A 144179-nucleotide genomic window follows, 5' to 3' on the forward strand; every position below is an offset into this window, starting at 1 on the left:
GTTAAGAAGGTGGGAAGAAGAGTAGAGTTCACTGAGGAGCAGGGCACAGGGAAAAATAACTCCGGAAATGCTGGATTAATCTCTCAACCCACATGCTGCTCTCTCTTGAGTCATGTTCCTCTTGTCTCTTTGTGTTTTCTCTATACGTAACTAATCTGCAGTCAGCTCCTCTGCTTGGACCATTTATCCTGGTCAGTGGCCAAAAGAGCTCTGAGCACCCGCTCAGTAATATCCCAACTAATATTTTCACAGTTGGATAAACTGTGCCTCATGAAAACCTTCATCCTACCTTTCATAAACACTTGCTATTTTCTGTCTTAACCAGGTACTGCTTGTTCCTTCACTCTGTCCTGGATGCCTGTGGCTTATAAATTATGCAGACATTTACCAGTACACGGCAAAGAGGACTATTTATTAAAGCTGTCTTGGAAGATGAGGGAAATGTAGACTAAGTGTCAAAGGCTAAGAGGAATTTATCTAAAATTTTCTATTCTGCAATTTATTTAGATTTTAATTTTTTTTTAAAAGGCCCAAATATAAGGCTCCTTTTTCCCATAAGGACCTTGTTCTGCCTCCATGAAAACAGACAGAACATCCTACTACTCTCAGTCTTGAGTAGAGTGACAAAATGAAATCCATATATCCTCATGACAGGAAAGACAGAACAGCTACTACACTGAGAAAGTATGTGTTAACCACACTACCGTCTGAAATAGCTTCTCCTGGCATTGCTTAATGAGGAAGACAGAGGTATTTCTTAAAAGGCAAAATGCATTTGAGGATCTGATCTAATTAATCTGTTGGGCTTACTTTATCATACAGTGATCTCATACCACTCTTGACTGACTGAATAGGTCATTACTGTGCTGCACTACCGTGGGACTAGCATTACATTTATATCCCTGTCTCAAACATGGCTGACAACTGGATGTAAGACCAACACCACCAAATCTGACATTCTTGCATTTTTCAAATGCCCAGGATTTTTAATGGGAATTTGTTGCTGAAAGAACAAGGCCAAGAAAAGTCTCAGCCAAAACTAACTGAGTCAGAACCACCAAAAATTCTGAACAACTGCCTTCTATTTGCATTGAATGTATTATTTTCAGTTATTTATCAGCACAGTTCATATTGTTTAAACACATGGTTGCCTCCAGAAATCAGATATAATTACTCGCAACTTAGAAACTTATGATCAGATACCAACAGAACGCATCTCTATTTGAGGAGCTTTCTGATACTGGAAGTTAAATACATTTATGGTCCTACATCACTCAACCAGTTTCATAAATCTTCGTCTTTTATTTCACTTACACGTGTGAACACTGTGTTTCTAGGCTTGTATCCATAATTCAGCTGGAATTAGAAATCATAGCCACAAAAAAGGGCGCCATAGTTTTGTACAGACCTCTGTTGCTTCTTTTCATCCCAAGAAAAGAGATTGACCCAGAACACATTCTGTGATCTGAATGATTTCACCAGTAATCAGGAAACTAGAGTTTCCAGTAGTAGCCAGAGTAGCCAGTCTTTAATGGGATGGGAATTGCAGGGGTAGGTGGAATCCTGCCTCTATCATCTTCTGTACACCAAAGTGCAAAACAGACACTGATTTCATTTTGGAAGGAATCAATGTCAAACAGAAGGCAGTATGTTGAAAACCTTTAAACACAAAATCTATTAATCTTTACTAAAGTGGTATGTGAAGGAATACATTGCTATTCCAAAATCCTGTCCATCAGGTATTGCTGCATGCTCTTTATTTATATATGGAATTTTATACTGCTTAAATGTAACATTGAGCTGAATTTATTTACAATTTTGAAGCAAAATTCAGGCCTGTTGCTTGAAGAAGAGATTGTTTGATAAGAAAGCATTATGGAATACTCTAGCCTGAATAAATGCATCAAGGTTGGTTTATGGTAATACAAGTTAAAAAATGATTAGGATGAAATGTAGACAGCTGCTTACATTTAAACTGTGAAAAAAGAAAGCAGGTTAACAAAAGAACTGATATTACTCTGCATGAAAAAGCATAGTTTGATATTTATCCTAGGTTTGTTCATTGATATTCATGCTTATTCAAACACTTGCTTGAGTAAGCAATAATAATACAAGCACACTGGTCAAAGAAAAATATTTGCTTTTTTCCTCTAAAAAGATCATTGCCAAGACCAAGAAAATGAAATCTTCCCCACTTTCTTGCATTATGCCTATTGAATGCAGATTTTGTTTGCTTACTGAGGTGAAATCTCTTTAACCAAATCTGTCATCACCAAAGCAATAGGTTCCCTCAGGGAAAAATGGGGTGAGTAGATACAAATTTCCTAAGAAAGAAAAGTTCATGTCATTAATATTAGCAGAGGTAATTTTCATTGGAAGAGACACTGGGTATCTTCTCTATTGCTGCTACGTTCTGCCTTTGGTTCCACGCCACACTAATCTAGAGTTAGAATTATACTAATTTTAATTTCCATTCTGTTTTTACCTGGAATCCTCACGTAGCAAAACATGATTGCATGAATAAAAGAAAATTTTCTGGTTTTCTTAAATTCTTTCTCAAATAATTTTTTTTTTCCAAACCATTAGCGTATACTGCTAGGTAGGCACCCAAGCATCCTGTTAAACCACTTTCCTAAGGCTTATTTCCAATTTCCTATATCCTGCCATGATTTGAAGCACATTTAATTTTAAATGAAGATTTTGCAAAAAATTTTACCACTGCTTTGTTAAATCAATGTATGTGTATATATAAGCAGATACATTAACAAATATCCCTCTGATGACCCAGATTACACCAGGAACTCAGCACTGTGTAAGGAATAATAGTAAGCAACAAGGAAGTATAATGTATACCATGAAAAAAAGAGGTGTCTAATCTTAGCTAGCAAAAGCGTGGGAAACCCCAATGCATCCAAGCTGAATCCAGAGACAGTGGAGCTTGATATACTTAATAGCACTGAGGGTTCACCTCTAGAGCAGCTTAGAGAGGAAATATGTATATGGGCAGGACATAAATGGCCACAGGCTGGCCAGACCTTATGTAGATACTTGTATTAATTTAAGACTGTCACCTACTAATGCATTTTTCAAAACAAAGCCAATCAGATACTATCAAGTTCTTTAAATTAACTACTTTTTAACCCCCTCTGAAATACCAACCTGTTTATTTGAAATAATAGAATTCATAGAAAGTGATCTTAAAAGGTTTAATAACAACATAGAAATATGTTTTGTCCAAAATAACTGTTTGGAGATTTTATACAGTTAAGATCATAGAAACAAACTGTAATTGCTGAGATCCACATGATAGCATAGGCATGTTTTTGTGGTTGGGGCATAACTGAAGATTTCAATTTAAAAAGGCTAAGCATGGTGTTTTGGGTTTTTAGAAATGACAAATTACAAAACTGCAGGTATTCTATTTCCATCCAAATCTTTTTATATATCCATAAGCTCTTTCATTCAGGATTGGCAATACCATAACAAAAAGGAAAAAAGACAACAGAAGTTGTACATTCTGCACAAAAGAGGGGAACCGAGCCAATGCCTTTTGTTCTTTCTATATATCCATGCATGACATTCAATGGTAATTACTGATTGCATTAATCACAGGCTGATGAAAGAGATGCAATTCTCTCTATGTTAGTGGAAGGAGAATCCCTCTCTTCACAAACTGTTTTATGTTAAAGTTTTCTAATGGAAGTTGTGTTACTCCTATATTATTTCTGTCCCATTCTCTGAATCTTTTAGTTATTTTTAGTTGGGACCCAAAGGGCTGGAGCATCCTTATAAATCGTCCTGAACAGAGGTCCGAAATGAAGTGTGTTAATACAGAGAGGCACTGGGGATATTGAGTGGTGCTGCTGTAACCCCTGGCTCCCTTTCTGCTTCTCAGTTCCTCCTGGAGAAACTGCTCAGGCTGCAGATAAGGCAAAACACATGCTTCTGCAAGCTGCCCTTCTTCCTAGCACACAGGACAGAAAGACTAAGGCAAATGCTCCACAGGAACCATTATATGAGGAACATTTTCTCTAGCTTGAAACACTTCGTCATGAACAAGGAGCAGACGTTATCCTATTGACATAAGTAACAGCTTGATATGTAAGAGCTGGTTAAAACAGTGTTATCGCTAATGGAAGAAATGGCAATTAGGTCATGTTTGAAAGATAAATGCCAGTCTTGAGCTGCCTATGCTGTCATGGCAGCACAGATACACCTCAGGCTAACATCCAATTATCTGACTAGTTTTTTCTGTAGGTTCTTGAGTTTTGCCATGACTACATAGCCACCAATGCCCAGATCAGTGTGGCTGTGCTTCTGCCTACTTCTCATCTTCTGTAACATAGTGTTCTTCTCAGATGACTTCCAGCAACAGAGAAATAGTAGCAGAGATGTAAGCAGGAATGCACCATGCTGAAAAATGATATTTTGTAATAAAAGCATTGGAGTCCTGTACTCATTAAAGACTTTGTGCTGACTCTGCTACTGTGGGCAATAGCTGGAATAAAAATACTAATTTTTGCACAAACAGGAGAAAAGTGATAGTGACAGATGAAAATAGTAGAGCGTACTGGAGTAAAATGTGAGATTTTGGAAATTTTCTTGTCCTTCCAAATGACCTGGACAAGGAATGAAGGAAATATCCTGCACTGACAAACCAATAGATCTCATGCGTCTTTCCATCCCTAATTTCCTGGATACTGTGGTTTGACGGGGCTGATATGGCTGCAGTGTGACAGGCCTGCTGGATAGACCCGCTGCAGTTCCTCTGCCATCTGAAAGGGAGCAAATGTGCTACAAAATTGAGTATTGCTCAGGCAATCTACGTCCCCAAGCAAATCGATGCCTGCCTGCACTTGAAATGCCTGGTTTTGTTTTGTTAAAGGAACAGAAGCCGAGAAGTTATAGTTGGCATTCTCTAAAATCTTTCCCCCGTTTCTCCACGAAACTGGGAGTTTGCTTTTTACTTCTTTCATAGCATGGTAACATTTATTTCAGCTTCACTACTTTCTCACAGTAACAGTAGATATACAAACTGGTTTTCAGTGGATTGGTAGATAAAGCAGGGTTCTTTTTTAATAATGCATGATTAATGTCAGGCAATTTTTCAGCTTGAAGTACTTGTGTTGGTGGAACATCTGTGCTGAGTGCAACAGCTCTAACATGTACATTATCAGTATACAGTAGTACAGTACAGGCTCATGAAGAATTATTTGGAAAGCCTGTTCACCAAATATATCACCCTGAGTGAGGTCCTTTGTTGAAAAATGCTTCCAGCCACTATAAGAGTATTCAAATAAAATTCTTTTATGTGTCAGAGAAATATCTGGAGCCCATCCATGAATGGCTGGAAAGAGTGAACAGCATATTACTAGAGTCAAATATCACGGATCCAACTTTAAGTAAATGCTCTTTCTATATACAGAAGAGTCCAAGCTTTATATAAGAGTTAAATATTCAAAAAGTTGATCCCAATACCTTTATTGGGGTGTTAAATATATTTGGTAGCATCAGAAAAATTGTATATCACATATTGTGGAATAAATAGAAGAATGAGCTAGTATTTTTCTGACTTAAAATACGAAACCAGATTCCAGGTCAGATTATGACTTTTAAAAGGAGGGTCACTGTGAATGGAAGAAAAGGAAGCCATGCCAGAGCAGGGTTCCCAGGAGAACTGTAGCTGAGTCAAGTTTCTTTTTCTGGAGACTGTAGAGTTAAGAGGGTGAACAGGGGAGCATGAGATCTGGTCACCCCTCCACCCTAACACATTGCACTATGCATAAATTTTCCTCTGTCCTGGGTTTCAGTTTGAGCTAATTACCCAAATTATCCTTCTGTATAGTTCATTTTAGTGCAGGACAGAAGGAATTTATAAATACTAGATGTGATATTCATTGTTTTAATAAATGTTTCAAGTAGAGATAAAAGTTCCGTTTGCTTTGGAAAGCAGCCACAAGCAAAGTTTATTTGCTACTTCAGTGCCAAGTTGAACTGCAAATACAGACAGCGATTCTATTTACCCTGACCACAAATCACATAAACCCTAGAGCCAGCTAAGGGAAGTCCCTATTTGTGAAAATTAATGTGAACATTTCAATTTATGCCATCTATACACATTTTCTTGTGTTTGTAATATAGAATTCTCCTCCAGGATTTTAGAAATATTTTAATATCATGAAACTGCAACCCTGGCTATATAGAGAGAGGTTTAAAGGCTGGAACGTGACTAACAGCTGGTGACAAAGATGTCACTACTATCTGCAGCTTTGACATATGGTTCTTTATAGGCTTGAATATAACTGTCATTGTCAGTTAGCGTTCCCATTCCTCCTGTGGGCTAACTGGCACAGGACCACCGTGCTGCTGTACCCCAGTGAGTTTAGATTTGAAGAAAGAGTAAGTCAGATGTAGGAAACAGGGGGGTGGGGTTTTTTAGTGTGTTGTTAACCACTTATGAATGTTCTCTCCTCTCTTTCTGTGATGAAAAGGACAGTGATACAGCCCAGCTTGTGTCCTCTCAGGCAGCTCATTTCTATGCATGATTTTAATATGCTGTGAAAAATACTTGGTATGCTCTCTCTGTATTTAATTATTTTGATCCTGCAAATCTTTGATTTCACTTGATGCGTGCTTTTATGAATCTTTCATCAGCTTCATTTTTCAAGAAAGATTCTTACTCTCTGACACAGACATGTGCTTCCAATGTTGGTAACAGCATAGTCTTTGTAAATGTAATATCCAGCCTTTGGCTTACAAACAAATCTATTTTTGTCAAAAGCATAAACCTGTATACAAATACATCATTCACTATATTTAATAGCAATGGTAAAGGTATAAAATGTTTAACACAAACACATAATGTTCGCCTTGTATAAAGTTTATCTGATGGTTGGGACTTTTTCTTCCTGTTGCTTGTCATTTCAGTGTCACTTCTAGAAACACCAATATCTTTCATAATAGCTTTAGCTTTTGGGAAAAGTGATGTATTTTATTTATAAATAAATTCTGGTTTCACCTGCAAAAGTATAAGTGAGAGTATACGTAAGCAGAAAGTAATGTTTTTGTCTGTTGGTGAACGTCTCCTTCACATCAGCATTTATTTTCCATTATAGCTTTCCTTAGAGATTGTGCATTTACCTAGAAAGATTGTAGATATCTTTCCAGTTTCTACCCAGTTATTGGAAACAAGATATTTTCTTGCTTCAGGGTCCCTAAAGCAACGTATAATGAAGGAAAACTCAAAGTGCAGTTTCACAGGGCATTTCACATGGGAAATGCCATGACAGCTGTGCTGTCTGAGGGGTCCTTTGGTAGAAGACTTTGCATGAGCAGCTCTTCATTCTCCACTGCAGAGAGAAATATTCTCACAGCATATTTCAGTGATATCATATTCCTTTTTAAACTCCTCTCTTCTGGATGCAGAGTGTGGCCATATGCATTTACACAATACCTGCCTGCAAAATCCTACAGTATAGAAGTAGGTAATATATTGGACAAGAAGAATTTCAAATCAATATTTGTCAAAATAAATTAATTATTATTCTGATATTAGAAAGTGCATTGAGGAATGTTACATGCTTGATAAGAGAAATATCTGTATTAATTTTCTTACACTAATCCACCAAACAGCAAGTATGTAATCTAGGATTTTACCACCAAAAATCTTCCTGAAATGTGCTTTGCCCTGTAGCATCTGCTATGTGGCTAGAAATTTTTGCCTTATTTTGAGTCCCAATCCTTCTCACACTGACTTCAGTGGTGCAGACCATATTTCAGTGTAAGCAGCCAGTTACTGATTGTGAAGCAGTTTATCTGGGATATTTCTCCAGATTTTTGAGGTTTCCTTTCCTAAACATTAAGACAAGTTTCAACTTTGGAAGAGGTCCATAAACCAACAGACCAAAAGAGTTTACAGATGAATGAAAATTACTTCTGAATTTTTACCATTTCAACCTGGTTGTTTTTTTGGTGTTTTCTTTTTCTAAAATAATGACTTGGTAGGTGAACAGAAGTGTTTGAAAGGACACATGTCATTATTTTTGGAATTCCATCGGATTCTTTACCAAAATTAAAAGTCACAGAAACATGCCTGTTCTTATGAGCACTTTCATTTTCCACAAGCAGGTGTTTTCCAATAAAAAATGTTTTTTGCAGAAGTTTCTGTATGCCCTCTCAGTGTGAGATGCACCATCTTCTCCAGTGGTCCTTTACCACTTGTTAGCAAAATCAACTCTAGCCATAGTAAAGACTGTGTTAAAGATGAAAGTTGAAATTACTTGCACTTTATACTGCATTTTATGATTCCCATTTTTATTCTTTATCAGCTGTTACATCTTCTTGACTATGCCAGCACACAGACTTTTATTTAATGTTTCCAGTAAATGGTATAGGCTTCTGCTTCTTAAGATTGAATAGGAAATATTTTGATAGTCCTTCCTGTCTTGCTGAGTGTGAGGTTGTGCAGCTGTAAGAAAAGCCAGAAAAGGTTTAATTCATAACATTTGTGCATTTTTTTCATAGAATTTTGCAGATGTTCCTTTCTGGTGTGGCTTTTTTATTTGGCTTTGCCTGTGCTTTGTTCTCATATTTCAAATTTCAGTATGAAGTAATAAATGACTGTGGTACACGGAGAATTTACAGATGGATCATGATTTCTCTTTTCTTTTTCCATAGTGTTTTGGAAAAGTCATATTGCATTTAACTTCTGACAAAATTCTTTAAAAATACAAAGATCATTAAGACTTTATTGGTACACATTCCACAAGAGCTGAAGTGAAAAATAGAAGCCACTGATAACAAGAAAAATTAGTGGTTTTTTCAAAGTCAGGAGCACTGAAAATGGCTAGTGAATTAGTAAAGTAAAAACTGTGATGAGCAGATTGCCTTAGAAGGCAATACTTTATCAAAACATTGAGTTACATTGTGCTTCCCATTTTCTCTGTTCAAAGGATTATATACTTCACAGGTTTTCTAAAATGAGACATTCACTGGGATTAGGTAGCCAGAGACTGCTAAATTCTCTGGCCCCCTCTGCAGGCACGCAGAGCCCAAGAAACAATGCAAATGTCACGCTGTGTCTACGCTGGGACAAAATGGGGAAAAAAAAGAGCCTCCATGCAGGCGTACAAACCCACCTACATTCTGCGTGTCACGCAACTGTGAAGCGTATTACCTTGGTGCTGGTGGGTAGGAGGAGGGAATGAGACTGCCGATTTCCTGACAACAAGCCCTCTCAGGCAAATGGGAGCAAGGGCAGCAGCTGCGACAAACTGGAATCCCTATCCATAGTCCAGCATCCTGTATGGTCAGTACAGGGTGCCCAGCGGCTGTACTATTTAACCTGTGAAGGGATCTCGCCTGCATATTTTCCAGGCAGTAAGCAAGACCAAATGACTGACATGCTGAGAGCATGGACTTTCTTTGTGCTGGTGGCTAAATACTAAATAAAATAGGGTACCATCCACTCCTGGTTTTACGTCAGACCTACAGGCACCTACAGATGTAAGATGATTTCAATATTCTTTAAATAAATTTGATTTTCTCTCGAAGCCATACAAAAGATCTCTCGTGTCTTTTTCTCTTTTCCTCACACACAATCATGCCGCTTCTTTCTTCCTCTGGAGTGATACCAGGAGACAGTTTAAAGCAATTTCTAGGATTTGGAATAAACTGGACTCACACAGATAATGGGATAATACTAGCAAAACATAAGGTTTGGTAAAAAAATACCCTGCCTGTTGAGTTCTGAAAAGAATAAATTTTGTATTAAAGAGGAAAAATATGATGAAGTGTTAAAAGCACTACACGATAGTGTCAGTTACTGAACTGTTGATTTTTCCTGCAGAAAGTCTATCCCATAGGAACGTGTCATACAATTATAAAGATGTACAGAGCACGCAGTGTTTTTTAAAATTCTAGTTGGCTATTTTTTCTCTTGGAGAAATTTCACCTTGCTGGGTATAAGAGCCACAGCTTCTTACCAAGATCCCCCTTCTTTTTCCAGAAAGCAGACCGTGTTGACTAGTATTAACAAGCACCCCTTTATACCTTTCCTTCAGAGAGCACAAGGATTCTTTTGAGCTCTGTAACGAAGGTTTGTTCTCCCTGAAATTTACACATTGGGCTAAGCTCTGCTCTGGCTTGCAGCACTGCGACCCCATTGAGCAAGTTCAGTGGGGTTATGTGGGGATAACTGAGTCTGACCTCCTGACTGGCATTATAATAAACAGAAAAAGAATTTTCTGTTCTTACTTGGTCTATGAAGGTTCATTTTCATCAAGGTTTTTTAAAGCTACATCTTAGGAACTTAATTCATATTCTGAGCATACCAGTAGAGAATCTTAAAAGCCTGTTGTTGATACAAAGCCATGATATTTTATCAGATATTCTGGAGTACCCCAGCAACAAATCACTTTTCCCTCAGTAATGTCGAAATGGGACTGCAACAGAGTCCAGAAAAGCCGTAGCACTCACACTTCTTCATGTGTACCCTGTGAGCTGGCTCTGGCCTCTCACTAGGAACTATAGATATTTCCTGTTTTGTAAGATGTTCTTGAGCCAGCAAGAGAGTGAGGAAATTTGAAAGTAAGAACTTCAGGCAAAATGCATCCCTGAAAGTTATAAGTGAATTTTTTTATAAGACGACTGTTCTGACTGGGTTTTTTACAGTACATTTTCTGTAAATACCTATATCTTCTCCAATACATACAGTTGTGTATGAAAGTATATGTACACACCCAAAGAGGCATTCATTGGGAGATGTGTCAGGCAAAACATGACCTGCTCACCTGCGGCAAGGATGAATGTTTTGTGTCATCAGCTTTGTGCTCCAGCACAATTTTTGAAATAATTGTTGCCTGAGTCATTTTGCACCACAGGAAGTGTTATATTTCAAAATGGGTTTTTTAACCCAAATCATACTCTGTCCCTTGCCTCTCTCTCTCTCTCCCCCTCCTCCTTCAACCTCATGCTACTGAGTAGTTTCAGCTTTCACAAGTTTCAGTTTATGATTTATTAAAGGTATTGCTATTTCCTGAATATCTCTAGATTCTTTTCAGAGGAAAGTTCTGAAAAGTCCTTACAAAGACAGCTGGAAGCTACTTAAACCTGCTCCATTAAAGTCCAGCTGTAAATAAAATGCATCATTTCTTACTGCAAATGGGTACCTTTCTATATTGGAAAGAGATGGTCACATACAGTACCCATGTAACCAAGGTCTAGTAAGAAAACAAATCTTTTATTTATTTTTGCTATTTCCATGCAGATATCAAATTGTGTGTGTCCCATGGGTCTTAAATGCACCTCCTTATGGGGCAATCAAATATCAGGGGAATTATTCCTATGCAAAGGAATAGCTCAAGAACAGTAGTAATTCCAAAATGCACTCTTAATACTTTTCTCTGGTAAAGTCAGCAATGTATTGGGACCTACACAGGCAGAAGGGAAACCGTGGGATAATAGAAAGAAAAAAAGGTTAATTCAACATATAATTTGAATGATTAAGCAGGCATTGACATTGCTATGATTTGTGTTATGGACTTTTTTTTCAATTTAAAAATTATTTCTTACTTGTCCCTCTACTTCTTCACTAATTATCAGCTTTGCTGAAGGGTATGTCAGGGAGGAACTATCTTCATGGATAACTCCTAAGAATTGGGAGCCACATAGAAAAGAAAAACAAAACCCCCTGGCTAGCCTGAGTTGAAGTGGCAAACATTGTGTAGAGGCTGCCAAAAGAGATGGGACCAGAAAGGGACAAAATGAATAGAGGCAATGATGGATAGATGAGAGGGAGTAATTCATGTCTCTGAAAGCATGATGAAATCTTAACTTGAAGATGAAATTCTTAACATGAAATCTTAACATGGGAGACAGGCAGAGCTTGAGGAAGAAGCCATTAGACAAATAAATGTCATAAATTTACAGATGTCCTGTGTTCCCCACTGCATGAGTTAGTCATGTTAATCATTGGCATGTCTTTTCAGATACTAAAGAGTATTTTGTCAAATCCTGCTTATAACTGATACCGAGGCTGTGGAAATAAAGTGCATATGGTGGCAAAAGAATTAGATCTTTCAATTTGAGTGTGCATCTGAGAGTGCGTAAGCACTTAGTTTTATCATTTTTGTTGTTTTAGTGAAGACCACATTGAATCTTTAATGATGGACTTCCTTACATTCATTTTCTTTCTTGACATCAACACTTAGAAGTCATGTGCCTTTTTCCATCTCTGCCAATACTGCTGTAAATTGGCCTAGGCAAAGGAAGATCAATTCTTCTTTGATTCTTTTTTCTAAGCTATTAAAAGTATCCAGTTATTTGGTATGGCCAATCATTTAGTTTGTTTTAGTCTTTGTAGTGGGTGATCTCTACTGAGCCACTTTATTTTGTGCTGAGGCCATCCAGATTAGTATTACAGGCTGCCTAACATTTGGGATTCTACAAACATTTGCTACCTGGAGCTGTGTGAGTTGCTCAGACAGCTTTCCAGACCCACACAGACAAAAGTTCCATTGAAATGAATAGCTCTATTCATTTCCGAAAAGGAGGGAAAGAACCGAGCAAAATTTTAAAAGGGCTCCCAGTGCATTTATATAGCTCCTACAGAAGTCACCAGCTTTAGTTATAGAACAAATCTTGCCATCCTAATTGTTACAGTGCTTTGGCCATTTCTTAATTGCTCCCTTTGGACTTCTTTATGCTCCTGTCTGGGATCTTTTTTAAGTGTCTCCCTTACTAAAACGCTGCCAGCACATGGCAGAAAAAGTGAAGAACAGGTCCAGGCTTCTAAACTCCTACATACATGAGGAATTTTAGTAACAGAAATAATCCCAGAAAAGTAAATGGGATTCACTATGCAAGTGGAATTACCTACATGCGTGTTTGTAGGATTAGACCCAAGATGTTCATTATTAGCTGTAAGGTTTTATAATTTTTGCTTCTGGCAGGCTTTGAATTTTTAGCCAGAAGGGCTGATTTGGCACCTCTGGAACCACAGTGACTAAAATAAGGGAAGAAATATGGGCAATAGCAACAGTTGTTCTAACCTTCTAATTTTGGTGCAGTTGCAAAAAATGTAACATTGTCACTATAATTCCTCAATTTCAACCAAGTGAAACTTCACCACCTTTTTTGCAAACTGAGATTTTGTTGTAAATATGGTGACATTTCATTCCTTTGAACAAATAGCAAATCTATATGCATCTGTCCTATTGGAAATTTATCCACTAACTGAAAAAATATACACTCTTCCAGTTCCAGGCACAACCAAAAGGGGATTTTTTTTCTTTTATAAAAGCATAAATCTGGGTATTACTAAAGAATAATGTCTTTTGCCCTGACATAGATCCACAGAAGCCAAAGGATACATCCCAGTAAAGTACACTCAAATCTGGCCACTGTGATAGGTTTCTGGAGACTTAGTCTTATTACTTTCTTTAGTTTTCCTGTGCTGTTGCTTCATCCTCATCATCTCCTTGACAACTCTTGTCTTCCTCGGCTAGGTTCTTTCCCATTCCAGTCTAAGGTGTTGCTGCCAAAATCATCATCATAATCTTCTATTTTAAATACTTTTCCTTTCAGCATCTTGAACCCATTTATGGACTTCCCACCTACTCTCCACATCATTCTCCTTGGTTTTACCTTCAAGATGCTGCATAAACCAGAATTTGCTTTGGCCTACACCCTCTTTTTTTTCCACTTCCTTTTTCTGTCCTTAATATCTCTCATTGCTGCTCCCTTTGCCTACCCCTCCCTGTCTTAGCTTTGTTGCTTACCACCCCTGTCTCTTGGAAATACAATGAAATACAGAGGGAAGAAAACATATTTTTTTGCTGGTATACAGTTGTCTCTCTTCTTTTTAAACTCAATTCTCTTTTACAATCTTTCTACGGAAAGCTAATGTTGTTACTCTTCACCCTCTAGTAACTGAACTTCCCATTTTTTGTCTGGCCTGTGTGAACTCAGTTGTAGGATCTTTGGGACCTTTGCTTTAATGTTCTGAATAGCTCTGTGTGTATTTATGACACCACAGAGATCTTGGAAGCATAGGCAGTGAATGTGAGATGACAGACTAAAGAGAAACACCAGCGTTAAAATTCAGCAGGTGATCATCTTGATCTCATTTCCCAAGCCATCGCCGCAAAGTAACAGTGATTTACAGGCAGATTTCCAGTAAGATGACTAAAGAAATGCTGGGGATGCCGGTTAGGAGAAAGGCAGTCTGTGGTCATACCCCCTGTTTCAGGCGCAGGTGATCTCGGAGGACAGCTCACAACCTGTCACTGCTCATTGCCCCCTGCTAGCTGAGACCACCACCCTTCCAGCCGCTGGTCAACTGTGTGTTTGACCAGTTTGGTTTGGGCTTGGGGTGCAACCCCTTTCATGATTTTCTCTGTCCGTAGAACTGGATGTGACCACATCTTTGATATAATACCTTGGAGATCTGTTACTTTTGTCAGTATTTCACTCTTTAATCTTATATTTCACGGGGAGAGGTTAGCTCTTTGTGTACAGTAATCACAACAAATCAGTTTCATTTAGCCAGCTGCAAAATAGAAAATACATACAGCAAATTTTAACGTCTGTCTATTTTTTCCCTGTGTCAGAACAACTTCACGATCCTTTATTTCTGAAGGAAATAGTAATTACCAGCAGGGCCATAGCTTGTACTGAGACAGAATTTCCAGACATAAAAAGAAGATTAATTCTGGGAAATTTAGGCCTTTGGTAACACTGTCCTGGAGAGCAGAAGCCTCTAGCAGAGGGTGATAAAGCATAGCTGGGACTGACAGTTGAATGTTGCTCTCTTCAGCCAACACAGCTGTTTATGGAATATCCTACAGCTACCCTTATATAGGTAGCTCCTCTTTTGGACTGGTTCTTGTAAGCGTAGCACAGCCATGTGTGACTGTTCAGCAGAGCACTGATACCTTTAAATGACTGAAATAAATATTTGCTGATGTGTTTAAATAAGTCAGAAAATTACCCCCCTTTTTACAAGCCTATACGCTTCAGTGTGAGACCATATAAAGAACATTAATTTTGCCAAGATGGCAATTTTTGGCAAATTTTATTGTATTATCAATGTTATCAATATCAATGTTATCAATATTATCAATTATTAGTATTATCAATATAGCTAAATGACAAATGACCAAATAACTTAATGTCATGGCCATTGTTGTTTTATTGATGAAGACTTAAGTGTTTCTAGGCTATATTTATGATGAGATGTAAGGATTTTTGCTAATTCTTCAGAACATACAGAATTAAATCCATTGGTATTAGACACAGTGCCTTCAGTGAGGCCAAGACTTTACCCATAGTAGGCAATGAAGTTGAAGTCACTGGCAGATTAAGTCTAACTATCACTTTTTTGCACAAGCTTTCTTTCATTTATAGTATGTATACTTTCATTGTAGTTTTATTACTACCATTTCAGAGCAAAGTTGTTAGACTGATGCTAGGTATCTTGAAGCATAATCATATTTAAAAATATTTTTTTAATGGATTATTGATTTAAGTGTCTCAGCATGTGTGCAACATACTCTTCAATGTTATAAAAGCAATTTTTACCTCATTTGTGGATAATAGATTTTTAATATGTAGTAACATGATGCTGGGGCTAAATAAATTCCTTTAACAAACCCTTCCAAGTTCTGCCTCTTCAAACCAACAAACATAGGTTTGAAATGCACACGTTATATTTTAAAAGGGTTTTAGAATAAATCTTTGAGAAAATAACTCTTTTATCCATCCTTTGAATTTCTCTTGTGTAGAGACCGATCCAGGAAAGGCAATCCTGCCTAATGGAATTCTAAGAAATTTAAAAAGCCTCTATGTAATGTTGTTTGGGTATCAAGTGTCAGCAATATATTTTCCATGACTCGCTTTGCTAAAATAAAAAAATAGATAACCTAAAGCTAGGCAGATGAGGTCAATAATGTGATTCAAAGGCACTATCAGACACAGGGGGTTTTTTTCAGTGGACTTAATATTACTTTAAAATGTCCAGCTAACTAAATATAGCTGGTGAGGCTATGAAGATATGAAAAGGCACACAATAAAAATCAGTATATGGAACTTCGGTTGAAGATATTCTTTCCCCATATATTTGGGTGCTTAAGTACCCAAGTAACTTTAAACACTGCACTTTATGATTTTCTCTTATGCGTATGCCACTTGTTTAACAAAAGGTCTGAAAGGTTAATTTCCAGAATCTTCTTAGTGTTAGTGTTAGTATTTTTGCCGTAGCTGTTAGGAACATCATACAAATCCTATCTTTATGGCACTGAGTCTTGGAAAAGAGAGGAAAGATACTACTTTAGTTTGCTAGTAGGCAAATTTACCAAAGACTCAACAGGATAATATTGTCCAGTGCTTAGGCTGAACAACAAAAATTATAAAGTGCTGATGACAAAAAAAAAAAAATCAGTTTTACCAATGAGAACATACTTGATTCAGGTTACCAGTGTGTTAAGAAGAATGATAGAGAAAGAAAATAATCAGATCTTGCATACTAAGTGTGAATTGTTTGGCTTCGTGCTTCCTCTCTTGAAAACAGTTCTTTGCTAGTCTACCTTCCAGTCCTCCATGAGGCGACTTCCCCTTTTTTAAAGTCTTTTTCTTTTTTCCTTTCTTTTCCTTTCTTTCCATAAGTATCTTAAAAGCACAGCTACTAAATATGGCCACATTTGTAGCATGTATTTTACATTTGAGCAGATCTTCTAAACTGTAGAGAATGGGAGACTGCTTTGCAAAGTCTGTTTCCACTCAAGGATTCCAGCCTCTAGTTTTGCAAAGCCTTCTGGGAATACATTTTCCTGGTCTGCATTCCAGTAGCTTTTTATTTCCTGTAGCTGTGTCAAAAGCAGTAATAGTAAGTCTAAAGAATGGAACAGGTTACTTTATAATATATGTACCATATGGCTTTGCAGCCTTCTTTCTTCATTTGTTTGGAAATGATTGCAGAGGATAATAGTGACTCTGTTCACTAATTGCTGGCCCATGTGCCATATTCGTATACTTGAACTGGGCTGTCAATTAAGAATTCATGTTTTCTTTTCAAATTTTCTCTTAGATCATGATATGATCAGAGGAAGTTAATTGCAATTTTTCAGAAAACTCTGGCTTCAACAGCAATGTCTTTTGGATCATCATCAACTCCATACACTATATATGCACTTTGCATTATTTATTGCTTTATATTCAAGTCTGCTTTTCTATGGAAAGAAATGTCACTTTTTGCACTCATCTATTTCCAGCACCATGTGGAGCCCTAGCATCTCCAAATTGACTGGGAGAAGCTGATAATTTACAGAAGGTGCAAATTATCTTAATCAAGACAGCTGCATCAGAGCTGCAGACCATAGTGGGATAACATTCTTTATGATACTTTTCAAACCATAATCTTTGTAAGCTCAGATTTCATTTATGAAAAAGAAGCCCAATGTTAATCAATATTGTATTTCCCCAGAATGTTGCTCATCTTTAATTTAAAGGTAAAACAAATAATGTTTTGTTCCCAGGTAACTTATAAATTTACTGTAAGCACAATTATAAAATCTTATTATATGCATTTTTTAAAAAGCATAATTAGAAGACAATAATGTAAATGCTGAAATTATGAGAGACTCCCTTGATGTTAAAGTACTGCCTGTACTTGAGCTTTATTAATTATTTTATTTATTAATTCTTTTGGTAACAAATTTACACAGGGTGTCCTACAATGTAATAAATACTTTTAATGCTACATATTGCATAAAAGTTCAGTGTTCTCTCTGCATTCAGTGATTTTTATTTCTCGTTCCTTTTTCCTATCATTGTGTGATGCAAATTACACTGGGGTATTAGTGCTACCAGAAAGTTGTCTGCATTTCTGAGCTTTTGGCTTTACCTAGCTAATTCATCTGAGGCACAGCTGGGACTGGGGGAAGTCAGGGGGGAAAAAGGGCTTCTTTAACATTTTTCAAGTCCTGAACAGCAAGACAGTAGAAGGAATGTCCATGCACAGCTCTTAAAAACAGCACAAAGAAACAAGAGCAGTAACAGAGACAACAGTCAGATTGTTTTTTCCAGTGGAGTATGAATCTGAACAATGAACTAGGTGAAAGAGAGAGGGTGAAATAAAAGACGTGGAACAGCTAAAGGAGTTGTCTGGACTAATCTTGTACTTATTGATATATTTAGTTTACAAGTCATCAGTGCTGAAAGCAGAAATCAGGGATGTTGATGGAGAAGGGCAGAAAGGGCAAAAGAATCCTGGCTAAGGAAGCTTGTCTTTTAACTTTGATGTACATCTTGGATAATATAGCACCAGGATGGTCTCCTGAAACAAAACAAAATGGGGCGTTTATAACATGTCTTTAATTCTGACACTTTTAAAAGAGACTTACAACCACTGAAGTGTAACAACTCTGGAGAATAACAAGGCTGCCTTGTAGGGCCAGCACACTATTAATCAGCCAAGGTGGGAAACTGTATGGAGTAAGTGGTGGGATGAGGTGAAGTGATTCCTTGGCTGCATAGACTCCGTGTTAGTCGTCTAACCTACAGCCTGGCAGAGATTTCCTACATGTAACTGCAAAATGGTAAAGCAAACTTTCCACTGAAGCTCTCCCAAGATCTTCATCATTTAAACTAAAGGAGAACCTTCTGATCCCGTCATAGGCCAGCCATGAGGTAGTGGCAGAGTCACAGAGCTGTTGTTTCATCAGAGAGAAGTCAAGGGTGTCTTACACCATAACAGCAATAATTCTGTTTATGCCTATAGTGTTCCTAAAATGTGACAGATATAAAACAAACACCCTGAAGCACTCAAATTTGGATGGGCAGCAAAGGCAGAAAAGGAATATGAGGAAAAAAGACAGCTATTTAATTTTACAGTGGGCTTTTTCACACTATCCAATTACAGTTTGCTGTTTTAACATTAGTAATTCTGAACAAAGTACTTTAGGAAACTTTTAGATGCTCTCCCTCATACATTTTCCTTTTGCGATTCAATTCTCACTTCTCTGAAATTCCATGTGACTGAAAAAGACTTGAATGAAGACTGAGTAGTAGTATGTTTTTCTTTAGTTTCTTCTTGTTCACCACTGTACTTGTCACACTTTCTATCCTTTCAAGGACAGGTAGGGAGAAGGAAACGCTTGTCTGTTTGTCAGGCAGCTGAAGAGGCAAATTAGCCAAGGTCTTCTGGTGGCACAAATGAATCTGGTCACCTGATGGGAAGAACAGAAAACAGTAGCCAAAACACCAAAATAAGGGCCATAGGGAGTAGCCACAGAAGGATAATGTGGAGTTTGCTCTGAGGAAATAGATAGATTATAATAATCTTTTTTACATAACCTGGTTTTCTTTGCACTCTTTAACAGAGAGAGGAGTGAACTATAAAGTATTTTTAATCCACAACACTTTAGACACTGAGTTCCACTGTTTAGCTATGGATTTTGTGAAGAATTGCCTTTTTATTTGGTCTGATCCTATTGCCTTGTTTGATGCTCCTTGATTCTTGTACTAGGAGAGACTGAGAATATAAATTTCTTATTCACCTTCTCCATGTCATTATTCATTTTATGGCTTATTTTAATCCTTCTCATTTTCCTCTTTTCAGGGTGTAGTTCTAATTCATTCCTTGTATGGAGACAGTCCTGTATCAGCATCCTTGCTGTCCTATATACCTTTGTACATGTTTATTCAGTGATGAGGAACCACAACTATGCACATTATTCAAGATGTGTGCCTCAGGGATTAAACACTGTCATCATAATGCTTCTGTTTGATTCTTGGTTCCTTTCTTAATACCTAAGAATATAATTGTTATTTCTGTATAGCACTAAGCACAGAACTGATTATGAAAATACACATTGTATTTTATGCTATCCCTTCCTGTAATGAGTCCTTGCTATAAACCACTGGAATAGGTAACTAGCATATTACACATACATTGAGCCTACTGACCAACCCATCTCTGCATGAGTTCAGTCATTAATCCATATGATGGCTCTGTAACCTCCATTAGTTCCAGTAATAAGCATGATACCCAAGTTGAAGTGCCTGCTACTTGATGAAACCTGTCTCAAGCTGATCCAGGAATTTTGTGTGAATCAGCAATCCCTAAAGTTGATCTTCTGGGTCTAGGATTACCCTTGAGACATGCTCTTCAATATCCTCTTCATATGGAGTCCAGAAAGGACATGCTAGAGAACACGTGTCCAGGACTCCTGGCAACGCTTTTGTGAAGTAACACAAGAGTTAAAAAGCAGGACCGCAACTCAGTGGTGCCCATTAGCTCTGCAGAAAGCCTACCTGGAGCACGTTGAATTAGAAGCAAAAGTTAAAATGAGGTCTTGGGAGTGGCTGAACAGTCTAATTAGATGAAATCTACCCTTAACTGAGGAAACACTTCAAACTCCACTTTAATATAGAAACACTTGTTTCTAGACTTTCCTGCTTACCTTATCAAAAACTTTACTTTATCTCTGCCCTGGAGAGGAATGGAATCCAAAGGCTACATCTATTTCTTGAACTTTTGCTTTGTCCAGAAGAGGAGGCTTGTTTAGAGGTTATATTTCTTTACAGGCTTTCTTTTTCTTTTTGTTGTTAAAAGAAGAAAGCTGTGTTTGTTCTGAGTCCATCTGACAACTTTTTTCCTGATTTGTCTAAAACAAAAAGGGAGACAAGGAGTTGTCATTATCAAGATAAGAGAATTTGAGGAATAAATTCAGCTGTTGGTATAACTTAGGTCTTAAGTAAGACTGGAGCATCACAATACAAAGTAGATGACAGTTTATCCTTCTACAGTTTGACTAAGTGAAATAAAGTCTAGGCTAGGATGGTCATTTCCCACAAGTCTTCTAAAAATCTCTGTTAAGAAGAACAGGAAGGTAATAGCTATTGTTCAGACTCATCAATATATAACACTGATACTATTTTACAATATTTGCACAAAAAATTAACATTAACCCTTGTTACTTTATGTGAGTAAAGAGATCCAGTGTCTACCATACTGCCTCAATAAGTATAATACAGTGGTTGTACTGAAACAAATCCCTTGGCTCAAGGTGGAATCCTTTTTCATTAAGATGTTCAGCCTAACATATTCCTAACAGGGAAATTGAGGATTCCCTAAGGTAAACTGTAGACAGCATGAAGTTAGTTTATGCCAGCCGTTACTCTCATTGCTTACCCTACCCACTGCAAAAGGCATTTGGGAGCTTAGACTGAAGGGGGAGAAAAGATTTGGGCCAGAATATATATCGCATTGCTGAAAGAGTTCAAGCTGATCCAGGGTGCAGCAGCCCTGAACCACTGTTGTCTGTGCTACCATTTAGCTATGCTGAATAAGAGCTTGGCAGAGCTGAGCTTGAAGCCCAGGTTCTGGACAGTCAGTATAATTGTCTCAATTTAAGAAGTGTTTGCAATAGGGAAGACCAGTGCTCAATAAGGAACTAGTCTGGCAATTACTTAGATATTTGGCATGTGGCATTTCTATTTCCAATTGCCAAGGTATGTCTGAAATGTATTTTCTGTGTCATTTTGTGGTAGGAAGGAGAGCATATTCATAGCCCAAGTATCCATACCTTGTTATCCACTTGCATACAAAATCTCTGACTAAGATTACGTGTGTAAATTGGCAATTTCAATCAGGTCATTTCAGTTGAAGATCCTACGTGCACTTGTGCATAACTGTGCTAGACATCTTTCAGCAGACTGTTCCTTAAGCATCTCTAGTATGAGCGAATTTTGCAGTGTCTGCAGTTGGGTAAATAGCCCAGCAACATGGGTTTTAAAATATGAATTCAACATGTTATTTGTTAATGCAGAATTTCACAGATTTTTATTTCCATATATTGCTCTTCCACTTGTCTGCTGATCCTTCTCTCAGTTGTTTTTTTGTGGTTGACAAAGTATTCTGTCCTAATGTACAAGATAAAATGGAGGCAATGTCTGTGGTTTGAAAGGGTAGCTCATTGGAATTAGTGTGGTAGAACACAGTGTTTCTGTTTGCAACAAACGTGGTAAAGAACTTCTATGAAAAAAATGCTTGGATTTAAACTTTTTTTAAAAAGCTTCTCCAGAAAGACAGAATGAAACTTGGTCTGTGTATCTCAGCTTTGATACTATTTGGAGTGGTGAACAGAGAGGTGATGCAGGTCCCATTTCCTCATGCTGATGATTAGCCCAGTATTGGGAAAGACTTCTTCACAGGTGTCAGTGTGTAAGTGCCTCTTGCTACCAGCCCTCCCATCATAGGCAGTGCAGACACATCACGGCAGAGAGAGAAGTGGAGATACCAGTCTGTTTCACAGCTACCATCACTGACAGACTGTCTTCTGGGAACTCTTGCCGGCTGGCAGAGGTTAGAGCAGTCCACAGGTTGCACTAGCGTGTCCAAAACTGAGAAGAACAGAAAAGCAGGGAGCACAGCCAGCTCCCTGATGGTCTTCTCTTTCTGCTTCACTGAAGCAGAGAATGTAACACTCAATGCTTGTGTTAGACATAGTCTGAAAGGATGGCTCCCAGTGCTGCTGCTGTTTCATTACTGTCCGTCTCAATAATAACAGATAGAGACCATGATCCCAAGAGGGGGAGAGTGCCATGAAGTGCCACGGAGGAGCTGATAAGCCCCATCTAAGTTTTCACATGGAGTTAAGTTAGTTGTTGGCTTCACAGGAAATAAACTGCTATTACTACATCACCACCAGCTAAAGGTAATGTGCTGAAAACCTGTCAGACCCATCTGTCAGACTTCAACTGCCAGAGGTCTTGTTTTATACAGGAATCTTCAAATGAATTCAGGGGGATTCTAACTGCTTTTCAAACAAAATTTAATATCTAAATACCAGACAGATAGCATATCGTACTTCCTTATGGTTCAGAAGCAAAGGGAGTTCAGCCTAAAATTCATTTGCAGACATCTGTAAAACACATTGCTACGGAATGACAACAGAGGTGATCCATAACTTGAAGTGGACACTTTTTCTTTATTATGAAATACAGATATAGTGACACAAAACATTGCTTTTCAAGTAACTGCGCTCAGTGCAGTCTAAAAACACAATATAACTGCATGCCAGACATTGATTTTCTGTTGCCAGTGAACATCTGGTTGATATACACAGACATCTTGTGATTAGGCTCCGCTCGGTAGCTAGCCCAGCAAATGAAAGGGGTGGAGGGGAGGAGGATGAACAAGCTTTCTTTCTGCAAGCAATAAACAAACCATAAATGTGTTTATTTCCATAAAGAGTGGAAATAAAGATTCAGAGTTCAAAAGGTATTTGCTTTCAGCACATTTCTTCATTGGAGCTGGCTGCTTACTTTTCATTGGCAGTCATCTATAATCAAGTGTGTTTTCTGAAGGAAAGAGATTTTCATCTGCTGAATTTAAAGACTTAATGAATAAGGAAACAACATGCATATTAATTTATTATATGCACGAATGACAAACAAACTGACTTATTAAACTAATTATCCAAAGCAGTACAGAATAAAAATGTTGTAATCTATTGTTCTTAAGAAATGTTACATCTCACCAGGGTTTTTTAAATCCTCTAATTCCTGTGGGTTGTAATTTCCAGTTTCAGAAATATCTCCGTCAGCTCTGTACGTCATTGCAATAAAATCCAGTTGGGGCCAGATCTTACCATGATCCCAGTTTCTGTTCCTGAGTGACAAGTATCAGTGCTGCTAAACAAACTGGACAGTCTCCATTTTGCAGGTCCAAAACAATGTATTTCAGTAACTATAATAACCAAATGAAGTGTCTACTGTGATCTGCTAGCTAATTTTACACCTTATACTTGCAAAGATATATTAGCTAGCTTATTTTCCCCTTGGGTTTGTTTACTATGCATTTTGGAAAGAGGACAGAAAATCTCCAGTTAAGGCATTGGTTAGAAAATTAGGAAGTGAGGGTTCAGTTCCAAGATCTGCCAAAGATTCCGAACCACAGATACATCACCCTCCTCAGTTAAATAACTGAGAAACTCTTTTGCTAATCTCATTTCTGCCTGGGGCATTTTTGCCACTTGAGAGGATGTTACATTCTATAAAGCCACAAGGGAGCCTTTCATTTATCTAGTCTGTCTTGCCACATAAAAAGGCCAAAAGCACTCCCTGAATTAATTCCTGTAAGAAAAACTTTTTATTTTTAAAAATGCTATAAGCACCTACATGAAGAAGAAGTAGGAAAGAAGTAGGGAAGATTATTCTGTGCTAGTGACTGGCCTTTTCATTATTCTCAATATTTGCTGTCCCTCTAGTCTCAGTGTGAAAGTTTACCGTATGGCTGGAAGAATCCAAAAGAGATTGAATATATATTTATTTCATTGCTGAAGAATGCCCATCTAACTGATTCCTTATGGTGGAAATATGATATTTCTCCAAGTTCTTATGATTTGAATGCTTTTCCCCAATATCTAACCAAAATCTTCCTTTCTGCCCATTGAAACAAATTTGTCGTTACCTATCTTTTTGTCCATTTCTGGTAAAAGTGTTTAACACAACATCAGGAGCTGATATCTTAGCAGATAGCATTACTTAGTTTAGTAAGAACCTCTTGCCTTCCTAAGTAGGTAAATTCTATTGAATATTTTTGCATTTCTGGTAAATAAACATACCTCTTTCAGGAGAGGTATTAAATATTAAAAATCTAGCCTACGATTATATATTCTTGTCATTTCAGTGTCATCTCTTGCACAATGTATGCTAAAAAACACCATTCCACTCCTCATTAATATCTTCTTCTAGGTTACTTTATATCACAGCAAAGATTTTTTTTTGTGCTTATAGAAATCAAGGAAATTTTGTTCTACCCAATTGGCAATAAAATGACATATAAAATATATTTCTTGGCTGTTTCCAAAAGGCTAGGAATGAACAGGAGAGGATTTTTTCTCCCTCTAAGCAATCTCAAGGAGATGCTGAGTCTCAAAGAACATTCGTTGTCTCATAAAAATACAGCAGGTACCTTTGCCTTACGTAGCCTTTCTGGTAGTTACTTACAGAATATCTTTGGATTATTCTACAAATGAACGCTTGGAACATAAAATAGAATGTAAGATGCCAGACTTTATACATGGTGTCCAGAAAATAAAGTTTTAAGAACTTGTTAGGCCATGCTGCAGTGCATTTTAAAAAGTCTTAGATTTACTATTAAACATGCATCAACCTATGTAGTAGCCATCTAAAGAGAACTCATAAGAACAATCATGTGTTTTAAATATATTGTTAATATTTGATGAAATTGCAAACCAACCAATGAGCATATATGATAATTATATACAGGTATTTAGTCTTGAATTTTTCACTTTTGGCTTTAGCCATCTCTGCACTTTTTCATGGAACATGAAACAAAATTATGCACATTCAGGCAAACAAAAATTGCTCTGAAAATGATTTCTAAAAGATTTCATACTTAGCAAAACAGCACTGCTAGAGACTTACATAGCATTTCTTTTTGTTTTTAAAGGCCTAATCCAAAATCTATTTAAAGTTGATGAGAATGTTTTTATTGAATTCCATGTGCTCAGAACTGTGTTGTAAATGCAAAAGAATTGCTTCCAACTGGAAAGAGAAGTATTAAATACACATATATATTAACTTACATGTAGAAATATATATCAAGATTTTTTCTAAGAAACTCAGATTCTTTTTAATAGACTATTTCATAGTAGCATTCTAACCAATTTCTCCTCACTAATTTCTTAATATTTGGGTAATGAAACAGTATTTTTTCCTCAGAAGAGCAGAAAATAATATAATGGATGCAATAGATAGATTATTATTGTTAGGTCTCAGAACATATAAATTACAATTGTCTGAAATTAGATTCATCTTCTGTTATGTTTGCTTATAAGGAATACATTCAGCACAATCAATATAAATTATTTTTTTTTAATTTACAAATGTTGTCCTTGAGAAATTCCTGTCACTACTGCAGTATTAATTGAATATGGATTATGAGTATGAATATGTGAGTCTGTATCCTTATGAAAGATATTCACACTGCCTGTTAGATATCTATTCAGTTATTTTGAATACCCTTTTGATGACTCTTTCCTTCCATTGACATAGGAAGTTTAATATAACCCTAAACCTGATAGCTGTGTGCCATGCATTTCATTCATGCCTTTTGGGGGGGGGCGGGGAGGGGAGCCCAAAACAAAACACAAACGTTTAGAAAAATGTCCAGAAATTATGAGTCATAGGAGTTACAGCAAGACATATCTGGACAAGGCACCTACATGAAATAATTATTTCTCCCTTTGTGAGAAATACTGCAAGTAATAGACTGTAGTCCTTTTTGTATTTTTTTCCTTGATTAATATTTCCAATACCTGGATAAGCATAGATGTAAATCTACCTTTCTATTATCTCCTTGCTTCTTATTCTACCCTCCATCTGCACTGTTCTATTAATTGTAAGGTTATAGCATAGCTTCAATGCATGAGAGACCTCAGAGGTTAATTTTTGCTCCTTCTCCAGGCTCCCATTTGTGCTTGCCAGTTTAAAGCTCCTCATATTAATGTATCCTGAACATAGTTGGCTTTCAAAACATTTGTTAAAAATACTACTAGGCAACACAGTTTCCTTCTACCAATGTGGAGTAGATAGATATTCTCTATGAAAGAATCACTCGTATAAAATAAAGAATACATAGACTTATATATGCACTATATTATATCTGATATGGAATAAAGAAGCAAAAAAAAAACCCACAGCAGTGAACTGAGGGGAAAAAAAAGATTCATTCTGAACTGGAAAGTGGGCTTACTAATTCCTGAATTCAAATTAACTTCAGTCCAACTTTTTACTAAATAATGAATCAGTGAGTCTTTAAAGGCTAAGTAAATTGAGGAGTTGCTCTTTTCAAGTCCCATTTTTTTAAAATAGTACTGCACTTTTTGTTTTCTTAATACAAACCAATAGGCTGTAGTAAAAGCCTTTGTGCATAGCTAAAATAGAAGCTCTTCTCACAGGACAGAAAAAAAAAGATGGAAATGTTGATTCTGGCAACCAAGAATATGCAATTAATCTGCGACCTTTCAGGCAGTCATCTTTCCAGGTTCAAAAGTACATTTGTTGCCCAGTCAGAGACTGTGCGGAGTTGTCTGAGGTCCTTCATCTTTGGAGGCCTTTATCATGAAGACTATTTTATTTTTCTTCTCTTCCTAACAAATATTTGCTTTATTACAAAACAATAAAACAATGCATGTTAGAAAGGACACCAAAACTTTATGTTATTGTTCCATGATTGAACAACATTCAATCCCAAAGAACTTGTCTAAACTTAAAATCTTAAATGTCTACGAATAGGGACAGTGACATCCCTGAGACAAAAGACATCATGAGAAAAAGAAAATATTTTGATAGAATGATCTCTGAACCAGAAGATCTACTATAGTTTTGCAAGAGTGCTAAAAAGGCCATGCATCCTTAGATACATGAATTTGGGGTGAGAAAGTCAGAAAAATGAGTAATGTGAAGCAAAGGCAGATGCTAATAGGGACAGGTCAAACGTGAGGATAAATTCTGAGTACCAAGTTTCTTTTACAAACATTTTATGATTGACTCTGAAAGCTGCTGCAACAGAAAAAGGCTACTTGGGTGGTTTTTGAGGTGATCACTTCAAGGATGGGGAGAGGAAATTCCACTTAAAGACTCTGGCTGTCTCAGGAACTCATCTGAGTAACTATAGGATTTGCTTGGTCTTAAGTACAGTAAATTATAAATTGTAACCTAATAGAAATACAAGTGTCCTACAAGCTTATTATGCAAATAACATTTAATATGAATTTAATATCAAGTTAATGGTCATTGACTGTAAAGTATCTAGAACTGAAAACAGGACAGTGCCAAAGTACTGTATTACAAGACTGACCTCTGAATTTATCAGCGCAAAGATTTACCTGGTCCTGTTGACCTACTTGTATAACTTGTATTACATCCACTTTTTTGCATGACACTATAAAACATAAAAATGATGACCCACAAACTGACAGAGTTAACTAGCACCAAATTTTAAACTAATTCAGGAAAATTAACTATGTGTGATGGATTAGATTCATAGTGTTTCATGACCTAGAAGTAGTTCAGATACCACAAAATTACCTGGAATCCGTGTTTATCTGTAAAGGGTGTTGGTCATCGGTATTAATATTTGGATTATGAATACTCAGAGTGATATGTGTTTTTATCCTGGTTTATAATTTAAATTAGATGCCATTTATAACAAAGATTTACTTCACTGTGTCCAGAAAACTGTTTGTTCTTAAGCGTGAAAATTTTTGACTGCTACTATACATCACTACACCATTCTTCAAGCTGTGCTGAAATCAATGGAAGAACATACTATTGGAAAGCAACAGATGGTAGCATCTGTAAATGCCAATGTGTATTCCATGTTGAAGTGTGTTATTCCTGCCTTACACACTGAAATAAGGAATCATGTAGCCTATATGGATTTTGCAGTACATGTGCTGACTCTCAAAGTCCCCATGAGTTAGGAAATGTATCCTGTGTCATTCTTGGAAGGCTAGAGTATACTCTGCATTTCTAGATACTAAACTGCTAAGCAAATATCAAGAGAGAATGTATTATCTCATTTCAGCAACAAGGGAGGCAGAGGAAAAGTATGTGTGTAGGCTTGAGCAACTAAAAACCAGCAGGACTGAGACTGAACTTTAATAAACTTGTATTAAATATTTATATAAGAAAATTTCATCATCTCTGTCTCACTGAATTCACAGAATATTCAACAACTTGCGCGGAGGTAGACAAAAAGAATCAGAAATTCATGGCTTGTACTGCTTGTAGCCAAGTTGTTCAGTGGACTGTGAGTACTACCATTGGTGGGGGCTGAGACTGATTCTCTGCAGTCAGAGGGAAGGACCTTTTGCTATTGGTAATAGCTTTTGCACTCTTAGTGCTAACTGAAAGAAACAGAAGTGGTAGTAGCTAATGGCAGGTATATTGCTCTCTACTAGGGCACAGGCAAAAGCCTGTTACTGTTTATTGTCCATTTCCATCCAAATGTGTTGAAGGCTTTCACCCTGGCTGAGCATTGATGATAGTAATGCTGGTTTTGCACTTGAACTAGGAAAGAGTTCCCTATAAAGACAGGCAACAAATAGGAAATAGTGACTATACAGGAACAGAAGGCCATGCGACTTCTCTACAAAAAGAGGGTCTTCTGTTTCTTTGAACTAGTCTTCAAATTCACATTTAGCTTTTTGATGCCATCCAGTCACACAAAATGTATGTGTAGCCTTTTTCTGCTTCTCAAATTTACTTTGCATTTTTACAGGTTGTTTCCTCACAGTAATACTAGTCTGTAGAAAACATTTTGGACAATACAGGTAATGAGAACCACATTTAAAATTACCCAGTGTTTTCCATTATAATTTCCTGTTACCAGTACAGTTTTTAGCTTTATTATATTTCTGTGGATTGTATGGAGATTATTGACGCTGAGTATCAACAAAACTAAAAGTGGTACAGTCTCTTGGAATAATGTTAGATATCTAAGTGATGCTATTGGTGATAAAAGCTTATCCCTTTTATCGGTTCAGTTTCTTATTTGGAATCTTTTGGACACATCAAGGTAATAAGAATTGAATAAAAGTGCAATAGGTACTTATATATTAATCCACTGGCAGGAACTCTGAGGTGCCTCATGGAAAAAATGTACTCAGCAACTGTGGAAACTAAAGCTTCGTTTTTTTGCTGATGGCAGCAAAACTGAATCAACTAATTGACTCCGTCTATATTTTTACAGTTGGCTTCTAACATATTCTGAAGTTGGTTTTTACACTGCCTTTTTGAATTTCTGTTTCTGCTTCAAGAATGCACTGCCTTTGAAAATGGTCAGATCGCCGTCGTGCTACAAGTAATAATCAATTTACGGTAGGATAGAAATACAAACAGAGTCTAAATATACTCTGCAGAAATATGGGAGTTCTTTAACCTGGACAGTTTCTCTGCCTGGAAATGAGAAATAACACACAGAAAAGAAACTGCAAACAGATGGTATTTGGCATGCCTTTAAATATAAAGATGAAGTAAACACAAATTATTAATGTGTAAAACCAGTGTGAAACTGGGAGATTTGACATTTACAAAGTACTATCTTTGAAATCAGGGTGGGTTTTTTTAATTCTTTCATTTTAAGTATTTTTGGTTCAAAACAACGGAAAACAAATTCAATGGTGTGCCTGATTTTTATTTTTTTCAGAGCATTAAAATGACTCCTCAGAGATTCCAGGAAATTATTTATTCACAATAAATTAGAGCTGCTGAAACTGCCAGCCAGACTGTCTGCAGCAAAACTTACAAATGTTTTATTGTCTAGCATCATTGAAGTCTGCCAATAAAATTGGGCTTCATTCTACAGTCAGTGAAATATTGTACTCCCTCTCTATAGGGCTGTTTATTTAGTATCCACTCACGTCGTGCATGTTTATGCATGTGTGTGCATGTGCACTGACAAATGTGTGTTATCTTATAAAGAGGAAAATCAAAACAGATATAGCTGAAGACAGAGTACAAGGACCTTATATTAACCAATTTTAATTCTGAATCTTGTTTAGAGACCCAGTAATATATATTCTCTTCCAGCATTTATGGTTTACAAACATATATAGCCTTTACAAAGGTATAGTGGGCTAGTAAGCTGTACAAATGAATTTTTGTTGAAGCCTTTGAGTGTCACTGTATTTTTACCTCTGCATTCAAATCATGAAAAATCTATTTAGAAAAATAATTTGGAGAGTTCACAGATGAACAAAGAGTGACACCCACAGTATACCCTCACATATTCTTTGGACAGGAGGGCAGGCCTCATCTATATGGTGTTTGTTTCAATATTTATCTGGAAATATTACTTACAAATTGAGAGAAAGAGGTTTGCTCTGTCTTTAAAATAAAAAAGATTAAGGCATGGAAATTATAATAGAAGTAACTTAACAAGCATGCCTATCGGGGTTTATGCGATGTGCCTATCTTTCAGCTAGGAAGCAGATTGAAAACAATTCATCAGACATTAGAGATTTTTAACAGTTATTGAGGCTTCTTCAAAAAGGCCCCTTGAAATGAACTGGAATCTTTTGACTGGCCACATCAAAGTAAGCTTTGGATCAGGCATCCATACCATTCCCATAATGGGCCCATACAGACCCAGAGCACAGAGGGAAAAGGTGTCTTCTACTGTACAACTACTTCTGATGAACTGCTTTCCTTTTAGATATTCCTTTTTACCATGATATTCTCTGAACTCTTAGTAGGTTTTTCTCTTGAAAGTTTAGTTAAAGCAGTGTACCAATTTCACTTCTTAATCCTAACAGTAAAAATGGGTGAATCTACAAGGCTGAGTTACAGATTTACCATCTCTGTTAGTGAAGTTGCATTTCCATCTCCCCACTTTGTGCAGCAATGCATTCACCGCACTGTGAGAATAAAAGTAAAGCTTTGGCTTCATTAAGCCATTTATTACACTGCATAGCGAAATCTGTGGTTTCTTTAATTTAGGCCTGTGACTTTCATAAACTGAATTAAGTGGAGGAGGGGACGAAGGTGGAAGGGAGCCTATGACATTTTAAAATGTATTTTAAGGGAGTGTTCTGATCCCATCTATGTCAATCAACACTCCTGTCTCCCAGGTACCAGAATGTGGTGTAGCTTTGCTGCAGTGTTATCACAGAATCCTCTAAAAGCCCAGCTGTGAACTTGATAGAGGAAAAGGAGTCTAAATTCTTCTACAACTTGGGCTGCCCACAGAGTAGTCCCTGAAGGGAATTCCGTAATGAACAGGATATATCTTAAAGCAATATTTCCCAGGGCATTTGCTCTATTTTCCCCTACAAGTCTCGAGAAGAGTGAATCTAGAGAAGCTTATTTAATTTCCCATTTCAGTGGGCCTTTGAGAAAGGTTCCTGAAGGGGCTTTGCAAGACCTGGGTAGGCTGGAGGAATCATGCTACAATTCTAGAAAAGTCAGTTTTAGCTTCCCCTCCTGGGATGGGAGGCTGCTATATACCTATGAAGAAGAGGAGAGAAAGGGAATGAATAACAGGCTACCCAAATTCCTGTAGTCCTCACTCAATTAAAACCTGTTGCCTGGCATTTGTTGCTTAATTTCGTACTTGAAAGGATTTAAGCCAACAATCCCACTTGTTTCAGAGGTCAAACAGACTTCCAGTTGCTTCCCTTTGCCCACTCTTATTTTTTCTTTTTTTTTAGTTGGACATTATTGCCTTTGTGAATTTTCAAAGTGAATGAGATCAAAGCTTTTAGGCGTACGTTCTTCTGCAGTTTTCAATGGCTCTTAAGGTGATACCAAAACATGATCTGAAAAGTCCCATTACTTTATAATTAAGATACCATGTTTTCTGAGGTACAAATTGAGATGGATGCTTAAAATACCTCTTCCAGAGGATAACATAGGATAGTTAAAAGAATAACACAGGAAAATAGCAATAAAGGGGCATTACTCCTGTTTCCAGTTCAGTTCCACACTAGCTGTTTAGTTCCAATTCTACTGACAGCATGTTTTCAACAGAGTAATCACAGTTTTTTACCAGTGACAGGGGACATAAATGTGGTCATAAGGTTAGAATGATCTTGTGTTTTCTTTCAAATGTATTCTGTTGAAGCCTCTCTTTTTCCTTTTTGTTAAAAGCTATGCATCACTTCAGTTTATACTTGCTATGCACTAGGATATTCAGTTCTTTGCCACTGTCATAGTTGGAGTGCATGGTAGTGCACCTGGTAGTGCATCTGTGGACTTCTTGACTTGAGTCAAAATAAGGGCCCCGATGACATAGCAAATTTTGGATTATGATCTTTCTAAAACTTGCTTTGTACATACATCACTGGAAAACAGTTACCATACTTCATTAATACAGATCATGCACGTTGAGACATAATGTAATCAAAATGGGACCGATGGGAGTCAGAAGAAATTCCAAGCCTTATTTTGCATTCCTGATCTGTAGAATGTCAGAAGATACATTCCAGAGTCACACTACATGTCCACCCCTCAACACAATGTTTCCTTTAAAAGGTGTCATCCATGACTAGATAATTACAGCAACCTTCCAATATAGTATTAACATAATAATAACTAGTCAAGAGCAGTGTTAATTGTTCATTCATAGCTGATGTCCTAAATTTCACATCCTGTGTCATATAAAACATAGCTGAAATTCCATGAAAAGAATGATAATTATAGAAAACCCAGGGAACAAGCTATATAGAAAAATCCTTATCTGAACATTCTGATTACATTTTTCTTCATTTTCAGGAGAAGATCAAAAACAATTGCCACCCCCATTATCTTACTAAAGCATCATAAAACCTTATTGCAGTACAGAGTTATTATTTAACCATAAATTTAAATAAGAACATTGAATAAAAGCTTTGTTTTGTGAATATTTGTCGCTCCTCTTTAGTGAGTCTTCACACTCCAAAATTATTAATCTGGGATGCTACATGGACTCCATTTAACCCACATCACAAATTTATTTAAAGAAACAGATTATAAACTCCATAACATATGACTTGCATAATGACTTTGCACAAATTTGAGTTAGGTATAACTCCGCTAACTTTTGTGGAATTACTTCTATTTTACAAAGCATAAATGAAGGAGATGCCTTCTACAGCAATTAAAATATGTTTGCGTGTTTCTTAATTCTTTACTGTTCAACCTTGAAAGACTTTACCTTTAACGAAGGATTACTTGTTTGTTTTCAACAAACAAAATGATTGATGCTAGGATTGTATTTGACTATTAGTATGATGGAAATTACAGATGTCTCTAATTCAGTGCTGGACTGCTCAGAATGTGAGATCCCATTCATACTGTACAATAATGTACCTTTGTCATTCTTTGGAAAATATACTACTTGTTCCCTGAAGCTAGCAAGAAATGTAGTATTTGATTGTCATTTGCTAAGCCTTTACTAGTATATTCCTACTAAAAATACGACTGATGGTATAATAAGAATTCTAAATTGTTATTTTCTTGGACAGTAATGCAACTGTCCTTGTAGCTTCATTATAATTAAATTTTATACTAGCTATTTTGAAAAGAGAGAAGCTCCAATACTTAATTATAAGGCAGTTTCTGCTGTTGACAAAGAATGAAGTTCAGTCAAAATGTCCTTGGGCTTTTCTAATAAAGTGAGACTGTTTTACATCTTAAATTGATTCAGAGATTGTTTATGTATTTCATTCCTGCAGAGGGATAAGAGGATTTTAGTCTGATGTTGTTTGCTTGGAACTGATGAAAATTGCTCTGTGGATCAGCTGCATCCTGCTAATTCTTTCTAGGCCTATTGTCTGGGCAGGGTGTAATTGCAATGTACATCCTCTAACAGATTTCTTTGGGTTACCAACAGCTCAGAATTAACAAATGATTTTTTTCCCTTCTTTTCTTTCCATTTTGTTGTTTTCTGAGGGGGTTGTTTTTGCAAGGCTTCATGTCTTCAGGCCTATGAGATAGGAATCCACTTGTTAGGTACCAGTGCAAATCTGAATGGGAATTAGTCAACAAAGCAAAAATACTCACTCCTGATGAAACGCTGTTATTAAAAGCAAACCTATATGTGCTAGATAACACCTACCCTGGTTCTATGCTGAGGGTGTGACAGGAAGGAAGCATTACCCTTCCCTTCTTCTCCCTTCCGTACTAATGAGCACTTCACTCGATTCCTTTAGCACTCACTCAAGGAGACACCATACATTTTCTTACCTCTCCCACCCAGCTACCATATGGGGTTACAATTATAGAATCTGTTGAGGAGGGTACTAATATTACTTGCCCCCCCAAATATTTTCTGAACCAGAGCAATTATTCTTGCCAACGACTCTGAAAGAAAACCTCCAATCCTGTGTTTTCTTCCATAGATCGTCTAGAATCCAGTTTTGTAAGAGCTGAAGATATCCAGCAAATTTGGTAAATGTTAATAGGACCATAATTACTGTGCTCCCTGCCCTATCGTCAGCGTTGATTTCTTGCATGGCTTCCAATGAGGAAAGGAAGGAAAGAATGGGGAGAGGAAAAGTAAGGGAAAAATAGAAAGGTATTTTAAGCTTTAAAGCATCTCAGTAGGAAGAGAGCAGGTCTTGTGAGCAGAACCCTTCTCTGTTTGCTTATGGCCAAAATGTTATACCAGCCCCAACAAACACACATGTGAGTTTAATAATGGGCTTTTGTTGATATAATCTTAAACTAGACACTTCTGCAGGACAGTGTTATTAAATTTTTTAATGTTCACATTAAGCCTAGCTCTGCCTACATACACATCCAGGCAGACACTACCCCATGATCCAAAGAGCTTTTAGAGTAACACATTAAATAATACACAAAGAGAAAGGGAGAGGGGCAATTCAAGTGCAGTGTACTGATGGAATATCTAGTGCTATGTTTGAAAAATGCCTATGTATATTTAAGCTCTAAAACATGATTGGAGAAATCTAATGGCAGCTAGATCCAATGGGAGTTTTACCATTGACTTTAAGCCTCATGGAAGGATAAAAAGTAATATACAGTAAAAAGGATGCCAGTTTGCACATGCAGGGTGTAGCTTTTTCATCATTAGTATGGTGGTTAGCACTGTAGGAGGTATCATTACATACTGGGAGTTTTTTATAACTTTCAAAATTCTCTCTCTGTCTCTGTTGTATGAATGGCCCTATTTACTCCTCCAAGAGTTGGGGAGAGCTGGGGCGGGAGGTGGGGAAGAGAGGGCACATTTTGGGTCTGAGCAGCACACTCAGCCCTGGCATTTTGAGGTTCATTGTGGGTCAAGTTTCGTGTGGCTATTTTGGTACTCTTTACAGGTAATGGGTACTGCAAATTTAGCCCAGCTCCAGTGGTTGGCACTCAAAAGTGAGAATAGCTGCTTTTGGGTGGCCCAGTGAACGAAAATATCCAAAGTATCTGCTAACAGACAGGCATTGTGTGTCTCACCAAGAACACTAATACACAGTACATTCTGCCAAAGTTAGTACTGATATCATTGATGATATTTGTCTTTCTCTTCCTAGTTGTGATTCCTACAAAACCTTGAACATAGCCTTTTTGGTATTTAAAACTATTTTTCCTTCTTTTAAGGAAAAAAACCCCACATTCTTTTCCATTACTTTAACGGAAGGAAAAGGAAAAGGAAACCTGCTTGCAGTAAGCTGCTTTCTAAAATCCTGAGGATTTCATTCTCTAATTGATGAGCCTTACAGAAACACACAGCATTAAAGCAAGATATATAATCAATTCCATGGTTCTGAAGTGGTGGGAACTTGTGAAAACAATAAAAATAGAGAGATAAATAGGTTCCTTTAAGCAAAGCTCAGCATAATCTTTCTGGTTAGTCTTGCCTGTAAGAAAGACCCATTTAGATTTTAGCTGCTAATCAGGAAGATATATCATGGGATTTTTTTTAAGCATCCCATGATGTTTATTTTCCCTGAAAAGAGTAGACTACAGTGAACCTTCTATTTCTGTTTCAACAGTTTCTGGACCTACATTTGTTCTAATAAAAAGTATAATGCTGCCAACTCAAACAGCAGTGTGGTGAAACAGAGTTCCAGTAAACGAGCAAACACCAACTTCCACACATACAAATAAAGGAACTGAATGGGACTAATGATAGCCCAAATAGCAAGGCACTCCTCCTTCTGCTTTCTTCAGAGTCACAAGCCATCAACAGTTCAAACTCAGTACTAAAAGGGAGACTTGCAGAAAAAATGAAAGGGAACTCCAAGGTGTGACAATGATGGAAAGATCTTGAGGATTCCTTGTGGTAAAGCAAGACCAAGGCCGTCAAAAGAGCTATTCAGGTCATTCTAAAGCCCTTTGTGTTACCCAATATCTTAGTTATTAAATTCAATTCTATAACAACAACAACAACAAATTAGTACTCTAACCCCATTCTTTGCCTCACATACCTCTGCAAGTGCTCCCAGCCTTTTCAGTCAGACTTGCCCCAAGGAGAGCTGCCCACCAACTAGTCCTTCCCTGTGCCAATAAGCCCTGTTTCTCTGCCAGTATGGGTGGAGCACCCGTGTAAAACAATCTTCTCCCTGCGGGAGACTGTACCAGTCTTTGTGAGGGTGGCATGACTGACCCACTTTCTCTGGAAAGCACCTCAGCACAAGTCCTGTGAGCACATGCCAGAGCTCCCTTGTTCCCTGTTCACCCAAGAAGCAATTCCTTGGCAGCTTCCCCCCCTGCTTCACCCTGCCCTTACTGACTGTCTCTCTCAGGGCCTCCTTTTGAGTATGCTGCTAAGCCTAATGATATGGAGGCAGCTGTCAATAATGGGGAAAGAAACCCAGGGTGTGATTTTCAGCTTTTTGGTGTCCGAGAAATTAGGCAGGAAGCTAGACATATTTTTCCAGTAATGGTGAAGTATGCTGGGAAGAGCTCAAGGAATACAAGACCAAATATAATAATTGTCCAGGTATTCGGCAACAGTAACGTAAGCACCAGTGGTGATGTTGCTGGTGTCCTCACAACAGCAAAACTAACTGCTAAGAATTTGCAGCATAGGCCTAATAATATTCTGACTTGTACTATCAGGCCTGAGGAAGGGCAGTATGCCCATCCCATGTTTACTGAAAAGTATATTCTTTACATAGCAATGAGCACCAATGAACATCTCTGCCCCAGTAATTTTGCCTAAAAGAATCAAAAAAGGCCATATGCATGTATGCTGTGAGAGAAGAGGAAATGAAGGATGGAAAGAGGAAGCTATAGATGTTTTGCTTCCCTTCAGAAATTCTTCTCAGTGGTTACAGTCCACTTTGGCTTGAGCATCTCAGTGAAATGGCTATAAATAGTTATGCTGTAAAACCAAGATGGACTTAAAATGGAAGAATATCCTCCACATGTCAAGTACAAAACTGCTCATAATTCCTATAGATTACACAAGGTAATGGCTTCTCATCTTAGTGACATGAACTGCCTCAAATTTTCTCTTTAACTATTTCTTGATCGGCTTACCTATGAACTTGGCTTTTTCCTGAGGAGAAAAGGGAATTATTCTGTTAATGACATGGACTGGAAAAATGAAGAGGTAGACCTTCATTTTGTCGAAGAGCAAAATGTGGACTCAAGATGGAAATGCAGGTTCGCTATAGTGTTAAAATGGCTTTTAGTTAAGCTAATTGTTTTTCCCTTTTCTTTACACTTGAGAAAATGGGTTCCTTCATTGATTCTCACAAAAAACATTAAACAAGAATCTGTTCCCTGGCAGTAGGTTGGATTTTTTTACGGCAGAAAAGCAATGAAACACTAGTCTTCATTATGGTACAAAGACAGAAAGTGAAGGAAACACTGAAGCAAGTTTCTCCTTGTAATACTAGAAAATAGCTGTTTCAAAATAAACATTGAATAAAACCAAGGCACCTCTCTCCTGCCTGGACAAGTTAGGTCAGAGGCATGCATGAAATATCGGTCTCTTACTTACTAGTCAGTCATTATTTAGCTTGTCTCAAGCATGTATATTGCCCCCTTGCTGGTACTTTTACTTATCAAATGACCTGGTTAATTCACCCAGGTTTGCTCTCAGAAAGTTCAAATTTTAACTCTTTAATTAATTTCAGTATTCAAGTAACCTTCAAGTTCTCCTACAAAAAATCAATAAGCATAATATTCCCTATAACACGCTGTAGGCAGAGACTGTGTAAGTTCTCTGAATTTTAGAGGCAAAATACTTCTCAATATAACAATTACTAAATGAAAGTGAGTTGGGGTTGTTTTTTGTTTTTTTTTTTTTAAACTATGGGACAAAAATAATCTCCTATAACATGAACTGGTGACACATTCCAACTTAAGAACTGCTGATTCTGCATATTTACTTCCTGTCCTCCTGTGGCCAGCAGGTCGAGGGAGGTGATTCTGTCCCTCTACTCCACTTTGGTGAGACCCCACCTGGAGTACTGTGTTCAGCTCTGGAGTCCTCAGCCAAGGAAAGACATGGACCTGTTGGAGCAGGTCCAGAGGAGGGCCACAAAAATGATCAGGGGGATGGAACACCCCTCCAGGTGTTGGAGGTTGTTCAGCCTGCAGAAGAGAAGGCTCTGGGGAGACCTTATTGTGGCCTTTGAATACTTAAAGGAGGCTTTTAAGAAAGATGGGGACAGACTTTTTAGTAGGGCCTGGTGTGACAGGACAAGGGGTAATGGTTTTAAACTAAAAGAGGGTAGATTCAGACTAGACATAAGGAAGAAATTTTTTACAATGAGAGTGGTGAAACACTGGAACAGGTTGCCCAGAGAGGTAGTGGAGGCCCCATCCCTGGAAACATTCAAGGTCAGGTTGGATGGGGCTCTGAGCAACCTGATCTAGTTGAAGATGTCCCTGCTCTTGCAGGGGGGTTGGGCTAGATGACCTTTAAAGGTCCCTTCCAACCCAAACTATTCTATGATTCTGTGATCCCTCAAATCATCTGGGAGGCGTCTGTCGTTCTGCAGGTCTCTTCACAGAACTGAGAGCCCTTGTGTCCCTTCAGAATATTGTATTTGGATGTTTGGAGTAAGGGGGATCTGCAAATCCAATCTTTTTATGCTCTGAGTGCATTGTGTTATCAATGCATAGATAGCACTCGTAGCATCCCATTCCTAAGTTTTCTGAATGTACTTCTGAATGTTTTCTAACAAATTTGATAATGTTGTTATAACTGATCAACTGGAATTACTGTGATATGCTTGTCTTTCTGAAATAAGGCCACTAAAGAACATTTTGAAAGCCTGAATTCATGTATTACTTATAAGTGTTTTCCATACACAATACTATATCCCAGCAATGGCTTCCTTTAATTTGTACTTTCTCAAAGTGAAGTTCTGGCTAAAGGAAGCATAAAAGCCGCTGTTCCAAAGCATGTGATACAACTTAGAGACCTGTCTCCTGAGCTCTGCAGGCCGTGTAGCCCATGCTTGAAAAAATTTGAGAAGTTGTAGCATGAGGTAAAAGACAAACTGATTTATGCTCTACAGGGGTCTCCTGAGCTGGGGGTCTAGGTTCCCTTTTTCTGTCACTAACCAGTTTTGCTAGTGCTTCCATGATAGACTCTGTCTTCACTTTTTAAAATGCTAACAGGCTCCTTGTGGATGGGATCAAATGACTGCCCTGTTCCCTTCACCTGTGAAATTTCAGAGACGACTTGAAAAGGGCCATTGTTTCCCAGGAATGCCAGGCCTGGTCCAGGAAAGAAAGTCTTCATTTCAGCAGGAATTTGGAGTCTGCTTGAGAAGGCCTTGCAGTTAGTAGGTGAAAGCTATGGCACATTCATTAAACATCTGAACATTTATAGTGACTGGGCCTCACCCTTTCTGGGTTCTTTTGCTTACCCCTGCTGAGTGGGTGGGAAGGAGAAGGAAGGCTTCACCACTAAAACCATTGGGTTTGAACTATGATTAGCCCTCCACACACAGGTTTCTCTGTTCTTGGCTCTATCCTAAGCATTTATAGCACTTGTGTGCTTTCATGTGAATAAGCCTGTATGTTTAGTGAGCATTTTGAAAAACATTTCTAATAGAATATACTTGTACTTGAATACAAGGAAAAGATACAGTGAATGTATTCAAGTTCAGACAAGATGATGCCTACTTCAACAAATTAAAAGTCACTTCTAAGGTGAAAACTGTGAATAGAAGCTGTGAGAATACTCTGGTATTTTTAAAACCATTTGAAACACAAGCACATAGGCAAACCACTTTTACAAGAATATACTGGGACTGGCCAACAGTTTTACTATCTAAGAGTCCTACTTGTGAAATTTCTGGAATATTTTCTACAGAGTGAGTTGAGAATGTTGCCAGGATGGACTGATGATGCTAATAAGGTGAATAACTTCTCACAATCCTTATTAGGAGTATTTGGTCTAGTGTCATGAAATCTTTAATGCATTACACAGTAGATGAAGAATATGCAAATATGAAACACAAAGTAATGATGAATAATATTAGTAAATTTGTAACCAGATGGGTAAGGGGAAGATGGGAGAAGTCTTCAAAGGGTTTTTCAACCTGTTTTTCAAAAGAAGGAGGAATCTGACCTGAATATGAACTGATGATAATAAGTACTGTGCTCAGTGAGCCGAAGCGCTGGAAATTTTATTTTTTGTACAAATACATTTCTTCTCTGTTTTGGTTTCAGACCTCATTTAATCTCCAAATGGTAACACTCTATTGACATTAAATACTCAGATTATAATAAACTGACTGTGACTGTTTTCTGAAAGTATGGACCAGAATGTAATAATAAAGCTAATAACTAATGTGTCTTATAAAGCTCAGGAGTATAATTTATGACATTTTGGATTTTATTTCTTTTCTTTTTAAAGATGTTTCCTGTGATCTAGCTAAAAAAAAAAAGTTGTAGCACTGTGTGTCCTCAGACCCTGGTATAGATGGCACACAAAAGGAAGCTTGTCCTTTTGGGACCTGGCTCTGAATCAATTACAGACGACAGAGAAATACTCTTTTGTGGCTGCTAAAGTTCAGGAATGAATTCTGGCAGGCTTAGCCAATTCCCTAATGCAGCATCCGCATTACCAACATCAAATTGGCAGCTTTTGCCTGTCCCAATGGGGACAGGGTAATGAATGGATTTAGTTAAGGTGTCCTGACTCATCTACAAAGTGCCTGGTATATGCACCAAGGCTCTCCTGTATAACTTCCAAAAAGCTGTCATTCAAAGAAAAATGAAGTTTAGAAAGTTTGCTGGCTAGCACTAGTATAGCACACGACTGGGTTTCAGTCTGCCCTGAGTGCCCTAGAAAAAGCTACTGTTCATTTTCCTTTTAACTGGTAGATGCTAAGGCACTGTAAGAGAAGTATACTTGTCATAATCTATGATTTTTCACTATATTTTTAAGGAAGATAATTTCTTTATGATCTTCACACTTTCCTTCCTTTTTTCACCATTCCTTCAAAATAATATACACCATGCCAAACAACTGCTTGGCCTAATGGTGATTTTAAGTGGAATTTCCTTGGAATGGAATTCCAAGGTGACTTTCCTTGGAATAAAGCAGTGTCATTCTTGAGTGCCCAGACAGTATGTTTATAAATTTCCAGAGAGTGATACAAATATACTTTTCTGTGAGACTCTTACCCCTACCTGACTATGCAGTGAAGATTGACAATGGATCCAAAAGTAAATACATTAGAAAGCCCAATGAAATCCAGATTTTACAGGCATGACCAGCCTGTTCTTCTATTTTCTTTCCACGTATATCTCTAAATCACTACTCTTTTTTTTTAATAGGCCTTATTCTTAAAAATTTGTTATATTTATTTTTAATACAAACACAAAGAAATGGGGAAAATTTTTAACTCCATCTGTATTTCAGTTTTTCTCTCCTCAGTCATGTCCCTAAAATCCATACCAATGTTTGGGGGGAAAAAAGCTGATAAAACAAGAGTAAGAATTTGGTCTCCTTATACACACTTTTCTGTTTAACCTTACCTTTTCCTTCATGAGAAAAATGAAAGAGAATAAAATAACCAAGGTTAAGTTCAAGTTTCCTTGTTTATTTTGGTTGCTTCAGCAAAGATTGGTAACATTCATGGACTCTGAAGCCACAAGTGATCAAGTGCAATAGAAAGATAATAAAAAAACAAACTAATTTGAGTCATTGGAATGATCTATTTGGCTGTTTCTTTCAATATGAAATTGAACTCTGACTTTTTGAAGGGCTTGTGTCAAACATTAATTCTCATCTTCACACTACTGTAAATCAGGTTATATTTCACTGCACAAAATCGCATTGGACTGGTGTCTAACATGTTAGGAACTGAGCCCATGTGCACAATTATAAGTATATATATATGTATGTATGAATAGTTTCTATAGGGTTTGTTTGTTCTTTCAGTACTTTCAAATTAGTAATTGATTTGCTGCCATGCGTAAATCCCCCAAGGAATTACATTAGAGAATCATTTAAAATATTTGCAGAACCTCCCAAGCAGAACATGTTATAAAAGTTAAATGCACAGAGAGATATCGCCCATTTTTCACCCTGGCTATGATAAGCAATATGGAAAAAAAGAGAGAGAAAAAAGTCTCAATAACAAAATCCACATTGAAAAGTTAGGCACTTTGAACTTTCCCATCACCTTACCAGCGCTTCCCCACAGGCTGTCTAAAAGACAACTCAGCAATGTCTGAATGGAACTGCACACAATAGCTCCTTCACAAGTAGGTCTTTAATTGATTACGGCTGTGTTTATAGAAGCAGAAGAGAATTTACTCAAAATGACAGATTGCCTTTAGTGTTAAAATAGTTTAGTAATGTTAATGTAAAGGAGGTCCCCGCTACCTCCTCTTCAGCTGCATGAAGTCCTAAAGATGAGTCCTTTGTTCCTTCAGCCTCCAATTGCTTTTTCCTTTCCCTCCTCCCCTCCCCACCTTTTTCGTTCTTTCAAAGTAGTGATATTCCTAACCTCATGGATTGCCTGAGCTGTGCAAATTTACATAGAGAATAGCAACTTGACTGACTCTTGCAAAGTTAAAATCCTCCAAAATTGCAGATTCAAATTTTAAATATGAGAAAGTAGAAGAATAAACAATACAAACCTACAGGAACTCATCCTTGCTGCACCCCTGCCTGTGTCAATTTGCTCAGATAATCACAAAGGCCATGCCTGAGAGCACAGTCAAAAGGTTAACCCAAACCAAGTAGTGGGAGTAAATTCCTTTTTTCTATTTATATCGAAATAAACTCCCACCTAACACGTTAATGGTGCCGTGGGTGGATGTGGCTCTGGCCCCCCGAGCCCGCGGGTGCGGGCAGCACAGGCCCCGGGAGGGGACCTGCTTGCCCTGCGTTCAGCTGCGCGACTCGCTCCGCACTCGCAGCCCAGAGACCAACCCCCAAACCCGGCCTGCTGGGGCCGCGCAGCCCCAGATTAACCCTGCCTCCCTTCGCTCCGGAGCTCTCTGGCATTTCCCTGTTAACAGTGACCTCTACTGGCTACGTGCTTGAATATCACGGGCTTTTTAAACGATGAAGAGAGGAAATGGCATTTGCCCGACAGAAAAGATTCCTGGGCTTTTATAACGCAGGGTTTAGCTTCAAGACAAATGTTTAGTTTCAGAATTGCAAAGCTGTTTAAAGCCTTATCACAACTTCCAAGCCTAGAGAAAGATGTCATCCTTGCTGTTCTGATATTTTAAAAAATATTCTAATTTTTTGTTTCTGATATTTTAAAACCACTTTTAACTAGGATTTGTTAACTTCTAGAGTCTCAGATTAATTTGATTGAGAATGTTCTAATGCTGAGCCATGGAGTTCACATGCCTGGTTTTTCCCTCCTTCATAAAGGGGAGATAACAATTTAAAACAGCGATTCTTTTGTTTCTGATGCAGCTGAATTAGTTGATGCTTAAAGTAAGCCCACACAAGAAAACATTAGAGATGATGTTTTGCAGTTACTATTTATTTGGAAGGCATTGTTAATGCTGTCTCATCTGACACTGCATTTTATTTAATACAAAAGATACTTAAAATGGATTCTTTCTTTCACCTATATGATTTTAAGTGTCAGGAGAGAGCTGTCGTAAGTAAATGATGGCATTCCAGAAACACAGACATTAATAAATCAGGTGGATATGATCAATATCAAAATACCCTAAAGAAGACTCAGGGAGTATGAATATCCCTGCCAAATATCGTCTAAGCTATGATTGTGCTGAATGCCTCTTGATTGGAAAACATGTTGTTGTGATGCTTTTTAGTGAGATTTGTCTTCTCCAGATTCTGAGGCTTGACTTGCCACTGGATGATTCATCATGCTGCCTGCTTATATTGTCATGCTGAAATATGCTACTAGCACAATTTAACAATTTAACAATTTAACAATTTAACAAATTACAATAGTAATATCTCCATCCTAAGAATATCAAGAAAGAACCCATTCCCAAAATTAGCAGAGAGAAGAAAGGGGTGGGGACACAGGGTCAGGAAGCTCTTTCTCTTGTTACAGTGCAAATTCAGAGCAAATCTTCTCATATCTGTTAAATTATTCTGTTTTTACAGAAACTAAGAAAAAAGAGTTTGGGCAGATATTAACAATAACTTTTTCAGTATTATTTTTAGTTTTCCAGAACTGGATCAAGTATTTATGAAAGTGTTTCTATTTCTTATTAACTAGAGCTTTAAAAAACCTGAAATATCTGAAAAGTTATTCATTCATATTTCACAACAAATTCTCTTTGTCTGTGCTCTCAGCCATTCTGCATCTACTTTCTGTAACAGAAGGTGAATTTGCTTGGTATTCATGGAGGCAGTTGACTTGAAGTGAGTATTAGGAAATACCTGCAACAGCCAAAACTCTTTGCATGAAGGGTTTGAAAGAAAGCTTACTCCACACACCACCATCAATTCAAGGTCTAATGACAGATGTACTCTCTCCTTCTAAATGGACCTCACTATACTGGAGAATGTGATGATAAATAGGAAAGGGGGAAAATGCATTGGAAAAACTACATAAAGACAAAGAAAGCAGCAGTAGGCCAAAGTCTCTTCAGTCTGTGCCTATACAACACTTGGGATGAAGGTGTTCTGAGAAGGATGGAGTGCTTGTGAGTGCTTGTCACCGCAACAGGAGAAGAGGTGTGGCTGCTTTTGCCAGGACAACCTGCCCCAGTGAGATCAAGCCTTGCATGAACTGCCAACCTAGGTGCATGAGGAAGCAATTTGGAACTATGAAGTAAATGTTTTTAGTGAGATAATAAATAATTCATAAGCAATACCCTTAGTTTTCAGATCCTAATCTCCTTAAGCTCCCTTTATATTCAGAGGGGAACAAGGTCACCCAGAAAGGCCAGATGAGGAAGCATTGCTTACTAAGCTTATAGTAAGGCTGTAAAACTGACACATGAATACAGGTTTCAGCTCACTTCTCAACCATGTCATTAATGCACTACAAGAGCAACATGTGACTATAATGCCTTCCTAACTCTTTAACTGCAGTATCAAGAAAACAAATGGGAACAGTCCCTGTACAACCCTGGATTCACATGACTCTTCCAAGTCTGCTCAAGAATGGAACCTTATTTTTGTCTTTCATCCTCTATTAATTCAGCTGAATCTTGTGCAAGGAAATCATGCTTCCTATCTCATTTCTGAGACTGTTAGGATATTTTTTCTGAAGGCTCAACAAAGAATAGAACTACTTATATGAACCTGGAATGCTGAAAAGATGCCTTTTTTTTTTTTAAGCATTTCCGGTTGCCACTTTTGGAAAACACAGATCAGGCTGATGCTTATTAAAACACGGACATATTCAATATATGAGGGAAGGCCAAAAGCAAACATTAACAATCAAGCAATAGTCTTACTGCAGTCTCATACAGAGTACATTTTCATGCAAGAAATTTGTGACAGAAACAATACATCTTGTGCAAGCTCACAGAGCTATAAATACATGTTTCTTCTTTAAGCCACAGGAAATGTCGAAGTTGTCAGTTCTCAGTTCAAAGACATTCAGAAATTCAAGAATAACTATATGCAACATTTGCTCTTGCAAATGTACATTCCATTCAGGAGTCAACTCAAAAGTGGGATTAACCCTCCAATCATCAATACAGTACGTCCTGGTAGGCTGGAAAAATCAGTAAAGGAAATGTATATGTTAGTTTATGAGCTTGATCCTGAGTGTGTGAGTTAGTGTGGCTCCATACACCAGTTTGGCTAATGATTAATTACATTAGCTCAGTTTCTGTCTCAGAACAAAAAAAGTTGCCTTTGCTATACATTTGCTTATGATCGGTGTAGTTAATAGCCCAGAAAGGGAATCTGGCCTTTGATTTTTAAACATTGAAAAGGCTAATAAATTTTTGTGCCCAACGTATAATTAACATATGAAATTGACTGGCACAGGCTACTATTCTGACAGATGCAAAAACTGATTAAAAATCAAGCTCAACAGGGATAAAACTTGCAGTAGCAGTAGCTAGGACAAAACTTATAATAAGATGCGTCGATTGTGAGGCTTTAAGAAATGTATTTCTTCCCTTGCACAGAAACCAGAATGTTTATTACAGCCTTATACAATCTAATGCTTGCTACTTTTCCTTCAAAACCTGTCATTAGCTGGATACAAAGTTGTGAACAAGTGGCACAATTAGTCTGCTCTTATTAGACATTTCTTATACTCTTTTGCCATTAGAAAAGACTCTGTAAATGGAGTCAAAGAAACATTGATGAGTTGCCTGGGGCCTGTTTTAAAATGCAATGAAACTCTTATGAGTGCTTCAAATTATTTCAGTGGATGCAAGATCATATGAAAGCTGAGACTGTATTTAGAAAATTAATCCTTACTTTTATTCACTTTATTTAGTACAGTATCTTCTGTAGAGCTGACGCAGTGTATCTGTAGTATAACAGCTGGTGGGATTTTGCTGAAACACTCATTTTGTTACGTTAGACGTATCAAAGGCAGTAAACCTTAATATAGATACAAAACCTCATAATTTTTAAAATCAATGTATTATATCTTATTTAAATAAAATAAATAACATCTGTAAGATATATATATCGCATGTACCTTATATATATGAGATATATATTTAAATATCTTATTTAAATTAATTTACTATATTGTATTTATTGAATTTTAAGTAAAAGATTTATTTTATTGTAACACTTGGAAAATATGGGTATAAGCTTAATTTTCTTTTTGAGGAGAAAAAGTATATTGTAAATTGGTTTTACTCAATATACAATAAAGCATGGTAACTGCAGAAATTCCAAGGACATGTCTGCAGCTGATTGAACTAGTAACAGACCTTAAATGGATCCAACAGGTCGATGCTTCTGTGGGCATATTTGGTACCTGAATTTCTGTTTTGACAGTCAGTCCTGAAAGCACCATTATATCTTCTACTTGTCCTTAACATTCTGTCCTCTTCTCTTTTACACTGTGCTTTGAAAGACATATGGATGTACTAGTTATTGTGATTTGTGCTTTTTGTAGAATATTTAATAAGAATCTTTAACAATGAATTGCAAATGTACTTAAATTACAGGTTGTAGATGCAGGAATAATTTGGTCTAAAGAGAAACTATTATGAGATAATGTTATAGAACATAGCACTTCTGCACTTTGTACCCAACTTTGTAAAATAATTTAGAAGTTTTGGTGTTTCAGAAACTGCTTATATTAAAGCATATTATCAGTTATATAACACAACAGAAGCAATACTTAGTCCTGAATACAGCTTCATTTTACACATATTCCTTACTCAAACAAAAACTTTAATTTTAAACTTTATTAAAAATTCATTAAAGACTTTTTTAGAAAAAGCTCTAAAGTATTCTTTATTTAAATAATAGGGATAACATTTTTGTTTTGTATTTTTTTTTTTACATAAGATTCTTATTTCTACCTCATATGAAAACTGAAAAGCAAAGCTTTTCTCCTCCCACAAAACTTAAGATGAAGGACAGACGTTATTTCCATTTGGTCTTGGTTGGTGCATAGAACCTATTCAAGAGGTGCCAGTGTGGGAGCCAGTCTGTAATAATAGCCACAACACAATATGGTTTAGCATGGTAGCAGGAGAGAGCAAGCCACATGAATCTATTCAATCACTAGAAAGGAACTATGTAAAATGAGGTAATTAGTCAAAAAAACCTAAAAGAAGTCCAGAAATCAAGAATTCTTGATTCTTCAAATCGAGAAGTCTGGAAGCTGTTAAAAATATTTTATTACAAGACCAGATAAAATGTGTACCACAATTCAAAATTATATCAAATGGATCAAACATTCCCCTTAACATATGGATTAATGTAAAATTAAAGGTGGCTAATGTAGGGGAAAGTTGGCATTTAAAAAAATGGAAAGCTCACCTAAAAGAGAAGAAAACGTGTAAACGAGATGAAGACAGCTTACAAAATGATTTGAAAAGCATTTTGCAAAAGATGCTCAAACCAATAGTAAAAGACTCTTCAAATGCACGAAAGCAGGAAGTAATCTAGAAAACCTAGCTTAACACCAAGGGTGTTAAGACACGCTCTGGGATGACAAAGACATAAGAGAAAATCTCTGTGAATTCTTTGTGCTGCTGTGCTCCTGGAGGTGCTGGAGAGATTCCCATAGCTTTGTTGCAATCAGAAGATCATTCTGAAGTAAAAAATATTAGAGCAAATAGGTAAGTTAGATCATGATAGATAACCAGGACTGAATGGCACTCGTGGGAGTATTGAAGGAATCCAGATACAAAATTGTAGAATAGCTGGTCAAAGTGCACAACCTGTCATTAAAAATTGCCAGCACACCAGAGGACTGGAAGGCTGCCAGTAGAAATTCCATTTGCAGAAAGGGCTCTTGAAGGGTTTGCAAGAACTACAGACAGATGAGTCTGGTTCTCTCCCTGGTGAAGTGTCAAGTTAATTATGAGGAATACCAGTGAACATACAGATTAATATAGTCTATTGGGGAAAGACAGATTGCCTAAGGGAAAATCTTGCCTCAATAACCTGGTACTGTTCAATGATAATGTCAAAAGGCATATGTGCAAAGGAGGTCCAGCAGATGTAACATACTGTGATTTTCAGAAAGCCTTTGATAAGGTTCATTGACAAAGGTTATTAAGGGAATTAAGTTGCCACAGGAAGGGGGAAGATTCTTTTATAGATGCTAAAGGATAGAGAGGGCTTAATGGTCACTTGCCAGGATGGAGAATAGTCAGCAGTAGAGTTTTCTATGGATCACTGCTGACACCAGTTCTATTTGATGCCTTCACTGATGATCGAAGGAGAATGCAGAATTGAATCTCCACATCTGTAGATGACTGTATGCTGCTAAGTATTTGTGTAGATACTATGCTGATGGTGAGGCACTCCACATAGACCTCACAAAAGTGACTGCATGGATAAAAAGATAGCAGATGAGCTTCAATGTGTGTAAATGGAAGGTAAAGAAAAAATAACTTAGACTGTGGTTATGGGTTGCTGATTGTAGAAATGGTAATTACAGGTCAGGACAGAAGTCTCACTATCAGCTGTCTGAAATTATTGGCTCAGTGTGAAGGAGCAGTCAACAAATGTTGGCATCACTTTGAACAAGACATCTATTTATTTTAGCTCTAAGTAAACCCTTGCTGCATCTGCATCTTATGTAGTGTGTGCAGATCTCTTGTCTACTCCAGAGAGGCATAAGGGAGCTAAGAAGGTACAGAGAAAGGCATCTAAAGAGGTCAGCAGATACTTTATGGGAAAGGCTAAAAAAGCTGCAGTTCCTCAGTGTGCAGAATATAAAGCTGAGTGGGCATTAACAAGGTTTGCAAAACTATGAAAGTGCTGAATAACGTGCGTGAAGAACCGTTTTTTACCAAATGCCACAATATGTGATAAAAGATATAGCAGACTAAAGAAAACGCTTAATGTACTGGGTAGCAACTTCTGGAACTTGCTACCACAGGCATTCATGGAGGCAGACAGTATGAACAGGTTCAAAAAGGGACTAGACAAGTTTAAGGGTGGTAAGATTGTAAATGGACACTAAAAGGATTATGTATCCACTAGTACCTGTTCCTAGTACAGACATTATGGATGCTGGAGGGTTATGAAAGGAACAAATTGCAGTTAGTGGCCAGACTTGAATATTCTCCCTAAATAACATCTCCTACTGCTACTGTTAAGAGCAGATTTTGGATTAGATGGAGTATTCATTTGACCCAGCAGGGTACTTATTTTTTTTTGTTTTCCTTAAATCTTTTCATTGAGGGTTTTTTTTTTTAATATTTAGGGGTTTTATTGCAAGTCTCATAAAAGATCTGATTGAGACCAGTATATTGTAGATAGTCACTTGTTTATGTACAAATACAGCAAGGTAATTTTGTGATATAACTGATAATGAGTGTAATAAGCTATTGGAATTTTAAAATATTGCTATTAACTGTATAATAGTTAATTACCTACCAAGGATTTTTAAGAAAATATTTATTAATCTCAAAGACAAAAAGAACTTCTTTAAATACTGATGATCATTTACATTTAAAAACTTCCTTTAAGAATCAAAGCTGACTAAAATTATTATTTTGAGGCCTGAGAGATCTTTACAAAAAGCTTATGTTTATTTATACAAATAAAAAATAAAATTTAAACTCTTATGATGGAATTAAAGTAATATATCAGAAAGCAAATTATTCAAAGGAAATAAATAAAGACTCATTTGATATTCTAAGAAATTTCTGTCTGAAAAAAAGAAATCATTATATAGCTATATAGGCCTCAGAAAATAGCATGCTAATGGGCCATCCACACTATCAACACAGTCTATGCAGGTATGAGACTGTGTGAACTACTGAGACTATTATTAGAGTCCATCCATGCCCCAGAAGGAAGCATACCTTTCACCTTGGAGGCCACACAGAGAAGTTGTATTTCTCTATGAAGTAAGACACTGAAGGAGAAATACTCCTGTCTGAGCACTTCATCTTAAGTTAGTCTATTTGATTCATGTTTTAAACAAACAATCATGGGCAACAATAAGAAAAAACAACAACAGCACAAACTAACTGCTCAGCCCTACCAGTTCTTGCAGTGTGATAATATCACCAAGGCTTCAACAGCATTAAGGAAATAGAGGTTTGCCAAAGCATTGTCAAGAGATGTTATTTTTAGTAGATGAAACTTTGAATACTATTTTAAAGTATTCATACCTCTTTTTTGATTAATCAATGTATTCTTGGAAACAAGGCATAAATTGATCTTGGTAATCACAGAAAATACAAATAATTTTATTAATCTTCTTGCTTCAAGGTGGCTGCTTCGACAGAAACAAGAGATAAAACTATTTCCTTTGATTTCATAACATTATTAATATTTTTGTCTTTGCCCACCTATAACATACCCAGTGTAGTTATGTTAGAAAAAACAGCCTACTAATAAACTTGTTTTCCTACACATACATTGGTTGGTACCATGACACAGGACTCATTCTGGTTGGAGAATAAAATGGTTTGGTAAATGGTTTCTTACGTTGAAGATACAGTATCTAATAAATGTTCTCACAGCGGACCTCTCTGAAAAGTGTCTGAATGAAGAGATACAGGAAAAATGGAGGATACCCTTCTTTATGCCTGCTTCCATTCTCATCGTTTCATTTTTATTTTCTCTTTGTTCTTTCTTTTAATAAAAAATAGGTAGTAATCACAATTATTTTGCCTTTACTTATTGCATCGTTGAAGGCATGACAACAGTTTCTGGCAATTAGTACAGCTACCACCATATCACAAATTAATGCTGGGAAAAGTAGTAAGATCTGCCCTTCATCTCCTCTGTATTGAGTTACTCTAGCTTACACATTTTTAACAATTGGCAAGTGAAAATAAGTAGCATTCTGTACATTCAAATAAGTTGTTCTATCCCACCCTGTACTTAATTGCAAAGTATTGATTATTGGAGGTACATTTATATATGGTTAGCATTTTTATGTAGTTCATGAAATTGTAATGTGGTATATTCATAGCAAATTGAATCAGCCATAATTAGTTTAAGGGCTCTGATCTGACATTATATGTCTGTTTAATATGTTTATATGACAATATATGTTTAAATGTTAATATATGTTTATATGTTAATATGATAATATGTTTGAAGATTGTGTTCTGGTATTTTTTGTTTAATCCTTGCTACTTATTTCTCATTTTTTACTTTGCTGAATCTTCTTTTATTTCTCTTTCCTTTTCTTTTTTCCTTTGTGTGTCATTCTTAACTCCTTTGGCTGGTTTTATCTGTAAACATCTGCTTAGCAACTTCTACGTACCAAGCATTGCAGTTAACAAATTTATTCCTTTTAAAAGCAAAAATAGAACCTCTTTGCTTTTGGGTATTCTGAAGCAACATACATGCTCTAGTCTAGACTGAATAAATGTACAACTTGTGAAAACACTCATGTATGGTTTCTTGTGTGATCATGACTTTACCTTTCTTCTTCTAAATGAAATCAGATTACCATATAATTGACAGTAATTTATAAGTGAACTGTATCTTTCCACTGCTATCACTCTAATGTAAAAATTTTAGACAAGAAAAATAGTAAGGACCTAACATCAGTGAAAAATTAGCTGATGATCTGGACAGTGGACATGATGAAGACTGCGAAATAGCTCAGTAAGTCCTAAGTCCTCTCAGAACCTCACATTTCATAAAGAAATACTATATCTGAGTATATATAACATATAAGTTTATACAGCATATACAGATATGCTGTGTCTGACTTAACTTATTTCTTTTAAAAGTACAGTAGATTATAGAATTAGAAAATTAAATCAAAAATTAAAGGTCAGATGCAATGCCAAGAAATTTAATTTTAAAGGTTGAATTTTGAACATACTTATTGAAAAAATATCCCAGATCCTGCTAAATTTTACGAATTTTAAACTCAGCAGAGTGTCAACAATCTTAAAAGATTCACTTTACAGTAACATACTTGCATTACAGTAAATTATATTTCATCTTTGAGGGACCTTCAAATTTTAATTTGCCTCTCCCAAACAAGGCCTTAATAGTATATACAAATAGGTTTGTCATTAAAAAATGCATAAGAACTAGTGAAATCTGAATACTTGCTGTGATCTCAGTTAGCAGGATATGACTAATCAAAATTTATTTGTGACAGACTGAGCTTCTTGGTTTAACAAAAGCAATATACTAAATATATTAAAAATAACGTTGTAACTTTGGGTATATGTGTAAGTTAGTCTCAATTCAAAACCAGCAAACCAGAACATATTCAGCAATTATGTAATTATACAGTACTTCATTTTCATTGCAACTTTATATCTTGAGTGCACCTGATGTTTGAATTTCCTAAAAGGAAAAAGATGAAAGACAAAAATATACCATAAGTATAGTAGAGCCAGATCTACTGGCAGTATTAAATTGGCACAGATCCATTGACAAAACAATGTCAATACATAACAGCATTGTAAGTCAGCTGAGTAACTAAGATTTTAAAGTAAAACCAATAAAACACAATACAATTGTATTTCAATGTATAACCCTTTTCTAGTTTGCTATGGTTAACAAACATTATAAAACTAATACTCCTGAAGCATAGCAGAAATACTGACTGGCAACATACTTTATATATTGTATGTTTAATTGATAGCTGCTGTGCATAAAATTCATGTCATTTTTCTTCCAAACTGCTAGTATACTTTTATCATCACTAGAAATCTGTTATACAGCTTTATAGGTTACACAGAGTGTAAACAGATAAAGCAGGAAACTTTACATGTTACAGGATGATTGAATTTGGTTTGCACATTGTGAAACAATTCAATTTACTAGATTGGCACTAGTTTTATATCATTCAATTTGGTGATTACACAACATTTGCGGTTCAACTTGTGAAATGATTAATACAACTACATTTTAATCTAACCAATTAGAAAACAATGACATAGGAAAATTTTAATCACAGTTCATTAGGTTTCAAATTCTATGAACAGTCCTGTGAAAATGCCAAGATACAACTTCAAAATAGCCAACCTAGCAATCACCTGAAGGCAAAAAAGTTGAATATGGACATATTCTTGCTTCCTGAAGCTCCTAAAACAAGATCTCCCAATGCTCAAATCAAGGCCATAAGACTTTTACTGTTTGGATAAAAGGGTATAGATGAGCAGGAAGCTCTAGCCCCAAATGTAGAATTACATCCTGAACACAGAGAAACCTGTAGGCTTGCCCTTTGGACATGCGGGAACAAATGGGTTTGCCATGCACCTCTTTAGCTACTTAATCGGACAAAAGAGTCATCCCCTCAAGCAGAGAAAATATGCAAAAGATGGGGAGGTAATCAAAGAGAAATCAGTGTTTTTAAAAAGATCGAAAACGATTCTGAAGCAAAAATACAGAACACATAAATATAGTAGAATGGTTGTATAGATTAGACTGTTAGTGGTAAATAAGCAGTGAAAAGTGTTACAGAACTCATCTACTATAAAATCACACATTTTGTTCTAAGAATATGTCATAGTTGTCTGATGAAGATGTCAATCCAAAGAATATCTTGAAGAATGAGGCTAGTTTGGATTCAAGTCTAACAGCATGGGCTTGCTTCAAGTCCAGCAATCTAAACAACCTGTACAGTTCTCTGTGTAAGTCTTCAGATGAGACACAAAACAACCTTGCAGAAGGTATGGTTACTTGTCCTCTGCCATCATAGTTGATGATACTGAAGAAAACAAGTCTTTTTTATTTCTCTGTCAAATGTATGTATCTGCTTGACCTGTTACTCTAGACTTATGGTTTTTTTAAAGCCAGGTTTAAAGCAGAATGTGGGAGCCTGGACAGAACATTAAAGATATGATCAAAGACTAGTGATAACAAGAAGTCTGTCCGCTGAGAAAACTCATGAACTGAGAAAAAAAACACAGGAAGACTTATTTTCCCAGTCAGCTCTTTTGCATACTTGAAGTAAAACTGTATTTCACAAAAGCTCTGATAAAGTTTCTATGATAGTGTCTTAAATCTGCCAGAGAGTAAAGATTAACTTTCTTTAGGTAAGTCTCTCAGGTTATTTAATTCTATTAGAAATGAGTTGAAACTTATTTAATCCATATTTACACTAGTCTTTTATAAAAAAGCTGGATCTGCTTGTTGTTAGGTGCTTAAATAATAGCAAAGGTGATAAAGGTAGGAACAGTTCTGTCTTTTAAGACTGTGGGTGTCCTGGAACACACACAGCATCCTCCCATTTGCCCAGCAATATGCAAAGTGATGGTGCTCAATAAATATTTTTCATTAGTTATGTTTGAATGGTTGGTTGATAGAAATCCAGTTCCTGTCACAGACTGTGTGGAACACTTTTTATAGTCATATAAAGTCAATGACTGCATTTTTTTTTTCCCCTTCAGTTTCTCTGTCTTTTGCAGTAAGAGAACTTGTTCAAGCAGTGCTGCAAACTCCTCAGGGATCTAGGTCTCTCATTCCAACAAGCAAGGCTGAGAAGCTATTGCACTTACAAAGTGATACAAAGTGGTGTGGCATGTGAGCTGCTTCATAAGAAATGGATAAATTTGTGAGGAGAACTTAAAAAAACCATTGTTTTAAGGAGGCACTGATGTCCTCCCTCTTTAGATTAAATCCTGTCAGGAATGGAGCAACCCTACTTGACATGCCATTGTTCAACCAAAACTGAGCATGAAGAGAGCTACAGCAACAAGAATTTCCTTGCTCCCACTTCTGATCCGGGCAGTAACATGGGCATGCATTAAATTAGTATAATGTGTGGCAATCCTTTCAACCTGCTGTACTAGCATTGTAGCTGGAGCACTGCCCATCACTGAACTGTAGCGCCAGCCTGGCAAAACAGGAAAGCTAGGGCATAGCTTTGCTCTGAGACTGCTGAAGTTCCATGCAAGTGGACCTCTGGTTTTGGGTCAGAAAAGAAGATTATGCTCACAACTACAAATATGATACAGGCTAAAGAATATCTCTTACTAATCTCTGCATCAAGTTCCTTAGCTGGGCACTGAGCCGGATCCAGCTCCTGGTGACAGCTGCAGGACTTTATGAGCTGACCTAAATGGATTATCTTTGATGTTAGGCACTTAGGAGAATAAGCGGGGATTTCACCGTGTTGTTGGGAGTGACAGTTTCTCATACAGTGGTTTGCATGGATTTTAGTTACTTTTGCAAAGTACCTTCAGAGGATAAGGGTTCCAGTGAATCAGCACAGCTTACTGCACCAGCACAGCTTGCTCACAGCATCTGGGCATACTTCTCCAATTCAGTGTCTCAGAGAAATCTTAGTTCTCATTTACTGTGCCTGGACAGTGGTCTAATATAATCCATAGTCAAAAAACAATCAAAAAGAGGAAATGGCATGTGACAAATGTAATTTCTTTCTGTACTGCAACAGTTTACAGTTAGTGATTGTTGCTATTTCTTCTGTTATAACTTAATAGAGTAAGTGTTCATATTCAGTAAAATATTAACACATAGGCCTTACTTCCATTCTTAGGAATACACAAACTTAATGTAAAGAAAGAAGATTATCCTGTGTCCAGGAGGCTCTCAACAGCTGCTATTTATAAGCACAGCTTTGTCAGAAGACTCTTGCTTCTCTACAGTACGTGCTGGAATTGATAATCAAGTTTTACTTTTAAAAAGTGGGAGCACTAACTCTCAAAAAAAAGTTACATGCCTTGCCTAGCCTGACTCTCAAGAGCTGGTTTTGTAAGGATTACATATTTCTTATACGTACTGGACTAGTGCACCTTACATATGGCAATACATGTACATGTCCTAAATTAGTCTACTTAGAAATCCTGTGGAAATTAATTGCTCCCTATATTTATATGGAGCAGACTTCTGGCTGTGGCCAGTGTGCCCAACATTGGGCATATTCATACCAGCTTGTTTTAATCACCTTGCTTAGATGCTGCTTCAGATGTTAGTTTCCCTATGAAATGACAGTCTTATCTGTCCTGTAAAAGTTACTTTTTATTTTGTAGCCTACGAAGAGTCCTAAGCTCCCAATGTAAGTACCTAAGACGGATATGTAAATGCAGATGATAATGATCCTAAAGTCTGCCTCTAATAATGGAAGCTATTCCTTAGCGAGAATCTTTCTTCACATAATTCCCTGGTGTTTTCATAGTCTGAGATACTTATTTTAAACACCAGAGCAGTCTATCAGTGGACACAGATGTTTTCCATTCTACACATCCTCTGCAGGCTTTATTAAATTGTCTGTAACTAAACAGTAGGACTGAGGCTCCTAGCTGTGTCATGCTTTTTGTTTGCTTGTTCTGACTGGCATATCTTGGTGGTACGCCTCAGTTAGACATGCTTTGGGCAAACCCTGCAACACAGGGAACCCTGATGTGCTCCTCCACATTTACTTTCCACTTGCTATACACTATGCAATTCTCAACTTCAGGGCTGAGAATTCATAACTTAATATGCACAATGACTACTTTTTTCCCCATATAATAATTATGAAGCCTTTATAAGCTTCATAATCCTGTTGTGTACAAAGCCCTAATTAAAATAAAAGCTTGCTGTTGGCTCATAGCTGGCTTGTGATCTCCTCACATACCCATCAACTTACCTTCTGTATTTTGCTTTTATTTGCCCCTTCTTGCACATTCAGCTTTGCCAATAGATGCCACTGGTAGCTTGCCAAAATGCTACTTGGAAATTGCATTTACATTTTCCAAATTATGTAGGTTTTTGTAATACCTTAAATAGACAAACATTTGAAGAAAGTCCCACCAATATATTCTTTATAATTTCCTGCTGAATGAGGTAATTTTGCTAAGTAAACTGGGAAAATACAGGGATTTTGGATGCAAATCGGGTCTTCATTATTTACATAACTAAAGTTCTTGGTCTCCTTTTTCATGTAATGCCTAAAGTTATGCAGGCATAAAAAAATAAAGACAATATATTTTGGTGGAAATATGCCTAATTTTAAGCATATTTCCAATGTGATGACATCTTGTACAGGGAAGAAAGGGAAAACTCATTTACCAATGATAAAAATATTTTATCTATGTAAATCTATCTAAACACTGTGTTACTTGGAAATTTACCAACTTTGATATGAATATTATCAGATACAGTAAAGCCATGCCACTTATAGGAAGATTAGGACTGTAATAAATTTGCTAGGAAATGTTAAATGAGAAATAAAAAATTTTGGTTCCTATAATCAATGCAATTGTTTATGTCCTGATTTGATACTGCCAAAAATCACGGATAAGGAGGTCATTCAAGGTCAGAAAATTCAAAGATTATTTTCTTATTCTGTGGTCTATAAGCCTCTCATTTTTGGATCAGGAAAACCAGTTCTTACAGCTTGTCAGTCCAAATACTCTAGGCAAAGAAATTTGATTTCTATTTTGTCATTTTGACAGGAAAATGATCTTCTGTTGTTCTCAAAGTCCTACTCTACTGAGTTGAATAGCATAAAATGTGAAGATTATTACACTTTTCCCTAACAGGACTTACTGTTCTCCTGCTATCATAGGTATGTGATATGACCCTTAATAAGAGGGAGTTGGAATATAAAAATTATAACATACATTTCTGTATGTTTCTCTATAAAGGAGTGAAAGACTTCATAATGGGAAATAACAGTTATTTCTTTGTCAAAACAAAATGGGCAGAGATAAACATCTTTATGTCACCTGCTCAGATGATTGCAGATATGCTGATGTTTTAAATGCATCATTATACGTATGTCAGGATGTCTTTTCTCTCTTAAAACTTTATCACTCAGTTTTAACGGCAGAAGCTTTGAGCTTTGTGAATATGGATGAACATGAATCATCCATATACATGACTCATGACACTCCTTGTGAAAGATTATATCACAGATACAGATTGATAATGAACCTGAATGAGTAAGTGAAGTCAAACAAATAATGCAGGATTCTACAGTGAGCTGGACAGAGACATACCGTTAATTGAGAAAGCTGCTGGGAAATCTCAAAACTGGACCACCCTGCTGTGGCCTTCTCTTCCCACTTTCTGTGCATTCCTCCCCTTTGGACTTTTCATCCTTGCTGCCATATACCACCAGTGCCAGCAACTGGTGTAAACAGAAGTCTGAGACGCAAATGATGCAACAGATCTCTTTTAGGGCTAGGACAAGTCAATGAAGCTGTTATGGCACGTAGTCCTCCTTGCCTATAATTTGGCACAGGCTGGGTGACACAATGCATTTCATTAATCAGAAATGCTTTGACGTTCCATCAGTTACTGTCTTTGCCAGTTTTCCCAGTTTTGCAATAGGATGCAATATGTTCTTTCTTATATGCTCTGCAACATCATTAGACCTGCTTCATAACAGGTTATAATTGCATGTCAATAGAATATCATTTATTTCAGGAAGTCATTTGGAATATGCCTCTCCATGTAGTACCATTTAATGCCTAAGTGCCAAGAGATGCTGACTGCTGTGTTTCCTGTGAGATTGAAAGAGGAACTCAAGTACTTTGGCTGTGCAAGCCAGCCCTAAATAATATTCTTGATAAGTCAGGCAAACAAGATTTATGCCAGTTTCAGTAACTGTGATATATGTACAAATTTCGTATTAAATTTGGCTGTCTACAGTCAGAAAATTCATCCTAACTGGAATTCTTCCTGGATCTGTATTACCATTAACAATCAAGTTCTGAAATTGGAATATATTGTTTCTTGTATGCAAACCAGTCATTTTTAATGGTAGAACAGTTTTAAATAAGGGTTAATATTAAAATACTGCTAAATGGATCAGGTTTTCAGCAGTTAAACTGAATTTCTCAGAAGAGAATTCATTTCATTTTCCATCAGTTGTTGGCTCAAATGGTGAAAAGCCATCAAAGTAAAGATTAAAGCAGAAACTTTATCATTTTACAGAGTGGAATTATATGCTCTATTCTGAACCAAAGACAAGTTAATACACACATATACATTCCTATTAAGCATATATAATATTTCATCAATACATAATTAATTTCAAAGAGACAAGAAACCATACTGCACATTGGTAGATTTATTAAAGATAAGCTAACATTTTCTTAGAAAAAATTGTAAAAAATATTCATAATAAACTAATTTATTTATTTTTGAGGACTTCCCCAAAGTTTTATTCAATGTATTCATACTATCTTGATCTTTGGATTAGACTGGACACTTTAATGTGAATATTCAATATTGACAGCCTCACGTTTAAGCTTCCTTTACATGATACTGTGCACTTGTCTCAAAGCAATACCTGCAGACTGTAACTATCTGTGACAGATTCTATAGAAACATAGTGTAAAAGAAAGTCTTGCTGCAGCATATTTAAAATACATACAACTTTTCCAAAATTTATTAAAATTAATGGAAGGAACTTTTTATACTTCAACAGACAGTGGATGAGGCCGAGTAGCTTCAGTCTCACAATCCATAAATGATCTTCTGCCTCTGTGCCATTCTGATGGTAGGACTATGGCTTAATTTCAGACATGGTATCACAAACTGGCAAGGTAAGCAAGCCAGAGAAGAGAAGGTCTGATAAGAAAGTAAAGATACAAGGACTAGATATGAATAGAATTTACAGGTCAGATGTATTTTTACATTTATATGTAAATAAGAAAAATTAGTGATAGCACCAGACTTAGCTACCTGCCCATGGCATTTGCTCACACTTAGCGAGTGTGCCTGTCACAAACTCACTGGACCTGTTACAAGTGTACTTGTCTTGCACCTGTAAGGCACTGATTCCCTGCTGTCTTGGACCTTGTGTAGATACTTGTCCCAGTGCCAACTGGCTTAAACTGTATTGGATTTCATGGATGACCTTTATTTGCAGTAGCTCTTTCCAGATTGCCGAGACATCTTTGATCTTTGTTGCTATGTACCTGGTCAGCAAAAGAGAAGATTTGGCAAGACACAACTTTCTCAGCAGACTTTTTAGCTGATGCTATATTTTAGAACATGATATCTGTTATGTCTGGTTTCACTCAGATAACTGCTTCCTGATGCCTTCCTCAGCTCTTAGATGTGACGTTAGTTTAGGCAAGCCCACAAACCCAATATCCTGTCATTTCTGGATGCCTGCAGCATAAAGGAAGGGAAAACCAGCTTTTTTCCTGGATGGAATAGAAAATATTGTTTAATTGTATTTTTGATGCAAAAGCAGCAAAGTTCAGTGACGATTCAGTCCTCTATTAAAGCAAGATGAAGACCTACTATAGACTTTACTTTTGGTGATGTTAGCTGTAGCATGATTTTGCTGAAGAATGGGAACAGAGACTGTTTTCTGAGTATTTAAAAATTAAATTATAAAAGTACAGACTGTACTAGATGCTGTACAGGAGAACAACTTAGCACAATCTAATGATCATGGAAAGCACAGCTGTCCAAGAAAATTAAGAAAATCCTAGCAGATCTGCAGCATGGTCAGTCTAGTGTATGGTCAGGACATTGCAGTGCTGGGTCTGAAGGTTGATCATGTTCGCACTCTTGTCCTCACACTTTCCAGCTAAATAGTAACCAGGAAGCAAAGAGATTATTAGAAAGTTGGAAATCAAAGTATGTCTGTTCCCCTGTTTTCAAGTAATATAGCACCAACATGACACATAATGCTTTCTAGACTCCTGCTTTTCTCTAATTTTCTGTAATACCAGCTCTCACTCTATAAAATAATAGGGAACTACACCATTTTTCCTTCACTGACTCTTAGGCTTCTGTGAATTACTTTTATTTCTCTCATCATTGAAGATATTTGCAGTGTGTACACTGTAAGTAATAAAAGAAATACTTTTATATGTCAAACTATTTGAAATACCTTAATTTTGGATTTACTTTTATTTAAACATAATCATATGGAAGTACAATTACTAAAAAAAATATTCCTGTAACTCATTTCCATATCTTCTTAGTAAGTCAAGCAAACATGTCATATTATGCTTACTAAAATTATGTGTTCAATGGTAACATCTATAGATAGCAAGTCTATTCCTGCTGTTGCATAGAACTACAGTATTAAGTGCCAATGACAGATTTATTTCACAGTATAATACACCAGGGAATTACTCTAGTTCAGTGATATTCACTGGGAATTACTCTTCTTCAGTGGTGAAGGATTAAGACTATGTATTATGCCATGTTAATGAACAAGATAAGGTTGGTACTAACTAGCTAATGTCATAAGATGTGCTATACCAATATACGCCTCAAGGAAAATATACATTTTCTTAATGTGAAACCTACCGTTTGAATTTAAAAGATATAACTTATTCTAAGCCTTACAATGTCTGCAGTGTAGTGAGCTTTTTCTGTTTTTCCAACTAGATCACTTTTATAATGCTAGAATAAAACAAGCCAAATCAATGGATTCATAATGGGAAGGCATGAATTTGTCTACAGAGAGTGCTGGCATAAAGTGAAAATATAGTTAACAGAGACTTTTTTTCCACTGGATAGTTTTCTCAACTCAACATTCATGGATGTGGAGCCTCTATCTCTACTGAGATTTTTGTTTTGCTTCTATTGTGTATGCATTAATGTGAGATTTTTTTTTTTTTTAAACTAATATAACTTGTAAAAATACATCTGGAGAACCAGCAAACACATTTGAGTATATATGGTAAAATCTACATGGTTGCTTTCTGAAATATTAATCTCTTAAAGCCTGTTGGGATAGCTGAAAGCAATGAGACAACTCAGTTTGCAACATGGACTATATTTTTATTTTTTTCTACGATAAGGGGACATAGTGCTATAAGAAAGTCAGATAGATATGCAACAAAAATGTTGAACTCTTGTTTACTGTAATCAAATACAAGGTGACCAAATTCGTAAGTGGGTCTTATCCACAGTTATGGACAGAATCCAAGCAACTTGATCAGTGTTTTATTATTTACTGTTTGCTGTTTATTGAAGAACACTTGTATAGAGGTGGAAGGTTACCTCAGCTTTTTACATTTGTACTGTAGGATATGTTCCCTGTCTGGGAGATATTACAGCTTAACAGATGTCTCCCAGATGGTCATCTGATACAAAGTCATACGCAGAAGTCAGGTCAGCAACTTTGGAAATAAAATCCAACTCACAGGAAATATTTATAGTTGATTCAGCATGCAGCAATATGATCTTTATTAATGTTTAAGGAAAAACAAGAGAAAAAGTTTACATACTTAGAATAGAAAACTTTTGGTAAAAATATTAGGGAAACTTTTAGTTTGGCATTCCTAAGGCCTACCCAAAGTTAACAAAAGAAAGAAAAAAAAGTTTAACATACTTAGAATAGCAAACTTTTTGGTAAAAATCTTAGTGAAACGTTTAGTTTGCTATTCCTGAGGCCTACTCAATGTAAAAAAAATACAGAAAACCTCATAAATATCAGATCATGACATCTGTTCAAAACAGATGGATTAAATGGATTGTAGAAAACTTATGAATTGGAAACAAAATACATCATATTTCACATATTCTAAGTGCCTGCCCATAGTTATCCAATTATTTCTCTAAGAGCCATTCAAGCCCTTTGGAGGTCTGACTCACAATGACCTGTTATTTCTATCAATTAATAGCCAAAGAATCATCCTTCTTTATGAGCGGAAGCAGAGGCTTACAGCATGAGTAGAGCATATGATTTATCTGCTCAACTTCGATGGCAAACTGAAACAACTACCAACGGACAAATGACATTAGCATGGAACAAGTTTATCTCAGAACAGCTCTGTCGGCTTTTTAACATGTAGACACCTCACTTAGGCACTCTGCAAACACTATATTCAAAATGAAAATAAATATTAATATCCATAGTTATCTATTTGAGGGGTTATTTGCAAAGTCTAACATTATGATCCCTAAAGCCAACGTAGAAAAAAGCTACTAACTTAGAAGTGGTCTGCATTACCGCCAGAGGGGTTATACATCCCTTCTAGGACAGGGAAGCTTGTTTTGTAGCAGAAGCATCTCAGGCAAATGCCTGAAGTTAAACAATTCTGCTCTTGTTGGGTTAGCTTTCGGCTAGATCAGCAAGCAGAAAATCCAGTGGTACGACCATATCAGCAGTCTGCCAGCACAGGGAAGACAGCAGAACATGTGGCCTAGGGTGGAGGGAAAGCCACTTCTGACTGCACTAGTTAACTAAGCATTAGTTAGCTTAAGCTGATTATGACACTATAACCCTTTCTTGCCAACCTGCCAAAACAATCATCCAAATTGCACTAGAGTACTTCCAGATAATACACTGGAACTCTCCTTTCAACATTAGAGATCCGGCCAGACTATTTGCTATAACATTTCCTTTACTCTGTTTTGGATTGCACAGGAAGTTTATATTTCTCTCCTGGTAGTTGTGTGTCACTAATTTGTGTAGAATATTTCATTCACAAAACCAAAAGCGTATGGTATTTGAAAAATTATTTAAAGAACAAAAAAGGTGGATTGTAAGTGATTTCCAAGTCTAATTCTAAGACCAGTTTTCACAGTTTGTTATTCTGCACACAGTACAGTTTACCTCAGTCTTCTATAACCGCTCAGAAAAGCATTTATTAGGAGCCTGCTGTAACACCATTTCAAGTGACATAACTTCTTACTGTGAGTAGCATGCTGGTTTAAAGATATGTCTGCACTGTAATGCAGTGTATTCCTTGACTACAAAAGCCAGGTGGGCTGAATCTCAGCTGGGCACCCCCAGAACCTTGGAGAAAAAGTCCTGGGGCTTTCAACACTTTTTAATTCTACATTGGCCTTAGTCCTATTTTGGGTTTGAAATACCTTATTTAACACAATTTTTTAATTGCAGTAGCTGTTAAGGTGCTTTTAGTCATACAACTTTAGTGCTCTTTATCTGCCTTTATAAAAGGGGCTACAGGATTTCAGGCACAAGAGGCAGTTTCTCAGTTTATCCTTTTATCTAAAGTGCAGTGATCTGCTTTCTAGGATCTGGATGAAAGATTTGTTTTGGTTCTGGTTTTGGTTTTTATTGCTATTTGTCAAACACACAGGATGTAAAGTCAAAGTGTCTTCTACTTTCCCCAGGAAGACCATCTAGGGTTTGTGGCAGTCCTTAGTTCCTGGAAGAACAGCATGTAGCACAGGCCAGACACCTGGGTTGTGTCATGACTTTTACATTCTTTTACTTATAAAGATTGCAGAATAGAATCGAATATTTCAGTTGGAAGGGACCTACAGTGATCATATAGTCCACCTGCCTGACCACTTAGAATTAAATAATCTGGTTTTACCATACAGACTCAGAAAACATTAAGAAATATATTTGCCCTAGCTTTACACATTTCAAGTCCAGTTCCACTGTCATTATGTGACCTCAGTGGGAATACTGCCTGAGTGAGGAGTGAAGTCTTCAGCTTTCAATTATATGCTTGTAATGTACACAAAGAAGACACAAAAGAAAACAGATAACTAAAACTTGCACTTGTATGCGGTTTCAGTTACTAATATCATCTTCATTTCAATGCCATTTGATATGTGCTCCATTTTTTAGGATGCTTTGAAGCATTCTTGCTGCACATTAAATTCATTTTAAATGGGCTAGAGTGGTACCTATTAGTGCCTAATGTAAAAATTAGTTATAAAATAGATTTTCATATCCTGAGGACAGATGGTACATTTTAAAGGATTTACAAATGTCAAGGTCACAGTAGCTTTTTATTTATCAAAGTCAGTTTGGGAAGTAGAACATGTTTTTCTGGAGGTGTTACAGCTTTTTGCAACAGAATTTTTGAATAGCAATTTACCTTTGATGTTACAAGATTCTATAAAATAGAAAGGAAAAGAAAATAAGTTTACTTCTTGACAGCAGAAGCGTGACTCTGGAATTTGGCTATGCTACGTCAGTTTAAATTAATCTTTCTTAGCAGGAATGTTGCTTGAAATTTAAAACATAGATTTTAAAAAAATAAAATAGAATAATCTTTAGAAAAACTAATGTATTCAATAATTAACTAAGGGCCATGTTATGTTTTAATCTATTATCATTAAGGGGCAATGAGTTATTTGTACAGCATTCAAGTATAAGCATATTACATAACCAAAGAATGCAATACCGGTTCCATTTCCCTACTGTAAATTGCAACTTTTTTCAGCTAGTCAAGTATCCTCGAAATAACTGAACATGCTGATTTCATACTCAAGTAGGAAATATCTTCTTCTGAATCAGAAAAATTGTCCTTGCATAGAAAACATCTCTTTAAGGCTGCCTGCCCAACACCTCTTCAATTTATGCAGATGACGTGACCCTTCTGCAAAACTGGAGTCAGTCTATTATGTATCCGCTCCAGACCATTCCTCAGTTCTGCCTATTCTTGCCTCCACTAGGTGATTTAGGTGGACAGACCAGTGCTGCATTTAAGAATGTGAAGCGACATGTATTTTACTGTATTAAATGATCCATTTATCTCTCAATAAATGGTTTGAGACTTACAGTTCAAGGCTCCAAATACCCCTCCAAGATGGGTAGTTTACGATTCTAATATTTGCAGACACCAAACAATAGGAATGTTTAACAGCTGTCAAATCTTCCATCAATTTAAAAGTCTAACTTTAAGAGGGTACACAAATATAATGAGAAGCTTGAAGAAGTTAGCAACATGCAACTATTCACCAATGATCACTAAAAATGTTAACCACGTGAGCTCTTGGTTAACACAGTTTGACACAAAATGAAAAGCCTAATAATCTGTCTCTTAAACCACAAAATAAAGATATTTAACAGAAAGTAGATTTACTATAAGGAAGATCCAGAAGAAGAAAATACTACAGAAAATTTAGGATTATGCATGTCTCAGTGGCCATCATGAGGAAGTGGCATAAACCACTGCAAGGAAAAATAAAAACAGCATAATTCCAGCACGTGCAGTTTTAGGGAAAGAAGTTATCTCATAACTGAGTAGATTAAAAAAATGTAATCTCAAGAAAAAGTGGATATAACTTATTACTAGAATACAGAAACAAAAGCAAAGGAAAGATTCCATCTGAGCAAGTCATGTAAGAACATCAAAGATCTTTTTTTCCGATTCCTTCCTTCATTCCTTACCATACCTCTTCCATTTCCCTCTTTGACAATATTTTTACAAAACTTATCAGAAAAAATAGTAGTTAATAGGTAAAGAGGAAATGACTGCATTTTGTGAAGTTTTCCCTTCATGAAATTTCCTTCCAAAACTTCATAAATGATGTTTGCACCGAATTCACCTGCAGTTCATGAAAGAGCATGTAGAAAATATACAGGGAGCAGTTCAGTGTCAATAATACTCTCTAGCCTCTATTAACCCTTCCACTATTGCACTGAGTTTCAACTAGTCACATCCATCAGTCAGCCTTACACTTCACACTGTCACCACACTCTTCAGAGCAGAAAGGTCTTGCCTACTGTTACTGTCAGAGCCCTCAAAGCACTAATAGGCTTTAATGGCCCTGATCAGTCTCAGCTGGAGCCTCCACTCACATACCTTGCCCATGGGTCCAGGAGCTCTATTTAAGCTCAGGCTTGGTCCTTCACTGGCCTGAGCTACACTGCTGCAGGAGTACTGGTCTCAGTTTAATGCTAGTTATACCTATGCTTGGCTATTGAGCGCCTTGACCTACAAACTGCCTTCCTGGCTTCACCTTGGACTATCATGCTGCTGTGGACCTGCTTGGCAACCACTAGAACTGGTCCTGAATTTGGTCCTAAATTTAAATTGCAGTTTTCCGTGTGGGTTTCAAGTCTGAAATATATTGAATACTTAAATCTCAATCCAGCCAGTAATTAGTGAAACTAACATGCTTACAGCTTGTGCTTGAAGTGCTTTACCTGAGGTAGAGTGCTCAGCACCATGCATGTAGAAGCTTTTGGCAAAGTGAGCAATCCATGTGTAACACTTACTGTAACTACTAGGATTCAGTGAAATTGCATGGAATGGTCTTGGCCTAAGGTAGCCTGGTCTGAAAAGTATAAACCTTATAGGAAAAAAGGTCTAGTAAGATGATGACCTTTCACTTGAAGACCTCTGCCAGATCTTTCTGAAAGCATAGAGATGAAGGCATTGCGATGCTTTGCTGTGTAGATTTTATTGAAGTTACACTACAAAAATATTGTTCTAAATGTATAAAATGCTTTGTTAGCCCCACTGCTTTTTTAGCTAGTGTGCAAAAAGAAAAAGAATGTTTGTCTCAAGGGGAAAATTAATACTTAAATATCATCATATAAATACAAAAATAATTTGCTTTATAAAAGCCAGAAAAAAACAAATGGACTTAGGAGAGTGTGCACTTGAAAGCCTTCCAAAACAGTCATGCTCTTACTCAGTAGAATCAGAATAATAACACACTAGAAAAAAACTCTGTTTAGGATACAACAAGGAGAAGAACCTAGGGGGAAATACAGCCTTTTATAGCTGTGTCATAAATGAAGCAGAGCTGCAAAAGAACTGTTATAGACACTGCACTGGAAAGAATTTAACTACTAGTGAATATTCCTTATGTTTTACAGTTTGGCTTAAGATAGTGTTCTCTCATTCTTCTCTGTCCTCCTTTTAAATGTGACCTGACTCCAATCTCAGGCTGACTTTGGCACCAATATATAAAGTAGATGTACACATCTAGTATTAATAACTGAGGTCTTCTATTTATCAGTGACAATGGGTGAAATCCACTATATTCCCATATGAAATTTGTCATCCTCTTCTGTGATTTACACAAAGCCTTAGTGATAAGTGAGCTGCTGTAATTCAAGTCAATAAATCTCCAGATGATTTTTTAAAGTTATCAAAGAAAATTATTTTTGCAGCAGGGAAGATTCTTCTGACCAATGAAGTTCTGCCAGAGTAGAAACGGATATACCTACTAGCATCTAAAAATAGAGTGGAGACACAAAGAAAAAAGTTTAAAAAAAAAAAAATCAGTCTCAAACAAAATAGGAGTCTGTTACAACCCAAGACTGTTCAGGGTTTGGGAAATACATGGATTTATTTAAATGGAAATTCTGGTGATGAAGCCTCTTTTATCAGTTTTAATCCTTACAGTTGTACACCAATAGTTTTAAGACCAGATAAAGTCAAGGTAGAATGCTGATATCCTTACTAATACTGAATAAATACTTCATGCAGTACCGGGATATCAGTGGGACCATTAGTGAAACAAGGGTCTAAATTGCCCAGTCATGGGTTGGAAGAAGAAAAACAGGTGGCTTTCAGTCTTTGCTCTAGGTCTCTCAGAACCTAAGACTGGCCTCTGGTTAAGCCTGAAGACAGCCTTATGATTTTCTGTTGTGCTGCCCGTTAGAACATGTTACTGCATGCACACTGCAACTGTGTAAGCATGCTCTGTAGATTTGAGGTCCCTAACACTGTCATTCTAGTGGCACAGAATTTTCAACAAATTTTAATGGCAAATATTTCACTTAAGGACTCTTACTTCATGTACTTGTTGCCTATATAAGTATCTAATGACTTTTTTGGAAGGCAGTTTTAGATGTTTTTGAAGGTGCCAGTAAGCTTGTACCTGGAAGTAAAATGAGTAATATCCTATATATTTAGCATAACTACTGCAGCTTGGTGTCCTTTATATAAGCCTACCTCAAAGTAAATTAGTAAAGACATACACCAAAACAAGAGTTAGCATGCTTATGTGCCAGGAGCTCAGTTTTAGTATAATTGTTAATGAGTTTGCAAAAAGGAAGCTCACTTTTAAAATGAATGTTGAATTATATCTCAACTCAGAGCCTGCTGTGGATATAACAATGTCACGGGGAAGCTGGCGTTGTAGTGCAACGTAGCCATTTCCCGATTAGACCCCAATGTGACTAGCAGCTGCTATTTCAGTGAGGGCAAAATAGGTTTTATGTACTACTGATCTCTCAAAGAGCATAGTTTCCTTGCTTATATATCGAAAATAGGATCCGGATCTCTGACTGGCAGAAGTATACTACATGCATGTCTAGAAGTGGGAAAAGATGATTGATATTAAGCTACTTCCAAACCTCTTTTATGCTGGAACTGACAGGCACTGACCTAGCTTACCGGCTGTTCTGAATTGTATAACCTGTTTTCCTGCACTGTTGTTGACATATGGAGATCACCTGAATGGAGCTGTGCCTTTAACACTCCTATACAGGAGGCAGCTAGTGGAGTATGTATGCTTTGTCTGCCGCAATTAATTTAACCTTACTGTAGTTAACATTTCCCATAAGAAGATGGAAGAATTACTGCAGAAATTAAAAAGTGTTTGTAGGAGTTGATAGAAATGGCAAATGGTGAAAAACAATTAGCTCACGTGAAAGAATGCTGTTCTTTTGAAATCAGTTTGACAAGATCATCAGTAAAATGGTGTCATCTTTGAAAGCCTAATGAAGCTCTTGGCTAAGAGACCCAACAGTGTGGATCAAACCACTGCACTTAATATAAAAAGGGGAAATGACTTATGGCAGCAGAAATCAGAAATAATGCCTATGGAAATAAGTAAGATAATCTCATTTTTTAGCTATAGTTGCAAAATAGAAATGTCACCCTTAATTCTAGATCTAGTTACAGCATAGAAAAATAAATTCTAAAACTGAAACTAAAACCACCATTCTAATTATGTAGGACAAATAAACAGAATGAAATATAAATATAAATCTGAATTAAATATATCAAATCTCTTCTCAGTATACTTTCCATTTTTTGCAAAAATCTTTACTCAAAGCAGTCCACATCTGCATCTGTGGGGAATATATATATGCACAGCTTCTAGAATCATGTGATATTCTCAGTAGTAGCAGAAAGAGCTACTGCTGTGTGATTTATATGGATTTGTATAAAATATAACTAGTCTATATACAGTAACAGCTACAATGCATGTAAGAATAAGAAAGAAAATACCAATTTTTCATAGTTCTATAAAATGAAAGAATAACAACAAAAGGTTAACAGTACAGTATCATTTGCAATTAAGAGTCACAGCATCATCTAGTGGTCAAATAGGAAAAGCAGAATTCTAAGTGAATTGTCCATTGTTTTGGTACTTTATTCAGACAGAAAAATTAAAAGCATAAAGAAAATGGCTACTTACACTTCAGGGACCATTGTAGGCAAAACCCAGGAAAGCAGTTACCTGACTTAAGGCTTTTTTAAATAGCTACTTTTCTTTTCACGGAAAAGAAATTTAATAAAGCACACTAATAGAGGAGACATCATGTAGTCTTACTCGCTTTTTCTTTAACTGTATTCAGATATACTCCAAATAGAAATAAAATCCTCCACATAATGTATAAGTCAAGTGAAATGACATTTAGCAATAATTTTGCAGTCTCTTTGAGGTTATATGTATGCTTACATAGCACCTAACAAAATACAGCTCTTGTCCATGCCTGAAGTTTCTGTAACATGTATACATGATGCTAGCAGTAATGGATATTATCTTGTCAGCGGTATTCTGGTCCTTCTGTGACCTTATTTCTAAGGCTACTTTGTTACACTACCCTATTCATATTAATATGAAGAAAGTTACAGAACTGCCACCATGAAAATCAAATTTTCCTCAGCAGTTTTGCCATTTATGTCTCAAAGCTGCTCTTGTGGTTTTCTTTTTTTCCTTAGTAATTAAAACATTTTGTCCTGAGGCTTCTAAAACTCTTAAAAAATGCCTTGCTAGCCTTGTCTAGCTCACAAGCCATTAGGCAGAAAAAATATCTTTTGGGAATTTAATTTGAATAACATGTAATACCACCTATACCTCTTATATTTTTGATCTACTGAGTTGTTATTGCAATAATGACCTGGTAATATAGGATGTTACCCTGTAGGCCAGTAAATACAGTATTGCCATGACTAATAATGAGCCACAGGCTTTCACTGAGTTTGCAAAGCCTCAGGACTGAGGCATGTCAGACTTGCTTTGCTTGAATTCATCTAGACTTGTCTGGAGCTTTGTCTTAACTTGTTTAGATGTAACATCAATTTTTCTTATCAGGTAGCTATGCCTAATTTCACTTACTTTTGTTTACCTCTGTACTGAAAAATAGATTCCATATAAACTGTAGTAACAAGTAGTCATTATGTATAGAACAAAATATTTATCACTCTAATCTAATGCAGAAATGCAGGCCTAGTATGACAGCAGAGGCCTTGATATCAATGAGGTGTATGGAGACATTCTTACCAACCTCTCAATTTGTCTGTAATTGTATGCAAACATACAAGAGCAGTTATAGAAGCTTTGTAGAAACTGGAGGGCTACACAGTATTTGTAACCTGTATTTTGAATCTATCAAGGAAAAGTAAAGCAGACTTAACTCAGAGAGACAGTCTAACAGTCCCGGCTGCACATTCTACAGTTCTGCAAGTCACCGTATAGTTACAGATCAGCTGTTTCATGTGGAGTTTGAGAGCTAAGATGGAACCTGTACTTTGAAATTATATTAGTCTTTCTTTGACACCTGTCCCAAGAATAAGGCTGAGTACCCTAGTGTTGGATTGGTTTGATAGAGACTTCTACTTGTGACGAAGGCATGTTTGAGAACTATATGGTTTATTTTTCCGTGAGGTATTAATGTCCTTCCACAGAGAAAATATATTTACTTATCAGCCAATTGATAGAATCTACTCTGCACTATGATCCACAAACTGAGAAGTTCTGCTTTAAAGGATGCAATTGCAGAAACAACAAAGTCAGCACTGATACCATCCTAAAGAACAGCTAGTGCTGAACAGGTCAACATTTTTGATATTTTGAGAAAATCCACATATCAACATACAATTGGAATGCAATGAAATTTATGTATAGCTTTGAATGTCTTTGGTTTCTTGTGCCAAACACTTGGTATACAAATAGTAAAGTCACTAGACATTTTTAACAATGAAGTCAGAGTAATGATGTCACCAAATCCTATACGATGAATTAACTCTGATTCACAGGTAATAAACGTCCTATACTAGACAGTCTTTGATTAAACCAAGTCTCTTTTGATGACTTTTTAAATAAGATAGAAAATACATGCATTAAAAAACCAGAATGATAGTGAAAGAATGAATTTTGACAAATGCCAAATTTGCAGCTCTGGAGAACTAAAACGATATGCCTGTGGATGTTATCATTCTAAAAGCCTTTTGCTTGTTATACATTCCTCTTTCTGAAGGAAAACAAAGATACCCGCCCCCCTGAGCTATTTTTTGTCTCCTATAATTATTTCTCACATAGCTATAGATATGATTCCACAAGGCAGGAGGGACAGAAAGAGGGGAAACTGCAAATTGCAATTGCCAGATCTTGCGGTGTCAAACAGCTTGCTGAAAGTAAAACGTCAATTATTTCTGGAATGGCTGTGTATAACTGAGTGTACAGGCTCTTGATTTCAATACAAGGCAACACATCTGAAAACTCAGAAAAACCCAATGATTTAGAATGAAAACCCAATGATCTAGAATGAATTTGTACTTGCATATAAAGCATGGATTGTATTTGGTGGAAAAAGACACTAAGTGTCTTACATAGAAGCATAACACAAAATAAGGCATTGGTCCTGAACCTGATCCCCTGTGGGTAAAAAAAACAGGTACTCAGCTTATGCAGAGGTGTATTTTATGCTTTCACCTGAAAGGTTGTTGACACTTGCTTTAAGATATGAAATACATCACCTTAGCATTAGACATGTAACCCGAGAACTGACTTTGAAAACTGATTAAATGCAGCATGTAGTTCTTGCCCTCGACATATTGAGTGAAAGGTAATTTGTTTTGATTGACACTTCACTGTTAAAATGTAACACTTTATAATAAAGAGAAAGTATTACACTAAATGTTTTTTTACTCCTATGCTGCATGCTTAAACATGCAGATGCTGTTACAAAAATTTTTATTTAATCAAAGGCTTGGAGGAAAAGCAACCAGAACACAACTGCATAGGGAAAGAAAAGCAAAAAGCACCACTGTTAGAACAAACTCTGTGAACTTTGTTTTAAAAAGTAAAGAAATTTAGCAATTGCACTTGCTGCTGAGACTTCTCAGTGTGCAAGGACAACTCTTTCCTTATTCTGATACTGGAATTCCAACTGCCACGGTCTGAATAATCTACAGAATATATAGAGAGTACCAAAAGTCTTTCATGTGTTTCATTAAAGGCAGAAAAAACACCAAGAAAAACACTTGTATCATTTGAAAAAAATAAATGAGGAAAGCATTTTTTTCTTCCCTTTCGTAAAGAGATTGCTTTCTTTAAAAAAGAAAGACAGCCTTTCTGACAGCCTCTCAAATTGTATTAAAAGTTCTGACTGTTCTTTCTGGGGGAAGGAACTTGAATTAAGGTTATTTGGAGTTGCTGCTGTTGTAATCTGAAGGTTTTTTTCTTGTGTCCGTGAAGGATGAATGCAAAACCAGAAGAGTCAGTAAATTCAATTGTACAGTCTTTCCGTAGTGCTAACTCTAATATGCAATTTCATTAATGAAAGAATGTGACCCCATTATACAGTGTTATTTATTCTGTGGATTGTGCAACTAGCTTTGGGGGCCATTTAAAACTCTGGTTTTGGTGGCCTTTCTGGTCCTAGCCATACAAGAGAGTTACAAAATATTAGGTTGCCTTTGGAGAGTAATTTAAGTACATGGGTATACAGTATTTTGTAGACAAGGTAAAACAAGCCATACTACCTTGGGCTTATCTTCATGCTAGCACCGCTACTTGTCTCCTCACTCAGAGCTTGCTTGTGTCCAGCCAACTGGAACATCTACTGGAGACAACAGAAAATACCTAGAGGCATATTAAAAAAAAAAAAAAAAAGACATAATCAATAATGATAACAGAAGGATCTAGAAATCCCACACTGCAGCCTTTCTTCAACTTTTAGCCTCTTTCTGATCTCACTTCAACAGGATGATGAACTAACAGCATCTTTGTGTATCTTAATTGCTCCAAGAAACAGTAGCATTGCTGCTTTCATAACAATGCTCACCTTTCCCTGTTTAAGGATGCAGACAAGTACTTTCCAAAAAATTGTGAGCCTGCTAACTCATACCATCCAAAAGTAAACTCATCTATTTCAAGTAGGCCCTTACATATTTTTTTTATAAATTTAAACAAACCAGTTTATCATTCAATGTGTCACTGATTTGCTGCTTTCATAAATAACTCTAAAAAACAGGCTGAGTTGGATTTCTGTTACTTTGGACAACTGTATCTGCCACTGCTGATTTGATGTCACTAATGGACAACTTTATGGGGTGGGTAATGAAGAGTGTGCAAAACATCAGCGTATTCTGCAAAGCTAGCTTTCTTGATTATTTCAAACTTGTATTTCTTACTAACTCAATAAATTTTAATTGGGAATTTGAAATTGTGTCTTTATTAAGTTACCAGACATTTATGCAAATACAGTCACTTCCAACTTGATAAAAGGGGAGAAAAAAAAAATCACCAGGAGGTTAATTAAGGAGTAGAAAAGTTTGTCTGCGCAGGCTGTAGAATCTTCACCTGTAGGGCCTTTTGAGACTAGGCTGGAGAAAGTCCTGGGTGATGTGGTTGGAATTCAGTGTTGACCCTGCTTTGGGTAGGAGCCTAAACCAGATATCTCAACAAAAGGATGTCCTTCCTTTTTGAACTGAATGTGTCTGTAGTTCTGACTTATACTGGTATTACTAAAACACTTGCATTGAAATTTCTCTCTGTATAAGCAAAGAACTCCTAAACCTAGAATTTCAACACAAAAACATGATGCATTTGTGTTGAGGAACCCTACTGTTCAAGCATCTACAAATTTAACATTTTGGAAAGTAAAAAAAGTAACACATTAGTAATCTATTTTGAATGTGGGGATAAGGGGGAGAGAAAAGAAAAAAATATTTTTTTTTTCTTTCTGCATCTTAGAAAAAAAAAAAAACCTGCATATTTTTATCGCCTTGACTTGCATGATACTGTTAAACCTCTGCTCTAGAGATGTTCAGCCTCAGGGGCCCAGTCCATCAGGGTGAACAGACTTTTAAAAAGTTTTTCTCTTTCTTTGAGGGGGATTCTATGCTGAGAGGGGCAGGTGGGCTGAACAGCCATTAGAATTGTTTCCAGTGAAATTGTTCTTATCACTTTAGCATTCAACATCACTAGAAAATATGTATTTTTCTCAGCCTACCCTGACTGGAACTGAGAACAGTGTTTCTTAGTTCTGAGGGGAAAACATATTTGAAGTTATATCATTATTTCACCATCTGGTGACTGATGTGTGGATTAATAATTGGAAAGTACTAGAGAGCTACAAGGGAAACAGGGAGGTTTGGTTTGCCTATTTTCACAGACCTGCTGCATAAAAAGTCCTATGTCATTACCCAGGAGTGAACTAAAAGTCAGGCCAATTTAAACAGGATGCAGCAGCACAGCCACCACAGGCTTGCTTTTGCAATCCTGACACTCCCATCTGCTACAATTGCATGTTGACCAGCATATCCCAGAAAGTCATCTGGACTTCATACAAACCACAGGCCACACATGGAACTTACTAGGCCAGCCAGTGTTACTTTTAAAGTTTCAACAGCCTCAGAAAAAACAGTACTGCTGGTATCATCAAGAGAGAAAGTACACTGCCATATTTGCATACTGTGCCAATTCTTCCAGCTGTTTCCAAGTTCATAGATATTTCCTAGCTTATACTAATGACAGCAACAAAAATGCAGTAATGGATCCTGTAAGAAATTGCTGCTAAATTTCTGTTTTTCTCCTAGATCCCTTTTGAACATCCTGTGCTTCCCCAGTCTTTTCCCAACTCCTTCCCAAACCCATCTGGATGAACTTGGACTGTCATCTGATCTACTCAGTGAGACCACTGTGACCACCCACAATGGCCAGATCTTTCCCCAAATTGTCAGTGTTCAGTCACGAAATAAGCATGGCCCAAGACCCTTCAGGGGTACTGCACATACAGCGCCAGGTCCATCATGACTCTTCAAGGAAAAGAAGTGCCCTTGAGGACTTTATGGACTTAAGGCATTATTTGTTATATTGAAAGATGCAATAAACAATCATTCCCTATTTACCAGGTACACTGCACAGCCTACAAAACATTTGTTCTCTGTGGCTGGCTTCAGAGCACCCTGGACACCAGTCCCAGAGCTTGGGTGTCCCTCAGTGATCTTGCTGCCCAGTGGCAGGGCAAGTTCTTCAGGCTCTGCACAGTGGCATCAGGCGCTATGGCTCTGTCGGACCCAGCGCCTGTGGCAACAGTGATCTAGGCAGGTGGTGCTTTCACCAGCCAGCAACCAGCTAATTAGATATGGTAAGACCTGAGATTTCATCAGTCGAGTCTGGTGATTTTTTTCCCCCTTTTGAGGTCACAGCCTCTGGCCTCGGAAAAAAAGGCTGGCTCTGGCTCAGTCTGGTTTCAGTAGGAGCTGGCTGGTAACTGCCTCTGTACTCACTACTCGTGCTGCAGAATTCCCTCTCATGCCCATAATTACAGGTTGTAATTATGGCTGTGCTTCACCCATGCTGCTTGCCTTTGCCAGACACTCAACGGCTGCTATCCTGAAGCAGCATTTTAATGCCTATGCCAGAAAGATCTTAATACCTTGCTGTTCAGGTAAAATGGCAGGAGGAATAGTCTCTTCAGCTAAAGGTTAATGAGAATGGTATTTTGAAAGCAATACAACTTCTTACAATTTAGTCTGAAGACAAGCTCTTAACTGTTAAGGGAGGGGAAGAGGGCAAGGGTCATCTCTCCCTTTGAAGCACTATTTCAGATTTGACTAAGGCAGGTTTTGTACATCACCGCTCTAAGACATCACCTCACTGAGACATGGCCCTGGAAGAACGGCTCCCAGGCAGACCACCACAGCGCTTACGGCAAGCGAGACCGAGGAGGCGCGCAGACCCCGACGGCTGGCTCAGGCTGCTGCTCCGGCCGCCGCCAGCACACGGGCCAGAGGAGGCGCAGAGCCAGTCACAGCAGCTTACCGCGGCGCCCCTTTCCGCCCCCCAACTGCTAGCGGATCCCCAGCACGGCGCCAGGGCCGGCCCGGGGCGGCAGCTCCCGAGCCCACAGCCCCGCCGCGCCGCAACGACAGCGCGCGCTTCCCGCCCTTCCCGCTAGCGACAGCCCATCCCACTGCCCCGCCAGTCTCGCGAGACTTACCGAGGCCCGAGGCCCAAGCCCCCGCCTCCGCTCTCGCGCGATTTGTCCCCTTGCTTCCGGGTGCGCGCGGCTGTCGCCCCGGCTCTGCGCGCTGCGATGGCGGCGCCGGGCTGTGAGGAGACGCGGGCGGCCGGCGTGGGGCTGGGGGCCGGCCCGCCTCACCCCGGCGTCCCGCCTCACCCCGGCGTGGCGCGGCGGCGGGGCCGGACGCTGCTGGTGCGGCACCTGCCCGCCGAGCTGACGGCGGTGGAGAAGGAGGATCTGCTGAAGCATTTTGGGGCGGTGTCTGTGCGCGTCTTGTCGGACCACGGGCGGCTGGTGAGGGCCGGGGCGTGGGGCGGTTCCGGGCGGCGGGGGCGGGAGGAGAGACCTGCCGACGCCCTGGGCCGTTTGTCGTGCCTCAGGCTGCGGGGCGGGCCGCAGGGAGGGGTGAGCGTGTTTGCCGGGTCAGGGCTCTTCCTTCTCCCCGCTCGGGCCGGAGCGGGGGCGGAGCGGGCTGCGGCGCGGTGGCCCTGCGCATCGGGAGAGCACCGCTGGGCCGAGGCGGGGCGGTCGGCAGAGCGTCTGACACGGGGGTCCCGTCTCCCTGCCGGCTGCAAGTCCTGTGCCCTTGGACGCAGCTTTGGCCTCGCTTGTTGTTAGGAGTAAGGCTGTGGAAAGGCAATGCAGAAAGGTCTGTTGGTAGGCGTGGGGATGCAGTTTCACAGGTCTGTCTCTTGAGTTCTTTATTTTGTTTTATTTTTTTCTTCCTCCAAATTACAAAAACATAGGAGTATCTGTCTGGTGATTAATGCTGTTTGGAAAGAGCCTTGTATTCCTGCAGAACTGCAGAAAAATGATGTCTGCATCTTGTATCAGGGTCATGCTTTTTATAGCATATTAAAAATGCTGACGTCATTACAATGATTTTCCTGATAGCTGCTCTTATAACAGTATTAATGTTCTGGGGTTTTAATACCGAATCATGTAGTGGCAAAATGAAGTAATAAAGTTTGTAAAAACAAATTTGAGATGAACTGTGTATTCTGTGAGGATTTGATCTAATTTGGAAAGCGTAATTTTCTTTTTTTTTTCACTTAAAAAGTAAGGGAAAATGTTAGTTAGAAACCGTCCAAACTTTCAGAGCACAACAATAGTTACGACTTTTGTAGCAGGAAAAGTATTACTTTTAGGAGTTGCTCACATGAAAAAGTTCTGCTGAGACATGCTGAAATAAATTTCCTTTTTTTGAAGAAACGATTAAACTTCTTTATCAATACATACTTTCTTGCAGTTTAGGATGGCTTTTCCTTACCAGAAAAGAAATACTGTTTTCCTGTATTCCTCAAACTGCTGAGTTCCTATCTTAATTTTTGACTGTAGGAGGTGCTTGTCCTAAATTCTTAAGAAAAATGTTCTCTAGTCCTTCACCTTTGCCCCACATGGGAGTTAGATGACTACTATCTGGAAGCTTTCAAATATGTAAACTTGAACTTATGAATTACTTGTGGGTATATGTTTTACATGCAGTTTCTTACCTTTTTGATTGGAATTCAGTATGACAATTTTTGTTTGTTTGTTTTCTAGAAACATACTGCTTTTGCTACGTTTCCGAGTGAAAATGCAGCTGTGAAGGTTTGTATTGAGTTTGTTATTGAATGTTTTAGCAAAGCACTTTTCTGAATTGCCAGTTGTGCTCTAAAATGTTTTACCCATCATCTAGTACTCAGTGTCGGGGAAAAAAATGCAGAGCAATGTAGTATTAAAGTTCTGTTTCAAGAGGTGCTTGAAAGATTTTTGATAAAACAAACACTTCTGTAGAGGCATAAGAAAGGTGGGTTGGAAGGGGCTTGTGGAAGTCATCTGATCCAACCTGTCACTTGGCATGGCAAACTTACATGAGTTGAGACTGATCAGGGCCTTGTCAAGGGTTTGTGTGTATTTATATATAAACAAAACATAATTTACTTGTCTCCTGCATAATTGCATGTTTGCCATAAAATTCAGACAAAGTGATGTACACAGTTCAAGACTGCCTTGAATGACCAACTTTAATAAGAAAAATAAAACTACCATGTTAATGGGGGACATGGATGCCAAAAAGGTAATACTAATAACGCTTTTTAAATATGCATCTGGTGAAAAGCCTATGTCTTGAATTTCCCTCTTATGCCCTGTTTTTTTTGGTGTTGCTTTTATTTTTTTTTTAGGCCATGCTGTAAAGTACTACTAAAAGCTACAAAGACTATGTGAGGTGAACAGTGGTGAATTTAGGTTCCTTTTAGGTTCCTTTGTGTCAGTCGTTAGCAGCCTATCAGGGTCTGGACTTGGAGAATGTGGGAGCTTCCTAGAGTCACTGTTAAGAATCTTGATTTTTAAAATTCCCAGCTATTACTAGTGGACTTCAGCATGTTTGTAGTTCATGAGCAAGAGGTTGGTTACTTGAAATCAGAGATTTACTAGGCTATGTAATAAGTATCATTGTTAAGGCTGCAGTCTCAGAGCTACTGTGTTCAGATGACCTGAGTCTCTGCAATGGTTCTAGCTGTGCAACCTCGTCTTTTTCCTTCCTGCTAGCAGGAAAGAGGCTGCTAGAAGCAGGGCTTTGAAGGCAGGAACGGTGTAGAACTACCTGTGTCTGTAGTGGCACAGACCTGGCTTAAGGCAGTTGTGACTGCATCTGATGGCTAGTTTACCAACCAAAGAAAAAACAGTTATGCTTTGAAATAATTCTGATGTTTTTCCTCTTCCCTTTCTTTCTTTTCTCTATTATAATTGTTTGAAGGCTTTGTCAAGACTGCATCAGCTGAAGCTTTTAGGTCACACCTTAGTTGTTGAATTTGCGAAGGAGCAAGATAATGTGCAGGTACTTAGCCAGCCTTCTGTCTCAGAGGAGTGTAAAAGGTATGTGCATAATAATTTAGTTTCTATGTTTGTGGTCAAGGAAAGGAAATTCCATATTCATGATACTTTCTTAGTACTGTTAAGTCAAAGGATAAATTTTAACCATTTAGAAGTGTTAACAGTCAGGTTCAGATCTATAGATAAGTGATTGCATTCTTCCCATTAGTATTGTTTCATTCAGTATCATCATGAAATAATCACTATCCTTTTTCCTATAGTTACTGATATCTTTAATCAGCAGATGGTCCTGTTCTCATTTACAGAGCAAGACTCCAGTCTGCGTAAGCTGACCTCTGTGTTGCACAGGTTCCCTGTGTTTAAAAAAGACTCTTCTACTTACTTTTTGTGTCAGGGTTATAATTTTCTTTTGCTGTTAAATAGTGCAGGCAATGCTTTCCTGATGTTTCTTTCTAATCTAATCAAGAGTCAGGCAGAACTGACACCTGCTAGTATAACTGTATAAGACTATACTATTATAGCCACTGGCTTCTAAACTGGAGCTGATTTGCCTGTATCTAGCTTGAAGCATGAGCAGAACAACCATAAAGCTGTCTAAGTCTCTCTTCAAATAGTTAAAGAATATGTAATATTTAAAAATAAAAATTAAAAAAAGTCCATGAATCCTAATGCTAGTGTGACCAAGAACTGTGATAGTTTGGGTTTCAATTGTCTGTCAAGTACTTACTTAAAAAAATAAGTTGCATAGTTAGGCTTTTAAGTTTACCTCTGTAATATGTAACGTAAGTGATAGAAGCTATGTGATAGTGATTAATTAAAATCAGCTATAGAGGTTTTAAGTTATTTATTCCACTCTCTGAATATGAACAAATCAGTAATTTAATACCTTTGATTTTATACAGTCTCTGAACAGAGAGTAGCATGAAATAATTTTAGTTCTTTTCCTGTTAGTAGATTTAAGTCAGAAGTGTTTGAATATAGGGAGACATACTTAAATCTGCATAAATATTTATTTTAGAAGTCTGGCTACTATAATTATCCACATGTATTAATTCTTAAGAATTAATAATGGCTGTAGTAATGCCATTGATTAAAGATGTTAAAAATACTATACTAATCTATTTCTTACATTTTTTAAATAGATGAGATTAAACATATTTCATATATTATGTAAGGCACTTAAATTTTGCCCTGTTTTAATTAATGCTAAATTAATTTTCAGTTCAGAAGAACCAGTGAAAGAAGAAGAGAAGAAAGAACCAAGCTGTGTTAAAATAGAGAATGGAATTGCACCCAACCATGGGTTAGCGTTTTTTTTTTTGTTTTAATTATTTTATTCTGTTACAGTTTATTTTGAAATAAGTGTTATGCACTGTTGAACAAGAGAGAATGTAGTATGCTGCGTTCTCTCTTGTTTTGTTTCATAGTCTGCTAGTGTTCTACATGCATAGCTGTAGGAATTGTCATAAAGATGAAATTTTAGTTCTTCAAGTTTAGAACCCTCACAGCTGAGTAGTGACTGGTGCTTTGAGTTGTGAAGTTGTGGATTGCATATTGGCCTTCTAGCACTATGCATTGCTTTCTCAGGAAGAGTTTGAGGACTGGGTAGGTTGTCCCAGTGTTAACAGCAGAATACTGTTGACTTTTTTTTTTTCCAGAGGTTTCTTGTTCTTTTTTCTCCCATTTGCATTTTTGCATACATGAAGAATAAATTTCTTTTTGGGCTAATAAATCCAGCACTTTGAGCATTGAGTTTATGATGTTTGTACAGCGTGCTATGCTGTGCTTTTGGTTTTTGACATGTTGATTGTTTCTGTGTGCTTTAGGCTTTCTGCATGTGTTGGTACTTTCATTATGCCCAAGCCCAGTAAGTCTGTCATGAATTAGGGGACTGCTTCCTGATGTTAAAGACATAATGTAAGCGGCCCAAAACTGTTCTACGGGAAATAATAGTATTTCAGTGATACTTCAGATGTAATGAATAGTTAAACCTCTAATAATCATTAATTATTATCAGTCGTTATGTGGCAATGGTGTTAAGATGTCTTTTTAAAATCTTTTTTCCTCAGCCTCACATTTCCCATCAATTCTTGCCTCAAATATTTGTATCCACCACCTTCAAGTACAATTCTAGCAAATATAGCAAATGCCTTGGCCAGCGTGCCCAAATTTTATGTCCAGGTAAGTAAAAAAACAGCAAAAAAAGAAAGATTAATATAAAAACATCTCCTTTTTCCTCTTTTAATTATCCACGGAAATAATTTTTGTCATAATAAATATTAAGTTAGTTTTCCTGTGATAGTGTTAACCAACATTAATTTTTATTATGTTGAGATAATAAGATTTCCTTGACCAGAAGTAACTTCATTGACACTGAAGACTTAACTGGGTATTATCTTCCTAATTAGATGTGACTTGAGTACTTGGAATTTCATTCTGAGAAGATGCTTTATTTTTTTTGATCAGCCTTTTTAGGGTGTTGCTCATATTTACCATTCGTGTTGGATCTTAAGTGCAGGCTTTCACATTGTTTAATAACCAATGTAGTTGTGTCTTCATTAAAACTGTGCTGATTTACACCTGCCAGAAGTTATCGGCTATGATACCTAGCAAGGAACTATTTTCATTTATTTATTTTTTTAGAGAAAATCTTACTTATCTTGAATCATTTCAGGTACTTCATCTTATGAATAAAATGAATCTTCCTCCACCTTTTGGACCAATTACTGCTCGCCCTCCCATGGTAACTTTTTTAGTATATGTTTTAAGTACTGTAAAACAGATTCACAATTTAAAATGTTAGCAATGTGGTAGGAGATCTAAGTTCAAACTTCTAAAAGTTAGAGAAATTTCTAGAGGATAGCAAATACTGCTGCATTTCTTTGGGTAAGATGTGCATGTTTGTCTTCTAAAGAAATCTTTTTAACTATATTTGGAACAAAGAAATGTACATGTATGACAGTAGCACTGGAATATCTCAAACTGTTGAGTATAAAAAAAAGGGAGGTTACAGCATCATAGTACAGATACAGGAAATAAATAATACCATTAGCCCTTTGCCTTACAAAGATGTGTTCAGTTCTTTGAGCTGTGTGTTTCTTTGGAGTTCTGATTAGATTCAGATTGTTAATGAGATTATACAGCGCTTTTGGATTTAACTTGCTCTGTCTCCAGGATGTTTTTGGAAAGAGGCAGGGTTGAAGGAAACTGGCAGAGGCTTAGGGGGAGCTGTTTCTGAAGGGAAATAGAAATACCAGCTCTGTGGTCTCAGTTCTCTGTTGCTGTGATAGTGGTTTAACTGCCTGCCAGTGGAAGATGGAGCAAGTGAGGACTTGCATTAATAGTGACAGCTACAGTATTTGGATATAGTGAAGTTGTGCTCCACTACGCTTTGTGTTTTCCCTAACAGAACACCTGCTTCTAATAACAGGGGAGCTAGCTAGTAAAGAAAACTATGAAATAAATCTATCAAATTAATTCACACTGATTTTCCTGGGAATAATTTTATTCGTTGCCTGGTATTGGGCCAGGTTAAGCACTGTGAATTTAATGGTCATGCAAAAAAGAGTAGTAAGGTGAGAAGCCAGTCCTTGAAATTCCTAGAGCAGTTTCTAAAGGGCACAGAGTATTTCTAATGCCAGAAGACGTCAGTGCCTTATGGAACTGATGGTACATAAAAGTAGCTATTAAGTGTAGTAAGATTGTTGAAAGTGGGGCTGGAGATGATTTTGTACATAGGGAATTCCTTACCTGTGTTTTTTGCAGTCTCAATGAAAAAAACTGATTCCTTTCATGAAATCCTCACTCCTTACAGAAATAGAAATGTAAGTTTGATAGGTGGTGGAAGGTTCAGTGTAGAAACTGAGATGGCTTGGGAGCTTAGGCCTCCTCCCATATGTTTTGACCATATTCTTCTCAGGATAGTCCTTAAAGCTGAGTGCAAAGTAAAAACCCGGGGCCATGGTTGCTATTTTTTTTTTTAACTCCTCAAATTAGAAGAATGAAAACATTTACTGTTACACTTCAGGAAACAGCAAATCTTTTTTTCTTGTGGAAAGTTTTCATTAGTAAAGTAATTTAGCAAAATAGCATCTAGATCCCTATAAACATACTTCAAAAAAATGCTTCTTGTCATCTTCTGATTTATTGCTTTGTCTGTTTTTATTATGTAAAGGAAAACAAGATAGGCAATTTTTTTTCTTAAAAGGTTTAGTTACTTTAATTTTTTCCCCATAATTAGTATGAAGAGTATGTACCAGTGCCTGTGCCACCTCCTCCAATCCCACCACTGCCTCCTGAAGAGCCTCCTTTGCCTGAAGAGGAGGAAGAGCAACTATCTAGTGGAGATGAATCAGAATATGAAAGTGATAATGAGGAGGAAAAGGAGAGGTATGCATTTTACAGTCATTTGCCAGCTTTTGGGCTCTTTTAAAGTGGTGTTCTTACTTTTCTAGCTTCTAGTTCAGCAAATGGTGGAATCTGTTAGTATTTGCAGTATATAGATAATCTTTTCAGATGCTTAAGGAAGCTCCAGAGTGACTTAAAAACAGAAGGACAGTGGTGTTTTGAATCACAGTAAGAGAAGGAAAATGGCCAAATGGTATGCAAATTATAATTTGTTCCAATGTCCAAAAACCCAACAAAACAAAAACTCAGAATGAAGAGAGAGTGCAGATACAAGGAAGCAATAATTAGGTTTTTTTCTTGATTCTTCATTTTTCCACATCTTTACTGAGTAAACTACTCGGCCTGAATCATATGTGCACTCTGACTTCCAAAATGTTCTTTGTACATCAGTGTGTATTGCTAGGAGTAATAATAATGGGAGGTTGTGTGTGCTGAGGATTCTCTTGCAGTTTTGGGACTGAATTACATCATAGCTATTTTTTTTAATCTTTAATATTAAATGAATAAGCAATTTTATTTGCTATTTAAACTGAAAAGTAAATCAGAAAGTCCCTATGCAATATTCAGAAAAATACATGCATTTCGAAAAAGGCACTCCTGTTGAGTGGAAATAGTATTACAAAAAAAGGTTCAGCTTGGGGCTTCTTAGCGTTTCTACAGCTTTGATGTCCTAATCAGGTGCATGCCTGGGGAAGGAAGGGGTGCATGCCTGGGGAAGGAAGGGGTGCATGCCTGGGGAAGGAAGGGGCATCATTGAACTCACTATGATGTTGATCGGTCATTTAAGTGCTCTGTGTATATCCATTTGCTATGTGTTATAGTTTATTAATGTAGTTTCAGTCGTAAGGTAGCTAGATTTATAACCATATTCTGAAAAGTTGTATTTCGAGGGCCTTAAGGAAGGGGGAAGGCTTTTCAAAATGAGTATTTTCAAATAAACTGTAAACCACTGGTTCTTTTTAAATATTTTTTTTAAATAGAATGACCAAGTTGATGGAATTAGCAACCCTTCAGCCTAAAAGACCAATAAACACAAAGAGGCGTGGTGTTAGAAAAAAGCAAAGAATTAAAGACTTATTGAATGTTCCCGTGTGTACTCCGCACAGGTTTGTAATATTTCTGTGGTTTTTGCACTTTATCAGAAGATTATTCCTTTTACTAAATGGCATTCTCAGTATCATGTTTGCTTTAGTGTTACTGCTTTAAAGCAAGCATTCTTCACTGATACGTAAATTTGGTAGTGGAGTTGGTTTTCCTTTATCCTCATGCTTGGCTTTATTGCTCTAAAGGTCCAAATTTTCATATAATTTGAACTCAAGTCTGCTCAAGAACCTTAATCTGTAAAGTGTGCGTGGTTCAAGCTCTGTCTTTCTCTTGCTATCAAACTAATAAAAATCCCTTTTTCATAAAAAAGAGAAACAATTTCATATCACAGCCCTGACAGAAGCAATCTGGATTTATTGTTTGGGATACTTCTTAAAATAAGTATTTAAAATAATAAAAAAAAGGATGGTACTGGAAGGATAAAAACTGATTTGGTTTAAAATAAGCTTGGTTTTTGAAAATGCAGTACTATGGCACAGTAGACACCAGTGTAATATTTCTATGTAGTGATGATCAATTGTGAATGCATTTTTACTAGTAGCCTTCTTCCTCCAAGTGATTTGCTATATTTTTTGAAAATTTGGTATATTTTATATACTATGTAAGAGCAGCAGCAAGGCCAGTTATTTTTTGTATTTAAGTTACTGATAAAGTTTTTCATAAGTGCCTGTCTAACCTGTAATGTGGTATGTAATTCTTGTTTTTGCTCTCACTGCCAGCCATACCTACTGTATTTGCAGTGTTTTAATCAACTTGAACTGTATTGGGTGAAATTTATGACATGGAGAAGTCATGTATTTGTGGTAAACAATAGCATAAAATGTCTGAAAGAAATCTTGTATTTGGCTATGCATTCATCAGTGTGTGAATCTTTAATTAACATGTTGTTGTCTTAAACAGTAATTTGCACCCTACACTGTCACCTTCAGATGTCTTTGAGCAGCCACAGCATGTAGGTCATAAAAAAATCGAGTTCCATATTACTACTGACATCCCAGCTGTTCTTCAGATAAACTCAGAAAAAGAAGAAAGAAATGGTAAGAGAGTTCATAATTCAAATGTATTTAATATTAAATTCATGTGGTTTCAGTGTGTAGAAAGCTGCTGAAATTTAGGCCAGGGAATTCTTTTATTTTCTTCTTTTGCATTGGAGCTTTCAGAAATAGTATACATCAGGGTTTGTTTAAGAACACCAACTTGCATCTTGTCTGCATTTGCTGTTTTTCCCATGTTAAAGCACAGAACTCTGTTTTGGTACAGTAAAGGATCTAGAGGATTTTAAAAGTCTCTTTCTCTCCTATGTCATCTGTGGGTTTATGGTGAATTGCACTCTTTTAAATGTTAAGGTGTTTTTAGCATATATGTTACAAATGCATTCTCAGTATTACATAGTGTAATTGAATATATCAGGCTAATTTCAGATTTTCCTTTTCCAGCTCTTAGAGAGCAGCATTCAAGTGATTGCCAGCTCCTTCTCTGTGATGCACTGATTATCTACTATAAAAATGCTGGGCGATAATAGCAATGAGGTGTGATGGTTTCTTATAGGGTTATGGTCAGTCTGTGTTTCTTGGTACTTTACAGTAATAACCAGTTTCTTTGAATGAAAATTAGATAAACCATTGAGATGGATACAGGCTTGAACAGCCAGGCTAGTTTTACCTTAACTGGCATGTGCCATGGCTTTTATTTGTAGTACGGTTGATTTTATAGGACCATGTAGAGCAGGTGTGTTTGTCATATCAGGGGTTAAGACACATTTCTTTAAGGATGTGTTCAAATTGCTTTACAAAGTCTACTATATTAAAATGTTACTGAAGGAGTATACTTTTTTGCTTGCTGTTGATCCTCTTGTGAATAAACATATAAACCACTTATATAATGTGTTGAAATTTCAGACCTTTATGCAACCACAGAAGAAATCAATAATACAGGCTTTGGAAGGATTTTCCCAGCTCCTAGCTCAAATGATAAAATGGAAACTGAAGAGGAGGATGATGAAATACCATCAGAATTTATTTCTAGAAGGGATCTAGAAAAAAACAAACTTTCTAGAGAAGGTATTACTGTGAGAATAAATTATCTAATAACAGCTATTTGATTTGTTGCAACGAATAGTTTAAATAAATATTTCCTTTATTAATTGATCATATATTAAATTTAGTTATTTTATACTCAAGTAAAAATACAAAGTAAGTAAATGAGCTGAAACAATGTCTGTTTTTCTGTCTTCAAGAAATGGAAAAATTTTCTGTTTTCAAAAACTATGAGCCAGGTGATCCAAATTGCAGGATATATGTGAAGAATTTAGCTAAACAAGTTCAAGAAAAGGTAGGTAAACAAGCAAATTAAATATTTAACAAAAGGGCTTTTTATCAGCTTTCCTCTTATACCTACCCTTTAATTTCAGGATCTCAAGTTCATTTTTGGAAGATACGTTGACTTCCAGTCAGAAGTGGAACGAAATATGTAAGTTAATTTGGTACTTGGTTAAAATTAAGCCTGTTATGTTAACTTCTGTAATACTGGTGAAAATTGTGATTTAAAAAAGTCATCTTTACTTTTTTCTTTCTGCTTCTGTAGAAAGAAAAAATGCATTTCATCTGAAAATCTTCATTTATCACAAGTGCAGAAATATAATTTTTTTTTTGAACAGTGTCTGAAGACCCTACTATTTTGCCCTTATATTTTCGTTACCAAATTTACTGTTTATTGGCTGAGTGACACAGATGAAGAGTTTGGATGATTGTGTATGTCTGATCATTTTGCATATGTCATATTTACTACAGTTGCACACCAATTTGCCATCCTGCAGTCTAATGTCACTTTTTACTAAATGGCTCCCCCAGGCAAAATGGTCTCCAATGATATAATTCGTGCTTGTAGGCTCTGCTCCCCTTTCTGCTATTTCTCCAACTTGAAGCATGAGAATTATACTTGTACTGTGAAATATGAAAGTGTGGTTAAACATTAGTCATTCCCAATTCTCAAATTTGCCTCTAGGTTTGATATACGTTTGATGAAAGAAGGCCGTATGAAGGGACAGGCTTTCATTGGACTTCCTAATGAAAAAGCAGCTGCTAAAGCTTTAAAAGAAGCAAATGGATACGTCTTATTTGAAAAACCCATGGTGGTTGTATCTTTTTCTTCAAACATTTACATTATATTCTTTGTCCGTCAATCTCTAGTTTTGCTGTCATAGTGTTCTACTTATTAGAAATCTATGGAAAGAGGAAATGCCTTAAGAAAACCAGGCAGCATAGCATTGTGTACTATTGTTTTATGATAACTGAAAAATATATAGAGGCACCTCTTCTGAAATAGGAAAGTAAATGTGCTTTATTTAAGACAATAAAATTTTCTTCTCTGGTCTTAGCTCTTTGATCCCACAAACACAATACAAAAGATAATTTAGCTTGTATGACCATTGTATTTAAGTAGGCTTTTTGACTTGGTTAAGCCTGTGTTTACAGAATTAGGAACATAAAGAAATGTTCCTGTCAGGGTCAGTAGTCTCTATGTAGACCGCTTCTCCAGCTGGAACTGTCAGTTACTTTTTGGGCCTGTCTAACATGTTAGGATTTTTACACTTTTTTTATTGCATTGCCCTGTTTTTTGTCTATAAGTCCTTTCTTATTTTTCACTTAAATGTTTCATAGTTTATTTCCTTTTCTTTGTACTCTTGTTCACCCCAACCTCTGTTCCTTTTAGCTTTTTTTCTTCCCAAATACCTACTGAGACATCAAAGTTACAGAATTAACATGCTGGGATGGAGGATTGTAAATATCAAGCATTTATCCTGCTGTAGTTACTCTGTTTACACCTAACCCGTTCCCGGTTAGTCCTCCTTATTTACTTAGTATTGTAAGATCTTGGAGAGGCGCTCTCAAAATTTTTTGTACTGCAGATCAGTGAGGTTCTAATCTTTGACTAATAGACACTGTTGTTATAATATTTAATACTGTAGTAGAACTGATTCACAGATAAAGGCCACTTTTTAAGATATCTTTTGCTGAAATAATGCTTCTTTTTTGCTTCTTGATTGGCTTCTGTTTATGATTGACACTTGTAGTCCTTAACAGAATCTCAGCAATTTGCTCGTTCAGCTAGGCCAAAACAGGATGCCAATGAAGGGAAAAGAAAAAAGTAGAACACTGCACAAGGTATGGATTCGCTGCCTGAAAATAAAAATAAAGAAATAGGCTGGGCTTTTTCATTCATTTGTTGTGTTAGGGTTTTTTGTTTGTTTTTATTTATCTTTTTAATGGCTTCTTTAGGAATAGTGGTGGTGGAGGGGCAATGTTCCATACAATTTTATTTTCTTAAATGTGCACTTATATCAGAAAACCAGAATGCAAGGTATATAGCTGGTGTAAATTTAAAATGGTGCTTCTTCCTCTGTTTAGAAACTCAGAGACTGCCATTTCCCTAATCCTGATATCCTAGGGTAGTTGTCAGTTTTTCTAATCCTTAATCTGGGGAGCTAAGGAGAATAATTCTGTGGAATCGGACCACTTACCTTTTAGTAATCTTCTGGGGTTTTGCCTTTGAAAAGAGTTCCCTGTCTTCTCCTTCCCTTCCATCCCTGCCATTGTAAAGTGATCCTGAAGAAGTTTTCAGCAATAAACTCCCTTCTGCTAGCTCTGTAAAGGACCTTTGGCTTTGCTAACTTTGGAAAATGAGATCTTAGTGCTGTTGCAGCATCCTTTAAACTTGTCTGATTTAGGGAAGAATATTGCGTCAGAAAGTGCTACATAATGTTGCGTTGACCAAGGCTTCCTTTGTTGTGGAATGCATAGGTCCAGATTTTTGGCATTATTGTCTAAACTTGATGGGAAAGTAACTTTTAGCAGAAAGTAATCACTATTTAACTCTATTTCCTATCATATAGCTTTACTTCACTACTGCTTAGTCTTAAGTATTTGCTTTGTATAAGAGTTAACTCAAGCAAAATCAGCTCTAATTTAACTTTGAGGGGTTTCATGGCCTAAAAACATTTGAGTAGTGAACTGTCTCAAATTAGCATGTGATGTAACTGGTGCAAGAATTAGAAGCACTTATTGCTCAATCTGCACCCTCTGATAGATCAGCTAGCTCAAATTTAAAGGGCATTTAACTTAATTACAGATTACAGCTGGGAATCACTGGTTATGCCTCCACCTAAAACCAAATGAACTCAAAGCTTAGGCTGAATGCTTCTGAAACATTCTACTTAATCCATGATGTGTTTTTAATCTGGATGTTTTGATCATTGTTACTTTGGAAAAAAAACCAGAAGTTTGAAATAAAGGATGTGAACAGCTGTTTTGGATTTTTAAAAATTGGAGACCCTGCAGTATGGTTGTTGTGAGGGTAGTATTTCTATTTATAACAGTTACTTCAATTGTAGGTTTCTTGTTCTGTCAATTGTCTGAGGATTTTTTCATCAGATTATATTTGAGCTTGGTTCCTTCATTTCTGAGGTGCTATTTGGTCTTACTAGTTCCTGTTTTGAATTACTGATTTGTGGTTTGCAAAATCTGTATTTTATTTTATCAAATTAAAGATCACTTTTACAGCCTTTTTCTGTATTGGTCACTGAAAAGAGACAAATGAGCCTTGGCTAAAGTATTCTATTAGGAACAATGGTTTATGGGAATGTTTCAGTCTTGTTTCTTACTCCTTCCTTGTTAGAAAAAAACCTCGTGTTTATGTTATTTTATCCAGTGTCTAATAAGTAGAAAATTACTAACATTTCTTTAAATGCAAAAAAGAAACTTGGAAGTGTTTTAGCTATTGGAAAACCTTATAAATGAAGTCTGAACACTTTTATTCTTTTAGGAATTCCATGTCTTTCCAACTAATTTTGTACACTAAAACTAATTCTGACTACGCTAAACAGGCTAAATAATACTTGAATTACAGAAAGAAAATAACGAGGTGCTTATTTGGTTATTAATCATGTTGATGGTCAACTCAGAAGCTTTTTTTAGAGTGAGCAAACACGTACTTATGCAAGACTTATTTGTGCACCTGAAACTCTTACATGAGTTCCCTTGGTGTCATTGGTTTAATGTATCATGGGCAGAACTTCTTCCTTACCTTGACCATTTATATGTAAAGATCACTGAATGTGCCATAGACTAATACAGATTTCTAGGGATCCATGAGGTTTAATTAAAAATATTTATTTCACTTCCCAACTAATGATGAAACTGAACCCTATTTCTGCATGACTATGTTTTCCTGTTCCTGCTAGAATATTCTGATGGATGCTGATTTACGATGCAAAATTTCATGATAGAAATCTGAGTCCGTAAGAAAGAACAGTGTCAGAATCTCATTTGAAACATAAATATGCATATAAACAAGTTTATGCAAACATTTGAGGGACTTCAAATTTGATCTGTATCCTGTGTCTCAATGTTATTGTTCTTTTTTATTTTTTAACAACTTTTTTATTTTTTAAATTGACATAAGTTAAACTTTTGATTATTTTTAAACAGGAAGAAGCCATGTTAAATTCATGAATGTTATTGCAAATATTTTTATTTTTTTAGTGTTTTCTCTATAAAGGTTTTATCCTTTGTAGAGGAAAATAATACATACGGTTTATAAAAATACTATGTACCTCCTTGCTGGCTGAAATATCTTTTTCTTGATAGACTGGCAAAAATTTCAGTTAGTATTTGGGGTGACTATTTTTTTCTGTAGCTAAAATACAACTTTTTGGGAGAAAGGTTATGTAGAAGAAACTGATGTTGAGAGGTCTCCAGCTTCTTCATAGGGAAGAAGTGACTTGAAAGCCTGCATTGAATGGAAACATGATTGGGTTTTGGACCTGATGGAAAAAGTGAGTCTCTAAAATGGCAAAGACTTGAAGGAGAATTAATGAGACAGAAAAATCTGGTGTTGTCCTAGTAGTTCAAGTTATCAAAAAATGTATTTACTTTTGAATATGGAGTTTAGTGCTGGTGGACTCATCAGCCCTCATTAAATCTCTTAAGGGGTCAAACTGTATTTTATTAGAGAGGCATATTTGCTTTTGATAGGTAGCATAAAGTTATGTGTATGCAATACTGAGAATCAAGTAAAATTAAACCACATTCTGCTGTTCTTCTTTAGAAACATTCCTGCGTAAATACTGCAGTAATACTGTCATGCAGAGTGTATCCTTTCTTGTTGTATCCTTTTTTTGTGCAATGTTTCCCGTAGCACTCAACTACATCTAAGTTTTCGTATAGAGTAGGTGTGGGGAGGAGTTTACATGGTTTAGAGCTTGAACTAATCTGGTAATTTTAAAAGCAAAGGGCACCTTTTCAGGGGAAAAAGAAAATCAATGAGTTGTCTGTGTTGCGTGAATAGACACAATGAAGGTTTCTAGTCTTAAAAGGTGGCCTCCACCTTCTTCCTCAAAGGTCATATAACTTGGTAATTTGTGGTCCAATTCCTTAGCTTGTATGAGCTAGAAGTATTCCACTGATGTGTGTGGAGCTGTGCTGAGCTAACACAGAGGGTGTCTGCTTGGTTTTTCTTTAAATATAATAATAATAATACATTGGTTAAAATATGTTGCAGAGCAATTCTTAATAATATTAAAGAGTTGACCAGTATTTTAGATCATTTGATGATTACTGTTGTCCTGGTATATAAGAAACAATCGGTAGTTGACTTAGTCTGTACATTCCTTACTTTTTTCTTTTTTGAATAGAGAAGAAAATCTAACAATATCTCGCAATGAAGTATTTGGAATTGAACTATTAACCAACTATTCATCGCTGCTACATTTTTGTTGGTTTTTTTTTTTAGATTGTTCTCTGCACTGAGGTAGTGTTGTTGCCAGTGACTTACATTTTTCTTGTGGGTTTCATATTACATTATCGTTTAACTTACTGTAATATAAAATTAATACAGCCTGTATCTATTAAGTCAGATTTTTTTTCAGATATTCAGCACTTTTCTAAATACTAAGCATCTTTCAATTTAGTTGACAAAAGAAAGCACAACACTACTATTTTCTGGTTGGTCTTACTTTTAACATGCCTTTGTGATGTTCCAGGTCCCTTTTGTGTTCCATCTCTTTCAAGTATTATCAAGCTGAGGGAAGAAGCAGTGTAATCATCGGGACTCTTGAACTGTGCGTAGTAGCATTTCTAAAGTATTTAAGGCAGAGTATAAGTTTTCTCATCTTAAAGATTCCAGACACGTTTAAACTGTCACAAGACTTACATGATGATAAATGTACGTTAGTTTGCTTGTGAAGTCTCTAATAAATTATTTCCTTTCTCTTCATTTTGCCCATTTTGCCTCTTTCTCTCCATTTTGGCTTTTGTTTTGTTGTGGGGTTTGGGAGCAGGAAGGAGGAGGAAGACACCTTATTTTTTTTTTTAAAGGTAAACAATCCAATTGTAATTGTGCAGCATGTTCTAGATGATTCAGAGTATATATTCATATGCACCAGAGTGAATTCTTTCCTCCTTGAGTGTGATGTTTAGCTGTTAGTGTTTCAGGGTAAAAAGATAAGAAAATCAAAGGATAATCTTATTTTAGCGTACATCTTTTTCTTGTCTTTGAGACTAAGCAGGACTAGTGCACTGGCATGAATTTGTACTGTGAAATTAGGCACTGTTTTTTCCTCAGTAATTAACTTTTATTGTTCATCCACATCTTGAAAAATACCATTAGTGAGACTAAAGTCATTAAAACAAGAGTAGCAGTTAAAACAGTGTTAAACCAGCGTAGGTGTGGTCCTTGCCCTGTTGAACTGTGTTTAATAAAAATCAATGCTGTGGAGGTCACATAGTAAGATTTGTTACATACAAAACCACGTGGGAAACGTTGCAATGTCATTTACTTGGCAAGAGGGTCCAATGGATTTAAGGAGAAAATTATTCCATAAAATAGTAATTCATAGTTGATGGTGTGGTAACAGGCTGGTGTAAAGACTTTTGTCATCATTCCAGCCGCAAACAGTCTAAATAGCTAGTATTGATTGCTGGACCAAAATAAGTGTATCTTTGCTGTTTTTTCGATATGAACTGGCTTAGCAGATTACTTTTAAAATGCTTTTACTGGAATTCTTATTAGCTTATTTGCTGTGTTCCCCTGTGGACTGTGTAGCTGTTCATTAGTTTATCTTGCCTGTATTTGGAGTAGTAGGCCAGGAAAAATACACTGAGAGAGGAAGTTTTATGAGAACCTCTGAATGGTTTATGATGCTTAAAAGAGAGAAAAAAGTGGCTTTAAAAAAAAATAAATTTTGAGTGTTCTGTGGCCATTCCACTATGAATAAAGATAAGCTGTGTTCTTGGTGGGGTTATATTATTAAAGAACAAATAAAACATACTTCCCACTATCCTATACTGATAATCTATCAAGGAAACTTCTGCAATCCAGTTGAGAGAACTTTTTTTAAGGTCAGAAGGCAAAGCTTTCATTCCCTTAAATCAGTTGGGTTTTTGTATACTCATTTCTGCTGGGTTTTGTTTTTTTTTTTTTCTTTTCTTTCCCTTGGAATATCTGTTCTGTTTGATCTGATATTTCAGGTCAAATGACCTCTATTTTTTTAACAAGTCATTAGGGCTGGCTCCAAGATCGCACATAAGCAGTGAATACAGGCTTATTTCACAATATTTCTTCATTGGCTAATGGCATATAGACACAGCAACATTTCTTATTTAATTAAATTTTGAATATACTCATACCACTATAATGTTGAAGGTGAGGCTGACTCAGATAATGTAATAATCATGAATTTTACTGTAGTGCTCTTGTATAAATTGACTCCTTGATACAACAAAGATTTTGTGATAGCAGAGGCCAAATTAGATTTATTTTCTATATATAAATGTGAGTTGTATGCCTGGTCAGAATTTTCTTTGAAAGCCAAATTCAGAAGGTCATTCTAATATGCTTTTAATTCTAGAGAGACGGATTTTAAAAAAGCATGCACATTTCTCCAGTGTCCTCAATGTGAGCTTGATATATAAGGATCATCTTCAGTTCCAGTCTTCTGGGTGTTTTTTTCCTCAAAAACTTTGAATTTTAAGGACTTCACTATATGGTAGCGAAAATAAATTTTGGGGTTGGGAAGGTAAAAATAATGTCATCTGCAAAGTGGAGTTCAGGTGCATTCAGAAATGAACAGTTTCTGGATAAATTATCCTGACAATAGTAACTTGGGAAATTTGCTAAGATGTTCCACATGTTACATAGTTTGCATCTTTGTTATCCCTGTGTATCTTTGGAAGTTGACAGCTAAGAGGGGACCTAATGGCAAACTGAGAATCACTTTTCCTTTATTATTTTCTAGGACATTTCCAACTGCTTCCAGTTTTTTTCCTTAAATGTAACTTCCTACTTGATACAAGACTGAAGAGAACACATTTGCCATTGTAAATACTTTGGTTTCCTTAAGTAGCTTATGTTGCTGCTGTTTCTATTGTAGGACAAACACCTGAGTCCTGTGACTCCTACCCGAGTCTTTTACTCCAGCCTAGCAAGCAGCTTCTGGCATGAGATCGTTTTATGTTATATACAGACAAATATTTACTCTAGTTGTTGTTTTGGTTGTTCCCAGAGAAAAGAAACAACATTCTGATAATGACAGGCTCTGTCTGTTACTTGGTATGGCAAAGCCACTGTGTAGCAACATTGAAGTAGAAAATGCTAGTTAATCCACTGTAGCCAAAGGGTTCAAAGATGGGAAACCCCAAAAGGGTTTGAAGATGTGGAACCCTTCCTTGTGCTGCTGCATTTTTAGTCTATATCTGGATGGAGACACTTTGCAAAGCTTTGACTCAGTTTATTGCACATAAAAAGGTATATAATAGAGGAAACATGCAATATGTCCTAACACCCATGTTGAGTTACAAGTACAGAACCAAGCTATTAAAATATTGAATTAAAAGCCCAACTAAGTAAATTTTCAAAGCAGTGAAGTAGAATAACAGCAAGGTGGTGCTATACTCAAAGACAAAAATACTTTAAAAAAAAAAAGATAAGTGTATATGCAGAGATATTTCCTTTCTCAAAGCTTGAGGACAAATATATTCCATATTTGGATATATACTTGAATCAACATAATCACGTGTAATACAGAGCTTTTAGATAAACCAGTTTAGTTTACCACGTGACAGTTTCTCACTGGGGAACCTGGCGAGGGGCTGGAGCTGGCTTCCTCGGGCGCGGCGGGCGGCAGAGCTGGCGGGCGGTGCTGCGGAGGCCGCCCCGCCCCCGCTCCCCGGCGGAAGGGGCTGGGCTCCCGTCGCTCCTGCCCCGGCGGCGGGCGGGCTGGTGGTGTTGGAGTCCGCTGAAAATGACACAGGCGAGCCCCGAAGTGTACGTATGAAGTTCTGCTTCTTGCTGTCGGTATGTTTGTTGCCCGTGTGCGCTGAAGAGGCGCGGCAGGATTTGTGGTCGGTAGAGCCGCTCCTGACGAGAGTTGTGCGAGGGGCAGTGCTGTGTGTCTGAAGGAGGTGCCGAAGCGGAGTTGCTTCGTCTGTATGAAGCATGCAGCTGCTGAGGGGAGTTCTGTGGGGAGTGACTAGAAGTTCACATGGAAACTACTTTCCTGTAACAGCCTTTAACATCGGAAGCTTCAGCAGGCCTGCATCAAACCTCTCACAAATTTAAATATTGTTGCCAGTATTTTGGAGATAGCAGCTGAGTTTCATACCACAGACTTTAACCCAGCAGAAGACAAGCGGACCTGAGTTCTCAGGTTGTCCAAGACAGCAACAGCATTCTTCAGAAACAATTCTCTCTCATGTTTTTTGAATTGCAATCAGTTGTGCTCTCTTTTCTTCTGTAGAGGAATACAGGCCTCTTACTTTTTTCAAAGTTTCAAAAGCGTTTTGAAGCTAGAGCCTTCAGAGTGTGTTGGGGATTTCAACATCTCCATTCTCTTATCATTGCTTATACTGAAGCCAGAGCAGCTGTAAACCTGTTTCAAAGAAATGAAAAACTACACTGAGTTTTCTCTTCAAGCACTAGACCTTGGAGCTGATTGGGTCAAAATATATTATTCTTACTGCTTTGTGTCATTTACTGCTTTGTGTACTTACTGCTGTAAGTAAAAATTGCCGATCTGATAAATGGCTTCTCTCCTCAGAGAAGACTGAACTTTCTTAGCTTGTTTTCTGTTAAGGTATGTTCTTCCTATCAGGGCAAAGAAGCACTCTTTCATGAAAATGGAAGCACACAGAACAACTGCTTATGGCTGAAATATATCTGTATACTCTACCGAAGATCTTCAAGTAAATAATTTCATTAAAATTATTTTGTTCACAAGCAGAAAAACAAGCTAAATTTACCAATTGATTCATTCTAAATAACTCTGGCTTCCTGTGAAGTACAGTGACAGCTGATAGCAACAGGCTCTGGAAGGCAGGTTCTACACTGTGTAAACTGGCATATTTTGTGCTTGAATTTGCTCCAAAGAATGCAGCTCCACTGACTGAGAGATATGGATCATCTTTTCCTTGAAATAAAAATGAGGGTTGTTTTGTAGAAATCATGTAAGATTTTGTATAAACTTTTGTTTGGGTATCTGTATCATAGCAGGTTGGAGTTTTCAGCAGTGCATTCCCAAATGTGTATTATATCAGGAAAGGGTGCAGCTTTCTTTCATGTAGCAAACCTGAAGACGCTTGTGTTCATGTTTAAACCTTCACTGAAGTGTTTGGTGTCCCGTATGACAGCACCCAGGAATCGCCTCACTCCCTCTTTGCCCTGTGTTGTTTCTGTCTTAAGATAGCTTTTTACAAAGAATAGATACTTAGAGGAAAGTAACAAGATTCTGTGTTTTGTTACTTAAGGGAAGTACTAGTTCAGCCTTTTGTTTGGCTGAGCTCCTTCTAGGACTTCTTTGTATCTCAGACTCTCTAAATCAACTTCTAAACATGCAGAGTGCAAAATGAGATCCTAAATAGTGTAATGTAAACCTTGATAGTTGTTTAACTTCTGGTTTGTTGTAAGTTGTATCTCTCTCTAGATGAGAAAAAGGAGAGGCAATTTTATAGGCTTGTCATCTGTGTTCGTATGTAAGTAAATACAAATACGATATGAATTGGGAAGTATAGTTCTTAGCCTAGCTTATCAGAAGGTAATGCAGCTGGTTTTCCTCCTCTGGAAAGCTCCTTCAGTGCATTTGCAGAACTGTGTACCTGGGCACTGAGAAGGAGACTTCTTGGCTGTGGAGCTTCACAGCACTTCTAACCTCTGCATGCCATTGCCCTGTGTTCTCTGGAAGAAGAATATCTCCACACAAATTGTACAGGTGTACACAGATTAAACATTTAGTGTTTCTGGTTTTGAGTCAGTACAGAATTGACTATATCTGAGAGATCTTCCAAGGTGTTAGGGCTGTTGTTTGAATGATAGATGTCGTGCATATCATGAATGACAGACTCACATATGTTAGACCTCCAAAATATCTGGGGTTTCGTGGCAACTCATGATATGAAACATGCTGCTTCTCCAAGGCCTTGTCTAAATATGCCCAAGTCATAGTAACACAGATTGAAAAAAAGATGCCTGTCAAGGATAAATAGGAATGTAAAATATTATACATTAAAATGAAAAATGAAATGTCCATTTCGGTCTATATAAATACTCCTTTGCCTTTTGGGGTTGTTTTTGGCTTTATACTAATAAAAGTACAACTTTTGCACACTGGAGACAGCCTGTATTAGACAACATCTGAATTTTAACTTCAGAAAAAGAAAGTTACCGTTAGTATGAGGGGTTGATATAGCTTGGATAGAATCCAATTCTCAAACAAAATGACAATCAAGTAAAGTTAAATAAACATGATGCTGGATGGGCATTTACTTTTAAATGTGTATTTTGTAATGTGTACTTTATCCTCTTGCAGGAACATGAATAGACAGTAAGAAGAGGGCAACTGATCACAGAGCACAGGATGGGTATCTATTTTCTTCTGTTAATTGTAGGGTTTTGCTGGGCACAGTACAACCCTAATACTCTCTCTGGGAGGACATCTATTGTACATCTCTTTGAGTGGCGCTGGGTGGATATTGCTCTTGAGTGTGAACGCTATTTAGCTCCTAATGGATTTGGAGGAGTTCAGGTATGTTTGTTCCTATCAGTAGGTACTAAAATTGCTACATAGGTGATAATTTGTTTTTCAGAGAAAATGTTCAATTCACCGAAGGACAGGTAATGAAAATGAAAAATAGAAATTGGTAATGGAAGTAGTAAATGCTGACAAACGTATTCTTCAGCCATCATCACATAAGCGTGAATTTATTTCATCGCTCCAAAGTGCATGTTTTGCGCTCTGTGCTATTACATTTAGATGAATTAGAATTGCATATCACTGGCTAAATCTTTTTTTTATTGTTGTGAAGAGTAACTTATGTTTATCTGCTTGATATTATTTAAATCAAGGGAAGCTCTTAAGAGCTAGATAAACATAAAATGAAACTATGACTGAAAAAAGGGCTTCCAGAGAGAATATCAAAGTGCTGAAGGTTTTAAATAAATAAATATAAAAGGCTGCTAATTGTGTTCACCCAAACTGGCAAGTTTCTCTCTGTAAAGCCTAGGGTCAGAGTAAGCCATTAAGAGACCCTTCTTTGCAGGAACCTGCGGTGAGCAGGCAGAAGTGAACTGAACACAGGTTCTGGTGGAGGTGTGTCAATGTGAATCTGTTCCATCTGAACAACAGACGCGTGTTCCTGTGGAACCAGTAGTGTTAGTAGGTGGAGTAGTATGGCTGGAGAGCAGTCACCTTTTAAATTATTTCAGTTTGTTTGTCAGATTGCTCAGGAAAAACTGGTGAGAGAAGTCTGCCTGTCTCTTGTAGCCCAGGATTTTGCAAGTTGGCCTGAGCAAGAACTTTCCCATAATTTTCAAATAATACATCTTTTCTTTGCAACCTTCCTTCCAGGCACACAGGTCTGATTGATTTTAAACTGATTTCTTAGACTATGGTATATGCTTGGATATCTTTTTAATCCATGCTCTGACAGAGTCTCAGAAAGAAAGTTTTTACAGATGCAGACTTGCTGAGCTGGTCACAGAGGAGTGGCAGCTAAGTAGGCTGCAGCCTAGGGATCTTTGTGAGAAATGGTGGGATCGGGTGGTTATGCCTAGATGCTTGGAGGTAGCAGCAAAAGATTGTTGCCTGAAAAGTATCCTGGAAAGAGTCTATAAAAGGAAGAGGTATAGCTTATCTGGAAACTGTGACAAGTCTCATGTCAAGAACGCTTTTATCCAAAACATTACAAAAATGAGAAGTCAGATCAATTTTAAGGGCAGGATGTTAAGTCAGTTGTTCTGCAGTCAGTTCCTTCCTGGTTCTGGGCTATCTCTACTGACCTAGTCCTTCAGATTTCAGACTCTTCTTTCAATCTTTGAGGCCTGCATTCACAAAGAGAATTAGAACACTATGTCCATGGACATAACTTTTATAGTATGTTTCTACCTGCTGAAGGTCCAGGCCTAAGTCTTTTATTTCCAGCCCACTACAGTGTAAGAAGAGGATACTGATGATCTATGTGGGTTAGGTATTGTAAGCGTCTTCCATTAAAGAGACCTGATTTTCTATTTTTATGTTCTTTCTCTAACAATACTGCGCAAACAAATAAACCATTATCAGTATCCTGTTACCAAGAGACACCATCTTATTCACAGATTTCACCTCCAAATGAAAATGTTATCATTACTGACCCCTGGCAACCATGGTGGGAAAGATACCAGCCCGTCAGCTACAAGCTGTGCACACGATCTGGAAATGAAACTGAATTTAGAGACATGGTGACCAGGTGCAACAATGTTGGAGTAAGTGCTTTGAAAACCTTCTGGTGTTAACAATGCAAGGATATAGACAACCGATAATTTAGAAGAGAAGGCATGGTAGCACTGGAGTGAAGATGGGGATTTTTTTCTGCCTATCTGTTGAGATGCATGTTATATCACCATTGCTATATGTTAATAAAAGAGAAATATTTTAAATAATTGCAAGCAAGCAGAAATAGGGGGGATAGGGCAGGAGGTAAGAGAGAGAGAACGTTAATTAGTTGTGCTGTGGGAAGTAGCTTTCTCAAACTGAAATGTGAATACTGTTCTCTAGGTACATATTTATGTGGATGTGGTAATCAACCATATGTGCGGAGCTAATGCTGGTGCTGGCAACCATGCTACTTGTGGAAGCTATTTCAATGCAAAGACTGAAGATTTTCCAGCTGTGCCATATTCTGGCTGGGACTTTAATGATGGCAAATGTAAATCTAGAAGTGGAGACATTGAGAATTATCATGATATATCTCAGGTAAACCTAGAACTATAAATATATTTTTCATGTACATCCGTTCCTGTGCTGTGGTTTCTTTGCTCCTCTTTACTGTCAGACATTTTTTAAAAACAAAACAAAACAAAAACCTTCATGGAAAACCATCCAAATTGATAACAGAGGTTAGCATTGCTATCGAGAACACTACTTCTTAAAGGGATAGCTCTACTTGAGCCAATGGCTCAATTTCAGATTTAGACAAATGTGCTTAGGTACTTTATAAAGACAGTTTTAAAGCTCAAAAAATCTATTTAGGGATTATCTTGTGAAGGGTTTTTGTGTTTAAAAAAAAGTAAGAATTATTTTTTGCCTTTTATTGCAATTTAGAAGTTTTCTTTGGTCTCAGTTTCAGAAGAGAGAGATTAGGATTTCATAAAGAAAAATACTAATGCTAAAATCTTGAGAATCAACCTTCTGTTTAGAGATTTCTCTTCCTAGGAGCCCATCTGTTCCTCTATATCAGATTACGAGGTCAGGACTTTAAAACTACCACAGAATGATAAATTATTCTATAAAGATAAATGCTTATCTTTCTTGAATAATGTCTTTTGGTCTTTCAAATGCATTTGATCTTTCCTGAGTCTAAGTTGAGGGGAGAGGGGTTTTGGAGAAATGGCAGAAGAAGGGGAGACTTTGAATGTCCCTGAATTCTTGAGCAGTTCTAAAGGAGCATCTTTATAGCCAGTTCTTTAGTACAGTTTGCAACATAGGCTGATGCACCTTGCTTTCTCCAGGCTGACGTGCACAGCCATGGAAACCCATCATAAGTTATTTTAAAAAGCATTTTAGTATATTCAGTGTATGTTTAAAGTATTCTTTTGATGAAAATTGATGCCCATCATTTTGTATTTACAGGAAACAAAGGCAAAAAGGGGACAGAAAACAAGAGTTTAGTGTTTCATAAGGCTATAATAACTCAAGATTTTTAAATATTTAGGAATGAATTTCTAGAAATCTTTCCTACATCAGAGAAGAAATGAGTGCACTTGAAATAGGAATAAATCTGTTCCTTAATACACTGGAGTAAAAATAATTTATCATATTTTTGCCTTATACTTGCATTAAAAATCTGATTATAGATTTAATGTTTTTACTCTCTGTTGTAATCCTTCAGTACCTACAGCTGTGTAAGCTAGGTGAATGCAGACTTCTTGACGCTCCTTCTGTGTAGATGACTGTCCAAGATAACTGTCCAAGGCAAAGATATGCATGGTGAACAATGGCTAGTGAAGGTTTTATATTGGCATCGTAATGTAGATAACAGAATTCAAAATGTATGTAGAACACCACATTTAGTTTATTAGGTGAAAAATGTTTCATTTCAGAATTTTTATATAGGTCCGAGACTGCCGCTTGGTTAGCCTTCTTGATCTGGCCTTGGAGAAGGACTATGTACGCTCCAAAGTTGCGGAGTACATGAACTACCTCGTTGATATTGGTGTGGCAGGCTTCCGGATTGATGCTGCCAAGCATATGTGGCCTGGGGATGTGAAGGCGATTTTAGACAAGCTGAAAGATCTAAATACTAAATGGTTTTCTGCAGGAACTAAACCTTTCATATACCAGGAGGTAATCTTTATTTTTGTATATTGTACTTTACAAACATATTTCTTGCAGGCACAGTATAGACTCAGTCCCACACTGGAAGCGATGCTTTGCTTCAGCTGGGCCTGAGCAGCTTTCAGACTCAAGATCTATAGAAATCATAATCGAGATTTAATAACCATAATTTACAAATATCTAATCAGCCCACAAACGGTCATTGACATGCAAAATGCCCCAGTTGTTTTGGACCTTCTGGAACTAGGTAACCTGAAAATTTCACTTGAGATTAAATTTACTGCATCGAAATTACTGTCAAAATTCTGTTGGATTAAAAAAGAGATTTTTCAGTCCCTGAATTTTAAATTCTGGGTAATAAATTGCAACAGAAGACATAAATGGTGATCCTGGTCTGAAACTGTTTTCCAATGGCATAACCAGTGTTACTTGACATTCCGAATTTGTGTTTTATGTTTGAATAACAAATCCTAGCAAGACCTAAGAAGCAGGTAATTGTTGGTGTCAGTCAGCAGAAGCTAAAGTTGCTACACACATTTTATTAAATCAGTAAGTTGCCTGCAAGGTCTAGGGCAAATAATGAAACATTCTTTAGCTACATAGTGAAATGAGGTTGCCCATGTGCTGGAAGCAGAGGCGTTGGTGACTAGACTAAATATAAAGTTGGTATGGCCCAAGCCTTAATGATGCAGTAGTGATCAATCAGAGTAAGGAGATTTAGGATGGAGACGGAAAACAAATTCACGGCTAGGCTGAGATAAAATGAAGAAAATAGCTTTAAATACAATTTTGCAAGTAATCCAAATAATATACTTAGCTCAAGTAGTGCCTCTTCCTTAAAACAATGTCTAGGGCAATGCCTTTTACTTGTTTGGTTTTTTAAGTAGAAAGGAATGCTCTGTCTTTCCTGTACCAGGTAATTGACTTGGGCGGAGAGCCGATCAAAGGCAGTGACTACTTTGGAAACGGCCGAGTGACAGAATTCAAATATGGTGCAAAACTGGGGACAGTGATCCGCAAGTGGAACGGAGAAAAGATGGCCTACTTAAAGTAAGGATGAAGATGCTGTGACTTATCTGGGATATGCTGGGATGCACCAGTTGACGGAGTAGCTTCAAGTCTTTGTGTTTTTGGCTAGGAACTGGGGAGAAGGCTGGGGATTTGTGCCTTCCGACAGAGCCCTGGTCTTTGTGGATAATCACGACAACCAGCGGGGGCACGGGGCCGGTGGAGCTTCCATTCTAACCTTCTGGGACGCCCGGTAAGGGATTGCTCTTGCCTGGGTGATGCTTCTTCCTTTTGCTTGTTTGTCTGTCGTTTCCCTGGCACGGTTTCTCTTTCCACGTCTCATTACTTTTTTTGTCTAACAAACAGGCTTTATAAAATGGCAGTTGGTTTCATGCTTGCTCATCCATATGGGTTCACACGTGTGATGTCAAGTTTTCGCTGGCCAAGATATTTTGTAAATGGACGGGTAAGCTTGTAATGCTGAAGATAACATTCACGGTGAATAAGGATCAGAACAGGGCCAGAGAAGCAGTCCAGTGCATTTAAATTTGTTAAGTGATTTCTCTGTCCCAGGTTGAGTCTAGCAGGTGGAAAGTTGATGCTCCATCTAGCTTTTCTCTACAGGTAGACTCTCTGCACTTTCAGTAAGAAGTTTTAAACTTTCCTTTTTAATTACAGGATGTCAATGACTGGGTTGGACCACCAAGTAACTCGGATGGATCAACAAAGCCCGTTACAATCAATGCAGACACTACCTGTGGCAACGACTGGGTTTGTGAACATCGCTGGCGTCAAATAAAGTAGGACACTGTGGAGAAAAATAAGTAAAAGCAGTTGCTTTTGCTTCCTGTTCCTCGTGGCTTTAGAGCTCTTGCAGCCACAGTGAGAGCCGTTCCTTGCATTTTCAGGAACATGGTTATCTTCCGTAATGTGGTGGATGGTCAGCCTTTCTCCAACTGGTGGGACAACGGCAGCAATCAAGTAGCTTTTGGCCGTGGTAATAAAGGCTTCATCGTTTTTAATAATGATGACTGGTAAGTAAGAGAGGAATAAATTATAATTCTTCTAGTTAGCAGAGAAAACTTTTAAAGTCTTGCGAGCTCCAACAGAGCTTTGTAACAGATGCTTCGTCTGTCTCAGTTGTTCACAGTTTAAACATAGTGTTCCCCACTCTACCAGGAGCACTCTTCACTGTCCGAGATTAGGCCTTTTACTGTGCTCTTGCTATTTCCCAGTTCCTGGAGTTGGCTGTATCACTGAAGAGCATGGTCAGTCAGCAACGTCTGAACTTATAGAAAGAAGGGAACTTGGCGACTCGGGGATATGGTCCAAAAGTGGCAGTTTTAACAACTGTGTTGCAATCTTGTACGCAAGAGTGAGATGATTTAGGAGACCAGGAGTGTGTCAGATCTATAATAATTAGAAGTAGGTTGGGGTGATGAGCAATTTGAAGGATGTAGTGGTTGAGTTCTTAGCTACCTTTGTCTTCCAGCCTACTGTGCTGTCCATCAGAACAGTTCCTTTTGGACATCCTGTAATGACTTGAGAGGGGTTTTATTAGGTTTTACTTTTTTTTTAGGTTATTTTGATATGTTATTCTAGGGTACCGTAATGTCAGGAATACAATATCTGTGTGGAACCTGGCATTTCTCAAGTACCTTTAAGCTCCTTAAAAAGCAGATTACTAATAGAGACACTTCCAAGAACTTGTAATGGGATAGTCTGAAAAAGCTAACTGGGGTTTGGTAGGGGAAAATGAAAATTGCACTCAAGTGCAATTTGAAGTTCTGGAGTTCAAGTCCTAAAGTTTCTGGAGAGTGAGAAGCTTCCAAGCTTCCCATCATTGCTGGTAAATACTTAAATACTACTATATTAATTAATGTATTTATGTAATTATTTTTCTTCATTGTAAAGGAGCATAATTCCTTGTGATTAGAACCAAATTCCTTTAAGTGCCCATAATGTAAACACTCACATGAAAAATTATCTTAAGTAGTGTGTGTTGACCAGCCTTACGATGCCTGAGCACAGCATGAACCTTTGGTGTTTTTCTAGGCTTCTCAGTAGTCCTAGAGTATTGTTATATTGTGGGAGAATAGATTCTGGAGTGTCCAGAGAAGTGCTGCAGAATAACAACTCCAGAATTACCTAACATCTGAGAAGGTCTCGAACATGAGTTGCAAAGCATTTGAGAGTCCAAATAATCCTTATTGCATTTCAATATTTTCCAAAGGTCTTTGAATGTAACTCTGCAAACTGGTCTGCCTGCTGGCACTTACTGCGATGTCATTTCTGGGCAAAAGAAAGGTGACTACTGTACTGCAGTTGAAGTTCATGTTGCTGCTGATGGCATGGCTAACTTCCTGATTAGTAACAAGGATGAAGACCCATTCATTGCAATTCATGTTGATGCTAAATTGTAACCAGATCTGTTGTGCATGTGTTGTTTCTTCTCTTCTGTATATTTGCTAGTAGCATACAAGGTGGTCTGATTGTCTTGGCTCTCCAGCACTGAATGAACCATGATAGAGCACAGTGACGAAATAGAGCTTACATTGACGAAATACAGAGCAGCTGCTATACAGAGACAGGAGCTAGTGGTGCTAGTGCAGATCTGGAACAGGCAGTATATGCCTGTTTGCCTTTCTAATTGCACTTGATTCAGTTAGTCATAATAAAAAATGGAAGCAGAAAATTGAAATGACTTAATTTTAAATTGTGCTGCTCTATGCATAAGTGGAAATGTAATTCTCTTTATGGGGAAGGTGGACTGGGAATTAACAGCATGTCTGAAAATCAAGAGCAGACACCTTTGGGCTGAAACATGCTGCAATTCAAGTTGATGCCAAGTTATAACTCAGTTGAAAATGTGTTTCTTCTGTTGGTCTGTACATTTACTATTTCCCTCATATGTGGTTCCCTGGTATTCAAGCATGAGTGATTCTCTGTATCTAGTGAATAATAAATGGCAATCAAATTGAAGTGTAACGCTTTTTCCCTTAATGAATTGGATCGTAACTTTATCATGTCATAACTAGTGGCAATGCAGTGGTGGGTTTTAAGGCAATGCAGCACTCCATTTCCCACATCACAGAAACACGGGAGAAAATAAAATAAATAAAGAAACCCAAACCAATACGTGGGTAAGTTAAAATGCAGTATTTCCAAGGCCGATACGTACACACACATCTGTATCCCAGAGCAGCCACATTGGGGGCAGTCAGTTATGAGCGGTGCCTACCCACGCAGACAGTTTATCCGTTTCTTGCGACAAGCAAAACGCGCGGGGTCTGGGTCAGCAGAGGAAGGTGGGCCGTGCCAATCAATTATTCCAGCCTATGACATCCGTCAAGCCAGCGGGTTGCCTGCTTCATGGTCAGCTTGTGCCTGTACAAATCAAAAACACAGATCTTCCATCATTAGCCCCAATGGCTTGCTGCAAACGAACATTCACTGTGGCTGTTCCAAAGGTGTCCGAGAAGCGAGTTGTATATCCAAGCATTGCCTAGACCTTGTGACAGGGGCTGAAGCACAGCATATTCTTGTCTCCCGTGGTTCATTAGGCTCACTTATTCTGTAATATCTCGGAGAATGACGCAGCTGGAGCACAGACTTGGCGGCTCTCCCAGTTTCATTGTCAGTTGTGAGAAAATGCTGAGGTAAACGTGAGAGCGCAGGCCTTGCATTAAATCAGAATGCCTGCTTGGCCAGAAGTACTTGTTGCGACCCATTCTGGAGGGGCCAATGGAAGAGGAATGCTCGGATTTAGTATTTTTGAGGTCAAGGTGTACTTTTAAGGGCTGTTTGGCTTTTGTGGTGGGAGAGAGAGTGCGTGGGTGTTGGGGGTGGATATTGGCTCTCAATGTGCCCAAGGGCTCGGAGTGTCTGGCAAGACAGTCACGGTGTGGGAGGAAGGGGCCAGGTAGTGTCCCTGGCCCAGAGGCTGGACCTACCACGTGTCTCCCTTGCTCGCTGTGGCCAGCACCTCCTTGCTGAGGACAAAGGGCCTCCTGGCACAACGCAGCCCCTGGATCCCCTTACTGGAGTGGTGTCAAAGATTGGGAGACCTGTGTGGCAGGACAATAATAGCCATTGCAAACCTGTCGTTTTCCCCCAGGGTCAGGTCAGGGAGCCCTCCTGCCCCTGTGAAACAGACTGGCTCCACTTGTTTGTGCAAATTGGGGTGGCAAAGGGATGGGTTCACATCCACGTTGTGCTAGAACATCCCTGAAGTCAATTTTTGGGAAAGCTGGTTTAAAAGCTTGACATCTCATGGAGTGTGTGATAGTGACGGTATCCTGGCAGCTAAAAATTTATAATCAAGATGATGAATACGTCTCTGCTGTAGAAAGTTGCATGATTTTTTAGGTCCTACAGCTATGACAGCTTTATCTTTTCTTGTACTGGCTCTTTCTCTGCTTCTCTGAAACCCCTGTTTGCCACCCTTGCTGGGATTTGCAGTGTACTTGCTATGGCAGATACCACTGAAATTTGAGAACTGTTTCTTTCCTGAGAGGACAATCTCATCTTTGTAGCATGTTATGATACTCGCCTGACTGGTGAGTAGCAATACCTGTAGACATGTTCTTTTTTTTAAAGATGATAATTCAAATCTAATATCTCTGAGCATCTTTAAGATTGTCATCTCCGTTAGTCTTTTACGTTGTTTTTAATAACCTATCTGGGAATGGTTGAATGCTGTGTTTAATACACAAGCATGCTTAACTGCCTTTTCACACTCTTCAAGGTATTGTTCTGACAGAGCACAACAATATTGATCATTCATTTGGTCAAGCTAAATAGCAGCGAGGCGGACGATTGTATTGAGATTGCTCTGTGCCAGAGTCCAATACTCTCTGACCAGCTTCTTTTAGACATTCCATGTGTGAATGGTGTAATGTTTAATATCAAATTTACTTATTTGAAGATAATTGGTGCTAGATACTTTTTCTGACTGATACAAAATATACTGATACAAAATATATCTGAGTGATACAAAATACACTGAAATCACAATACAAATGTAAGTTACACTTAGCAAAAGATAACAATTGCAATATAGAGTTCAGTCTCAATATCGAAGTGATCTCCATTACTGGTGTCTATACTACACTTGCCATCGGGATGCTGGGTGTCCCCAGTCACTGGAAAGGAATATGTGGGTTGAAAGCAGCTAAAGCACCCTGCTATCTTTGAAAATCTTTTGTCAGTTGTTTAGTTTTTATAATCTCTGTTGTGCTGAGCCATGTGTACACTCCTCCCCACGCTGGTCTGGCTAAACCAGGGAGATATTCACACTCTTTTAATTAACTCAGAGATAAACAGTTACACTGCCACCTTATGCACTGAACTGACATAGCTGTTTATCTAAAATAAAGGTCACCCTCCATCCCTCTTTGTGTTGAGATAAAGTCAGCATTCTTTGCAACACCTGTGGAGAGTTACAGCCTGCATTATTCCCTGAGCTTCATGGGCAAGTCACTCTTGCCTGTCTCCTCTGAGCCTTCGTCCGTTGGAGAGGTTTATTGGTCAGTCACATGCTGGTAGGTCTTGTGTATGCATTGACACTGCAGGAGTGTATTGGGAAAACGGTGCCGTTGCAGCATGGTATCGATTGTGTATTTGATTGACAGAGTTGTGCTATGACCACCTAGGGACGTATAAGACCAGGCCCGCTTTTTTAGGTTTGCAGTGTAAAAGCTTGCAAATAAAAGGGTCTCGTTTCAATGTCTAGACCCCACATCCTCCAGTTCTTCACAACCAGGTTTCTAATGATACTGGGCGATCGAATGGATTAAAACACAGGATTTCAAAACAAAGTCAAACGCTTCCAATGTCTCATCTGCCCAAAGCTTCAACTCCTCTAAAACTCCCCTGAAAATCAGAGCCAATTTGTTAGGCACCTGATGTTTTTACCATACCAAAAGAGATGCTATGTTTGAAACTGCACATTAAATACTTTCTACTTGGGGGTTATACTTCAGAAAGACTCATAAATCATGAGTGCTGGGTGGCCACCTTCTCTCCTGCCCTCATGCATTTCCTCAGCATGCTAAAATACTGCAGCCTGTTCAGCTTGAGCTGCTGAATAGCCTGTCACGTGAGGGCTCCCAGACTCCTTGCCAGTGGGTTGGCCATCCATTGCATCGGGCTATCAAGGATGGGTCCTTACTCTCCTTGGCTGACAGCAGTGTATTTCAGTGGAAAATGCATGTCATTGGGAACTGAATGTTATGCCATCACATCAACGGAACCCCACAGGGAATGGTGATGTAAAAATTAACCTCAGGCACATTTGGTTGCTCTCGGTAATATTGAGGAATGGGGGGGGGGTCTGTCCTCACTGAATTGGTAATCACAAGGTGCAGTCATCTCACTGGTTTCTTGCTGTTAGCGAGTAGGCAAGGCCATTTGCAGTAATTTACTATTTCATTGTTGTAGTGGAAAAAGAGACCTTTGATAAAGTCTGTGATAGGAAAATTAACAGGTGGGCAAATGGGACCTGCTTCTGTGTTTTGTCCTTGAAGACAAATTCTGGGAAAGAGAAGGATGCATGTGACATATACAATGGCATGCCTAGTTTCAGAAGGAACATACTAGAGGCAGTGCAGGTACAAAGTGCACTGAGGTTTCTTTTCTCTTGGAGTGGATGTGCCATTTTGTGGACTTTTTGTTTTTCTCACAGATATTAATCAAATGTCAGGGATCTTCTGGTCTTCGTATTCTCTCAGAGTGTTATTTTATCATTGGCATGATTCGAGCTTATTCATGGAGTGTTGTTGCTGAGACCTTGATCTTATAAGTCAGTTCCAAATGAAGACCTGAAATTATGTCATGAGCAAAAGTCAGAAGGTTTTTTTGAAGGAGGAAATTGTAGAAAAAGCGAGAAGGGACTTGGGCAACAGCTCTGGCTTTCAAATTCAGTTTTATGTCAGGCAGCTAAAACACATCTGCAATATCGCTTTACATCTGATTTTGGGTTTTCCTTCCTTTACTCAGATGAATCATTGGTCATTTAAAGTGAGATGAAATCTTATGCAGAGACTCTGTTGGAGAGGAAAACACTTGTAGCTCTGATCACTTTCAGTCAGGTAGAGCAACAGTTGCTCTGCACGATGGTCTGAAGAAAACAGTAACAGTTCCTAGCAGGGACTGGGCAATGATGCTAGAAAAACTTCAGGCATGAAAAGGTGTCAGTTTCTAGTTAACAGTGTGATTCACCTGGTGAAGACCCACAACATGTTGTGTGATACATCTCTTATTGACTGAGAGTGGCTGATCAGGTGCCTTGGTTTGAGCTCGGACTAATCCTAAGAGCTAGATGCCTCTGAATGCCGGCAAACACATTCATTCTCCTAGAGCTGTTAGATTTTCAGTTGTCTTTTAATCACCTCCCTTTCCTTTTACTTTCCAGAGCCCCCTTTGAGGGTCGACGTGTTATGCTTTGGAATACTTTTGATAAAGTATCTTTGTTTCCATGATTGGAAAGAGTACAATTCTGAATTGTCATGGTTTAACCCCAGTTGGCAACTAAGCACCATGCAGCCGCTTGCTCACTCCCCCGCTCCCGGTGGGATGGGGAGAGAATCTGAAGAGCACAAGTAAGGAAACTTGTGGGCTGAGATAAGAACAGTTTAATAATTTAATAATAATAACAATAATAATAATAATAATAATAATAATAATAATAATAATAATAATAATAATAAAAAATTTTAATGAAAAGGAAAATAACAAGAGACGGAGAGAGAAAGGAACAAAACCCGGGGAAAAACAAGTCATGCAACCACTCACCACCCGCTGACGGATGCCCAGCCAGTCCCCGAGCAGCGATTGCTGCCCCCCCAGCCAACTCCCCCCAGTTTATATACTGAGCATGATGCCATATGGTATGGAATAGCCCTTTGGCCAGTTTGGATCAACTAGCTTGGCTGTGTCCCCTCCAGCTTCTTGTGCACCTGGCAGAGCATGGGAAGCTGAAAAGTCCTTGACCAGTGTAAACATTACTTAGCAACAACTAAAACATCAGTGTGTTATCAACATTATTCTCATACTAAATCCTACTAAATCTCATACACAGCACTATATTAGCTACTAGGAAGAAAATTCTCTATCCCAGTCAAAACCAGGACATGAATTTAGGTGCACTGCTCACAGACTGCTTGGTTTATGGTAATGTATAATCATTGTGAAAAAGTATTTTATCTTCAGTTGTTGGGCAATCCAGGAAAAAAAAAAACAAAACAGAAGAATGATATCGAGCTGGCTAGCCAAATAACTGATAGCATTGATCTGTGTGAATTTTGACAGCTGCAATAGGAACTTCGTCATCTTGCAGGAGTATAAATTGCCAGTGGAGAGACCACAGCCTTATACTGAAGGCATCATGCAAGTCCTCCTCCTACTCGCAGCTGTAGGGTTTTGCTGGGGGCAGTACAACCCCAACACTCAGGCTGGGAGGACGTCTATTGTACATCTCTTTGAGTGGCGCTGGGCTGATATTGCTCTTGAATGTGAACGCTATTTAGCTCCTAATGGATTTGGAGGAGTTCAGGTAAGCTGTTTCCTGTGAGTACGTAGGAAATGGTATTGTAGCATTCAATTAATAAATCAAAATGCCTGAATTGGAGACAGCCGGCTCCAAGTAACTTTGGTGTTGGAAGGGGAAGGATGGAAGGAACTGCTGTTAGATGCAACCCTAGACCCTGCAGGGCCAATGACTGATATTGTTATCTCTAGCAGATCAGTGACAAAGGGGCACGCTTTCCTCTGAAATGCTTCCCCTGCAAAGCTAAGTTTTCTTCTTTACCTTGTTCTGAGGGAAGTGCATAAACATTTTGTTTTGGCTTTCCTAAGGATGTCACTATTCCAGGTAAAAATAATTCCTGTGGCTTCAGCCCTCCCATGAATGTGTCCTTGAAAGCAGCTCCATGCTGGACCTGGGCAGCCCACAGAAACAGAAGAAAACTTCTTTCTTGTTAGTCTACAAGATGGGCATCTCACAAACCTGAGCTTATGCTGTAGGAGAGAGAGACTGGGTTGGGCGCTAGCCTGTCTCTGAGGGCAGAGGTGCTGAGCGCAGATTTTGCTCTTAAAAGTGGATATAAAACCAACTGATTTCTTATCAAAGTGCCTCATTTCATCTGCAGATTTCACCTCCAAATGAAAATATTGTCATTACTAACCCAAACAGACCCTGGTGGGAAAGATACCAGCCTGTCAGCTATAAGCTCTGCACTCGATCAGGAAATGAAAATGAATTCAGAGACATGGTGACCAGATGCAACAATGTCGGAGTAAGTGCCTTGAAAAGTCTGTATCTGATATGGCAAGAAGTGCTGTTTCAGCTGAGGAAAGTTATTGCTGCTGTTCTCAAAGGAGGCATAAACTGAGAATAAACTGAAGGAGAAAAAAAGATCAAATTAATAGGGATGTGGTAAAGCTCTGGCTATCACTTCACCATCATCACAAAACATACTGAAATGCACTTATTTCTTTTCCAGGTTCATATTTATGTGGATGCTGTTGTCAACCACATGTGTGGGGCTGTGGGTGGCTCAGGCACCCATTCTACCTGTGGAAGCTATTTTAATGCAGGGAACAGAGATTTTCCAGCTGTGCCGTACTCTGGCTGGGATTTCAATGATGGCAAATGTCGAACTGGAAGTGGAGGTATTGAAAATTATGGTGATGTATATCAGGTAACTTTCTCTGGCAAAAGTTTTAAATCTTTTTCTTTTTCCTTTTTTTTTTAACCTGTTGTGTAAACATTACAGTAAGGCCGAACAAAGGGAGTAGTTTCTCACAAAACCTGTGCTTAGTCACCTGACAAGTGAATGAAGTAGTGAACATAGGTACAAGAAAGGTACTTGTGGTGCAAAATATTCTAAGTACTGAGAAATCAAGAATCCACCCCACATGTTTCACGTGGGCATGTGCAGGAGTTTGCTCCTGAACTGAGCTCAGTGTACTCGGCTCAGCTGGTGAGCTCTTTCTTATAGCTTGTAAACTCAGCTGATCTTGATAAGGAGCCCCTGTGGAAAATTGACAGCAGTGCAAGGTGGTACCCTGGTTGAGTGACATACTCTTTTTTGTAGATGGAATGTGTGGCAGTTCTTTCTCAAGGTTACTGCTCTTCCTTCAGCCACTTTGCAACAATACACCATGCCGTTTCTCATCCTCAGTTCTGATGACATCTGCACAGGGAGGTGATATCCTTCACCAACTGTCCTAACTTGAGTATTGAGCTGTATAGTAAATTTGCCTATGTCTTGGTGCAGACCTTGGCATAATTCTCTTCTATGCAAATTAGATATCCAAACGGGATGGATTTTATGGCTTGAAACATGTAAACATTTCATTGAAAGGTTTTACAAGCTGACACAGTGGCACCTCAGAACTTTTTGTTTGTTTTTTTGTTTTCATTACATAGGTTCGGGACTGCCGCTTGGTTAGCCTTCTTGATCTGGCCTTGGAGAAGGACTATGTACGCTCCAGAGTTGCTGAGTACATGAACTACCTCATTGATATTGGTGTGGCAGGCTTCCGGATTGATGCTGCCAAGCATATGTGGCCTGGGGACATAAGAGCATTTCTGGACAAGCTGAAAAATCTAAATACTAAATGGTTTTCTGCAGGAACAAAACCTTTCATTTACCAGGAGGTAATCTCCATGTTTTTTCCTTTATGTTTGACTTTGTCTTTGGTATCTCTTTTACCACCCTCCTTCAGAGGAATGGCGGTAATACGTCTTCATCCAACTTTATCCCAGAAAGAGCTAGCCATTTCTTTGGAGCAGCCCTGCAGACATAAGTAGTTTTGCTTTTTAAAAATGCCTCCACAACAGATCGTCATTCAACTTTACCTTTTCTTTCTTCAGTCATGTTTTTACATGTATTATACCAACATTGGGTTGATCCACACAGCAGAAATAAACATACTTTAATATTTTTTCTCTCAGTGTAAAGCAAGAACTAGTGTTGAGGACTGTACACTGCATTTTTTGCCTCTGTGAGACAAGAAGAGATGCACAGTTTCTCTTTTATGCACCAGGTAATTGACTTGGGCGGAGAGCCGATCAAAGGCAGTGACTACTTTGGAAACGGCCGAGTGACAGAATTCAAATATGGTGCAAAACTGGGGACAGTGATCCGCAAGTGGAACGGAGAAAAGATGGCCTACTTAAAGTAAGGAAGAAGATGCTGCGACTTATCTGGGATATGCTGGGATGCACCAGTTGACGGAGTAGCTTCAAGTCTTTGTGTTTTTGGCTAGGAACTGGGGAGAAGGCTGGGGATTTGTGCCTTCCGACAGAGCCCTGGTCTTTGTGGATAATCACGACAACCAGCGGGGGCACGGGGCCGGTGGAGCTTCCATTCTAACCTTCTGGGACGCCCGGTAAGGGATTGCTCTTGCCTGGGTGATGCTTCTTCCTTTTGCTTGTTTGTCTGTCGTTTCCCTGGCACGGTTTCTCTTTCCACGTCTCATTACTTTTTTTGTCTAACAAACAGGCTTTATAAAATGGCAGTTGGTTTCATGCTTGCTCATCCATATGGGTTCACACGTGTGATGTCAAGTTTTCGCTGGCCAAGATATTTTGTAAATGGACGGGTAAGCTTGTAATGCTGAAGATAACATTCACGGTGAATAAGGATCAGAACAGGGCCAGAGAAGCAGTCCAGTGCATTTAAATTTGTTAAGTGATTTCTCTGTCCCAGGTTGAGTCTAGCAGGTGGAAAGTTGATGCTCCATCTAGCTTTTCTCTACAGGTAGACTCTCTGCACTTTCAGTAAGAAGTTTTAAACTTTCCTTTTTAATTACAGGATGTCAATGACTGGGTTGGACCACCAAGTAACTCGGATGGATCAACAAAGCCCGTTACAATCAATGCAGACACCACCTGTGGCAACGACTGGGTTTGTGAACATCGCTGGCGTCAAATAAAGTAGGACACTGTGGAGAAAAATAAGTAAAAGCAGTTGCTTTTGCTTCCTGTTCCTCGTGGCTTTAGAGCTCTTGCAGCCACAGTGAGAGCCGTTCCTTGCATTTTCAGGAACATGGTTATCTTCCGTAATGTGGTGGATGGTCAGCCTTTCTCCAACTGGTGGGACAATGGCAGCAATCAAGTAGCTTTTGGCCGTGGTAATAAAGGCTTCATCGTTTTTAATAATGATGACTGGTAAGTCAGTGGGAGAGACTGTGTCCCCAGAGAGAAGCATAGCATCCCTTATCAGCAATACTGATGGGAAGGGGAATGTCCTCTTCTCCTGATGAGAGTGATCCCTACAGCCTGAGCTAGAGTCATGCAGTCGCATGCCAGGTCTAGAGAGCCAAAACAGGACCATAGGGAGCGAACGAGGGGTAGGATCAGAAAGCTCACACTTTACATTGCCCCTCAAAGTAAGGGAGTAGCATCAGGTTCAAAAATCCTATAGCCGGTTTGAAACATCTGTTTTAAAAACAATGGATAAATAGCATTCACTTATTTTCACATAGGAATATGAACGTCAATTTGCAAACTGGACTGCCTGCTGGAACCTACTGCGATGTTATTTCTGGACAAAAGGAGGGCAACAAATGTACTGGAAAACAGGTGTATGTTTCTGGTGATGGAATGGCTAATTTCCAGATTAGTAACTATGCTGAAGATCCATTCATTGCAATTCATGTTAATGCCAAGTTATAACTCAGGAGAAGTGTCCTTCTCCATTTGGTTTCTGCATTACTGTTTCCCCGATATGGGATTCCCTGGTATTCAAGCATGAGTGATTCTCTGTATCTAGTGAATAATAAATGGCAATCAAATTGAAGCGTAACGCTTTTTCCCTTAATGAATTGGATCGTAACTTTATCATGTCATAACTAGTGGCAATGCAGTGGTGGGTTTTAAGGCAATGCAGCACTCCATTTCCCACATCACAGAAACACGGGAGAAAATAAAATAAATAAAGAAACCCAAACCAACACGTGGGTAAGTTAAAATGCAGTATTTCCAAGGCCGATACGTACACACACATCTGTATCCCAGAGCAGCCACATTGGGGGCAGTCAGTTATGAGCGGTGCCTACCCACGCAGACAGTTTATCCGTTTCTTGCGACAAGCAAAACGCGCGGGGTCTGGGTCAGCAGAGGAAGGTGGGCTGTGCCAATCAATTATTCCAGCCTATGACATCCGTCAAGCCAGCGGGTTGCCTGCTTCATGGTCAGCTTGTGCCTGTACAAATCAAAAACACAGATCTTCCATCATTAGCCCCAATGGCTTGCTGCAAACGAACATTCACTGTGGCTGTTCCAAAGGTGTCCGAGAAGCGAGTTGTATATCCAAGCATTGCCTAGACCTTGTGACGGGCTGAAGCACAGCATATTCTTGTCTCCCGTGGTTCATTAGGCTCACTTATTCTGTAATATCTTGGAGAATGACGCAGCTGGAGCACAGACTTGGCGGCTCTCCCAGTTTCATTGTCAGTTGTGAGAAAATGCTGAGGTAAACGTGAGAGCGCAGGCCTTGCATTAAATCAGAATGCCTGCTTGGCCACAAGTACTTGTTGCGACCCATTCTGGAGGGGCCAATGGAAGAGGAATGCTCGGATTTAGTATTTTTGAGGTCAAGGTGTACTTTTAAGGGCTGTTTGGCTTTTGTGGTGGGAGAGAGAGTGCGTGGGTGTTGGGGGTGGATATTGGCTCTCAATGTGCCCAAGGGCTCGGAGTGTCTGGCAAGACAGTCACGGTGTGGGAGGAAGGGGCCAGGTAGTGTCCCTGGCCCAGAGGCTGGACCTACCACGTGTCTCCCTTGCTCGCTGTGGCCAGCACCTCCTTGCTGAGGACAAAGGGCCTCCTGGCACAACGCAGCCCCTGGATCCCCTTACTGGAGTGGTGTCAAAGATTGGGAGACCTGTGTGGCAGGACAATAATAGCCATTGCAAACCTGTCGTTTTCCCCCAGGGTCAGGTCAGGGAGCCCTCCTGCCCCTGTGAAATAGATTGGCACTGCCTGCTCTTTCTGGGTTGCTGTACCCTTGTTTGTTCAAGCCATGCATTCAGCTCTACCCTCAGAAACTGTGTGATTCTATGCTAGCTATTATTCAGACATTACCTAATCCCAAATGTAATATTTAGTCTACCCTTAAAATTACAAATCACCCCCAAGCCCCCCAGCTATTGTGGCAAATTATTGAAATGACACACATTGATCTGAAGTGTCCATAAATAAACAGGAGGTGGTGAATATGGAGAAGGATATGTCTGTGCCTGTGAACATATGTGGATCCACTTTTCAATTACGTTGGAGTGCAGTGAGTGTTTTGCCTGATGTAGATTCAGTTTTAGCTCTGCATTTAACAGTGGAATTAAATACAACATGGAGAAAAAGAAATTATGATACAGTTTCCTTAGATGTAAATAAAACTTTGTGGGCCAGATGTTCACTGCTTTGAAAGGACCAGGTCTGCATCCAGACTTTGTTTTTTGTTTCTTTTATGTCAAGCTTTTTCCCACATAGCCTTATAATTTGAGCACAAAGAAGATGAAGAAAGCAACAGTGTCATTCAGAGCAATACCAGGTCTTTCAGATGAGTCATGAAACCCAGGGTAACAGTCAGCTTTTCTGTTGATCTTGAAGTTTTTCCAAAAATTATTAGCATTGGGAAATTCTTATCATTATTTTTATCATTTCTATTGTTACTCTTCTATATGTAAAATGATATCACTAAGGCCTTAATTTTGTATGCCAGTAATGAATGAAAATTTGAAATCCTGTTATGAAATTTATCAAGTTTAAGGTATTTGCTGGGGCACAACAGGATGTCTAACATTTGCTGAAGTGTTAGATTTTAGAATTTTGGGGGCATTATGCAATATTTCATTTTCTGTTGCAAAGTAGTCCTCGCTTTCATTGGCCAAACAGTGAGTTTAATTGAGTAATGTCAAAACCTGTTATAGGCTGATATTCTAAATTTTGTTGCAATATTTCCAGACTCAAGCCTTCCAAAATAATATCTCAAACCCTAGAAATTCTGAGATTTGAAAGAAATTAATGGTTTGGAGTTGGGTTTTATTTTTGCTCCAAGGTTTGAGTTTTCTAGATACACTGTCTTCTTGTTTTTATATTTTATTTTGAAATTTGATCTAGAATTTAAACATGGAAAAAGCCCCCAAACCTAACCAGCTGGGATTAAGCACATAAAAATATTTCCATTTTTAGGAATATGCCATGTAGCTGATTAGAAGAAACTTGACTATGAGCAAAGGTAAATACTGTTACCTTTTTCACATACTATCAGGTTATCAGACTGGTTTTAATGCAAATGGAAGAAAGATGATGGGTAGTAATACATTATTTTTCCTTTGGGATCTGTGAGATTTCTATTCCAGAGAAGTTTAACTAATTCTGTTATACAATTTCCTTTTCAGTTCCTTCACTGCAGAAGAGCATGAATGCAGTTGCTGGGTTATGAGGAACCACTCAGTTGACATTTGTGGGGCAGAAGGTGAATCTGTCCATCTTCATTTATGAGAAATAAGATAATAGCATATCTGAGAAACCTGCCTTTCTTTCCTGCTTTTGTCTCTGGTTTGGCTGGTCAGCTGCCCTGTGTTCTACTCTCTTCTACTATACTTCCCCACACCTTTGCCACAGTTTTGCTTTTCCTGCTCTTCTGTCTCTTCTGTCACATGCTGAGTACCATTTTGATCCTAGTCAGCTCTTCCTTGTGCATTTTGGAAAGCTCAGAGGAACCGTGTTAGATTCAGGTAGCCATGAAGAGGGAATGCTCTTCATATTTGTTTAGTTTGTGAGATAGGAAACCCATATGAAACGTTGCAGCCCATATAAGGGTCATTTTCACCTCCACTGTTTGAACAATTTGATTTTTTGTAGAACTATAGTGTCCTCTTGGATAATGTAGAAAACAAACAACCCCCAAAGCAATGATGACTTTATGAAAGCTTTTGCATTTACCACCAAATGGTAAAGTCACTTAGCTACCGATCGTGAATGTTGAGGAAACCTTTAAATAAAGAACAAGCTGGATATTTTCTTTATACTGTGCTGGAGCAAGAGTGGAATGAGACTGTAACTGTCCTGTAACTACCTTCTCCAAGCAATATGAAGCCTATAATGGTATTATTTGGAATAGCTACATTTCATAGATACCATAATTCAAACTAAGCAGAACTTTGTATATATCAACATGTTGTTCAAGCATGGTTTGTTTTGTGCCATACAACATCTGGAGGCATTTAAGGGAAGTAGACTGGAACAGAAGGAAGATCAATGAAGAGATAATTAATTTGCAGTGTAGGCATGAGAAAAATTCCTTGACTCATTTCACCCAGATGGTCTATAAGTATCCATTATTGGCAATGATATCCCTTAGAGAATATTTTAGGGACAGCAGTTAAATAGTTTTACAGAGAAAGTGTAAGACTTTACCAATTCTTGTTGTAAACTTTATTATGGTCCTCTAGTTGACTATCTTAACTTCTGTCATTTCTACACTAAGAAAGTTTTGGGGCTGGTGTTAGATACTGAACAGTTAACAGTAGCAAAATCAATGAGCAATAGTTTATATTTTTCTCATTTAATTAATTGTATTTGTGTTTAATTGGGTGATAAAGAAGAAATGTGCTTTGCTTTCTAAATAAATGTTGTGATGAGGTGTTTTAATTGTAGTGGGGTTAGAAAGGCAATGGAATGTTGTCAGTTTTGTAAGTATAAACCGCTTATTGTTCACTTAAACTTCTGACAATTAAAACACAGAAAAAGAACAAAAAAATGAAGCATAGCAATAAATGCCATTTTCTTGTTATGTCCATTTGTTTTGGGCCATGTGTTCTCTGAATATGTGTAAACAAAGCACACTGCAGAGAATTAAGCAGAAAACAGTGTTTTACTAGTGGAGAAGCTATCTAGGTAAGTTATAAATTGGACATCTTTAATGTTATCAGTAGATTATGTGAGGAAAGTAAAGTATAGAAATTTCCTCACAAAAGGAAAGTTCCTCAGTCCCCTTAGAACCTAACATGAAATGTTGAGGCTAGAGCTATATGACCTATTATGCTATAAATTGTCAGCTATTGTGTTGCCTGATCTGGTCACAGCAGTATTATATTTTCAGTGAACATTTATGGTATAATACTTCTACTTATGCAGACTAAAACAATAGTAATCATACTGAAGACATCAGCATCTGCAAGCATTTCCTTTAGAACAGGGAACAATAATTCACTACTGAGCTGTGCAACTTTTCTGAACTACTTGTGTAGCTTTGTGTGAATTTCGGCTAAACGTGTTCTCAGCAAGGTCAGTTTTAATGAATCCATGTCAAATCCCGTATTTTATCTGACTACAAGGGAAAGCAAAGCAAAGTATTCCAAGTGGCTCAAAGACAATGATGTGGCTCAAAGAAAATGTGGTATAATATTTCACCTTTCTCTATTTGACTAATATAGCATTGTTTATACCCCATATAAATAAAAAAAAAACCTTAAAAGCATGTTTCCTATTCCTTTTTAGTAACTGAGAAATGCAAAACTAATAAAACCAGCAGACTTAGCATCTTAGTGGTCTCGACTACCTCCCAAAATGAGACTGACTAAAAGACCTGTTAAAAGCATGGCATGGCATTTTATTAACCTTCTGCATATCTATTCACCCAAAAGCAAGAAAATGAATAGCTCTTGAAAAAAATATATCCTGTCAAAAGTTTCCCCTACTTTGAACCAAGTGAAATGTTGCATTCTTGAAGTAAAAGTCAGTGCAAAAATGCCACTTGCTATATTTAACCAAGAGATCTTCAGTTTAAGTAGCCATTTGACCATGGCAGAATCTCAGAGATGGAGATGGCCAGTTGCTTTGTTCATTCAAAAAAGTATTGCAAGTAATACCATAAAATACAAATTCACAAACATTATTCATTTCAATTAATATATATTTCATGGCTTCATTTGTTACCCTGTGCATTGAACGTAGTTGTTTCTTGCATAAATTTTTATTACTAGTTTAACCATATCTAGTCAAATTCTGCACACAAAAATCAGACTGTTGTAATCACAGAACATACTGGTAGTGTGAAAGCTCACACTTTAAGGGACTGACTCCAGGCAATGAGAGTTTTCTGATGATATCTTTTAACTTCTGCGAGTCACAATAAAACCACCAGCTTTGTAGCTGAATTTATTTTGCTCCAACTTTTCAGTTTTAAGAGTGTTATTTGGAGCTGATTTGCTATGCAATGTATGAAGATGCCTTCTCAGAGCATAACTAGCCCATAAGTAGCAGTCACTGAGAAGAGATTAAAGGAGCGAAGCAAGTAAGTTGGTAAACTGGAGAAACAGTTGTCTCAGTCTAAATTAATCTCTGATTCTGTAAATGCATAGTAAGTTTGTAAATTTGTTCATACTTTTTTCTTTTTATTTGTCTTTTTCCTTTTCTTTTTCTTTTTCTTTTTTTCATTTCTCATTGTAGTTCTGTCTCTATATGTAGCTTTCAGCATAATAGTGATCAGAATGTCATGGAAGTGGTGCACAATAAAGCAAAGTGAATGACTACGTTGTATGTGCAACTGCTCATTAATACTTACATTATATATATATAGACACTTTCAGGCAGTAAACACTTTCACAGTCACCTGATCAGAAAAGAGAAACGATGGGTCCGATACATCACAAGATGATTTGTCCTTTCAGTGGTTTTAATACACAGAGTTAAAATTATGTATTTGTCAGATAAGGTGAAATAAATGGTGTATTTAGAAAAATCAGGAACTTCTAGTGTATTGTCTATGAGTGGATCAGAAGGTTAAGATTACTGAAATATTAATGGAAATTTATTTTCTCAGCTCAATGCAATAGCAAAAATGGAAACTTTTGTTCAGCTCTGCATGCCTCTGTGTCAGCTTATTATTTCCCTGAATCACTGTTATTTTTCTAGCAGAAGAAAGAGTTCTGTAAAGGGAAGCTAGCAGTCTGTTGTCTTTTTTATAGAGACTGTGAAAATTTTATTCAAGTTATCATTTTGTTTTAAAGGGAAACAAATGAAAAACTCAACACATAACACTAACTTTAACTGCTGATCATGTGTTTGGTTCCTTTATCTGCAATCTGTGTTTTTAACAGTCTTAGTCTATTAGTCTCACTGCACAACGTATTCTGAACAATATACAGATATCTCCTCTGCGAATGTTTTCATGCCATGGCAATTTTCACTTTGCTTTAATGTTAAATCAGAATGGTGGTAAGAAAGAATGCTACCAGAAATAATGCTACTAAATATGTTGCCTTTCAGATGACATTTAATACAAAGGTCTTGGTCATAAATATTTCAATGACACTGTTTGAGATGACAGTGGTGAATTATCTCCAGTTCCTAGAGTCAAAGTGAAAGTGCTTGGATTTTCACCCAGTTGGCACACACAGTGCTCTGGGATAAATAGCCAGAGCATTTAACGTACAATTAAGAAAGTGATTTACACCCTGTAGGAGAGCAGTGAAGTGTGAGAGATTCTGTGGCACTTGTGAGTTGAAAATGGAAATACCAACATTTGCCAGAGAATGAAATTCCATTGTCTTCCTTGGTACTAAACTAAGAATTAGACTGCATTATCCAGCCACCAAGACTGAGAAGTATCCAGCTTAATTAACTGCATTATACTTCCTTATTATTTCAAGGATTGTTTTTTTCCTTCTCTTCCCCCCCCCCCCCCCCCCCCCCGAAAAAAAGAAAGGGTGATATCATGGTAAACATACACCACTACCATCATATTTTATTTTTCATTCCAGTTGTGAAGAAAGCCTTTGGAAGCTTAGCAATTTCTGTGTGTTCGCAGTTGACAAACGGTAATAACTGTGGATGCTAATTTCTGCAACGTTCTCAATACTCTGTGGAGCATGAAGTCAGTCAGAAGACCCTTGAAGAAAGTTAACCTTTAGAATTTGGGCAAGATGACTACAGGGAACTCATTAGGTTTACAATAATGAACATTTAGATATTGGCCTAATTTACATTGGTATTATTCCTGAGCTGTTCCCTTATAGTGCGTGTGGGAGGTAGTCACTAAAATTTTGATTCATGGACCTCATGGTATATTTTAAGTATTGGAATTCATCTGTATTTAAAATGAACTGTTTGTTACATCATTATTGTCCAAAGTCTTCTGTCTTTAAGATTTTGTAAGCATATCTGTGTCTTGGGAATTGTCAAGATCAAGCTCAAATAATTGCTGCCTGATCTCATAGGATAAAAATATTCACTTGCAGAATAGCCATTGACTGAATTTAGGTCATTTAGATACTAATCAAGTTGACTCTCACCAGTCATAATGTTTAGCAACAACAAAAAGATGAGGAAGAGAACATTAAGCCAGCCAGATTAACACCAGTGCAAAAAGGGTAATTTTCGCTTTTTTCCTTTTCTTTTTTTTCAAGTGTTTTCTTGTTTTTTCCTGTGTCTTCTTTTCTGGCACTAAAACCAAAGTGAATGTAAAAAGCCTCTTGTATAGCCTTTGTTAGCAAGAAAAGTGAAGTAAACAATCATTTGTTAAGAAGTCATGGGATCAGAGCCCACTGTTAAAAGCACAACAGATGCAGCAGCAGCATTGGTCTGTGGACCTACTAATGCTTCCCACAAAGCAATACAATTGCAAGAATAGCATTTTCCTAAATTGAAGTTTCTTGGAAATGATGGGAGCTTCACAAACATATGTCCACACCTCTCTACAGACATCTGAATATCTCTACATTTGTCTTTTACTCTCCTGCTTTTCAGCTGTTGTGGTTTAGCTTCAGTCAGCAACTAAGCACCACACAGCTGCTTGCTTACCACCCCCCGCCCCCAGTGGCACGGGGGAGAGAATCTGAAAGGCAAAAGTAAGAAAACTCATGGGTTGAGATAAGAACAGTTTAATAATTGAAATAAAATAAAATAAAATAAAAAATAATAACAACAACAATAATAACTTGTAATGAAAAGGAAAACAAGAGAGAGAGAGAGGAATAAAACCCAGGGAAAAACAACAAAAAACCCAAGTGACGTAACCGCTCACCACTCACCAACCAACGCCCAGCCAGTCCCCGAGCAGTGATCGCTGCCCTCCGGCCAACTCCCCACTTTATACACTTTATATACTGAGCATGACGTCATATGGTATAGAATATCCCTTTAGTCAGTTGGGGTCAGCTGTCCTGGCTGTGCCCCCTCCAGCTTCTTGTGCACCTGGCAGAGCATGGGAAGCTGAAAAGTCCTTGACCAGTGTAAACATTACTTAGCAACAACTACAACATCAGTGTGTTATCAACATTATCCTCATACTAAATCCAAAACACAGCACTATACCAGCTACTAGGAAGAAAATTAACTCTATCCTAGCCAAAACCAGGACATCAGCATTTGTAACCTCCATTTTGATTGTATTTAAACATATATAATTTGCATAGTCTGGTAGAAAAATGGCAGGACAATATCTTACTGTGAAGCTGCAGCAAGATAATAGAGGGATCAATAACACATCAGAACCTTCCTGTTGAGATAGACCCTAGGATGGCTAAACTGGCATAGAGTGAATGTGGATTTCCGTGAACTAATCTCACTGTAACTCAAACGAGTTCCTCCGAACCCTATCAGGACAGATAATGGGGTATAGAAGTAACTAGGGCAATAAAGGCTAATAACACATAAAGGAAAAAAATTAGCTTTCTCAATCTGGGTTCTGTGCACATTTCTGCCTTTGTACAAATACTCCTTCAATCTACCCTTTACTAGACAGTGCAGTTAGCGACGGACAGCTGATACACGCAGTGATGACAGTGACAGGACAGAGTAGCCAGTAGTGGACAGACAGCATGGCAGAACAATTAGATAGGTGGTAAGCTAGAATGAATACCCATGTTGACAAATATGATATTGACAAGATGAATAAACACAAATGCTAGATAACAAGATAGAACACACATAGAGAACAGGCAAACTCCTTCTGGATGACTTGTCTAGAGTGCCAAACTGTGTATCCATGGGTAGGAATTGCAGATGATTGAAAGAACAAAAAAGATAGGGCTAAAGCAAGTGGATCAACAAGCACCATGTTTACATATTGTAGATAGGAATTTCATGCTTTAACTGGGAAATTATACCTTAGAACAGCTGTGATATAGAACTTTATGATGCTGTAACCCGTAGCAAATTGTCTATTTACTCTATGAAAATAAAAGTAATGACCTTGTGCTGACAAATAGACTGCACACTTTGGTGTCAGGATGGTATGCTGTGTAAGAGGAATGGGATGTTAAAACCTCTTGATAGGAGACCTCAGATGATACAAGACAGAAGGAAACGTGGCAGAAAAATTTGAGCAGTGGACTTGGATCTAGTTTTTTACTTTTCTTTGGAATCCATTTCAGTATCTGCTTCTAGAGAATTTTTAAATTAGCCATCTTTTACATATAATAGCTGCCATATTCATTGCCAGCCTCAATATCATAAATTAAGTTGTGGCCTCTAGATAAGTAAGTACTCTGTTGCTTGCCAAGGGAAGCGAACATGGCAGTTCTGCATAAGAAGCCCCCACATATGCAAAAACAGAACTCAAAATAGCTGCAATAAAAATCACTTCCCTGATTTTCTACATTGTGGGAAAATGCCTTCTACCCCTCTTCATGAGGAAAGCCATGTATTGGCTCTGCTGATATTCCCTTGTGGCACTGTGTGAGTGTCATAAACTCATTGTACAACCAGTCAAGCCATTTTCTCACCTCACAAGAGACTGGAGAAGGTTTGCCTCAACAAGTCTGCAGCTTATTTACAAAGCTGACAAAAGGGAGAAGTGATGTAACTTCACTGTGGAGGGCTGTGTTTTTCTAAAAGAAGGAAACATTATGTAATCCAGCTCTGAATTACTACTACTATCTTCACATTTGTTGTGGATGCAATACAATTGCTCTTTCCATGTCTGCTGACTTTGGAAAAATACTCATCTTCTAGCATCACAGGTGGCTTTCTGTTCATTCGATCTTCACACTCAAATGCCATGTTCTGTTTATCCCACACTTACAGATCAGAAGGTTGGATAAGACCATTGGGGCCATTTCAGTTGCACTAAAATTACAAGATGATCCTCTCCACTTATCTCTTAAGTATTTTATCTGGTCTACTTTGAACATAGCTTTGTTGACACATCAGTGACTTCTTTTAAAAAGCTACTCTACTGCCTAATGGACTTTATGGGCAGATTTCTTTTTATCAGTAACCTAAAATTTACATTTTTATATTATAGTTCATTACTCTTTAATCACCTTAAATAATGCCTTGTCTTTCCCCGGCCAATATTTCCTATCAGTAGCCGAGAAACTAAGTGTATGCTGAATGTCAGTGTATGTCAGTGGTGTGTAGATTAATTAGAATTAAGTCCACTGTCGCAAAATGAAAGCCACATTCATTTTTCCCTTCCTCATTTTTATCTAGGTAGACACAAAAATCTGTTAATAGAATTTTTCTAATCATTTATGATTCAGTAGATTTTTGGCCTCATGATCTGATACTTACATACTTATAAACTATGTTAGTTAACCTGTAATCATGGTAGGTATAACCTTGTTTCAATGTATTTATCTACCCTGAAAAGATTAGGAAACAAGTGGTGTGACTAATCTAAAATCAAGTAGCACATAAGCATGTGTGTGTATATGTATACATCTACATGTACATGTATATATATTTTTTCATTCCTTATGCCTGCAGGACATCCCTTAGGCACTTAGCTGGAAATTATATGAAATATTTATAGATGCCATTATGTTCAATTTCTGCCATAACTATTTAGGGATCTGACTTAGCAAACAAGTTTGTATTTCTGGGATAATCCATGGTCCAGTCTCATACTTCTTGTGCATCCAGAATTTTTACTGAGATCAAGTAGACATCAGTATGGAAAAAAAAAAAAGCACTGAGACCAGAATGATCAGATACAGTAATCTTTTTGGTTTATGCATGTTTCCCTTAAAATGTTTGAAATAATGAGTCTTATTTTTATATTGAGTTCTAATCTCAACTTTTAAGATACTTGTATGATTTTGCAGTGAGGTGGAATTTTAATTCACCCTTATCCTAACAAATGAGTGAGTAAGTGGAGAATTTTTTACTGAAGCCCAACACCCTTTACACAGTAAAATACCTGCAGTCTGAACTTTCCCTACTCCCTCTTCTGTTCCTCAAAAATGACAGAAATGCCAGTTCTTTTTCAAACTTGTATTTATGGGTCCTTTAAGCAAACCTGATTTCTGTCCTTTCCCCTTCACTAATTTGCCGGCATACATTCTGTTTCTACATTGCTACTTGAAATATTTACTGTGGTGGCAGGTGACTTCAGATTTGGAAGAAGGAAAACAGAAAGATGATTTTTTTCTTGCGTTCTGTATACTCTGATGGAGGACACTTAAGGATCTGATGATGAAGCTATGGTGTCATGAGACTAGTCAGGGGCCATAGACTGTGCTGCCAGGATGGTTTTGAGTTCAGGGACCACAGCAGGAGACAAGACCACTACTGTAGCACTAAGCAGCATCATGGCTCATTCTGGTGTGCAGCCTGCAGCCAGGGAGTTGCTTTGCAAGTGCTTATAATGTCAATATTGTGGTTGGGGAATAGCATGTGGACCCCATGTGGAAAAGCCTCATAAAGAAAGCATGAGAGCTGACAGGTCTGTTTGGTGACTGATTACAAGGCAGTCACATATGGAATGAAATAATTACTTTAATTAAAGTAATACTTGTCCTCAACTGAGTTCAGTTTAAGGCTGAGAGTGAAATAAGGCCACTTCTATTTATCTTGGTATTTATATCTCATCCCTTCCTTCTCCTCCTAACACATAAATATCTGAAAAATATGAACAAATTTATCATCATGGCAACTTGTGTTGGGGAAGGATTTGTGTTACAGAAGGGTAACTGAGGCAGAAATAGCCTGGACCTGCCTGGTCTTCAGCCTGCCAAATTAAAGACTTGGTCAGGACAGACTCAAGAAGGAATCAGGCAGTATCATGAAAGCCTTAGAATAGCTCACTAAGGCCCAGAAAATTATTACCTGTACAGGAGCCATGGGTGTTTCTGTAGGACAGTCCCATGCTCCTGAATGTGAAACTGGGAGCCACACATCTCTTCCCAGGAGGAAACACTAGGCCAAAAAGTATTTCCAAGGGAATGGCCCACATGAAGCCAGAGTCCTGGCATTCCTCCTCTTAAAGGAAACTGCTCTTTACCTCATTTAGGCACACAATCAGACAATCAGTCTTGCTCTTGCTTAGCCTCTCTCTCTCTGTCGCTGAACTTTGGACAGTCAGTGGCACAGTTTCAACAAAAGATAAAGGACACCTTTTCTGTCCCTCCCAAATAATCTGCAGCCTAGTAGAGCAATGTCTTAAAATAAAGGAGCAGAGCACTGACACCCCTCCAAGTCTGAAATAAGCCTTAGACAGGGCTAACCCCCCCACCCCAACACACACGCACGCAAACATCCTTGATGGGGCCTCTAATCACTCATCTCATGCACCAAAGGCACATAGCAACTCTGCTGGTATATCCTGCATTCAGAAGATGACCTCAGATTGAACGAATCTAAGTTCAAGATGGAGGACAGGAACACAAACCAGTCTGTTTTCAGTCCATCTTGGTGGCTAAGGTGTAGCTATGCTTAGTCTGTGCCTTTCTGGACCACTTAAGTCTTTTTGTCCAATGTCATCTACTGTTTGTTTAGGTGCTGTAGTATCTATTTGGGGCACTTAAAACAGACAGTTTGAGTCATGCCTAGACTGTATACCTGAGAACAAACAATGCTGGCGGTCTGATTCACGTGTTCCCTTTTGAAAATTGTTAAGAATTAGGAGTGTAAGATAACAATGTTATTGTATTCATTTTCCTTTCTTGATGCAATTTTTTCTCCATATGGGATGGCTTGTTTGACTATAATAGATGTTCAAATAGACAACATTAGCATACTATCTCTGAACAAAGCACTTTCCTCTGCACTAAAGTTGTCCAGGTAATGGTAAAAAGTAATTTTGAACTGAACCCACTGCTCTCATGCAATATGTGGAAGAGAAGATATTTGATAGAAAGGCTTTCAACTGTGCATGTACGCTGTTTTAAAATGGAATGATAAATAATGCCAAATATTTTACATCCTCAATGGCAAGATATTAGCCATAACCATTTCAAGAAAAAGTGCTTTATTTTTATAGAATAAATGCTCAGTAAGTTGATCACAGTGATGGATAAAGTTGCAATCTAAATGCCAAAGACAGCAATAAAACATAAACATCAACTCACTGTCAAGAAATTAATCTTAAGAGAATGAGACAGTTATTTTGTCACAATGGCCTATTCTCATGACTTTATTGCTTTTTGACTGCTTGATTAACTATACATATAACCTCATGTTCTTGTTCGCATGTTTCTTAACCATGCTTCAAAACACTGTGCCTTTTTATGCTTTAACTGTTGTGCAATAAAGTGTATATTTTCAAGCCAGATTTAGAGTAGACCTAATGAAAAAATTTCAAGGAAATCAACAGCTCAATTCTTCTGTTATTGAAAAGCTGTCTTCTGATTGAAAATAAAGATATTTTATTGGCATCTTTTCCCACCAGAAAATGGATAATTAATAAATCTATTATTTTACAATTATGCTTTATAAATGAGCTAGGTGAAGAATTTTGTCCCCAAGCAATTCCTAGGAAACACTACTCATTTAGTTTATATGTGAGCAAAGTGACCACTAATTAGTATTTGCAGACTCACAATGATATTGTCCACCTGTTCAAAAAACATTTGTGCTGCTACTAATTAAAATTACTTTGGAGTTTTAGGAAAGTACTGCTGTAGAGCACCTTGGCAACACCTCTTCAGTCTATGGTTCCATGCATTTTTCTATCATTCTTGAAAAATAATAGGCATTCTACTCTCAAAAAAACAAAGCCATCAAAAAAAAAATTCCTTGTGTCATGTCATTAGAAAACTATTTTGTTCACAACTATGTTTAATTATTGCTGTGATTACATGAAATCAAATCTGCATGGGATTTCCAATCTACAGTATCTCAAACGCGAACTGAATTTTCTCAGTGCTACAATATATAAAAAGAGAAAAAAAGTTACTCTACATTCATGACATCTTTTGTTTGTTTTTAGTTTGGAGCCATACCACACAGTTCCACAAATGCTTGTGTCAGCAAAACTGAGGAATTCCCAAACTTTTAATATGTAGGAATGAACAAATTTTCTAAAACAAATATCTAGACATTCTAGGGAAGCTGTCCATGCTGATATTGAAGTCATGGTCACAATTTTGCTACTTTAAACCATGCTGCTATTTACTTTAGAAACAATATGCACTAAACCAGAGATAGAGAGTGCATAAAACCACAATTCTGCTGCTCTCTAATTTTGAAAGTATTTAAGTTGTGCAAAATAAATATATTCTTACCCTAGCTACTGATGTGTATATATTGTATACACACATATAGACAAAGGCAGTGTTGTGTCTATATTTATAATACAGATGGCATCATCTGTATGTTCAGGAGACACTGCACTTCTGTGGAATGTAACAGAATTGTAAGCTGTGCTGAGCATCTCACTGAATTGAAATAAATAGCTTAGGCTCTTCAAATTCCATTTTTATGCTCAACAAACTGTCACCAAGGAAGTAGTTTTGCATGGTTTATGACAGCTTCAAGAGATTTGCAGTTGTGCCCTGAATGCATTCAATTATACTTAATATCAACCTTCAAAATTACTTTTTAACATTACCTGGACAACTTTAGTGCAGAGGAAAGTGCTTTGTTCAGAGATAGTATGCTAATGTCATCTATTTGAACATCTCACATAGTCAAACAAGCCATCCTGGATGGAGAAAAAATTGCATCAAATATATATTAAATATCATAAGCCTTTTTCCGCACTATTATCCAGCTAAGCAGTTAACTACAGTGACTTGGCAAGAGGCTGAGGACAGGCTGAGCCCTGGGGAAACCCCTGCTGCTGTGAGAGAACTTGGGCCTCAGGGAGTGTGCATGGACCTCGCACACCAGGAACTACCTCTTGTCACTTGGCCGTGGCTCCAGTCTCTACAAAACTTAAGAGAAAACCAGATTATTAAAACGCTACCTGAAAAAAACATCTGGGATTTCTGCCTCCCCCTGCTTTGGATGAGGCTAACCGTCTCTCATCGTCTGCCTCTCACCATGGCCTCCGGTCGGAAACTGCTCCACTGGTCCTGTGCATTGGGCCTTACCAGATTAACCTCACGTGAGTAACTGCCCCTGCAACAGTTACTGATGACAGTCAGTCAACATCTGTATTTATTTCACATGCATTATTAAGCAGTCAACCCTATTCTGTGTTTGAAAATGTGGAAGGCCTGAAACTCTTTAAAGCTAAATACTGGATCTGCTATCCTTTGGTCTCTGAAGCCAGTCAGTACCATGACTTGGCAAACCTAAATATTAAAACATAGATGTTGTTATCATGGACAGGAAAGCAATGCCTTGGAGTGTGTATTTTAGGGTATACCACTTAAAAGGACTCTATGAATGTCTGTGGTGAGGTGCTGGCAGTGGGGGGCTGCAGGGGCGGCCTCTGTAAGACAAGGCCAGAGGTTGCCTCCTGCCGGGCACAGCCGGTTCCAGCCGGTTCCAGCCGGCTCCACAACAGCCCCACCGCAGGGCACAGCTGAGTCCCCTACTGAAAACTGGTGGCGCCTCTGTGAGAGCATATTTAAGAAAGGACAAAAATGCTGTGTGGGCAGAGGAGTGAGTAAAAAAGTGTGAGGAACAGCCCTGCAACCACCAAGGTCAGACAGGGGAGGGGAGGAGGAGGTGCTCCAGGTGCCAGAGCAGAGATTCCTCTGCAGCCCATGAAGAAGACCATGGGGGAGCAGGCATCCACACTGCAGCCTATGGAGGACTCCACGCTGGAGCAGGTGGAGATGCCCTGAAGCTCACTCCCTGCCCGAGCTGCGTCCCAGCCATGCCCTTGGCCAGCCCTGCACCTCAATGAGCCTCACCCCGACTGGCCGGCTCACCTGCCTGCCTTGGCCGCAGCCTGGCCTCACCAAGGACCTGCCTGGCCATACTGGGCTGCAGTGGTGGGCTGCAGCTGCTTCCCTGGCCAGCCCTGCCCTGCCTGCCCTGTGCAGGTACTGCAGGATGGGCCCCATGTGGCCTTGCTGTGACATGCGGTCCTGCAGGTGGACCTGGTGAATGTGCTGTGGTGAGGAGTATTTTGAAAGAGACATGGTCAATTCATATGAGAGAAAAGCAATTTGCTTTCATCAAGAGTAAATATCATGCTTTAGTCTGTTACCTCTACTAATCTACAGCCTAAGTTTTGCATGTACTAAAGCATAACTAGATTTTTTTTTGTTATTTCAGATCACCTCTACTCCTTGAATGCAATCCTATGATTGTTCAATTAAAAAATATTTCAAAAAGATCACGTGTAATTCAGAGGTAAGGCCTGATTGCTAGGTGTTTCTTGGAACACAACGCGATGTGTCAGTAAGGCTAATAAGTCTCTATCAAAAAAATTTGAAAAGACTGTCTACAAAAGAGCAATCTTACATAGGCATGCTGATGTGCCTAATTAAAGAAGCTGGATCATGATCATCAGGATAACGTAAGTACTAATAATGTAATAGTTTAGGTTAATCTAAATTGGACTGTTCTGGAAAATAACCACTAATTGGTATTGAGAGAGGTTGATGAAGTCATGTAATTTTTGCTGATAGTAATATACTTAGCAGACAGAAACAAATTCACTCCAATGCTAGACAAAACAGTTCTAGTGAATTGCAAATAAGCACATAACATAAATGCTGCCTTTTTGCTAAGTGCTAAGCATCAACAATGTACTGTTATCTGCAGCCTCAATTAGAGAAAACTTTGGGTTTTGATAACGGTAACAAAACATTGTAAGTGTTGGCAGCAGTCTCAAGGCCCAGGCCCAGGTTCAGCTGGCCTGGGATGCAATAACACATGGAGTTTGCTGCTGGTGCAGCTCCTCCGGTAGCCTGAGCCAGGGCAGTGAGCCCCTAATGATTACTGGCTCTGGCAGATTTCCTCCTATGAGAAACTAACACTTTATTAAAGTCTTTATGGTCCTGCAAAGCTTCCACATTCTTCTTGTTAAAACTAACACAATAAAATTCTGCAAGGCCAGTGATGGCTGTGCAAGCAATATAAAAACCCATTGACTAACTCAAATGATATGATAATATCTTCTCTAACATTTTTATTTTCTATTAGTGAGCACTGAAGTCATGTAAAGGTTCTAACACCTACCTCTTATTTTTGCTCATTTTGGCAGGGAGGGAAACAAGAAAAAAAGTAAAAAATGGAATGTACTATTTTGTAGTTTGATCAATTGTGTTAAAAATCAGAACATTACAAAACTCAGTCTCTCATATGAAACACTAATTTGGCAATTTGTTGTATTATTGTATTATGTTTTATATTTATGCAGTGATAGAATCTTTCTGCGTTATTAATTGTGTACCCTGAAATATAAAGAGAATACAAGTTCAACAGTTTCATCACAGACTTCAGCGTCATCTTGAGGAAAATTTATATATTTTAATTTCTGTGTAACTGGCTTTTATAGATGTCTGAAGATTCTGTATTACAATTATACAGAGTGACTGTTTTAAGCAGTACACCTAATTTCATGCCTTTTAGTTATTGATAGAGTCTAAACTTTTAAATTGTCATTCTGCTTACTACAACTCCAGCTGCTAATTTTGACTCAATGAGCATGTACCAGCTTCAGGTCACCATCATACCTACAGATGGATACCATTAAAATTTTGTTTGTGTTAAGCGAGAACAAGGTGCACTAGACAGGTGATCTTTTGATTTAGCTTTTAGAACAAGATCTTTGCTGATGACAGAGCAGATGGTCAACTTTGTTAAATGGAGAATTAAAATAACTAGATAGATTTTGGCAGATGTTCACTACATTCATGCATAAATAAACATAATCCTCATCCTTCATCTCCCTAATCTGGATTCTAGGTATAAAGGATGTGCAGGACGTCATGTGTAGTGTGTTCTGAAACTTCAACCATGATAACTCTTCATTTTCTAGTATCACGACAGTGAAAGAATGATGTCTGTTGTTTTTATCCATCGGAAGACATAAAGATTGTTAAAATCTCAATTTATTTTCATATATTTGCTTTATGTTTTATTACAGAGAGAAAGTTTGTTACCAATCAAAATGGTATTTTCAGGATAGGCTGTTCATCTTAGGAGTAAAAGTAGGAACTATGTAGTACAGGTCCTCTAGCAGTGCTCACTGTTCAAGCACAAAAAATGGATGTCAATAAGTAGTATAACTCAGACATGAAACTCATGCGTAAATACAGATCCTGTTTGTGTTTGGTTTACTTCCATTAGAAGGCTACTCATCTTGGGACTTTCCAGTCTGAAGATACTACTTCCACAAACTCATCTTTTTAGATTTATTGCCAGGAAAGTTAAAACAGAATACTTCAACTTGGACCAGCTTGACCAAAAATTAACATGGTGAGAGTAAAGTGACTATCTGTACGGTGTAGGATTTGTAGTACAGTCAGAGAAATCAGCACTATATGGAAGCACTTGTCATAGACTCCTGGTACTTGGGGGGGACATGGGGGATGTGTGTTGCCTTTTACTAGCAATACAAAATATTCAGAATAGACTTTTAGAGCGTAATCTTGTGAAGTGCATAGATGCCAAATATACATATCTCTTCACACATCATACTGTAAATCAAGGATTGCCTAATTACTGAGGCCATGGGGATTTTTCATGAGAAGATATTGATTCATCAAAAGCAAGATACTTCACAGACATGTACAGCTTTGATAAGCTTTAATATGGAGAAAGTTTGTCAGGAATCTTTGGAATCTTTGGTTTATCAAGAAAAGCTCTTTGTCAATAAACTTCCCTCCCTGACAATGTGGTGTCCCTGGAATTTGCCTGCAAAACAGGAAATCCTTGTTCATAGGCTCAGCCTGAAACAGCGTCCTGAAAGAAAAACAGGAAGTTTCTGAGTTCATGTACACTATACAGTGTTTTACATAGGTGGGATTTTCAGAGCTACCTGCTCAGTACTTGGCAGATTTCTACAGGACCTCAAATCCAGAATATTGAAAACTACTGATTTTATACAAGGTAGAACAATTCCAAGATGAGTAGGAAAGAGCAAAGCCCCAGGGAAACCATTGCTTTTTTACAGCACCTTGGCTTCAGATATGGAAAGCCCTGGCTCTGGGCGTGATGGCTGGCACTCTCTTGGGGTCACCAAAATATTTAATACCAAGAATTATAAGTAGTTCTGATATGAGACTTGCTATTTTCTATAAAAGTTTGAGCAGACAATAAGCAGCTTGACATTTTTGATAGAAAAGAGAGAAAAAAAATTTCCTGCCTGTCTCTTAAGCTCCAGTAGAAGTCACAGCCTCTTTCTGTCAGTTGGACCATGTAACATCAGGTGCTCAGCAACTCATCTGACAAGGCAGAGCTCTTGAGTTATCTGACAAATGACTGGTGCAGTAAAAAGGCTTGAACCTTTCCTGTCACCAAAGGTGAGAAAGACATCATATCTTCAGTCTTTTGGACCAAGAGGCTAATTGCATTCACTCTTTCAAGTAATGAACGTTCCCATCCATTGCCAAATGGGCTGCATGTCTTGAACTCTGACAAGGCGTCCTCCGAGGCCAGTGATAGTGGTACATTATTATTGATTAACATTGTCCACAAGTGAATCAGAGCATGGTCCCTTAATACTAGCACTGTGCAAACACAGAAAAGAATGATATTTTGGAGAAAAAATTAAAAAATTGGACTTCTGCCACTGTGAATTCAGAACATTTTTTTGAGCCCTTACCATTATTGTCTGAAATAAAAGTACTCTTAAGATAGTACAGGTCTCTTTTTGGACTGTGGATGATCTTGTGGACTATCAGTGGTCCAGGAGCCACAGATGAAGAGTTCAGACACTTTCTGAAGGATATGTGTCTGGAACAAACTCCATTTCAAAAGTGGGCAATAATTAATAAGGCAGCTCTTACAATCAGGTGTCTCACAATGACCCTTCTAATAAAAACCTTAATTATTTACTCCATTCCTTTCAGTGGAAGGAGATAAATTATCTTGTTGAAAGGCTGATGAAATAGTTTATGACATTCAGATATAGGCTTTAATTTTTTTCTGTGAATGTTTTGCAACTGGGGCAATACAAATTCTGTTGTATGTGCCACAGCATTTCAGGAATTCTTGCCAACACAATAAAGAAAAAAAGGGTTGCAAAAAGAAACAGAATGATAAAACTTGTCAGAACCACAAGATGGCAATACTGTTTAAAATATAAAGCTTACTCAACTAAAACAATAGTGTTATGACCATTCATAGCAGATAGCGTGCATACCACTTGTTTACAACTACAGTGTAAGATGGATATTTTCAAGGAAGATAATCACAAGTTAACGGTATCTGCAGGCTTTGTTTTAATTCTCCTTTTAACAAGTACTGTAGAACAGGTGCTTGTTCAACATCATGGCTCAGACTCCAGTGGAACAATGCTGCTGGATTTCAACCCAAGACGCTCAAGAGATAAGTATGAACATATTGCAATCAGTGAACATATTGCGCTCTCATTTTCTCTTTCATGTCTTCAGTTTCTGGAGAAGAGAAATTTGAGGCCATTAAATAGTGTCTGGCAGCTATTTTTGTTGATTAGCTATCATGTTAATAATTACAGCCACTTTCAGGCAGCAGAGAGAGCAGATGCAGGAAGCTGCTATGGCATTGCTTCATCAATATAAAATGTGTTGCATACAAAAGGTGTCACTCAGAGCAAGCAGATAAAATGGTCCTATATGATCAAAGGTAAAGACCGTATTCCCATTTCTGGGGCACTGCCTGGTTATGTTGTTAAATAGTTATTGATATTGTCTCTTATAACAAAACAAAGAATCAGACCAAACCAAAGTGCTTATGCAGCTGCAGCTCGAAGAAGATAGGTGGCGAGCTTTACAAGTAATGAGAGTAAGAGCTAGACGGTCTCACAGCCAGGCAAAGAGGTTTGTAAAAGGCATATGAACACATTGAGAAATGTGCATAAACACATACATGCATGCTTATGCAGTTCTAAAAGGAATGATGGAAAATTATAAAGAAATTCTATTCCAAGGACATACGTAATGATATAAAAATAGAAAATCTAGTCTTGTCTGCACACTGTATCATGGCAAGAGGAGTCCTAGACGCACACACGCCTCCAGAATCATGAGGGAAATCACTTTCAGCAGGTAAGAACTTCCTGGTTTAGTCCCTGTCTCAGACAGGACTCTGCTAGGCAGCTGGCAGTTGCAGGCTGCAGAACTGCTCATTTGCCATGCTAAAGATTTGTCATGGCACAGTAAGAACTTGTTGTTAGTCTACCAATTGCCATGCTAAACTCAATATATATATTTCTGTTTACACTGACAGATGCAAATAAATAACTACACAAATCGCTAGTTCGGAGCCTCATTCAAGGTATGTTCTTCAGTAACATGAACACAGTGCCCAGTACTGGTCTATGAAGAGGAATGTTACTATATTTAACTGCAGGGTATATCTTTATCCTTGATGCATACTATAGCATGTAACTCCCATTAACTTTAAAGGGTTATAGACTCTAGGAACATCAAAGCAGAACATACCCTGAGGAAAAAAAGTCTGTCCTTGGATGCTCGTGCACAGCTGCTATTGACATTAATATAAAAGTGCAGTTCTTAGCCCTAAGTATGCCCGTTTCTACTGGAACTGGAACTGAGCTCAATTCTCATGGAAGAGTCTTACAGAATTTCCAGAAAATAGCAACTCCTAAGAATATGTTTTAAACCAAACTATTTAAAACCAAAATCTTATTAGACAATGAGATAGTCACTGTATTACACACAACTAATTTCAAAATAACCAACAGCAAGTATCTCACCCTACTTATTTCTTTAGGTCTCATCTGTCTCATATCTTGAATTGCACAGTCTCACTCTTGCAGCTAGAATTCTTTTCAAGGAGTTGATAAAAAGTGGCAGATGGAGACACCTTTTCTACTCACTGCTTGCCTAAACATTCAGGCATTATGGACATACAGCTCAGGCATGATTTTTAGCCTAGATTATTATGTGTGATTATCATCAGTAGCCGTTAATATCTACTCTTCATGGAAGCAAAACCTTCACATTGATCTCAATGTAACTTCTCTGTCATAATTCAGGTTTTCCTGAGAAAGAAGTAACAGTTCCCCACACAAGTATTAGAAGTTGAATTTTCTCCTATATGTCTAGCATTTAGGTTAGACATTCATACCTTCACACACAAGTTTGCATGTCCTGTGGGGAATTCTGCCTTTACAGGTGATTAGGCAAAGAGCTGTCTTAGCTACCTTCCAACTCAAATTCTCAACTTGTATGCAGTGAAATAGGGATGAAGGATATGTATACAGCAGACTGAGAACATCAAGCCCTTTGTATCAAGTGTATGGAAAACTGCATGGCCTTGGTACTTAAAAACAACCTTCCAAGATTTATCATAACAGGCCATGTCTGTTACAGGCCAGGATGCAAAAGGGTCCACTGAATCAGTGGAGATCTGGAAGATCAGAACAGGAAAGGATTTATCAGAACTTTTAGTATTTTCCTGTGCAAATATGGAAACACACTGTGGGCTAGATTGTGTGTGTGTATATATATATATATATATGTGTGTGTATATATATATATATATATATGTTGTCAAAAAACAGTAGGATAGGAAACACACCAAAAAAGATAACCATATCTGATATTACTGATTATTTTATTCTCTCTGCACTGCGACATTACCTAGCTCACCTAAAAATCAGACTCTCTTTGCTGCAATTTTGGTAGCATGGCAGTGTGGGAAGAAAGCATAAATAAATAATAAAGTGACCTGTAGACTAATATGCTCCCTAGTTCAAAAGTATTTTCAAGTATATATTTTAAGATGACAAGCCATTAAAATAAAAAATTAATAAACAGAAGCAACAAAAAGCAACATATTTCATTTCACATTAAATACATCTAGGTGACTTGTCACTCTGCCCTACCTTACCAGAGGATGACAGAGGGAACAGGCTACAGGACCAAAGGACAACAGCTGCACCGTATGTCACCTTGGATTTGAGCACTGGATCTGCTGTGCCAGAGCGGAAGCACCACATATCTTGTTCAATATTCTGTCTTTGAAAGTGATCAGCTTCTATAGAAAGTGCAAATAAAGGACATAAGGGAAAATTACGGGACAACTTCTTTAGATGAGAGAAACTGGTTAGTTATGTAAAACAGTAACTGATTTATGCCTCTAAGCACAAAGATTTCTCACCTTTACATTTCTTTATCCTATCTTAAATATAATCCAGATCATTCCTTCACAATGTTTTCAGGTTAAAGAATCCTTACTACAGCAACAAACTTTTTTGTTACCATTTTTATTTGCTATTAAAGAGCAACAGTGCTGCCACAGAGGCAAGAAGCATGGGTTTTATTTTTGTGTTTCTTTTCAGAGGTGGCAGCAGACACTTGACCTTGAAGAAAAAAAACAAGCCAGAGTAGAGGGAGACTAGAAGAAGGGTCAGATTTTCTTTGCTTTTGAGTGTCTTTCATCCTTTGGAGGTCCCAACACACTGGCTGAAAAATGGATGGGTGTGTGTTTGTATTTGTGTGTATTCCTTTATGTACATACTCTTCAGGTGACACGGAACTCAAAACTACTCAAGGAGATAAAAACTTTAAGCTTTGGCATATTTGAAAAATCAATATCCAAATAAGGTTTCCAGCAAGGCATATATCTGGGAGTGATTTCAGAATGTACCCATTGCCTAATGTTGTACTGTCATTTTGGGAAGAATTGTCTTTTGCAAAGAGTACTTCTGGGAACCATGACATATCCCATAATCTACTCTGACTACCCTACAATGAACAGGATGAGCAAATGTAAAGCATGGATAATTGTCGCGGATGGAGTGAGCGTGCACTTCACTCGTAAGAGAGAAGTAAAAATATAGTTTATTGATACAGAATAGGGACTTAACAAAGTTCAATGCGACAGTGTTTTAACAAGATTCGATGGCGAGGCACACTTGATTATTTACTGCATAGAGGACAGGGTCAGACAAAACTGTCAGGGAGACCCTCCCGTTGAGTCATGAGGTTCGGAAGGATCCCCTTGCTTTCTAAACTCCTTCTCAGAGAGGAGTCTAGGTGCGGCTAGATCCAGTCCTAGTCCCAGACTTGGTCAACGGTTTATATCTAAAGGATTATATATGCGCAATCAATCCTTTATATCACTTAGCTAAGATTTCAAAGTTTAGCATGCTGTTAGTCACTTACCGAGGATCTGTTGCGGCAAGGAATCTCTCAACCTCGAGGAGTAACCTTGAGGCGTCCCTGCTCAAGGGAAGATCCTGGCGTGCAGCCAGCTGCCGGGCAGGAGAGCTCAAAGGGCTCTTGGGCTGCTCACTATTTATGGGGATAAGATGATTGACCCATAGTCATATTTGCATGCCGACCACAGGTTTTAATTTCTTCGGTGGGCGCATTGCACAATAGCCCTAGGCTATTGTGTTGTTATCTGTCTCCTGAATTCACTTTGAGCTGATGCAGCCATCGTGACCAGATGCATCCATTACAATCACCGCTGGTGGTTATCACCTAAGCAGGGTTACAGGAGATAAAGGTCGGGGGCAGGGGAAGCACACCGTCACACTCCACCCCGTGACTATAGTCAATTCATCTTATTCTCACAGAGTGGTGGTACGGTCACCTCTTGCCTCTGTGCCATAAATAGTATATTGATAATTTATGCACTTATAGATCCACAGTAAGTAGACAGTGAAGCACTGCTATTTGTTATGCGTTAATTTGTATGTTTGGGTGGTTGAAGTTGGGTTATTTGTTTTATCATGTGCCAAACCTTTATATACAATATAATTATAAGCAATAGACACATTAATGTTAGAGTCAGTAAAATGACAACTGGGTGAAGCATAAGATTAAACACTCCCGTTGCTGTGGGTGACCATCCAAGAAGAGTCTCCCACCAATGGTGTTCTCCATCCTTCTTTACTCTTTCCAAGACATGGTGTATCTCTTCTGCATCATGATGAACGCAGTGATCAGAGTTTTGTGTCCATTGTTTCGTATACGTTCTAGCAGTTGACACAGGTCATCGTGTTGTAGTAGTTTCTTCACCAATGTAAAGATTCATTCCGATGGGGGTAGGCAATAAATCTCGACTCAATGTATAGTTAGATTGTAACAATTGATAAGACGTAACAGGAGCTGAATAATTGAAGTCACATCCCACAATTTTTGTAAAG

General features: G+C 37.8%; 3 protein-coding genes and 1 long non-coding RNA gene across 12 annotated transcripts; 3 read left to right on the forward strand and 1 right to left on the reverse strand.

Annotated features, from left to right (window-relative positions):
* Positions 1-12927: 12927 nt before the first annotated feature.
* On the reverse strand, positions 12928-78691 carry LOC140654993 (uncharacterized). 2 transcript variants are annotated; one of them, XR_012043596.1, is made up of 4 exons: positions 78555-78691; positions 75091-75190; positions 20460-20663; positions 12928-19223 (listed from the first exon to the last, which is right to left on the reverse strand). It is a non-coding gene; the product is annotated as an uncharacterized lncRNA (long non-coding RNA). The 2 variants fall into 2 exon arrangements; XR_012043597.1 differs by lacking the exons at positions 75091-75190; positions 78555-78691 and adding an exon at positions 43591-43854.
* On the forward strand, positions 78651-100976 carry RNPC3 (RNA binding region (RNP1, RRM) containing 3). Of its 5 annotated transcripts, none has more exons than XR_012043595.1 (17): positions 78651-78872; positions 80121-80168; positions 81319-81437; positions 82618-82698; positions 83465-83576; positions 84070-84138; positions 85636-85784; positions 86783-86908; positions 87807-87943; positions 88805-88966; positions 89143-89237; positions 89317-89375; positions 89910-90042; positions 90997-91069; positions 94011-94745; positions 94945-95022; positions 100841-100976. XR_012043595.1 is itself a non-coding variant. In XM_072868975.1 (15 exons), exons 1-14 carry the CDS (start codon positions 78651-78653, stop codon positions 91054-91056), a joined length of 1572 nt encoding a protein of 523 aa, XP_072725076.1. In that variant the 3' UTR covers positions 91057-91069; positions 94945-95177. The 5 variants fall into 5 exon arrangements, 1 of the variants encoding a protein (XP_072725076.1); XR_012043592.1 differs by lacking the exon at positions 100841-100976 and adding an exon at positions 100762-100813; XR_012043593.1 differs by lacking the exon at positions 100841-100976 and adding an exon at positions 100762-100792 and having other exon boundaries at positions 94011-94712.
* Positions 97934-108759, forward strand: LOC140654992 (pancreatic alpha-amylase-like). 4 transcript variants are annotated; one of them, XM_072868978.1, is made up of 11 exons: positions 97934-98255; positions 100762-100977; positions 102546-102692; positions 102985-103182; positions 104542-104772; positions 105680-105813; positions 105902-106024; positions 106138-106237; positions 106450-106571; positions 106680-106805; positions 108005-108759. In XM_072868978.1, exons 2-11 carry the CDS (start codon positions 100810-100812, stop codon positions 108192-108194), a joined length of 1539 nt encoding a protein of 512 aa, XP_072725079.1. In that variant the 5' UTR covers positions 97934-98255; positions 100762-100809; the 3' UTR covers positions 108195-108759. The 4 variants fall into 4 exon arrangements, with proteins under 4 accessions (XP_072725079.1, XP_072725078.1, XP_072725080.1 ...); XM_072868977.1 differs by having other exon boundaries at positions 97934-98225; XM_072868979.1 differs by lacking the exon at positions 97934-98255 and adding an exon at positions 98266-99142.
* A 5322-nt stretch (positions 108760-114081) lies between these two features.
* Positions 114082-118551, forward strand: LOC140654087 (pancreatic alpha-amylase). The gene is made up of 10 exons (XM_072867067.1): positions 114082-114325; positions 114921-115067; positions 115275-115472; positions 116204-116434; positions 116824-116957; positions 117046-117168; positions 117282-117381; positions 117594-117715; positions 117824-117949; positions 118267-118551. The coding sequence occupies exons 1-10, from the start codon at positions 114158-114160 to the stop codon at positions 118454-118456; spliced, it is 1539 nt and encodes a 512-aa protein (XP_072723168.1). The 5' UTR covers positions 114082-114157; the 3' UTR covers positions 118457-118551.
* Positions 118552-144179: the final 25628 nt, after the last annotated feature.

The sequence above is a fragment of the Ciconia boyciana genome, chromosome 7, assembly GCF_034638445.1.
Source record: "Ciconia boyciana chromosome 7, ASM3463844v1, whole genome shotgun sequence".
Classification (NCBI taxonomy): Eukaryota; Metazoa; Chordata; class Aves; order Ciconiiformes; family Ciconiidae; genus Ciconia; species Ciconia boyciana.

Coding starts and splice junctions, on each gene's coding strand:
- LOC140654992 (XM_072868978.1), top strand. CDS start 100,810: ATGGGTATCTATTTTCTTCTGTTAATTGTAGGGTTTTGCTGGGCACAG. Junction 106,025..106,137: donor CTAACCTTCTGGGACGCCCG/GTAAGGGATTGC, acceptor TCTAACAAACAG/GCTTTATAAAATGGCAGTTG. Junction 106,572..106,679: donor CATCGCTGGCGTCAAATAAA/GTAGGACACTGT, acceptor TTGCATTTTCAG/GAACATGGTTATCTTCCGTA.
- LOC140654087 (XM_072867067.1), top strand. CDS start 114,158: ATGCAAGTCCTCCTCCTACTCGCAGCTGTAGGGTTTTGCTGGGGGCAG. Junction 117,716..117,823: donor CATCGCTGGCGTCAAATAAA/GTAGGACACTGT, acceptor TTGCATTTTCAG/GAACATGGTTATCTTCCGTA. Junction 117,950..118,266: donor GTTTTTAATAATGATGACTG/GTAAGTCAGTGG, acceptor ATTTTCACATAG/GAATATGAACGTCAATTTGC.
- RNPC3 (XM_072868975.1), top strand. CDS start 78,651: ATGGCGGCGCCGGGCTGTGAGGAGACGCGGGCGGCCGGCGTGGGGCTG. Junction 82,699..83,464: donor GGAATTGCACCCAACCATGG/GTTAGCGTTTTT, acceptor TTTTTTCCTCAG/CCTCACATTTCCCATCAATT. Junction 86,909..87,806: donor CCCGTGTGTACTCCGCACAG/GTTTGTAATATT, acceptor TGTCTTAAACAG/TAATTTGCACCCTACACTGT.